The following is a 144179-nucleotide window of genomic DNA, read 5'->3' as shown; positions in this document are numbered from 1 at the left end:
TTAAATTGGCAATTGGCAAAGGAGTATTCATAAAAATAATTGCAAGTAGTACTATGTGTGTAGCTAGAGCAGTCTTGAGTAGTTCCTGCAGTAAATTATGTTCAGACCTACTGTTTCATCTTAGATGGTCTCAGCAGGGATAACTGAAAATGCAAATTTAAATTGCTGCTAAGCGCTCATATATTTTCCCTTGCAATCAGGAAGGTACTCAAAGATCTTGGAATAGTTTTCTTTCTCTTTTACCACTTAGAGTTTTAAACATTCTTCCCCTCCAACTAGTTGAAATGATTTAAAGCTCTAATGGTTTTTTAAAAACCTTCCTCAGAGGCTCCTTACACATTATCAGGGTTTCCTATTTTACTGTGAAAGAGACAGAGAGAGAGAGAGAGAGCAGGGGGAGGAGGAGGAGGATGATACTGGAGCAAATTTTATTTTAAATGTACACAATTAAGTTTTAATAAGACAAAATCAGTGATGGATGCATTTTCATAGTTCATGAAATAAAAGATTCTGTGGACAAAACATGCGTTTGTGTACAACAAACACTTGCATTAACCTGAATATTTTATTCCCACCATAAACTGTAGCTTTCATACCATGCTAACAAAAAATTCATTTAAGAAAACAAAAAAAGTCCATGCGTTGTAAATAAAATGTGACTCCGGCTGGATCTACACTACTGCTTTATAGCGGTATTGAAGTGCACTGATAACTGTTGGGGCACATTACACATTCTATATACTGCTGTCGTAGTGTTATTTCCTGCTTTTTGTTCCACATTATCCAAAATACTGCAACAAATGTCATTGTGTGTCCTATGAGGTATAAACACACAGGAGGGATATAGTGTTACCATGATGGGATTGTAATGATATGACACAAGGTGTAGAACTGGCCTTAATATACAAAGAGTATAGCACTGAGAATTATCTTGAGTAAAATCCATGGACCAGATGGATTTGCAGTTCTGTGGAGAGGAGACTATAACATGTGTTCAAAATTTCTCAGGTTGTGGGCTTTAAGGCACAATATTTTTTGTGGCCTACATGTTAAAGATGTAGATATACATTCCAATAAATCACTTCCCCACACCACAGAATGTGGGGCATGATGGCTACATGCAAATGCTCAATTAGCCAAAGGCCACACATTGTGTACCATCAGCTTTGTTGTGAGGATTTGGGGACCAAAGTCCAGGGTCCCACTTGAAGAATGAGTAGGAGTGGTTCCCAAAACAGCAGGGCTGGCTTACCACATTTTGAGGTAAGGGACGTAACACATGTTACTGTCGAAGGAGCCCCTCCACCCCCCATAAGACCCATTATGTCCAGAGTCTAAAGTTGTCTAACTGCACCTCTGCATACAGTCTGTGGAGAAGATTCACAATAAAATAAAATGGAGAATGATCTATGACTATAAGTCATAATAGCCAACAACATATCTTTAGTATTCAAAGGCTTCTGATTACTTGGCGCACTATCAAGATATTTTGACTTCAATAGGATTTGGTCATTTAAGTTAACCTCTGCTTCATTATTCTATTGAAACCAATGGGACTTGAAAAGTACTTAACTTTGCTGGACCATGACCTTATTATATTTATTAAAATTTCTTATTATATCCCATCATTCTTCCAAGGTGCTCAAGACAGCAGTCATAGTTCATCCCTTACCACCACCACCTTTTATCCTCACGGCAAGTAGGCTGGGCTGAGCGGCACTGATAGGCCCAAGGTCACCCAGTAAGCTTCATGGCTGAGAAGGGATTTGAATCCAGGTCTCTCCAGCACTAGTCCAACACTCTAACCCAGCCTTCCCTGACCTGGTGTCCTCTGGATGTATTGGAATGCAACTCCCATCATTCCAAGCCAGGTTGGGAATGATGGGAATTGCAGTCCAACACATCTGTCCTTCTACCAAAGTGCAATGCCCAGTTGTGCAAAGTCTGGCACAGCTGGGAAGAGAATGAAAATCTTCTGCATTGGACCAGTGGCCAGGTAGGAGAAGGCTACATTTACCACCAGGGATGGAGCCAGGAGCTGGAAGGTTACATATATGACTCCATTCCAGGTAATATTCAAACAGAGCCTAAGTAGTACTCTTCCATTTCTGCTCCTAACTGAGCAGAAATGGAACTGGACCCAATTCAGCCAAAGTTAAGCATTTTTAAATGCCAATAATTTCATGAGCATTATCTTCCATTGAAATCAGTGGCATGGAAAAGTGATTAACTTTTGCTCGTTGCCCAAGGGTGGCCAAAATCTTATTTGCACTGATTATTGCCTGTCATAGAAAGAGGGAGAGGAGAAAATGAAGGAGCATATAAGAGGCCAGTAATGGATTCATGGGACACAAGGCCCACGTAACTGAGCAGTCTGTATCGAGAGTGGAATTAGAACGGATGGGAGAACAGCTGGAAAAAACCAACAATCTGTTCAGTGATGTCATTTTATTTTCATTCTGGAACAATGAAAAATACATGGCTGCATTAAGAACTTAATAACAAGATTCTGCAACCTCACATGAGCCATAGCTATAATATATAGGGAAATGGAGAGCTGCCTAAATCTCATTGAAGGTATGCATTTTGGAGGCAGACATGTTATAGTCATACTTTTAAATAATATTTTTTTAATAAAGCATTACATCAGCAGCACCAGCAGTCCAGTTCCAAAGGGTGCCAGGGGTTATGAGTTTAGAATACTTTGTCCTTCATTTAAATAGAAGATATAGAAGTAAGCAGGAACAGATCTTTATCAGACAGCAAACTCTGCAACCAACTCATAACGCATAAATTCTTGACTGCTAAGAAAACCATTAGCAGATAACATACCATTTCTTTCTTTCATAGCCCCGGAAACACCTGATCCAACAGTCCTTAACAGATAAAACACACTGCTGAAGCAATGAAGTGTCACTTCAGAACCAAGTCCTGTTTCTTTTCCAGTGCTGCCAAAAATGTTTTTTCTGCACTCTTAAATTGTCACAAATGACATGTGAGAAGAACTAGTTCAATTTCTTTATTGATTGAGTCAACAGACCTCACAGTAAGACACATACACCAATTCATGTACTAATAAATCTGCTTTGGTGAAAGACTGCAGGTGGAGGGTGCAATTCTCCTAAATCTTCTTTTACATTCTTTGCAGTTGGATTTGTTTTCGGGCTGGCTGGTGGGTAGGTAAATCAGGCCTGCCGGTGTGGGGGGATTTCAACACCCTTTTGCAAGTTGACTCTCCTAGGAGCTGTGTGGAAGAACCACCCTTCACTAGGGTATCCCACCACTGTGGCCACCAAATGTAGCAAAACCACATAATTTTTCAGCTGCTATTCCCTTTTCAAATACCTCAAGACTTAAATCTATGGATTTCCTTCCTACAAAGCCATCTCAAGCATAAAACTTAATCATAAAACCACTGCCATCAATTCAAAATCAACCTTTTGCATCTTATATACTTGAGTAGCCTGGTAACTAAGGTATATGCATGGGATTGACACCATGGCTAGAGACAAGATAAACAAAGCGAAGAGGTTTATTAAGGGATCTATCTACCCAAGGGAACAGAGTGTTATTCAAATTATAGGATGGTAGTGCTTGAATGTACTTAAATTAAATATCCTTGGTTACCATACCTAATAAGGGTGGCTTCCCTGCTAATAAGTTCTCACTCACTTTCCCCCCAAGATCCAGTTCCCCTAAACTCTACCTCAGCCAATCCCTCACAATCAGGAACAGATAGTGTACAACAGTCTTCTTCTGCCTTCACCCCACCCCACCCCCCTGCCCCCCATTCCCTCTGGATTTTGGGATGATGATACTGTATCAGGGATCACTGAGGGAAGTTCTCTCTGGTCAGACCTCTGACTGAATCCCCCTGCTGTGGGCTCTGCTCCCTGCTTGAAGTATCACCAGCTCACAGCCTGGCCTCCTGCTCTCCACAGCCACCAGCTGCAGATTCCAGGGCTGAATCTACACATAGCAGTTTTACCATTATCATACTGCAGTGATAACTATTGGTGCCCATTGGTGTCATGTGCACCAATAGTTATCATTGCAGTATGATCATGGTAAAACTGCTATGTGTAGATTCAGCTCAGTTCCAGAAGATTTCCCTCAGACTGGCTTTCTCTTTTTCCAGCTCTGAGCACTACTCCCTTCAGCTAACCATCTGTAACCATCAGCTAACCACCCTCTATCATCCACTCCATAACTATCTCTAACGATCACTAACTGACTTCTCCCTCACCTTTAAAAAATATTCTGGCCAATCACGATCCTTATGGAACTTCTAACTGCCAATCCTCTTTGTTGACCCACCTGACAGTCAAAATAAAGTTAACTATACATTTCAAACAGCCTGAAGCCTCCGTTCATAAGCCACCATAACCAAGGCAACCTCAACTGTTTAAGGCTCCATTCACAGGAACAAAGCTGGCTACAGGTCTACTCAGTTATATTATAGCTTCACCGAGTCACACAAAGTATTTAAGCATCACAAAACATAAACAAACAAGTGTATATACAGCATTTCTCCACAAGCAGCAACACTGAAAGAGTTGTGGAGCTGTAGCAGGAGAACAGTCCTTACTTACAATCCAGTCCCTTGCATCCTAATTCTTATTTACTCTTGCTGTTCCTTGTTTGTGTCTGTCTAGAGTGTTAGTTATTAGGTCACTTCCCTTGATGCCCTAGTTGCACTTGATTTCAGTTAATTATTAAAAAACTTGTACATCTTTGTGTTATAGTATCTGTCAGACTTAGTGTCTGTGTTCTTTAGTGTGTGTGTGTGTGTGTGTGTGTGTGTGTGAGGGAGAGAGAGAGAGCGCGTGTTCTGATGCACCTGTGGCCCTGTAGTTTTGGAATCAGACTCTGATTCAGACTTAGAGCAGAATTATTTCGAATTCAGTCCAGTCATGGGAAGCTCAGGCTTGAGAGCTTGGCTCTGCCTGGCCTTCCCATCTCATTGCATGCCAAAGGAGGGTGATACTCCCTATCAACCACAGCTGCAGGAGTAGACCTTGAATGAGACCTCTGATCTCCAGCCTGGAAACTGTGCAGGAGGAAGACTCTGCAGGAGAGGAGGGCTAAAGGGTTCTACCCAGGTTATGGCACCAACTGAAAAGTGCAGAACAGAGACACCCCTTCAGATGTAGTGCCCATTTACAGGCTAGATTCCCCTGTCAAAGATCATCAGAAGGACTGTTTTAGCAGCCCCTCCCCTGTATTTAAGCCAGCATACAGGCTGAATAGTGTTTGATGGGAACAATATCTTCAGTGCCCAAAATGCTTTCTTGTCTGGATTTATAGTGAATCCTGGACTCTTGTCTGCCTTGAACTCTGTACTGTTAGGACTCTTTCTGGGAATGTATTGCTGGACCTTGGACTATAACTGTGACTGCATGGCTTGGCTTCTAGCCTTGGAACTTTCTCTTCAACAAAGCAATGTGCCGATAGCCTTTTGCCTATACTATCTGTTTTATTGGGGCTGTAACCAGATAAGCTCTGCCTTAAACCCTGGAAAGCTTGAAGCTTACATAAAGGGTTTCATGTAATCAGTGATATATGCTGACCTCCTAGAGGGTGTCAGAAAGTTGGGCCTGACCATATGTGTGTTGTGTGACTGCATACTCCCCCTGTAAAATCAAATTTAGAGGCACTTAGCACAAAGCCCCCCTCACCCAAAAGTGTGTGTGTGTGTGTGTGTGTGTGTGGTGGGGCATCGGCCCCCTTGAGCAGCACAAACATCAACAACTTCCATTGAGGGGTTTCAGTGTTCGTTTAGGCTGCTCAATGGCCCCCAATTCATTGTTGGGGTAAGCAGCCTTCTACTCACCCATCCCTAGAATGGAGCAAGAGTGCCTGATTCATAATAAAAATGAATATTAAGAATAGTGAAAATGTGAATTATAACCCCACTATTTAAGAACATCAGCCACATTGCTTCCAGATATAGAGCTAGATAGAGATATTAATATCACTATATTATGTAATATAACTTTTAGAGTCAACTAGACATGATGACAGCATTGTTGTTGTTGTTGTTCAGTCGTTAAGTCGTGTCCGACTCTTCGTGACCCCATGGACCATAGCACACCAGGCCTTCCTGTCCTCCGCTCTCTCCCGGACCGTGCTCAAGTTCATATTCATTGTGTGTTAAAATTCAGGTTTGTCACACAGCTGTAAAATGGGAAGGGCCATCTACAGTAGAAAAGGGCCAAACTAAACATTCTGCTAATCACACTTAGGGCGCAATCCTATGGGGATAGGCGGCCACCTCCAAACTCAGAGGCAACTGCCTATCCAATGCAGGGCAGGACTGCAGTGCCATAGAATGGGGACACACAGCAACACACTCCTTGCAGCTGCTGGACACGGACACTCTGTCTGCAGCAGTGGCGCCTCTGGTTTCTAGTCTGGACTGGAGCAACTGAGGCTGCTGGACAGTCACACACTGCCATCCTATGTGTGGAAGCGGGAAATGGTCAGTGAGTTCCCTCCCGTCAATGACGTTATCTCCCTGGGGGGGGTGGGGGGGTGGCCTGGAGGGATCTCGCTCACCTGACCTCACTTGACCTCACCTTCACAGACAATAAAAAAAAGATGAGGCTACGTGCACTTTGTGACTCAGGCAGGCTACGTGCACTTCATGACCCCGTCCCTCCCAGTGAAAGAAAGCCACGTCGTCACAGGAAACTGTGTATTTATTAAATACTTTCATAAAATCCCTTTCGCTGTCTATTTCTTTCATTCCGATTTGTGACGTTTCTTTCATAAATACTTTCGTAAAATTTTCGGTGGAGAAAAGAAAAAGGGTGTGTGTGAGCTCCGGTCCGAGTAGACCAGGGTGCCCCATTCCGGGGAGGGTTCCGCGGACCGGATGTGTCAGAATTCGATCCCATTTAACTTTCAGGCGGATTTCTCTGACATACCTAAGGAGAAGCATAGAAGGGATCATTCCCTCCATGCTTCTCCTGCTCTGCATTTGCTGACACATCCTATGTGTCATACTGGCATTTATGACTTCCTGCCCTGGAATGCCTCCCAAAATGCCCCGTTTTGGCCGCTCCGCACTCCTCTTCTGAGCATAGAGCATGGGGCCGTTCCACACTGCTTGCAAGGCAGTGGGAAGGTGGGGAAGGACAATTCTCCAGGAACCAACCTCAGATTGCAGGCTCCGAGATCAGTTCCCAGAAAACCATATATCCTATGGCCATCTAGCTGCTGACTAACGGCCATAGGATTGCTCCCTTAGTGTAGCTATGCATCATAGTTTTTCTTACTCTTGTGTAAGTGTGCACAGCCCTGATTCAGATTGGGACCATGGCACCCTTAAACCTTCCCACTACCCATTCCCCACCCCCCAATCCACCACTATATCTGAGGGTGAGGGGGCGGGGCGAGTAAAAAAATAATAAAAGTTTGCATTGACTTCGAGACTTTTTCTTTCTTTTTTTAACCTCCTGTGGGCAGGTGGAATTTTGGAGGAAAAACAGGTGGGAAGAAGATTTAAAGCCCCTCCCCTTCCTGGAGCACCATGGTCCCAATCTGAATTGGGGCCCTGCAGGCTTATACAAGAGTAAAGAAGACCATCATGCATAGGTACACTATGCATGATTAGAATAAAGTTTTGTTCTGCTCAGAGTGGCAGATGGGAGAGGGCTGCTTTTACCTGCTGCTTTTGCATTCCAGAATCCATCCTTCCAGCTACATTTCACCCACTGAGGGTCAGGGATGAGAAGAAAATGCAGTGAGGAGACACATACCTGTGTGGGGGTAGGACCAGGGCTGGCATCAAGGGTAGGTATGGTTCGGCAGCTGTCAAGGGTCCACACCCCAGCAGGGACCCACCAACAACAGTGAAATCGTATCTCGGAAGCTAAGCAGGATCAGCCCTGGTTAGTACTTGGATGGGAGACCAGCTGGGAATCAGGCTTCCTGCATTGAGCAGGGGGTTGGACTCGATGGCCTTGTAGGCCCCTTCCAGCCCTATGATTCTATGTCTATGCCCCTTGGACCTGCTCCTCCTCTTCACCACTGCAACCTGCTTGTTCACCTGCCTCTCACTCTGCCCCAGACAACAGCGGTGGAGAGAAGGAAGAACAGCAGATGCCACGGCCTACTTGCTCTCTGCCTGTCAAGCAAGCAAATGGTAGCATTGATGAGAAAGAGGCTGAGGAGGGATAGCAGCTGGTGAGAAGGATAAGCAGTAGATGCTGCTGCCTACTTGCTCACTGCCTCTTTGCCTAGCCAGCAAGCAAGTGGCAGCAACTGTGGCAAAAAGGGTGAGGAGAAATAGCAGCTGATGACAATGGTGGTGAGGAGGCAGACTCACTGAGGGAGGAGGCCCATTGAGGGTGCCTTGCCCCAGGGCCCTCAAAAACCTGGAGCTGGCACTTGGTGGGATGCAGTTTGGAGATCAAAAATGGGTGTCAGGGGAAGGGTCCTGTGCCAGCAGTCCTCTCCCGCCTGCTGCTGCTTCTCCTTTGCTCTAAATTCAGGATTCTAACCCACCCAGCACTGCTTTAAAGCTGGGTGGCATAACATGAATTGCTGCTGTCATGTCATGTGTGGCGTAGTCATCAAAAACAACTTAGCATTAATGTTTTGGGGTCTTTATGGCCCTTAAAAAGTACTGGGCTGCTTCGATCTATCCTGCCCGTCCCATAATTCCCAGTACCTTCCTCTTTTCTGCAAGGTTATGCTGTGGTTAGCAATGATTTTTTTTTTTTTGACACACATTAAGTTTAAGCCTCAACTTTTTTTCTTTTTCGGGAAGAAATTACACATGCCTGTAATAATGTATGTATTTCCACCGCTTGGCTATGAATCTGCAAGTACCCACTGGATTTAGCATCAATGATTTATGAGTCATTCACAAAACTGGTAAGAGACAAGTAAAGAAAATGGATACATATTCCAATTACTGCAAACTCTCCTAATAACAGATATTTCAGAGCATGCCTTTCTTTTTTTCCAATAACCTAAAATATAAAACCCATCATAAGCAAATGGAAGTCAATTTTCAATCTACATCTGAGGCATCATTTATCATTAGGATCCATGAGTGTATGAATATTAATTTTTTCCAGTTCTTTCATATCTCTTTTAAAGCACAATTTCGTATTACATTTTTGAATGATAGAGTTCAATTCATTCACATCCAAATAATATGAATGCCCAGGCTTAAATTACATCTTTTAAAATTGTGAGGTGCAGAGTTTTCTATTTTTACGTTATTCATCTTCATCTGTCATGCTGGTGTTTTTTGTATGCTATAAAGCTGAACTGCTTGAGTGAAATTCCTCCCCCCCCCCCCATCCCTGTTATTCCTTGCTAAGGCATAAAATGTTTGGCAAACTGTTTCTATTTGCCTGGCCCCTGGAATTAAGGTGCCCTTGGCTCAACATCATTATACACACTTTGTCACTCTTCCCCTTTACATTTCATTCCTACAGTGGCTTCTTTCCTCTTTCAAAAACCTGGAAAATGTCTAAGACTGAGGTAGGGATGTCAGAGAAATCCATTTTGTGGGGTGGAGTTCGACGGGTTTTCTCCTGTCCTGCACCACATTTGAGGGTGGCAACCTAGCTTGGGGGACATAAGGTCACATGACACACCCTGCTTAGTCCTCCAACACCTCCCTGCCAATCTCTGCCCCACAGCCTTTGTTGCCTGAGGCAGCTGCTTCAAGCAGCCTAATGTAAGTGGGCTGCCACTAATGTGGGCTGCCACTTATGCATCACCAAAAAAGAGGACACAGATTTGTATAAAACCTGCATATGCCAATTTTATATGAATAGATGCACATTCAGAAATAATTACGATAATTTAAATAAGAAGGCTATGGGGGGAGAGACTGTGACCAGGGGACCTGTGTGTTTGCTGTTCACTCTGCTGTCAGACTCCCGGTGCTACGTGTTCAAGGCCCCTGCACCCCCTTTTTATGGTTCTTTGGTTCTTTGACTTTAACCTAGTGCTGTGCCGAACATTTCTCCCACCTTTTTTTCAACCATTCTCATTCAATTTGATAGAAGTTAAATTGCTTTCAAAAAAAAATTCAATGGTCGAGAAATTTCGGAGAAATTCTCATGGGTTGGGTTTGAGTTTCCTGGGCTTACCTTCCTTAGGAGGTAGCCAAGGAGTGAGTGTAAATGTCCTTTTTTTTTTTTTTCATTGTACAATCATCTCTCTGGCAACCTGTAGCTGCCTCAGCTTCCTACACTTCAATTAAAGCCCAGTTTAAGGCATCATCAGTTAATTCTTCTCACAGAGCTTTTGCAGATCAGGAGGTGCAGGCAGCCTGGGAGGCCAGCTGTGATTAGGTGAGCTCAAAAACACCACAAAAATAAATTATAAAGCATCCTTAACGAGGCAGAACAAGGGAAGCCTCCTTCATGGGGGGGGGAGAATTCAGGATATTGGAGGACAGATTTTGGCAGAGCACTAACTCCACCTCATCCCTGGAGCTGGACACAACACTGCCCCCTCCTGCCTTGCGGTGGATGCAAACTGGGGGCCAGCCTGCCAAGATAGTCGATGCTGTTGCAGCACACACACACAAAAACCCCAAACCCTTAAAGAAAGAAGCTGTGCTACAAACCCTGTCAATGGGGACCCCTAGCTGGGAGAAATGGTTGAGAACTTCTCCTCCCCCTGGAGAAATTCGGTGAAATTGTCTCCCAAATTTCTCCGCCCACAAGTAAGTTGGAGAATTTCAAGAGGCCCCTTGCACACAGCTCTACTTTAAACCCGACCTGACTGGATAGCCCTTCAAATGCAGGATGTGTTCGCACAGACAACTCTCCTGTGAAAGCCCTGTCATATAGAGGACTGTCCTCTGTAAAAGAGGGCAGATGGTCACCCTCTGTGCTCAGCCTGTAAACAAGGGCCTGTCAGCTTATCTCCTAAAGGCAATCTATTGTTTCCTTGTGTACTAGGAACTTTGGAATAACATGCGCTGAGGTTTGGGACTGAAAAAGGCCACCCAGGCTGAAGAATGTAACATTTCAGATGATGGATAGCCATCAAAACTCCTACCTAGTTCTTCTTCCCTGTCCTTTTAGCTCATTATAATAGCTGCCCAGATCTTTGAGACTACAATCTCAAAGTGCACGTACTCGCAAGTCAGTCCCGCTGAACTCACTTGGACTTTCTCCTAAATAAACATGCATAGGATTGTGTTATTGCTAGCTAGGGTATCCAGGAATATTGAGTACAATGAGGGAATCATATGATAATATTTAAAAGGATACTAACTACACATAATGTGCAAACATGTGTAAATGAGTCACAATTCTATTTTTAAACTAGAAACTCCAGGACAGAGTGGGGAATCAACAGGCAGGAAAAGGTTAAGTAACCTCTCCCTCCAAGGCATGTGCACAGAAAACTTCGGAACCTACTTTGATGCTTTGGACAGGGAGCTGCTTTGCTTTGAACCAACTTGGACTCAATTTGCTTTGGATTCAAGCAGAGACTCACATCTGTTTCCCAAAGCTTTGCACTTCTCCCCATTGCCTATAAAGGGGAAATGAACATGTGGCTATGAGACTTTGAATTTTTTGCCAGAATCAGATGACATCTGCAGACATACTGCCCCCTTCTGAGGGGATGCATCATGCTAAATATCAAACAAATGTTAGTCCTACATAGAGTAGACCCAATTGGTAGTATCCAATGTTAATCTTACATAGAGTAGACCCATTGAAAGAATGGGACTTAAGTTAGTTCCAACTAACTTAAGTTTCATTTATTTCAATGGGCCTACTTCATGTAAGACTAGCATTGGATACTACCCTTTGTGCTAAGTGCCTCTAAATTTGATTTTGCAAGGGGAGTACTCAGTCACACACAACATAACATAACACAACACAACACAAAGAACGCAGACTCAGGGCCGATCTACATTGCGCCCGCCATCGCAATGAATTCGGTGTCCCGTCGGGTTAAACACTCTTGCGTTAAAACGTGATTATTCACACTCACCCATTTTCCCCGTTGCAGTGCTTCATCGAATGCGCAAGCTCGGTTCACACTTAGCGCTGCGCTGTTCTCCTGCTGTTTTCTGCACGTGCTTGTCTGATCTCGGATGCTAAGTGTTCACAACTTCGAAGCTTCGAAGATCATCCCTCAATTAGAAAAAAAAACATCGCAGAGAAGCCCCGATTCTGCGAGGATAATGCCTTAATTTAAAAACAAAAACAAAAACATCCTGAGCGGGGGATAGGAGGGGGTAAAATGTAGTCTCATTTGAAGGGATACAACAACCCCCTGCTCAGTGCAGGAAGCCTGATTCCCAGGCGGTCTCCCATCCAAGCACTGACTGGGACCAACCCCGCTTAGCTTCCGAGATCAGACAAGCGTGCACACATCCAGCCCTTTTCTTGTTGCTGAGGAAACGGGGGCTGATGAGGAAGCTATGCGATCGGTAGCTGGAAGAAGACATGGGGCTGTCGAGAGCTGTGATTGGACAGGAGGGAAATACAAACACCACCGCATATGGACAGGCGGGGGAGGGGACTACGACTGGATATGGTAGTGAAGGCAGAAAATCAGAGCTCATTAAGGGGAAATACTGGGATATCAGGGTATTGAAAGCGGGAGCACGGCAGTGGGAAATTCCGGTTCCAATTCGAGTCGGCTATTGCGTAGTATAAAAGGCAGGCGGTGAAACCTCATTGGAAGTGAAAAAAGGCGGTAAGTGTAGATCCAGCCTCAGAGTCAGACAGATGCTATTATTCTGTGATACAGATCTACAAATACATAATGATTAACAGTGGTGTAGTGAAGCCAGAGCTCATAGGATCACAGCGCCAGCACCTTTTTATTAGCAGGGAACACTGATGTCGTCTGCAGTTCCCTCAAACTTCCTTGTCCCCTCTGAGCATAGCTGCAATCCCCACAGTAGCTTGGCAGGGGTGGGGGGAATGGATTTTCCTAATAATAATATATTGTTCCCTGTTGTAATGCAAAATATTTTGGGTACCATGTTCCTCTCCCACCCCCCTGCCCCATGCCTGGCATTTTCCTTTTATGAAGCATTTAGGGAAATGTACCACTTGGCCAGAAACACACACGCACTCTGTAAATACGCCTTCTGAAACAGGTATGAAGCTTTGGGAACAGGCAGCTTCATTTTGGACAAGACACACTTTGCTTTAGAGGAGGTCCAATATCTCCAAAGATACCCCCTTTGGTTCAGTGCTTAGGCGACATCCAAAGTGAATACTCATCCCTATTCCCTCCCTACCACTTCAATGCTCAAAATTCTAGCCTTCCAAAGCAACTTTTCAGACTTAAAAATGGCATCAGAGCTCAGGTCTATGCATTTGCGTGCAATGTCATGTGAAATTAGTACCTAAATGCACTATTGAAGGCAGAGTTCTGTGTGAGTGATGCCATCTCCCCATAATTTTCCTGTGATGAAGTGTTTTGCTGGATGCACCCCCACCCCACCCCACCCCCGATGGTGAAATATTTGACTTTGCCCTGGAAAACAAAATTAAAACCAACATTTTCAAGAATGTATGCCAATACTGATCTAGCTATCATGTCGGTGCTACCTCCAATATCAGAGGCAGTGAACCTATGTACACCAGTTGCTGGGGAACATGGGTGGGAGGGTGCTGTTGCACTCATGCCCTGCTTGTGGGTTCCTGGTCAATAGCTGGTTGGCCACTATGTGAACACAATGCTGGACTAGATGGACCCTTGGTCTGATATAGCATGGCTCTTATGTTCTTATGTAGGTGCATATCAAAGAAATGGGAGAAAGTTTCCACATGTCACATTCACTGTGAACATGTAGATCGGGGGAGGGCAGCCCAAATGGGGTGGTGAGTAGATGATCTCCCACCCAGCCCTCTGCAGGCCAAACGATGTGTCAGGGGGTGCGACCATGACCTCAGTATCATATAGTTCCCAGCAGATTCATTGGAAGATTCTCCCTGCGTCAGGAATAGCTTCACTACACATGGGCCTTCTCCCATTGGAGAAGTCTTGCATGCAGCGAAGCCATTTCACCTGCCCCTCACACTGTCCCACTGGGGAGAAGATACAGGCCAAGTAAAGCCACCATGGCTGAGCTGGGGGCCTGGAGAGCACTCCTTCAGATGATGGCTCAGTTGGGCAGCTTTGCTTGGGGAAGCCACCATGCAGGCGAAGCATCCAGAGACTGAGCTGGCAGCTCAAAGAACGCTCCTCTAGAGTGTTCAAGCTTGGGGTCATGTACTGTATTGATCCTATTACCCAGAGGTATATGTGAATGCTGGACAAATTTACAGCTTACACTATAAGGACCAGCATGTCTGAGGTGATCAAAGAGAGGCCATTGTCTTCTCGTGTGAAATAACACAATATTCCAAATGCCAAAGTGAGTGTTTCTGCAGCAGAGTACAAAGCTGAAATCAGCTTTTCAAACAGAGTGGAACCAAAGATTCTCCCAGAATTTTCAATTCAGATATTGGGGTTGGGTGGTGAGCAAAAGGGACCAAAGACCCCCTTGCAAATTCGGGGTAATTCTACATTAGTTCAGGGGCTGGGGTTATTTGGTAGTGGTGGCAGTGCCTTCCCCCCTTTTCCTTTCTTTGACTTAACTTTCCTTTCCAAACATTCATTTGCTGCTTCTATTGGAGGTCAATTCCTGACAGCTTCCATCCCCCCACCCCTCAGCAGTGCCTCCTTGGAACAATGTTACGACACGACATAGCGTTGTTCTGGAGCAGTGTGTGGGTATGGGTGTCTGTGATGGCAGTACCTCCTGGTGGTGGTAGCAAACCAACGCTTTAAAAAGAAACTCCCACAGTCACTATTAACCCTGAAGCTTTCCTCACACCCCAAAACAAGACTAAACGCTCCCCCATGTCCATTGCCCCTGAATAGGATCAGTTTCAGATTAGCACTAGTTGCAATACATCCTTGCCTCACTTCCTCCTCACAACAATGCTGAGATGCAACATAGACGGGGCAAACGCCATTTTGCCAATGCACAAGGGCTTCACACATGAACAATGACTAGTATTGTATCTCCTGTGCCCAAGCCTAATAATATCTTTGTGTTTATTATGACTGAAGTTAAAACAAATAACCTTTCTGACTTGTTACAAAATACCCCCTAAATACCTATATTATAGAGCTGTTTTTATTTTTATTTTATGTTCAATTCATAAGACTTACTAGGCTTGTTCAACGTACCACTGATATGCTAAGTAGTATTATGACTTGTGTTTTCAGAAGTGCCTGAAGATGGATTTATATTACATGTCAAAACACTAAAGGCATCCTTGGAACACTTACATATTTTTCTGGATGTAAATAATTCAAGTAGCGTCAATTGTGTCAGTGATCTGTTTACGCTGTATACAACAAACACTGCAGGGGAACCAAAACATAACTAAAAGACATTTATAAAATTATGTGAGTGAATGTGTATGTTAGGTTTGTGTGCTGCAGCTCATACCTGTATTTGTGCATTGTGCTTTTTCATATTTCTTCACCAGCCTCAGTGAAGCTGACACTCAGCTGGAAGAGCTGCATGATTTCCAGATGCCTGTCAGCTTTGCAGAGCACAAATTCTGGCAAAGTAAATGTAAGCTGACTATAAAGCAAACAGAAAAAGAGAAAAGAATGTGAAGGGCATATTGCTGAAATCATAAAAACAAATGATAAACACTTCTTACCGTACAGTCCTATGCTCACAGGACTGCAGCCTTAATGAACATTTCCTAGCAGTTGTGAGCGAATGTGCAAGAATGATTAAAGAACTATAAAAGGCAACAGTTTCCATTTAAACATGGTAGTCTTGCCCCTATCAGTAGAACAAAAACGATCCCAAACTTTAGCAAAGCAAATGTAAATCTATGATAGCACAAGCAAAAACAAATTGAAGAGAAACAGCTAAAAATATTAAGGCTACCATTAGGACTGGATGAATATTCCTTCTCACATACACACTTCCATGATGCCATTGATCATCTCCCCACCCCATGAAGTTTTGGTGGGGAATATTTGGCAACTTTCATAGGGATACAATTGTAAGATGAGGGTCTTTTACCTTTTAAATACAAGGTATTTAATTTTAAATTTTAAATTTTAGAATTTTAAATTTAATTTTTATTTTTTACATTTAAATTTAAATTCCTTTCCTTTATTTAGCTGGAAAAAAAATGTCTTGCCATCACTTCAAGCAGTGGCTCAGTTGCCCATATAGCCAGCATGGTGACATGATACCTCTGTATAGTATTTTCCATGGGAACTATGCTACTGTGTAATGAAGACAACTCTCTCCCGTTAGATGGAATATGCTGAGGGTCAAGTTAAGGAGTGGTAGACTTAAGGATGTATGAGAATTTTGCTTCAGTTCTCAAAAATGTCCTGTTCACAACCCCAAATGTGAACATATGTTCTCTGAAAATGTTCACAAATTCCCAGATTTGAACTTGCAGCTGAAAAACGTGCACTTTTTAAAATTCACACTTTTAAAAATGCACAGTCTCATGCTTTAGTCAATGGGGGGAAGGTGCACACTTTTGAAAAAAGTGCACTTCTCCTGTTCTAAACATGCACCTTGAAGTCCTGATCTATCTCAACAAGGAAGCCCTGACAAAGGATATAGAGCTCTCCCCCAGGACCATCATCCCAGAAGTCGTCAACTCCAAGACCAACCCCCAGTCAGCTCACAGAGGCAGACTGTTAGGCAGCATTGTGAGAAGTACAGTAATTGAATCCTCAATCTGTCCTTATTACCCAATGCCAGCTACAAACTCTCAAAATGAAAATTGGTATTCAACAGGACAGGAAATGAGAGATATGGAATCCTCATAGGCTACTGTGTCTCTTCCCTCCCCAACCATTGAACCTGTCTTAGAACTGGGAGATATCAGTTCCTACCAGTTCATCCATCCAGGTTTCGGTAATGACCGCTTCCCCCCCTCCAGAAGCAAATGATGAATAATGGTTGTTTTATTGTGGACCAACCTGGCATTTAGCATTATTTGATTTTACATCCACAGCTACCATGAGGTATGAAATATCCCCTTTGTATAGATGGAGAGCTGGAATTCATCCAAGGGCTACAGCTATGGGAAGACTTGAACTCAAAAGTCTTTCGTTCAAGTCCATCATCCCCCCTCCCCATCTTCTTCTCCAGTACACTTTCCTTACCTAAACACTGAAAGAAATACCTGGGGACCATTTAAAACTTCTTTCTAACTCTAATGTGCTTTCTTTCCTTTAAATAACTTAATGCCATAAAGGAAAGGAAGTCAGGTGCAACAATCTCCAGTAAAATTCTGAACTTTCATACACAGAACTATTACGACTGATTGCACTTTTAAATATATTTTGTTCCAGCTGTTCTAAAAGAACCCTTGGTTTTCCATACCCATTTATTTTCTAGGCAAGGGAGCAAGCATAGCATAGTTATATGTAACATTGGTCCACTTATTTCTAAAAACACTTCCAGTGAGTTTTGTAAAGAAGAGAGCAGATCCAGATTCACATAATACATAGCAGTGGTTGCTCCTACTGAATGCTTATGCATCCATTCCTTTTATGTATGTATGTATGTATGTATTTATTTATTTATTTATTTATGTTATTATTGCATTTCTATACTGCCCAATTAGCTGAAGTTCTCTGGGCAGTTTACAAGACAAAGCTTAAAACCATAAAATGCAATAATGGAGTAAAACATGATATAAAACCATAACTGTAAAACTTATGTGTAGACCATTAAGCCTTCCCCTGGAAAACTGTGCCTTGAAGCTAGGAGGCCTAAAACAGAATAAAACCAAAGTAGTAACCACGATAAAAGCCAGCAGCTGTGCAAAGATCTAAAAATGCTTTTTAACTAAAGGGCTAAAAAGCCTGGGAAAATAAAAAGGTCTTCCTTCACCTGGCACCAAAAATACCACAAAGTAGGTGCTAAGCAAACCGTTCTGTGGAGTGGAGGTCATTCCACAGCTGGGATGCCACCACTGAAAGGCCCACTCTTTAGTAGCCATGTGCTTCACCTCATTCGATGTGGACACCCAGAAAAGGACTCCTGAGGAGGATCTTAGGGCTCAGGCAGGTATATTTATCCTTCTCTCCCATTGCTGGATTCCCGTTGACTTCAGTAAGCAGGAGAGAAGGCCAGACAAGTGAACAACTCAGGCGCCATGACAGGGAAGTGCTGCTACCCACTGATGTAAAGCTCTTAAAGTTACAGGCAAAAAATTTTGAGTGGGAAACCTGGTAAGACAACAAGAAGAGAGAGATCATCTTTATATGTGATATTTTTCCTCACCCCAAAAAAGACAAAGCAAGAAAAAAATATTCCAAATGACCCTTATCTAATTATTGAAGCTCAGGATCTGCATTTCCAGAAACATCCATACTTCTTGGACTTGGAGGCTAATTCATCCTGAAAAGTGATTTAAAAATCCATGTCTGCATCATTTCTAATGGCCAGGAGATATCACATTTCTTCAGTCCAACCATCTGATTATAACAGCCACATGATGAGTGGATGCAAAAGGTATCTTTTCCCTGATTCCTAGCTGGCTGAGCAACTGCCTCATCTAGTCTGAATGCAGACTGGATTGGGCTGAATCCAGACTTGGTCACAGTAGACCCACTGAAATCAATGGGACTGAAGTTAGTCTTGCTTAAGTCCCATTGTTTTCAATGTATCTACCCTAAATATGACTAAATCTGGATCCAACTTCTTATCAGTGCTTTCTTTTCTTTACAGTCCCTGACTGGCATTGATCTGGCACAGATTTTTCTTCTGATCTGGAGGCTGTGATTCTTGGCTTGCCTCTCATGGTGCCTCCAGTTTCTAAGCCAGGAACAGATTGTATTCTCCATCTCTAAAGCTTTTCTCTGATTAGTAGTTCTAATATGATGCACCTCAATCTTCATTCCTGTCTTAATCCCTCCTTGATTAATAACTTCATGAGTGTTCATCCTATGGCCGAAACATACTACTACTTTTTTTAAAAGTAGAAAACATTTAGGCCTCCTGGCTTCAAGGCACAGTTTCCAGGGGAGGTCTTAATGGTCTACAAACCACCTCCTCAAGTTTCTCTAGCAGTTGCTAGTAACTCTGCATCTCGTCATTATTCAACCCAGCTGAGGGACAGGAAGGCTTTCTTTTTCTTTTTTAACATGGTACAATCTCACATCACCTCTTTCCAAAGACATCAAGGTTATAATCTAAACATGGTTACTTTCACAGTACATCCTCTCCTTGTTTCCGTAAAGAAGCCAAGGGATGGAAGGGGTTTTTTTGTTTTTGTTTTTAATGTACAGGAAATGAAACTCATAGGGAAAAGATCCAAGTATAACAGTTTCCATCAGCAAGACATAACACAGACAGTGAGAAGGAGAAGCACTTAAAAAAAAAAAAAAAAGCTATGGATTCCCAAAGATGCCTCTTGCCAACAGACATGTCAAGGTGATGAGTGATTTATCAAGCGATTATGCCAAACTTATGACAGTGATATTATGACAGTAGACAAGACAATGGGTTGGATCCAGACTTAGTCCTACATAGAGTAGGTTAGGGGCTGTAGCTCAGTGGTAGAGCTCATGCTTTGCATGCAGAAGGTCCCAGATTCGATCCCTGGCATCTCCAGGTAGGGCTGGAGGAACTCCTGCCTGAAACCCAGGAGAGCCACTGCCAGTCAGTGTTGACAGTACTGGGCTAGATGGACCAATGGTCGACCTCAGGCAGCTTCCTATGTTCCATTTCAATCAATGGGACTTAAATTCTAATTTAAGTCCCATTAATTTCGGATGCCTTCTCTTTGTATGACTACATTTGGATCCAACCTAGTATCTTCTACTGCAACACCTTCCAGATATATGCAAATGTCTGAAGTACACAACACTTTCTATTATGCAGCAGTGGAATAGAGTTAAATATAGTGTATAAGACCAGTTATTAATGCAGATAAATATTTCATTGAAGGCTGCAATCCTCTACCCACTTACCTGGAATTAAGCCTCATTGAACTCAATGGAGCTTACTTCTGGGTATACATATATATAGGATTGTGCTGTCAGTCAGAAGCCCAATCAGAAAGGGCAGGAGGATCAGGACAAAGTTATCCATGTTTAAAGTCCCATTGATTTCAATGGGGAAGTCAAGCATATGCTTAAATCCCTCTCATGTAAATCAATGGGTCTTAAAAGTGCTTGACTTTGACTGGGTTGTGCCCAAAGTCTTTAAGGCTTCAAATTCAACCTGAAGTACATTGAGGAATGGACAATTTGATTCTCTTGTAATCAACGAGCTCTAGATCACTAAATAGTTTAGGGCACAATCCTATGCATGTTTAGACAGAAAAAAGTCCTACAACTCCCAGCACGCCCCAGCCAGCCTGAGCATCCACTGAGGGATGCTAGGAGTTGTGGAACTTTTCTCTCTCTAGATATGCATAGGATTTCACCCTTAGTCTCTATCTGTAACAATATTCTACATTTTATTTCTCAGGCAAGGCCTACAAGTGTGCATGTGATTTAAGGATAACGTTCACACAGTCAGAGAGGAAGTAATCACACAGGAAAATCCTACAAGATAAGGAAGTCTTCGTGCCCCACATAAACCATCAACATTTTTTTAGTCTTGCCTGAGCAACTGCCATTGGAGCAATTAACTGCACAGATGTTGTCAAAATCTACTAACCCTCTTTTAAGGCATAGGCATCTAAACTAGGCTGGATGAACAGACCTTTCAACCCCACTTTATATGTGAATGGGGCAGACACCTGCATAAAACACACATGTGACTGCCCTGACACATCTAGATTGGCTCTTGAGAGTACTACTGAAAGTAGTATTTTTCTCTTTGATTCCCAATTTTTCTTTGTACTAGATTTATCTCTCTATTTTGCTCCAACATTTTTGAAGCTGGGAGACCAGGGAACACAAAAACTTTGGCCATAGCCAGAGACAGGTGGATGTCCTATATTGATTGCACTTTACCAGTTAGATCTTTGGCTTCAGGATTGCAATCCATTATTATTCTACTAGAATTAACTATTATTCCATCAGAGTCTATTACTGCTATATACATTCTCATTCTGAATTTGGTAGTTTTGGAGCAACTTTTACAAATGGAAATTAGAAACGAGCTTCACCAGCCATCTGCACAATTTCTTCCGCAGCTAGTTGTATTCGCATCTGCAGCCTGCACAAGTTTCCTGTGTGATATCTTGTCAGATGTTTCAAACAATTGTCAGCAGCTGAACATGTGAATGATTGTGCAGGTGTCTGGTGATGCTCATTTGTAAGGTCTGAGGTTCTCTGAAGTTTCTTAACTTGTTCAGTAAAGTCTGTCAGAATCTATCCTTGCTGTATGTCTTTCATTATGAAACTGAAGCAAAACAAGTGGGACCTGCCACAAAAATGTTGCAGACTATCCCCCAGCCTGTACAGGATACATCCTTATATAGTGTAGGGAGTGGAGATTTTTTTTTTCTTCAACCCCAGCTCTAATCTCCATTGGGTACTTACTATAAGATGTTCAGGGCTTGGGCAGACCAATTCATGCTTCTTCCCTTTCTCCTTCCGATTACATTTCTCCACCCGCTCCCCTCAACTGTCACTTCAACATGCCATGCAGGCTGCAGCCTGGACAGTCACAGGTGCCTGAGGCCATTTTTGCTGTGTGGGATTTTTTAAGTCTATTTCTTTTAATTTACAAACTTCTATATTTCTGCACAGCTAGAGAATCCCCTCAGTATGTAGAAACCACTAACTTATATTTCGGTAGCCCAGTTTGGCTTCCAAACTGATGGGCACTCAGTCACCTGAGGTCACTATTAGAGGGAATGACAACAGAAAGAGTAAAATTGCTCACCCCATCATATAAACTACACTCCAAAGCCAAAAGAGATTCTCAGATTGTCCAATGGTCCCATTTCATAGAATCTCATAGAATCATAGGGTTGGAAAGGGCCTAGAAGACTATCGAACCCAACCCCTGCTCAGTGCAGGAAGCCTGATTCCCAGGCGGTCTCTCATCCAAGTACTAATCAGGGCTGACCCTGCTTAGCTTCTGAGATCAGGCGCATCCAGCCCTTTGCTTGTCACATACCTCATGCACACTGGTAGCAAAACCAACAGCTAAACAGGATGTTCACCAGTTGAGATAACTTCTGTCCCAAACAGATATTATGTAGTTAAAACTACCACTGAGGAAGCAGACAAGGGGGAATATATTCAAGGAGCAGATCACTTCTTCAGTGCTTACAAGATCCTGTTGTCCTTAGCAACGGTATAATTGTTTTGTACATATTTGCAGAGCATTAGCCGCCTTATGTTTTCCTTTTCTGCCTACAGAGAAGAGAAGGTGGAAAGAGGAAGTGGGCTACACTTTAAAGTGGGCCAACTTTTAAAACCACAGAAAAGGGTACATTGGACATCTGGTGGACTTGTTTGATTTGGAGCTGCTCTTGGACCCAACCCAATTAAACAACCAGCACAAGTTGTTTTGAAGCTCAACTAGGTATAAGTTTATACCTTATAATTCTCAAGCAGTCTAGAGAGGCCCAAAAGGAAGAATATTTCAGTCTTGTGCATTTTTTTTGCAATGGTCTATTGCTTTAGAAGGAGAATCAAACAGTCCATGTCCCACTGAAATACAATATGAAATGAGTAGATTTTTAGGTCTAATTTTAAAATGTCAGCCTTCCCCCCACCTCCAACCCAGATAAGGAAGTACAGTGCATGCTTCTTACACCACTTGTATTTGGTCTGATATAATCAGTGATTGATATAAGCAGCATGGCTGGAGTTACATCCCTAGCTCACATAAGCCCTTTTCAGATATTTGGCTCAGGAGTCCATGAGTTGGAGCATCACAGCAAGAGGCTCTGCTCCCTGCTGCCATACATGCATTCCAACACACACCTGCAACATTCCTACATGTGTATACAGGACAGGGGCAACTCTCTGCGCAATCAGGAACCCAAGGTTCTCAATCACACAAAGAGGTGCCCACGTACATACAAGCATTACTCATTGGCATGTTGCAGATGTGTTCTACAATGCATGTATGGAAGGGTTGGGGTTGTTTGCTCTCTGTCTCCATCACCCCTGTACTCATATTCAGTCAAAGTGCTCAAACGTCTTCACAGGGCTATAGTGATTATCACCTGGGGGGGACCCTTTCCCCTTTATGAATATTGGTTCCAGATGGGAAAAATGACCTATTCAAGCATTCAGGATATGCATTCTATTAACATCTGAGGAGACTGAGTGCTTGATGGAGGATCTCCATATTTTTCCACAGAGATGCTGTGGTTTTTCCAGCATCCTGGACCACATGGGGAGCCTCCATGGATACAAGAAGTGCTTCTCTTCAGACCGTTGCCCTACATGAGTACAGGGCAACAGAAATGGGCTAGGAGGGTGAAGGGCTACAGCACCCCTTCTCCTCACACATAGAAGGTACACAGAGCCTGAATGCCTAAAAAGGGCTTCTCTCATCATTCTCCCTGATAGTTGTTTCAGGCAACCAGCCTGCCACCAGTTGTGCAGCTAGCTAATTTAGATCCTGGACTTAATTGGCTTATGGGGGGGTGCTTTACTGTGGCCATGTGTATTACTTCAGCAGTGCATTACACAACTCACATTTCTCTTCCCCCCACCCTCCCACTGCCATTCCACATTCTGCCCCTAGTTCTGATCTGACAGTGTTTACTTCTGGCCAGATTGTCAGGTTGTCAGGCAAGTCCCTATCTGCCTTATCACATTGTGAAAAGGTTGAAGACTGCTTGTCTAGATCAGCAGTAGGCAACTTGTGGCCTTCCAGATATTTTGGCCTACAACTCCCATCAGCCCTCATCAGCCTAACCAGTGGTGAGGGATGATGGGAGTTGTAGGCCAATACATCTGGAGAACCAGATGTTGTCCACCCCTGGTCTAGGTAGACCAGTGGTTTCGGTCAGTATATGGCAGCTATTGATGTTTGTACAGAGCTGTGGGAGGTCTGGGAGTCATTGTCCCCCCCCCCCGGGCCCTTTCCTGCAGTCCACCTTGAAATTTGGTGGCAAACCACTCCATTGCATTAAGGTTTAGCTTGTATTCAAGTTAAATGTGACTTTTTCAGTGCTCTGTAGCTACAGAGCCCTAAAATGATCAAATGTAGCTTCAGAGCAAACTAAATTTAATCCTTTTAGTGCTCTATAGCACTAAAAGTGGAAATTTTGGGTGGATTTTTTGTTTTTTTGCCAGAGCTGAATTCAGTGGCACGGTGGGGGCAGCAGGGGCTGCATGGTCCCCATGGTGGGCAATGTTTTGCTCACCCCTGATATAGAGAAAGTATGCATATGATTTTATTGATTGTGATTGCATTGTAAACTGCCTCGGGGGCACTTGTTAGGGCTGAAAGGTGGTCTAGAAATGTTTTTATTAATAAAAAATAAATATCCGGCTTGATATCGCAGCATATAAACCTTTCTGTGACGATTTGTTGCACACATAATACAAGGCTATTTTAGAGATTAAAGGATGATAACAAAGAGGAGAGGATTTTAAGGAAGAAAACAAAATCTTCCTTTAGGGCTGTTATGCCCCAATAGATGCACTCCTTACAGAGGTTTGATAAACGACCTTTCTGCTGTTACAGAATCAAAGGGACAGATCAGTTTCCAGAGTGAATGAAGCAGAGTGAATCACATGATCTCTGGTGAGCTTTGGAATGTTTAGCAAATGAAGTCATCCAGACAGCATTAAACAGAGTTATGTCTCTGTTGCCCAGTCGTGTTTATGGAAAAATGAGTTTGGGGGATTGGTTTTTGCTTAAGCACATAGTGTTCTTTGCTACCTAGTCACACACGGATTGCTTCAATAAAGTAGTCCTTGTCCTGGACTGAAAATGTTCCTGATGAGTCCACAGAAGCGGTGCCCTAAGGGACAAGACTATCTACTCTATGATTTCCCAGAGGTTTGGCATTGGCAGTCCCTTCAATATGTGACTCTATGTGCTCTTAAAAAAAGGAAAAGAAAACAGCAGATCAGAGGTCTGTTAGATCCATGCATCTTATCCAAATGAGGAAACCAAGAAATCCATAAAGTATATTGACTGAGGTGTTGTTGTTTTTAAATGATAGTAAGAAAAGAAGGCATATTGTAGCAAAAATATTCCCATTAATATTCAGGGCTGTGTGAGTGTGCGTGTGTGTGTATTTTGTAGAGCACCTACAAGATTTCCACCTTTTTTCCAACCTGTGAAATGTCCCACAGATCAAGAATTACTTTTAATACCTATTTCCTCAGTCATTTCCTAGTCCCAATTCAATCTTTTTCAAAATAGATAACACAGTATTTATGTAGTATCTACATTTTTTACAGAGCTGTGATCACTTCGACTTATTCAAAAATTCCAAATATTAGCTAACGTGTTCTGTCTGCCAAAAGTCAAGCTGGGCCAAAATTTCCAGTTGAATTTTATTTGGGGTGGGGGGAGAAGTTGGGTGATGGGTAAAGTTTCCTGAAAACGTCAGGGCCAGTGCTGGTGTTGGCTTACATTATCTTACTTTACATTATCTTACATTACTTCACATGATCTGACTTTATAGGATCTTACTTTACAAAGTGGCCAAGGCTCTGTCTCCCCACTTTCTGCCCACTTTAAAGAAGAGGGCCACCAAAATGAACCAAAGATCTTCATGATCTTGAGTCACTTTCTGAGCAAACAAACAAAAAAGTATCAATTAGTGTTTTGACCTCAATCAAAGAAAATTAACCATGGTTCAATAAACAGGTCATACTGCAACATCCTGAGATAAGAAATGTAAACATTATGAGTTTCTATGCAGGCAGTCAGCCAACCTTATAAAAGCTCAATATCCCTGCCAAGATTTTGCAATGCTCCTATCTATGCTAGGGTATCCATATCAGGTAAGATAAGGTACCCACATATTAGCTAACCAAGATGTTTGGGCTTCAGACTTCTACTTGGTACAATGGGTGTGAACATTTTAATAATATTACAGTAACATTTTATCTGGTCTCAATCCTCCAAAAGTCATAACTGTCAGAGCAATCGTATATTTGAGTTATGCCAACTGAGGGGGCTGTAGGATTTGACAGAAACTCCACTAGACTGACAAAATATGAAATATGCCACCACCGTGACAGATACACCTGCAGAACACCCTGAATATGGTGGTGGAACACTCTGCCAGGGTAGCTGTTCTGCTGCAGAACAGCAGAACAGCTAAACCTGGGAGGAGTCATGGGTGTGATGGTGTGGCACAGGAGAGGAATGCACTTACACTGTACCCCTTGGGACTTCAACATGTCCACATGGATAGAGCAACTTTACAGCAGATCAAATAATTTCCCTCCTATTGACTTTAATGGGAGGAGGGAAATTAAAAATAGCCACTATGATGTTGACAACTGCCCCACCCACATCACTATGACAGAGTATAGGACATGGTGTAACTTAGCACCCAATCACAGCACACCACCAGTATGTAAACCCAATGCAAGGAGACCACACCTGAAATGATAAGACCTCTCTTCCCCCAACCCCTTTGCCATATGTGAATACACTGTCTTGTCTGAATCAAGCTACAATTTCATTGGTCAGCTCCTGAAACAGCCTTCCCTGACTTGGTGCCATCCAGATGTGTTGGACTGAAACACCTATCATCCCCAACCATCATGGCCATTGTTGAGGAAGGAAAACACATGATTCATCCATGACTAATCCTCTTCATTCTAAAAGTTTTTCTTTTTCTCCTTCTCTACATGTTACTAAGCTGTTTGGGGATATGGTATGCTTTGCTGTATAACTGACAACTGAGAAACAATACTCAGTTTATTAAGTTAATTGTAAAGGAACAGCTTTATTTCATTACATCTTGTTCAAAATGTAGTTCATGTGAAAAAACTGGATTTCAGAATCACGGTTATATGATGCTGATTTGGACCCAGGACTAATTTAATCCCATCCAGGTCGACCCAAAGTTTGTCACGTTCATTCGTCCTCCCCCTTCACAATCAACACACTCTAGGAAACAACGCTTCAGGCCAACGTTACTTTATTAGTAAACGACTATCTTCTTTACAAATTCAGATTCTAGGAAACTCTCAGACAGAATAGAACCAGCTAATCCTCACATCTACGAATATCAATAGAGGATATGAAGTGGAAGTTAGAGAAGTTGCCAGCAGTCTGGGCATGAACTTCAAGGCCAGGCTTGCTTTGCAGGGATGCCCCCCCCCCACTCCAACGTAGGCTCCCTCCTACACTGGCTTCTATGAGTGGCCAATCTAGGGAAGCGTCTGAGCCCTGCCCCTAGTTTTTCCCGCTTTGCTCTGCGACAGACCCTCTCCCTCCAAAACTTGGGTTCTCATGGTGGAGGAATGCGGTAGCCATTCAGGCTGGGCCATCTGTGTGTCTAGGTCTTGGAAAGAAAGTCTTGCCATATCCGGGCTCACTAGGGAGAGTGCCTCTCTCTGTTCTTGCTGTTCTCATTCTGAATCCTAATCTGAACTGCCAGATATCTCCACATGCTCAGATTCATTCCTGACAAAGTTATCAGCATGGTCTCATCTCTTGCATATGGTTCAGTAGTGCTATCGGACCTGTGCTGTCATTAGGGATGTCAGAGAATTCCACCACGGATCTCGGTGAGGCCAAATGCCAGTGCATTCGGCCCCCTGAAATCCATGGCGGAACGGCCTGCCACCACCATCCCGCACCCTGCGGATCCCCCCTGGGATTAGGGATGGTGGAGAATTTCTCCACGAATCTTTGGGAGGCCGAGTGCCGACGCATTCGGCCCCCCGAAAGTGTTGGGGAAATTCTCCGCCGGCCCCCCGCCCCCCCACCGGGATGGGACTTACCTTCGGCGAATGTCCCTCCCGGTGGCAGGTCCCAGCGGCGGTTCGGCGGCAGTTCGGCGAGGGCGGGGGCGGCAGCCAGTCTCCCGACCGGCTGCCGCCGCCGCCATTACAAAATAAAAAAGTACAGAAAAAAAAAAACACCCTTGATAGGCTACGTGACGATTTACGTAGCCTATCACGGCTAGATTTCCAAAGTCAGCCGTGATAGGCTACGTAAATCATCACGTAGCCTATCATGGGTGACTTTGGGGGGGGGGAAGCGTGTACGCAAATGGCGGCACCCCATGGGCGCCGCCATTTGCGTTCCTTGTTTTGGCACGTCTAGTCTACGTAAAGATTTACGTAGACTACGGCGAAAATAAGGGAGCGCTATTTGCATTGCCCTTATTTTCGCTGTAGTCTACGTAAATCTTTACGTAGACTAGACGTGCCAAAATAAGGAACGCAAATGGTGGCACCCATGGGGCGCCACCATTTGCGTACATGCTTTTTTTTTTCTGAAGTCACCCATGATAGGCTACAGGACGATTTACGTAGCCTATTATGGCTGACTTTGGAAATCTAGCCGTGATAGGCTACATAAATCGTTACGTAGCCTATCACGGGTTTTTTTTTTCCCCCACTTTTTCTTTCGCAGCCGGGGAGATGGGGCACTTCTCTCCGGCCTGAATTTCGGCCGGGCGAGGCAGGGTGCCTCCCCCTCCGGCCTGAATTTTGGCCGGGCGAGGTGAGATGCCTCCCCCCCCGGCCTGAACTTCGGGGGGAGAAGCGAAGCGCCTCCCCCCCACCGCGAAGCAAGCAAGCAAGATTTACAAGGTAAATCCCTTTCGTCCATCCCTACCTGGGATGAGACTTACCTGGGGCAGATGTTCCGGACGGCGGCGGCTCCAACTGTCTGCTACCGCTGCCATTTGCAGTCTGGTCACTTCTGGTTCTTTGTGGGTTTTTTTTACATAAATGTGATAGGCTATGTAAAGACTTACGTAGCCTATCACGTCTGCGTTTAAAAAAAAAAACGCATACGCAAATGGCGGCGGCTACGGCCGCCACCATTTGCGTTCCTTATTTATGGCCGTCTTAGTCTACGTAAATATTTATGTAGACTAAGACAGTGAAAATAAAGGGGAATGCAAATAGCATCCGCTACGCTATTTGCGTTCCCCCTTATTTTCGCCGTCTTAGTCTACGTAAATATTTACGTAGACTAAGACGGCCAAAAATAAGGAATGCAAATGGCAGTGGCTGTAGCCGCCGCCATTTGCGTATGCCTTGGTTTTTTTTAAAACCCAGACGTGATAGGCTACGTAAGTCTTTACGTAGCCTATCACAGCTGAATACAGGGACACAAATGGCGGCGGCTATGGCAGCCGCCATTTGCGTCCCTGCTAGCCAGCGGCCAGATGTCCAGCTGCTGGCGGAGCCAGCCAGTGGCTCCACGGAATCCCCACGGAGCGGAGCCGGCTGTCAAGGATTCCTGGGGGGAGGGATGGAGCGCCTCCCCCCCCATTGAGGATTCTGGGTGGAGGGACGGAGCGCCTCCCCCCCCTTCACGAAAGATTCCGTGAAACGGTAAGTGAGTTTCGTACATCCCTAGCTCTCATAGGACATGTTGTCTGGATTGGCAGTGAGAGCAATTTGAGACCATAAAAACAGTGCAGGAATACTGCCATTACATAACTCATGCATATTTAACAAAGGACAGAAGGAATGGTTACCAGATTACTGCTCATTATAAATGCCATTGTATTTATGCCGAAACATGGATTTGCTGTAGCTCAGCCTGCTCCACCCTGGCACTCGCCAGATGTTTTGGACTACAACTCCCATCATCCACAGCCAGCAGTACTCTTGACCATTTGGCTATTTGCGTTGCCCTTATTTTCGCCGTAGTCTACGTAAACATTTACGTAGACTACAGCGACTAAATAAGGAACGCGAATGGCGGCTCCCTATGGGGGCCGCCATTAGCGTACGCGCTTTTTTTTTTTTTTAAAGTCACCCGTGATAGGCTACGTGATGATTGACGTAGCCTATCACGGCTGACTTTGCAGATCTAGCCGTGATAGGCTACGTGAATCGTCACGTAGCCTATCAGGGGGCGTTTTTTTTAAAAAAAAAAACTTTTGCGTTCGCGGCCGGGCGAGGCGGGAAGCCTCCCCCCCTGGCCTGAATTTCGGCCGGGACGAGGCGGGAAGCCTCCTCCCCCAGCCTGAACTTCGCAGGGGGAGCAGCGAAGCGCCTCCCCCCCACCGCGAACGTCCTTCGACGACCACCCCTACACTCAGGGGGGAGAGGGGAGCAGTGGTGCAGCGGGGGCTGGACCTTGCAGCTGAAGTTTTATCCTGAGAAGGATAAAATGGAGAGGAGAAGGACCATGTAAGCCACCTTGAGTTCCTTGCAAGAGGAAAAAAGATGGGATATCAATGTAATTAATAAATAATAACAATAAATAATAAAATAATAAATAACATATCAAGGGTGTAGAAGCAGTTGTAAAGCATGGAATGTCACAAGGAGACTCATGAGAGAAGTGTTTGCTGTGTACTTCACAACTGAAATAATATACGTGGCCATCTCAAGGAGGAGACATAAGGCCATTAAGTCCACAATCTAAAATTACTGAGCTGCACCACTGGGGGGGGGGTGATGGGGGGAAGGGCGGGGAGAGCCTTTTCCCAACTGGCTAATTGGGAGAGGCAAACATATTATGACTTTCTCTTACAAGAGGGTAGCAACTGCCTCTGCCCATTTGCACTCTTCCCTGTTGAGGAACATGTGAGTGGCATAGGACCAAGACTGAGGCTACTTCCAGACAGCGGGCTCCTAGGACTACCAATCAAAAGGCATTGTGCAGATATTCTTTGTCTCCTTCCTTAATGAATTTGTGTGTGGCATGAAAAAAATTCAGAAGCAGCAATGGGAAAACACAGGAGGGTGACAAATGGAAGACAACTATGTCTGGACCCCCTGTAAAGTTCCATGTTTGAGGCAGTGAAATTGCACAATGAAAGCTTTGTCTTGAAGAACCTGCCCTGCTTACAGTCTGGCCAGCTTTATCACTAGGTGGACTGAAGCAGTCGCCTCAGTCAGCAGATGCTGGGAGGTGGCACCAAGGTGTCTGAGGAGAGGGTTGTGTGCCACACAGCTTGCCCTGTGATCCCAAGCTAGCCTGCTACCTTCAGATGTGGAAGAGGAGGATGCTCTCCCATTGCCAACATTGAAGAATCAACTGTTGGTCCGGTTGGTTTGGACATGGAATGGAAGGGGCTGCCATCTTGCTTTTCACCTCACACAACAAAATGTCTTGGGCCGGTGCTGGGACAGAGTGCCAGGGATCCAGACAGGGTCAACTCCAAAAGCAAGATCAGTTCAAAGTCAAACACAAGGTGATCCAGAGAAGAGCTGGCATAGCAGGGAAATACAAGACAGGAGTCAGGGAGCTGATACACAGACGGTGTTCTAGCACCTAGCATCTGCTGCTGAAGACTTTTAAGCCTGACCTGGAGCATACCTGCAGGCCATTAGTGCCAAATGAGAAATGATATACTCATGAGCAGAGCTTTGCTCATATGTTTCCTCACGAGAAGTCCCTATTCCTCATTTCTATGTCTGGCAGCTGACTTGCTCTTTTGATGCCTGAGCTCCAGTCCCCTCTCTGACTTGGCATCTGCCTCCGAGTCAGAGAGGGGACTGCATTGTGAGGGTTGTGGTTGATGGCTGTCTCTCCCAAGGGTCTAGGATCCCTCTGATCTGCTTCAAGGTCCCCAGAGACAGCCAGCTCCTCTGTGATGCTTGGTTCCAGAGGAAGAGGAGTCAGAGAATCGTAGGGTTGGAAGGGGCCTACAAGGCCATCGAGTCCAACCCCCTGCTCAGTGCAGGAAGCCTGATTCCCAGGCGGTCCTCCAGAGGGAGAATGACTCAGCACCCTAAGTTATCCTGCACTGGAATAGTCCAACTTAAATATGTACCACAGCAAACGTTACAGTGGCCAGATCTGCAGCCGCATGTGCAAATGTGTGGCACAAAGCTTTGCATGGCTGACAAATACCAGAAACGTTGACAAGGTGTGAATTTTTGGGGGTAGAGAAGAATCTGTGCGACCATTTGAGGCTTGACTTTCATCTGGTGTCAGAGTGGCGGAATCAGAAATCTACTATACGAATCTGAGCAGGCCAGAGTCCCAGAACCTTTAAAGCAAGGGTAAAGAGAACTCCCCTAGAGAGGTGCTGGTCTTGTCTGGGGGGGGGGGGCATCCCAGTCTCTTGATCCCTGACCACTGGCTATGCTGGCTAGGCCTGAGGGCAGCAGTGTGCCAAAATATGTAGACCACAGGTTTCCAACCCCTGCGTTAATAGTCCTGGAGAAGAGTAATTTCACCAGGTGCAGTTTTGCTCATCCTTGCTGCCGGACAGGGGAAAACAAATATACATTTAGTTGGGGAAAATTATATTTGAGCACACAGTTGGGAGATTAACTTTTTTATGAACAAACCAGATGCACAGTCCAGGTCCTTATGACTGGGGCTTGTGTTCCACATGTGGCACAACATCCGGGAGCTAAACTGCAAGTGTGGAGGGAAGGGATGCAGCGATGAGGAGTCAAAGACAAATCCAGGAGAACTGGATCCAAGCAAAATCTGGATTTCAGCCATCCTCTAAACCAGGCATGCAGGTTACAGATGTGGTAAGTAGAATAACACGAATTCAGACAAGAATAGAAGACCCAAAGAGCACTGATTTCCATTCCTTCCCTTTGCCTCATTACAAGTACCTGCATTCCATCATCATCACGTCAACAACATCATCAGCATGCAATTTTATGTGTGTTTCTTTTAGCAAAGAATAACTTTGAAGTATAGACTATGAATAGCGACTGTCTTATGAGTCTTTCTAGGTGCTGAACTTTGCCACCTAATGCACTGAACATCTGTTTGCTTGAACATCTGTTTAACTGAAAATACATGAAGAATAATCCCAACGTGTTGCATTTTTGAGTTCATTTCAGAGTGTGCTTTGCTTTTTTGAACTGCATCCTTTTTAAAGATGTACTGAGGGACCAAGATACTGTGAACCATGTGTCTATCTTCCTTTCATGGCCGCATTAAATAAAACGACAACAACCCCATGCTGTTTTGTTAAGCTTATATCCTAAGGCACTAAACCAGTTCTGTTGCATTGGTGGTTGTTATATTTCTGATGTATTTTTGAAAATTGCCAAATTCATAACCAAGTTCTGCATTTTCATTGCCCAACTGTATCATAAACTAGATTAAATGGATATGGTGCCAGTTTCACTTTGTGGAATTGCTTTTTCATTTCTAGGCAATCAAGCTTAATAGTGACTTCTTAATATAGATTTTAAGTGGTATTGGGCTGCATAATGAATTGAGAGAAGGAATTTCATATAATGGAGGTTTCAGTGTATTTACCCAACAATAGTCAGTGTGAAACAGTATTATATAGCACCCCCTTGGATAGAGCTTAAAGAAACTATTACTGACCACATAAAATGTGCATCCTCAATTTTAGTTAATATGGAAGCTTGGTATCAATCTGTACAAGGTGACCTCCTAATCCTAGCTCCTGGAGCCAACATCTTTTTCTCCTTGGGGATATTCAGGGACCAAAGGAACAACTCTGTAAAGCAGGAGTAGGCAACATGTGACTCTCCAGATGTTTTCGCTTACAACTTCCACCATGCCTCACCATTGGCTATGATAGCTTGGGCTGATGGAAGTTGTAGAACCAAACAACTTGATGTCTACAAGATGTCCACCCATGCTGTAAAGATGTGGACAACTTGTGGGATAAAACCACTGCCCATTGTGGGAAAGGGGGCCCAGAACTTTGTCTTGTTAATGACTCAACATTTATCACAAGCGGATTCTATATGTTTATGAAGAATCTAGGTACAGTCCACTGTTATTTATTTATTTATTTATTTACAGCATTTATATACCACCCTTGAGCCAAAAAGGCTCCCAGAGTGGCTTACAGAGATATGTAGCATGGCAGTGGCCATCAGGTTTATATAATATCAATTTAAGACATAGATTGATTTTAGAATATTTATGTAGTGCTTCCCATTTTAAAAATCCCAAAGTGGTTTACTACAAATTATAAAATAATACATCATCATAACAGCACAGCAACAATTGAAGTACAATCCTATGCATATTTAGACAGAAAAAAGTCCTACAACTCCAAGTGGACACAACTGGGAGACATCAGGTCCTGCCAGAGGATCCATCCAGGTTTCGGTAATGAATGCCAAGACCATTCCCATCCCACACCCCCGCCCCCGGAATCAATGATGAATAATGGATGTTTTATTGTGGACCAACTTGGCATTTAGCATTATTTGATTTCACACCCACAACTACCATGAGGTAGGAAATATTTCCTTTGGATAGACTGAGAGCTGGAATTCATCCAAGGGCTGTAGCTATGGAAAGACTTGAACTCAAAAGTCTTTTGATCAAATCCATCATCCACTCCACCTCTCTTCTCTAGTACACTTTGCTTACCTAGACACTGAAAAAAAATACCTGGGGATGATTTAAAACTTCTTTTTGAACTCGAATGTGCTTTCTTTCTTTCAAAAAATATAGGGTGCAATCCTATGCATGTTTAGAGAAAAAAAGTCCTACAACTCCCAGCATGCCCCAGTCAACCATGCTGGCTGGGGAATGCTGAGAGTTGTTGGACTTTTCTCTCTCTAAACATGCATAGGATTGTGCCCTTAGGCAAGTTAATGGTTGGGAAAAGCCAAGGTAAACAAGTAAGTTTTAAGTAATTGTTGAAGGCACATGACCATCAATGCCGGATGTCTCACAGAGAAGTGGTCATTCCAGAGAGAGGGCACCATCACAGAGCTGGCCAATTGGCATATTGCTGCCAGATGGGACTCTGCAGGATGTGACACAGACATGACACACAGGAATAAGGGATAGGGAGTGAAGGAGAGTTTATATTTTAAAAGACTTTTAAAAGCATATTTCAGGAGATAGTAATGGTGAGAGTTTACTTTGTCTTCCCCTCCAGCTCACCAGACAGTTGGAATAGCCTCTGTGAGGGGAGGATGAGCTTAGCCCCTGCCTGATGAAGCAGCGGCAGATGGAGAAAGCGATAGTGACAGTTTGCTTTTCAGGCTTTCTCTTCCTCTCCTGTTCACAGGATATCTGTATGTTAGATTGTCACAACCCTGAGGGTGATTCGAAACGATATCTGAGACCCATTCTGTGCCTCATCCCAGTGGCCCAGTTCCTGTTATCCATCACGTCTGGTTTAAAATAATCCATGTTTTTTGGCACAGTGGAATTGATAGCACTGGAAAGTTGGCAGATAAGTTTGTTTAAACAACATTTCCCAACAGTCTGCTGGCAGGTGTTTCCAGAGTACTTTTGAGCACAGGTTTTTTGTTGTTTTTTAAAGAATATATGCCTGCCAATGTACATAGCAACAGCGAAGGGCAGGAGGAGTGTTTTTCTTTACCACAGTTGGGACAGTTTGGTGTGATATTGTTGGATGTGTTTTGGCAGCATGTCAACAACTGCAGAGTGATAAAGCTCAGTACAATGCTATATGATTAGCTCACGCTCAAAATAGTGGAAGCATCCTGCTCCTGTTAATTTGTTCAAATAATTTCATTTATTCTCTTAATTAAACATTCATCCATCCCCAGTGTTTTTATCCTGCTGAGAGATGGTAACAACAAGCCAACCTATAAAAGTATAAAACGGGAATAAAACATGAACCTTTCATACAATTAAAATAAATACCTCCTTGCTTGGGTGGCAGAAGATGGACCTAAAAAACAAAAGTGACACAAAATCAGAAATGTGCCTGTTTATTTTATGCAAGCCCACTGAACATTCTGGAGATGAAGTCCTTCCTCAGGACCTCCCTACACCACACAACCACCTATTATAATTTTATACACATACATCCAAAATATATAGCACAAAACATACCATGGAGTAATTCACTGCATCCATTCACAAATACACTTATATAGAGATATAAACTTTCAAAATAAGAAAATTCACAAATGAAACTCAAAAATAAAAATTCATACATGAATGTATTTACAAATAATCAAAATATAATAAATACAACCACCTACTACAACAAAGTTTTACCTACACTAATAAAAAATTCCTTGTCACTACACATTCATATGATGCTAAAGCACTGTGATAGATAGATGAGAGAGAGAGAGAGAGAGAGGTAGATAGATAGATCACTAGCTATCTCCTTCTTGCGAGCAGGAGATGGCTAGCAGCAGAGGATGTGTGCCGCACCTCCTCCTACCTAGTACAGTGCATGCCCTCTCTGCTCACTAGCTGTCTCCTCCTCATGAGCAGAGCAGGCAGGAGGAGGTGGCGGCGAGGGGCTGAGAGGTATCGCTCTTTGCTTTTTTGTGTGTGGAAAAAATCAAATTTCAGCTTCATCTAGCACAAAAAGTAGTGGGCCAAACTGTGAAATTTTGCAGGTGGGATCCCCTCCATGTCAGCAGAGAGGCCCTCAAGTTTCATGCATATATTGTGAAAACTAGGGCTGTGCACAGACCCCCCACTTCACTTTGGATGCCACTTCGGACCCTCCTAATCAGTCCTGCTTCGACTTGGACTGATTTGGACCCCCTCCATTTTGACTCGGTTCCAGATCTGAAGTGAGATTCAGCTATCCAGATTACTCAGTTTGGCCATTTTTCCATTGACTTGCATGGGAAAACCCAAATGGCCATAACATTTCAGTTTCATGCTAAATACATGAAAATTGGGATCCTCTCTGCCGACATGGAGGGGATCCCACTTATCAGATTTCAGACCGTTTGGCCCAGTACATTTTGTGCTAGGTGCAGCTGAAATTTGAGTTTTTCCGCAAAAACTCTCAAAGCAAAGAGCTACACCTCTCAGCCTCACACTGCCACCACCTCCTCCTTGCCTGCTTGGCTGTATATGGCTGTGTTTCCACAACAATGGAAGGAGAAGAAGCTAATGGAGGAGTACTGGATTTTTTAAAAGGAATCAGCTTTGCTGCAATGTGGTCCATGTAGGGCTCCACGAGTAGGTTGCTTCACAGAATATACTTCCTGGTAAGGGTTGGAGTGAACATCATCTGACCAGCAAGGGCTGCTCAACCAATAAGAGCGGCTTCCCCGTCCCCCCATTCTCTCCCCCCTTTCTCCTTTCCCCTGAAACTCCAGATGCACCTGCATTTCAGAAGCAAGCCTCATTGAGCGCAATGGGAGCTACTTCTGAGTAGACACGCATATGCTCTTGCTGAGAAAGACAGCAGTAAACACAAAGGGGAATGGGCAAAATGAGGATCCATAAAATCAAAAAGGGATCCTCATGATTTCATATTATTTTTAAAGGGGAGACCCACAAAACCACCATCCAATCACAGAGCACATCTGCCTTCATGGACTGAACCAGAAAAATCACAGATCCACCACTCATGGGCACAGCCATGGCACAAAAACATGGATCCTTGGCAGGATCCATGATCCTCTGCAGATCCATGATTTTTCTGGTTCAGTCCATGGAGGCAGATGTGCTCTGTGATATGATGGTGGTTTGGGGGATTTGCTCTGCAAAAATCATATGAAATCACGAGGATCCCTTTTTTATTTCATGGATCCTTTGTTTGACTTTCTTGCAACACAGAGATGGAAACCAGCCCCCATTTTGACCCTCAGGATCTCTATAATGAAGGGGCACTGTGCCTTGTCAATTGAGGGGGTAAATCAAATGCACCCAAGGACTGCTAGCTGTCTCCTGCTCATGAGGAGGAGACAGCTAATGAGCTGCGGGCGCATGCACTGCACTGCTGGTCAGCTGTCCTTGACAGCTGACCAGGTAAGAGGAGGAGCATCACAAACCCCCCCCTCCACTAGCCGTCTCCTGCTCATGAGGAGGAGACGCCTCGCCGCTGCCTCCTCCTCCTGCCTGAGAAATTCACAGCACTTTTTGCATATAAGTCTATGAGCACACATAGATTTATACGCAAAAAGTGCTATGAATCGCCCATATACTCAAGATTCACAGTGCCTTTTGCATATAAGTCTATGTGAGCATAGACTTCCAATCCTCATGGTTTTTTTTTAAATGGTGATCGCGGCGGAGGCAGAGGGACCGGCAAGGGGAGCGGGGGGGGCATCCAGAGGGTGCGTTCTCACCTCTCACATCCCTAAGTAACACCACCAGAATGATGTCTGTCTTTGAAATGCAGCCGCTTTTCTCCAGTTATTCAATCTCCCCCCTTCCTCCACCACTGTCTTTGGTTGGAGATTGCTGGGTTACCATCAGCCCTGATTTGACAACTAGAGTTTCCATTTGCTAAAGCTCGCTCCCTCCTTCTCCACTTCCTCCCTTCCCCGCTTCCTCCTCCTCAACCCCTCGCTGCACTTTCTGAAGTTGATACTTTTGATACAGGCTGTCTGGGTTGCTCAGAACTAATCACTGAGTCAGACAAGGTGCTTCGTATACAAGCTGCTTTGCTCCAGGGTGCCTCGTTGCTATTCTGCACCACTTTGTATCACATGGAGGCACCTCCGAAGCCGCCTATTCAACTCGTTATTTGGGCTTTGGACCAAGGCGGTGCACAGCCCTAATGAAAACTGAAAAAGTTATGGTCACTTGTGCTTTCCCATGAAAATCAATGGAAAAACACCCAAACTGGGTGATCCAGATATCTGAATCTCACTTCGGATCTGGAACTGAGTCAAAGTGGAGGGGATCCAAATCAGTCCAAGTCGAAGCAGGGATGATTCGGAGGGTCCGAAGTGGCATCCAAAGCAAAGCAGAGGGTCCATGCACAGCCCTAATTATAATCCCCCTTTTTTGTCCTGCTGTCTGCTTAGTTATTTTTCAAACCAAGATGTGTTCTCTATCCCTAACATGAATTCAGATTTTTCTATGAAGAAAACTGAAATCTCTTATTTCTGCCAGAAATAAACTGTTCAGGCCTTTTACCTTAGAACAAATAGAACTGAACATACAGAACAAAGAAAAGCAATACTTTGAGCTGCAATATTAAGAGTGCCTGGTTACATTTCCTTGGAGGAATTTCCCAGGCAAAGTGTGCCATCGTTTCCAAAGTACCTACAATACTGCAAAAGTAGAGCGCATTAACAATATAAGTCAAGCAGTGTTTTAACACTTTGGTGGCATACATCACTGAAGTGCAAAGTAGTTGTGACCTCATTCTATTTCCCCTGTCCTTTCCCTGACACACACTGGTAGTAACTCAAAATAACTGCTTGGAAATTATATTACTACCACTTATGTGAGGCCTGAGTAAATAGCCGAGCTGTGTTAGCTCAAGGGGCAACCCATTGCAAGAGGGCATTTGCCACTTGAAAACAGAGTCAGCCAGGATTTATCTAAATCAAACTATTTTGTTAATTATTAAACAAGATTGCTCAATCATGACTGGTCTGTCTCTCTCTTCCTATGTCTCACTCTTTCTACCCCTTTAATTAGGTACTCATATGAATGGGTATCATGCCATGACTGGGGGGCAGGGCTGTGCAATTACTCCTGCCCAGAGTGTCATATGCCTGGGCTACCCACACACCTTGATGTCTGCACATTGAGCGCAGGTGTCCAGAGAGAAGCCCCTACATATGAGTAGTATATGAATTAGGCTTCGTTTATTGCACTAAGCCACTTCCTTGTTACTGTTCCCTCAATCTGTGTCTTTCCTCTGTGTCAGGCCTGTAACCTGGGGGGGGGGCGCTAGGGCAGGCTTGCCCCCCCCTAAATTTTCTCTGTCCGCCTAACTTTTTTTTAACAAACAAATAACGTAAAAGAACAGTTTACAATTTTGTTTTAAAAGTCCCACAAACCAGACAAAATGCCCTCCTACTCCCCCCCCCCCACACACACACTTGTAGACTGGCTATAGGCCTGCTCTGTGTTCCTGGGTTAATCTTCCTGCCTGATTCCCTAACTCTCTTATTTAGTTCCATCTACAGCAGGCATGGGGAATCTCTGGACCATGGGGGCTCCCCATCCAGCCTGGCATCTTCTTTCCCTGGCTCCACTCACTCTGCCAAGGAGGGGAAAGTTCTTATCTCCGATCAGCAACTGATCGGAGATAAGAAGCAGGATCCAATGGTGCCCTTGCACGGGCAGACAGGTCCCTTGGTCCCGGTGCATGTATGGCCATCCCCAGGATGCGCATGGCCCAAACCACTGGCACCCGTGGTGTAACGTGTCTAGGGGCAAGCCCCCAAATGAGCAGAAACACTCGTTTCTGGAAGGGACAGGTCGCGCTTCTTCCAGAAACGACTGTTTCCACTCATTTCAGGGCTTGCTCCCAGAAGCCCTTCATTGCAGCCGCCAGTGGTGGGGGATGTGTGCACGCCGGGGACAGCCACGCTTGCACAGGGACCAGCAGACCTGCCTGCCAGCACAAGGGCACCACTGGATCCTGCCCAAGCACTTTCCCCTGCTTAGCACAGGAAATTGTTAAATTCTTTGCCCAAAAAAGATTTTTTTGTAGCAGGGAGTTCCATAATTCAGTTTTCTTCACATTATGTACAGACACTGACTCTGGAGGTGTCATGACAATATTTGGTGGGGGAGTGTTCAGACCCTGCTACAGGTTCTGTCAAAAAAATGGTCCACTTTTGGATTTTAACACAGCTGATTAAAAGTACCATAGGAGTAGTTGTTGGAGCAAAAAATACCCCTCAAATGGTCCTATGGTACCTTAGGCTGCAATCCTAAACATATTTACTAGGGAATTTGCCTCAGTGTGGGGCCTACCTCATTAGCTATGTTAAAGGCAAATGAATTAATTGTGATGTACTTTTAAGTCTTGAACACTAGAACTCAGTTAAATGGCTTCTAGGAAGCAGACTGCTGAACATACAGATGCCGTAAGAGTACTGTATTTTGAAACAAATGGATTTTTTTCCAAAAGGACCTTTAAATACACTTTGGGGGCTTTTAGAGCAGGTGGGGGAATGAAAACAAATGCAAACATGAGAGCAATTTTCTGGCCCTCTGTAATGCATACTACTGATTTGCAAAAGGTTTGTTATACCAGCCAGTGATGTGTTCTTGCTGGCATAGCTTTTGGGAGAACTTGGTGCTGTTTCTCCTGGTCATCTGAAACTTCTGTTTTCTTGCATTGCCTCCTTGCTTTTTGGGGGATGTTATAAGGCAGTTAGAGCTAATAAAAAATTTAAAAAGTCATCAGGATTTATTTGCTGCCAACAGAAAGACACAGAATGTAAAAGAGCTTTGTGGGGTTGTCACATCTTGATTATACGTAGGAGGTGAAATTACAGAAGAGATGGAAGAAATCTGAAAGAAGGCATTTGTTGGAGATTTAAACCCTGGAAAGGGCACAACTATTTTCTTAACCAATGTTTCACATTTTGGGGAAAAACACACAATCTTTATGCACTCTTTTCTTTTTCTATTTTCAAACATTAATATATGGGAACTTATGATTTGTGATCATATGTATTTTATGTTGTTGGTTTTTTGCTTTTTGCTTTTCTTCTTTTCCCCACCCCCTGGCTTGTGATCATGTTGAAGAAGTCTGGAATACTCAAAAACGTACTCACTCCTTTGTGACATTTTGGTTGGTTTCAAGAAAGGTATTGCCCAATTATAGTTTTCTGAGTTTCTCCTTTCAGTGCAAATATAATTATTTGCATACTTTTCTTTCCCATTCCCTCCCTTTCCCTTTTGTTCCTTATTTCTCTTAGATGGCAGGTAAGTTATTTGTAAGTGCTGCATGAAGAAATAATTTTTAAAAGATGTTGCAAATGTGTCTTGCTATGCCCTCAGCTCAATTTCTATGTTAAAAATGTATGCCATTGTATGGAGAATGTAAGGTTACACCAATATACCCTGCTTTTTGATGGCTGAGTGGATGATTCACAAGAGAGGCAAACACCCTGTAAATGCTGAAGGGTGGTAAAGAAATGTGTTAAATGAATAGAAATAAGAGAGTGAACTATATTACTTCAAACACAATACTGGAAGGAGCTCATATGTTTAGTCATGAGTCCTCAAGTGATACATCACTGGCTGCTTCCATAATGGAGCCCTTTAGCTGAGGCATTGCTTTTCTGCAATCAGTTGGAAGTGGAATTTAGAAAATAATATTACAGGGCACTTAATATAGCACTATCTTATCAGGCAATACCTGTCCCCATGGCCAAGAACCTTCTATAATATTTACTCAAAAATAAGTGGCATTCAGCAAAGGGCATCTGCTATTAGAGGCAAGAAGCCTTCCTTCGGAAAATGGAAATCTTGCCAAAATGAGAATAAAAAAATGAATGCAAGCTCTGGAAAAATACAAGAAGACAATATTAGAATTTGAGGAGTATATAGTTAAAAAACAACAACATTGGGTTGAATTCAGACTTATGCTTAGAGTAGACCCATTGTAATCAATAGGTCTTAAGTTAGTCATGACTAGCTTGTCCCAATGATTTCAGTAGATCTACTTTAAGCATGACTAATCAGGTCCTGGATTTTTCTTATTGTTGATTGTTTAAAATAGTTTAGATATATGTGTGTGCTGCCTGTTTATACGTTTACATGTAAATGGTTTTTTATACTATGTATTGTGTATTTTTACTGGTTGTTAAACTTTGTAAACCTTCCAGAGAGCTTCACCTATTGGGCAGTGTAGAAATGTAATAAATGAAATTAATGAAAATGACTAAGTCTGGATCAAAACCATTAAGGCCAAATATAAACTTTAAAATACTTTAAATACACCAGAAGTGGGAAACCAGCTAGGGAGCCAATTGGACTTTTAAAGAAATCACTGGGTGCAGACAGATGATATCAACTCCTAAAGAATTCTTAAAGAATTGAAATGTGAAATTGCTGATCTTCTCCAAAATATGTATCTTGACCCTAAATTAGTTTCCTGACCAAGAACTGGAAAGCAGCCAATAACACAATTTTTTAAAAAAAAGGGATCAAGAAGGGATTCAGGCTGGTTAGCTTAACATCTGTTCCAGTTAAATAGGTAGAAAGCATCATTAAAGATAAAATCACCAAGCATACTGAAGAACAAGTCTTGCTGAAGAGGAGTCAACATAACTTTTGCAAATGTCCTACTTCATTAACCTTTCAGAGTGCTTTGAGAGTGCCAGCAAGCATGTGGATAGGTGGTGTTTACCTGGACTTTCAAAAAGCTTTTGACACAGTCCTTTAACAACGACTGAACAAACAAAGCTGTGATGGGATAGGAAGACATGACCCCTTATGAATTGGAAACTTGTTAAAGAACAAGACTCAGGGAGTTGGAATAAATAGACAGTTCCCAATGGAAAGGTGCAAGTCCCACCCACTCACCCACCCACCACAAGAATGTGTATGGGAATGGGTGCTTTATAACTTGTTCACCCCTATAGCCCTGGAGTTAGGGGTGAAGAGTGAGGTGGTGAAGCATGTGGATGACATCAGATTATTTCAGGTGGCAAAAACAAGAAGGGATTGAAAAGAGCTCCAAAAGGATCTCTCCAAACTGGGTGAATGGGCAATAAAATAAAAATGTGTGGTTCAGTGTAAGTGTAAAGGGATGTACATTGAAACCAACACTTCTACCTTCACATACCCAGATGAGGGCTGAGCTGGTGATAACTGACAAGAAAGAATGCTTGAGAGTTCATGGTGGACAAGCCAATGGAGACATCAAAGCAGTGTGCAGCAGCTGTGAAAAAGGCTAACTCCACTTAAGGGATCATTAAGAAAAGGATCAAAAATAAAACTGCCAGTGTAGTAATGCCCTTATAAAAATCTACGGTGTGACTACACTTGGGTTACTATGTACAGTTCTAGTAATCTATGTACAGTTCTATGTACATAGACATTTTGTTGTTGTTCAGTCGTTCAGTCGTGTCCGACTCTTCGTGACCCCATGGACCATAGCACGCCAGGCCTTCCTGTCCTGCGCTCTCTCCCGGAGCGTGCTCAAGTTCATATTCATTGCATCCGTGATGCTATCTAGCCATCTCATCCTCGGCCGTCCCCTTCTCCTTTGGCCTTCAGTCTTTCCCAGCATCAGGGTCTTTTCCAGGGAGTTTTCTCTTCGCATTAGGTGGCCAAAATATTGGAGCTTCAGCTTCATTATCTGTCCTTCCAATGAGCACTCAGGGTTGATTTCCTTTAGGATGGACTGATTTGACCTCCTTGCAGTCCAGGGGACTCGTAAGAGTCTTCTCCAGCACCACAGTTCGAAAGCATCAATTCTTCGGCGCTCAGCCTTCCTTATAGTCCAGCTCTCACAGCCATACATTACTACTGGGAAAACCATAGCTTTGATTAGACGGACCTTTGTCGGCAAGGTGATGTCTCTGCTTCTTACTATGCTGTCTAGGTTGGCCATAGCTTTCCTCCCAAGGAGCAAGCGTCTTTTAATTTCATGGCTACAGTCACCGTCTGCGGTGATCTTGGAGCCCAAGAAAGTAAAATCTGACACTGCTTCCATTTCTTCCCCTTCTATATGCCAGGAAGTGATGGGGCCAGATGCCATGATCTTCGTTTTTTTAATGTTGAGTTTCAAACCAGCTTTTGCACTCTCCTCTTTCACCCTCAACAAGAGGCTCTTTAGATCCTCTTCGCTTTCTGCCATTAGAGTGGTATCGTCTGCATATCGGAGGTTGTTGATAATTCTCCCAGCAATCTTAATTCCGACCTGTGAGTCATCCAACCTGGCATTTCTCATGATGTACTCTGCATAGAAGTTAAATAAGCAGGGTGACAATATGCAGCCTTGTCGTACTCCTTTCCCAATTTTGAACCAATCGGTTGTTCCATGTCTGGTTCTGACTGTTGCTTCTTGACCCTCGTACAGGTTTCTCAGGAGACAGGTAAGGTGGTCTGGTACTCCCATCACTTTCAGAATTTGCCACAGTTTGTTGTGATCCACACAATCAAAGGCTTTAGCGTAGTCAATGAAGCAGAAATAGACGTTTTTCTGGAATTCTCTTGCTTTCTCCATGATGCAGTGAATGTTGGCGATTTGATCTCTAGTTCCTCTGCCTTTTCGAAACCCAGCTTGTACTTCCGGTAGTTCTCGGTTCGCATACTGCTGAAGCCTAGCTTGTAGGATTTTGAGCATCACCTTGCTGGCATGTGAAATGAGCGCAATGGTGCGGTAGTTTGAACACTGTTTGGCGTTGCCCTTCTTTGGAATTGGAATGTAAACTGACCTTTTCCAGTCTTGTGGCCACTGTTGAGTGTTCCAGATTTGTTGGCATATTGAATGCAGCACTTTAACAGCATCATCTTTTAGGATTTTAAATAGCTCGGCTGGAATACTGTCATCTCCGCTAGCTTTGTTGTTACTAATGCTTCCTAAGGCCCACTTGACTTCACTCTTGAGGATGTCCGGCTCAAGTTCAGTGACCGCACTATCATGGCTATCAGGGACATTCAGATCTTTCCTGTATAGTTCTTCTGTGTATTCTTGCCACCTCTTCTTAATCTCATCTGCTTCTGTTAGGTCCCTGCCTTCTTTGTCCTTTATCATGCCCGTCTTTGCACAAAACGTTCCCTTGAGATCTCCAATTTTCTTGAAGAGATCTCTAGTCTTTCCCATTCTGTTGTTTTCCTCGATTTCTTTGCATTGTTCATTTAAGAAGGCCTTCTTGTCTCTCCTTGCTATTCTCTGGAACTCTGCATTCAGTTGGGTATATCTTCCCCTTTCTCCCTTGCTTTTCGCTTCCCTTCTTTCCTCAGCTATTTGTAAAGCCTCATCAGACAGCCACTTGGCTTTCTTGCATTTCTTTTTCTTTGGGATGGATTGAGTTGCTGCCTCCTGAACAATATTACGGACCTCTGTCCATAGTTCCTCAGGCACTCTGTCTATCAGGTCTAATCCCTGAAATCTATTCCTCACCTCCACTGTATATTCATCAGGGATATGATTTAGGTCATACCTGAACGGTTTAGTGGTTTTCCCGACGTTCTTCAATTTAAGCCGAAATTTTGCAAGAAGCAGCTCATGATCTGAGCCACAGTCAGCTCCAGGTCTTGTTTTGACTGACTGTATGGAGGTTCTCCATCTTTGGCTGCAAAGGACATAATCAATCTGATTTCGATATTGACCATCTGGTGATGTCCATGTGTAGAGTCGCCTCTTGTGCTGTTGGAAAAGAGTGTTTGCTATGATCAGCATGTTCTCTTGGCAAAACTCTATTAGCTTTTGTCCTGCTTCATTTTGTACACCAAGGCCATGCCTGCCTGTTATCCCGGTGATTTCTTGACTTCCTACTTTCGCATTCCAGTCCCCTATGATGAAGAGGACATCTTTTTTTGGTGTTAGTTCTAGAAGGTGTTGTAGGTCTTCATAGAACCGATCAACCTCAGCTTCTTCGGCCTCAGTGGTTGGGGCATAGACTTGAATTACTGTGATGTTGAATGGTTTGCCTTGGATTCGTACTGAGATCATTCTATCATTTTTAAGATTGTACCCCAGTACTGCTTTTCCCACCCTTTTGTTGACTATGAGTGCTACTCCATTTCTTCTAAGGGATTCTTGCCCACAATAGTAGATATGATGGTCACCTGAATTAAATTTGCCCATGCCTGTCCATTTTAGTTCGCTGATTCCCAAGATGTCGATGTTCAATCTTGCCATCTCCTGTTTGACCACCTCCAGCTTACCTTGATTCATTGATCTGACATTCCAGGTTCCTAAACAATATTGTTCTTTACAGCATCGGATTTTCTTTTCACCACCAGACACATCCACAGCTGAGTGTCCTTTCGGGTTTGGCCCAGCCGCTTCACTCTTTCTGGCGCTACTTGGAAATACCCTCTGCTCTTCCCCAGTAGCATATTGGACACCTTCCGACCTGAGGGGCTCATCTTCCGGCGTCATCTCTTTTAGCCTTGTGATACGTTCCATGGGGTTTTCTTGGCAAGAATACTGGAGTGGGTTGCCATTTCCTTCTCCAGTGGACCACATTTTGTCAGAACTCTCTGCCATGACCTGTCCGTCTTGGGTGGCCCTGCACGGCATAGCTTATGGCTTCACTGAGTTACGCAAGCCCCTTCGCCACAACAAGGCAGTGATCCATGAAGGGGTACATAGACATAGTATCCTTGAAAAGGATATGGTATTGCTGAAAAAGATGCAGAAAGGGGCAACCAAAATTATCAGGGGTCTGGAGCAACTCCCCTACAAGGAAAGGTTACAACATTTGAGGCTTTTTAGTTTTTAAACAAAGCAAATAAGAAGATGACAGAAGTTTATGAAATTATGCATGGTGTGGAGAAAGTGGGTAGAGAGTGGGTATTATACTCTGTCATAATAATAGTATCCAGGGTCATCGAATGAAGCTGAATGCTGGGAGATTCAGGACAGACAAAAGGAAGTACTTCTTCAAACAGTGCATAATTAACTGTGATATGTGCTACCACATGATGTGGTGATGGCCATTAACTTGGACCACTTTGAAAGAGGATTAGATAAATTTATAGAGAATAAGGTTATCAATGCCTGCTAGTCATGGTGGCAATATGCCATAGCCATATAGGATCAGGATCCTCTCCAGGATCAGAGGCAGTCTGCCTATGTAAACCAGTTGCTGGGGAACAACTATTGCCCTGGTGTCCTGCTTGTGGGCTTCCCAGAGGCATCTTGCTGACCCCTCTGGGAAACAGGATGCTGGACTAGATAAAGGCCTTTTGTCTGATCCAGCAGGGATATTCTTATGTTCTTATGAGAGCTGCTCCTTTATATTACTCCTTTCTAAGACAATGGAACTATTCCGAGGTGAGCAATAGTACAGCTAGATATTCCTTAATAAGAATAGATACTCCTTAGCCCAAAGGAGCTTTGTACCCCCTGGGTCAAGGATGTCAGGGAATACTGTAAAGCAAAAAGTAACAAGTAGAGCGTTATGCATTTTATGTTGCAGACAAAGGAAGGCAGCCATATTTGGGATCCGAAAGTGTGTCTCAGTCTTAAATAGATCAATTGGCATTGACCATCAGGAATGTCCTAGCTCTAGCTTTCTGCCCAGATCCAATTGGCTGATCATGCTATTGAAATTAATTGTTGTGTCTTTAACTGGATCCAAATATCCAGAGCAAAGAAAATAATGAAGAACAAAACGAATGTTGTGACGACAGGCCCTATTGTTCACGGCGTCATCTGATCCATTCCAACTTCCGTTTGGCCTCCAGCAGCAGCTGGGATACATTCTGCATGCCTTCCAAACTCTGTTGCACAGAAACCAACTTCTCTGAAATCGGTTATTCATTCTGGAGTTTTGTCTTCATTAGTAAAATGTCAAATGCCACTGTGTTCAAGAGCACCAGACCCTAGGAGCACTTAGGAGAAACTTGGGTGCACCTAGGTAAGTGTACTGTTAAGAAGAGTTTGATTAACCCCACTAGCACAAACTCTTTGTCCTTTTAGCCCTTCTAGTGGTCACACTTTGACTTGTAGCAGCAGCTCTCCAAGGTCTCAGGTAGGGTGGCCAGGTGTCCTCTTTCACAGAGGATATTCTCTGTTTGAAGAGCTTCCTGGGGACTGTCCTCTATTTTGAATGCATCCTCTATTTGAAGGGCTGTCCAGTCCAAATCCAATTTAAAGTTAAAGAACCGTCAGAGGGAAGAACAGGGGCCTTGAAGCTGCCCAGCACCAGCACCTGGACAGTAGAGTGAGCAAGCCACACAGGTAGGGATGTACAAAAGTGTCTTATCTGTTCGCGGATTATGCTGATGCTGGAGGGGAGGTGCTCCGTCCCTCCCCCCGGAATCCTGGCCAGCTGGCTCCACTCCATAGGGATTCTGCGGAGCCGCCGGCTGGCTCCGCCAACGGCCGGACATCCAGCCGCTGGCTAGCAGGGACACAAATGGCGGCGGCTGTAGCCACCGCTGTTTGCGTCCCTGCAGTCAGCCGTGATAGGCTACGTAAATGTTTACATAGCCTATCACGGCTGATTTAAAAACAAAAAACAAAAACGTGTGTACGCAAATGGCGGCGCCCATGGGCGCCACCATTTGCATTCCTTATTTTGGCACGTCTTAGTCTACGTAAACATTTACGTAGACTGAGACAGCAAAAATAAGGGGAACGCAAATAGCGTAGCATCTACGCTATTTGCGTTCCCCTTATTTTCGCCGTCTTAGTCTACATAAATGCTTACGTAGACTAAGACGTGCCAAAATAAGGAACGCAAATGGTGGCGCCCATGGGCACCACCATTTGCATAGGCGCGTTTTTTGTGTGTTTTTTTAAATCAGCCATGATAGGCTACGTAAACATTTACGTAGCCTATCACGGTGTTTTTTTTAAATCTAGCCGTGATAGGCTACGTAAATCTTTACGTAGCCTATCACTTTTTTTGTTTGGTTGGTTTTTTTACCTGGAAATGGTGGCGGTGGCAGCTCGTCAGAAGACCGGCTGCCGCCGAACCGCCACCGGAGCCGCCGCCAGGAAGATCCGCCTAAGGTAAGTCCCGTCCCAGGCGGGGCTGGGGGCCGTACCGCCACCGATTTCAGGGGGCCGAATGCACTGGCATTCGGCCTCCCTGAGATCCATGGCGGAACTTTCGTACATCCCTACACACAGGTCACCTGGTCTCTGTCTTCCACACTATGGTGAGATGTACTGCATTTCTGTTTCATTTCATTTCATCTCATTTATTATATTTCTTTACCACCCCATAGCCAAAGCTGTCTGGGTGGTTCACAGAAATTAAATAATAATTATTATTTCTAAATTCGCATCTATACATATAAATCAGCCTATGCACATTTTATGCAAATTGGTGCCTTCTTTTGTCCTCTTTTAAAGTTAAAGAAGTTAAAGAACCATCAGAAGGAAGAACAGGGGACTTGAAGCTGCCCATCAACAGCACCTGGACAGCAGACTGAACAAGGCACACAGGTCATAGAGGACATATCTATACTACAGGCTTCACCTGCCACTTTACAGAAGCCTCTGCTTCCAGATACTTTGCAGGATTAAGATTGGCTCCTTTACACATGTTTTTTTCTGGGGGGTTTCTTTCTTTTCCTTTCCTTATGTTTCATTACACAATCACTCAGTGGTGCTGTGGTATAGCAAAATTGTGCAATTACACTAGGCAGGCTTTATCCCACCATTCAGTCATATTACAGACTGTCCTTGATTAAAAAAAAAAAAAAAGCCTGCTAAAATGGTTACAAAGCACAGGACAAGCCCTGGAGGATGACAACCTCATGTAAAGGACCCACAAACTAAACTACCATAAGTGAGGAATCACGAGTGCACAACAAATGCCTCATGTAGAAAGGCTCCTAGTCTCAGTTTTGCACACAATGGTGAGATGTACTGTATTTCTGTTGACATTATAATTATGTCTAAATGTTCACCTATACCTATCTATTAGCATGTCCTCTTTTTTAGTAACGTATCTCCTCTTTCATGATGATTCATAGGTGGCCACCCTACCCTCTCCCACCTATCATGGATGCTGCTCCTGTGCCTGGGGGTCTCAGAAAGGTAAGGGTGCCTCCTGAATCCTGATCATACAGAATTATACCAGATGCATGCCATGAACAAGAGATTAATGGCCCCAAAGAGCCACTGGGCTGAGAGAGAATAACTTGCAAGATAGGTATACTATGCAAATTGTATGCGAATCAATGTCGTCATTTTTTGGTGATGCATGTTCACTTCTTTGGTGATTCACAAGTGACCATTCAAGTCTCAGACTGTGGTCTTCACCTGCTACCCGATCCTTTTAACTGGAGAGGCCAGGAATTGAACTGGGGACCGTCAGCATGGGAGGCATGTTCTCTACTACTGAGCTGTGGAGGCTGGTGGCTCTGATGTCAGTGAGGTGGTGAATCCACTCTGCATTTCAGTCAAAACCAGTCAGAATGCTAAAGCAGCTATCCAACGTGCTTCCACTGAAACCCAGATCAGATTCACCCCCACTGACATCGGAACCATCAGTCTCCACTGCCACTGAGCTATGGTCCCTGCCCACAAAATTACATCTTTCTTCTCCCCAGTCACAAAGGATGGTCCAGTTTTGTTTTGTTTACAGTGTGGCCCAAGACACACAGCTTGAGAATTACTGGGCTAATGGGAAGAACTACACCTGAGCAGTATAATTCAGCCACCCAACAGAATGATCCGGGAGAGGGCTTCTGCATTCACTCTTCAGTACACTGCTTTCTATACCTTTTAAAACCTAAAGGCCTCTTTAGATGTGACTGAAATGAAAATGCTGAATCACTTATAGATTTCTAGCATACCCATGAATAAGAATGCAGGTGGGCAGAGAGAAAATTCATCCCACTTTGCAATGATTGTCCCTTGAGGGATCCATGCACAAAACTGTAATGTGAGAAGTCTCCATTTCTTGCCTTATCTCCTTGTGTGGGCAACTGACCCTCAGTGCATTTGCTGTATGGCTCAGAGACACTTTTATCAAGCTTCCAGCCTTCTCCCTGAGATCACTGTTTACCTGTGGTCCCTTGAAATCCTGTTGTTGTTGTTCCTTTGGTTTTTTCCCCCTAATTTGAAAGTTTTATTGAACTTAAGGGAAAAGGTATCATGTCAAAACAAACACAGCTGTGAATGAACCACACTGAACAGTCCCTAAAGAGAAGTTCCAAACTCTCATGTAAATACATGGATCACCCCATAAGTTTCTGAGATGGCAAAAGTATGTCCAAAAGTGATGGGTGACAAGATTCAAAACCGCAAAACATCTTGATCCCTGGAGAGCTGGGGGGGGGGGCTGCTGGGGGGGGATAAAACTCAACTGATCCAGTGGCCATTAGCATTTGCCAATCACTTGACTAGGTAAGGCAAGTTCATGGTATAGAAAGGACCTACCTTGTAAATATTTTATACATAGATTTATTCCTTTCAATGTATCTTTTAGTTCAACGTATCATAGACATTTATTACAAGATCTCCAAGATCTCCAAAGGCATATTCAGAAATGACAGCCATGCATTCCATCAATGGGTGAACACCGCCACACCAGCCTGGGGTCAACATGTACAGCGCAAATACCCATAGCAAAAACACCTTCCCATGTACAACTATACATGTGAAGGTTTTCCTGCCACAGACATTTCCACTGCACACACAGATGCCATGCTGACATGGGTGTCATTTCTGAATAGGGCTTAATTCTCATATTTCTTCCAATACTCATATCATCCTATATCAAGATTAAAAGCTAGATTAGTCATCACACATGATTATATATTTAGCAGTACTAATCCTTCCTCTGAGCTTATCTCATATTTTCAAGAGTTTACTAATGTAGCTGATGATGCTCCATTTTTTTTAGTTCTTGGGGTCTTAGATTTCTATCCATTCATAACAAAGCACATAAAGGTGTTTTTATGCATGTCCCTTAATTTCCTAATAGAGAGATATATGGCTTTGTTATCCAATCTGTTGTTTCTCCTTTGGTAAACAAGTTCCTGGTTCCTCTTCCTCAGTGCTGGCTCCAGGTTCTTCAGGGCTCTTGGGAAAACCACCCTCAATGGGCCCCCTACCTCAGTGAGTCTACCACCTCACCACCATTATTGCCAACTGTTGCTCCTCCTCTTCCTCATCATTGCTACCACCTGCTTACTTGCCAGGCAGAAAGCCAATGAGCAAGCAGACAGTGGCAGTGACTGCTCCCTCTTCTCACCAACACTGTTGTTTCCCCCTTGGGCCAGAGCTAAAGGTGGGTGAACAAGCAGGCTGCAGTGGTGAAGAAGAAGGGATTCTTGTCAGTGGGCCTCTTACTAGGGCGAGGGCCACTGGCAGGCACCTGACCATGCTGGCTCTTGACGTTAGCCCTGCTCTTCCTGCCTGCTGAAATTTCCAGCCAAGGTCTGCTATGAGTTCCTTCTGGGAAACATTAATTTGCACGTCCTTTAGTCAACATGGGGCCACCAAGGGCTGATTTCATGATGTATAAAACCAGTGAGTATGAGGCAAGACAGTGATCAGGAAAAGCAGTTTGCTGCACTCACTCTACATTTCCTGGAATGCATTTCGCAATCTTCACATCTGGACGATAACAAGACAGAAGACACCAGATATTGCATTACTAACCGTATTGAATTTATATCTTAAAATTATGCTTTGGACAGAACACCTACACCAGATGAAAAACACCTGCACAGTTTGAAAGCTTGCACACATGTTTTAAACTGGTCCAACTATATTGTATTGTATTTAGGTATCATTTTCACCTTCTCTGCATCTATTCCCTAATTGTAAAAGCATCCCCGAAGTAAATCCATATACCATTAGCAGTTCAGTTGGGACTCTGATGCTTTATTTCACAAATTATATTTCCACCGAACACTAGAAGCCAAAATAGGAATTCATGCTACAATACTGCAAAGCCAAGTACTTGTTGCAGACTGTATTCCACGCAGGATCCCAGGACAAGTGTCTGCAAGAGCTGAGAAAAAGTGTGATAACAGAGAGCCTCTTCTCCAGTACAGTACAATAATATTTTGTGACTGTTCCAACATAATCAAGAAGCCATGGATGTCAGACAACATGGAGAATCTGGCTAGGGATGTCAGAGAATTCCGCCACGGATCTCAGTGAGGCCGAATGCCAGTGCATTTGGCCCCCCGAAATCTGTGGCGGAACAGCCTGCCACCCCCCGCCCCGCCGCGGATCCCCCCCGGGACAAGACTTACCTGGGGCGGATCTTCTGGGCGGCGGGGCCTCCGGCGGCAGCTCCGGCGGGGGCTTTGGTGGCGGCGGCAGGCAGTCTTCCGACCGGCTGCTGCCGCCATTTCCAGGCTTGTGAAAAAAAAAAAAAAAAAAAAGACGTGATAGGCTACGTAAAGATTTATGTAGCCTATCATGGCTAGGTTTAAAAAAAGAAGAAAAAGATGTGATAGGCTACGTAAATCTTTACATAGCCTATCATGGTTGGGGGTGGGTTTAAAAAAAAATGTGTACACAAATGGCGGCTACGGCCGCCGCCATTTGCGTTCCTTCTTTTTGCCGTCTTAATCTACGTAAATATTCACGTAGACTATGATGGCGAAAATCAAGGGGAACGCAAATAGCGTAGCGGGCGCTATTTGCGTCCCCTTTTGATTCCCTGTTTTAGCCTACGTAAAGATTTTAAAACGGGGAATCAAAAGGGGATGCAAATAGCGCCCGCTACACTATTTGTGTTCCCCTTGATTTTCGCCGTCATAGTCTACGTAAATATTTACGTAGATTAAGACGGCGAAAATCAAGGGGAACACAAATAGCATAGCGGGCGCTATTTGTTTCCCTTTTTGATTCCCCGTTTTAGCCTACATAAATCTTTATGTAGCCGCCGCCATTTGCACCGCCGTAGCCGCCATTTGCGTACGTGGTTGTTTTTGTTTGTTTGTTTTACCCAGAGCCCTCCACAGCTGGAAATCCAGCTGCGGACGGCTCTGGCCTGGCCGGGCCTGGCCTGGCCGGCTGCTCCGCGGAGCTGCCGCGGAGCACAGCCGGCCGTTTGAGGATTCCGGGGGAAGGAACTGAGCACCTCCCCCCCCAGCCAGGATTCTGGGGGGAGGGACAGAATGCCTCTCCCCCCCACCATCAACATAATCCATGAAAGGTAAGTCACTTTCGTACATCCCTAATCTGGAACAAGAATCTGACTTTCATAATGAAAGTCAGATTCTTGGTCCAGATTAGGGATGTACGAAAGTCACTTACCTGTTCGTGGATTATGCTGATGCTGGGGGGGAGGCACTCCGTCCCTCCCCCTGAAATTCTGGCTGGGGGGGGAGGTGCTTCGTTCCTCCCCCCGGAATCCTTGAACGGAATCCTCGAACCGCCGCTGGAGCCGCCACTGCCAGGAAGATCCGCCCCAGGTAAGTCCCGTCCCGGGGGGGCGGGCCGTTCCGCCACTGATTTCGGGGGGGCGAATGCGCTGGCATTTGGCCTCCCCGAGATCTGTGGCGGAACTTTCGTACATCCCTACTTTCATTCCATTGAAAGTGCTTGTTTTGGTCTGTTTTGGCCAATAGAACAGGGGAAAATATCTGGGCAATGTATGCTGAAAGGATGGGAAGCTTCTGTGTCCCTATGTCTCTCTTTGGCTCTAGGTCCCTTTCCTTGAGATCTATAAAGAGCCAGAATTACCAGCTTTTCCAGCTTGGGATGGCACTGTCTTTAATGACCACTTGTGTGGACAGCATGGTAATCTTTCCCAAAAGGATTACATTTTATAGCAGGGGTGTTGAACCTCAGGCCCGCTGGCCAAATCTGGCATTCCTAGGGTCCCAGTCTGTCCCTCAGATGTTCCCCCAAAGTGGCAGTGGTAAGAATGGGGGGGTGGCAATAATAAAATGTTTCACTGGACTCATGCAAACTACTAATGTGAACCTACAGCTTCAATCCTAAACACAATTGGAGAAAGACTTCTTCCGTCAGGGGAAGGAAATCTCTCAATCCAACCCGTTGAGACTTATGTCCAAGTAAACATGTTTACTTCCAGTAGCTTGTCAGATCCTAGTCTATGGTTTTTGAAGACCATGTATTGGTAAGCAACTATTCCTTTGACTAAAACTTACCATAGCCCTATTTGTCCAGTGGCTTAGAGAAGTTCTGAGTGTACTTCTCTCAGATGTAAATTTGATTTGTGAACATATCTGAACAAGATCTTTTCTCCCTTAATATAACTTACTTCCATGGTCTCACATCCCTCCCAAGGAGAACTAAGATAGTATTCTGAATAAAAATGTAAGTACTTATCACTATTTTATTCTACAAAGTAGCTAATTGAAAGTCCCACAATAAAATCTCCACATTAATATAAAAATATTAAAACCTTTTTTGTACATCCAAATATGGAGTTCCTCTTTCAGGTTGGTTAAGGTCAAAGTAGACATGATAGTGGTTGACCCATGAGCAGAATCCAATTTGCCATTTAATCCTATGAAATGGCCCCTTCATGGATCACTGCCTTGTTGTGGCGAAGGGGCTTGCGTAACTCAGTGAAGCCATAAGCTATGCCGTGCAGGGCCACCCAAGACGGACAGGTCATGGCAGAGAGTTCTGACAAAATGTGGTCCACTGGAGAAGGAAATGGCAACCCACTCCAGTATTCTTGCCAAGAAAACCCCATGGAACGTATCACAAGGCTAAAAGAGATGACGCCGGAAGATGAGCCCCTCAGGTCGGAAGGTGTCCAATATGCTACTGGGGAAGAGCAGAGGGTATTTCCAAGTAGCGCCAGAAAGAGTGAAGCGGCTGGGCCAAAGCCGAAAGGACACTCAGCTGTGGATGTGTCTGGTGGTGAAAAGAAAATCCGATGCTGTAAAGAACAATATTGTTTAGGAACCTGGAATGTCAGATCAATGAATCAAGGTAAGCTGGAGGTGGTCAAACATGAGATGGCAAGATTGAACATCGACATCTTGGGAATCAGCGAACTAAAATGGACAGGCATGGGCGAATTTAATTCAGGTGACCATCATATCTACTATTGTGGGCAAGAATCCCTTAGAAGAAATGGAGTAGCACTCATAGTCAACAAAAGGGTGGTAAAAGCAGTACTGGGGTACAATCTTAAAAATGATAGAATGATCTCAGTACGAATCCAAGGCAAACCATTCAACATCACAGTAATTCAAGTCTATGCCCCAACCACTGAGGCCGAAGAAGCTGAGGTTGATCGGTTCTATGAAGACCTACAACACCTTCTAGAACTAACACCCAAAAAAGATGTCCTCTTCATCATAGGGGATTGGAATGCTAAAGTAGGAAGTCAAGAAATCACCGGGATAACAGGCAGGCATGGCCTTGGTGTACAAAATGAAGCAGGACAAAAGCTAATAGAGTTTTGCCAAGAGAACATGCTGATCATAGCAAACACTCTTTTCCAACAGCACAAGAGGCGACTCTACACATGGACGTCACCAGATGGTCAATATCGAAATCAGATTGATTATGTCCTTTGCAGCCAAAGATGGAGAACCTCCATACAGTCAGTCAAAACAAGACCTGGAGCTGACTGTGGCTCAGATCATGAGCTGCTTCTTGCAAAATTTCGGCTTAAATTGAAGAACGTCGGGAAAACCACTAAACCGTTCAGGTATGACCTAAATCATATCCCTGATGAATATACAGTGGAGGTGAGGAATAGATTTCAGGGATTAGACCTGATAGACAGAGTGCCTGAGGAACTATGGACAGAGGTCCGTAACATTGTTCAGGAGGCAGCAACTCAATCCATCCCAAAGAAAAAGAAATGCAAGAAAGCCAAGTGGCTGTCTGATGAGGCTTTACAAGTAGCTGAGGAAAGAAGGGAAGCAAAAAGCAAGGGAGAAAGGGTAAGATATACCCAACTGAATGCAGGGTTCCAGAGAATAGCAAGGAGAGACAAGAAGGCCTTCTTAAATGAACAATGCAAAGAAATCGAGGAAAACAACAGAATGGGAAAGACTAGAGATCTCTTCAAGAAAATTGGAGATCTCAAGGGAACGTTTTGTGCAAAGACGGGCATGATAAAGGACAAAGAAGGCAGGGACCTAACAGAAGCAGATGAGATTAAGAAGAGGTGGCAAGAATACACAGAAGAACTATACAGGAAAGATCTGAATGTCCCTGATAGCCATGATAGTGCGGTCACTGAACTTGAGCCGGACATCCTCGAGAGTGAAGTCAAGTGGGCCTTAGGAAGCATTAGTAACAACAAAGCTAGCGGAGATGACAGTATTCCAGCCGAGCTATTTAAAATCCTAAAAGATGATGCTGTTAAAGTGCTGCATTCAATATGCCAACAAATCTGGAACACTCAACAGTGGCCACAAGACTGGAAAAGGTCAGTTTACATTCCAATTCCAAAGAAGGGCAACGCCAAACAGTGTTCAAACTACCGCACCATTGCGCTCATTTCACATGCCAGCAAGGTGATGCTCAAAATCCTACAAGCTAGGCTTCAGCAGTATGCGAACCGAGAACTACCGGAAGTACAAGCTGGGTTTCGAAGAGGCAGAGGAACTAGAGATCAAATCGCCAACATTCGCTGCATCATGGAGAAAGCAAGAGAATTCCAGAAAAACGTCTATTTCTGCTTCATTGACTACGCTAAAGCCTTTGATTGTGTGGATCACAACAAACTGTGGCAAATTCTGAAAGTGATGGGAGTACCAGACCACCTTACCTGTCTCCTGAGAAACCTGTACGAGGGTCAAGAAGCAACAGTCAGAACCAGACATGGAACAACCGATTGTTTAAAATTGGGAAAGGAGTACGACAAGGCTGCATATTGTCACCCTGCTTATTTAACTTCTATGCAGAGTACATCATGAGAAATGCCGGGTTGGATGAATCAGAGGTCGGAATTAAGATTGCTGGGAGAATTATCAACAACCTCCGATATGCAGACGATACCACCCTAATGGCAGAAAACGAAGAGGATCTAAAGAGCCTCTTGTTGAGGGTGAAAGAGGAGAGTGCAAAAGCTGGTTTGAAACTCAACATTAAAAAAACGAAGATCATGGCATCTGGCCCCATCACTTCCTGGCATATAGAAGGGGAAGAAATGGAAGCAGTGTCAGATTTTACTTTCTTGGGCTCCAAGATCACCGCAGACGGTGACTGTAGCCATGAAATTAAAAGACGCTTGCTCCTTGGGAGGAAAGCTAGCCTATGGCCAACCTAGACAGCATAGTAAGAAGCAGAGACATCACCTTGCCGACAAAGGTCCGTCTAATCAAAGCTATGGTTTTCCCAGTAGTAATGTATGGCTGTGAGAGCTGGACTATAAGGAAGGCTGAGCGCCGAAGAATTGATGCTTTCGAACTGTGGTGCTGGAGAAGACTCTTACGAGTCCCCTGGACTGCAAGGAGGTCAAATCAGTCCATCCTAAAGGAAATCAACCCTGAGTGCTCATTGGAAGGACAGATAATGAAGCTGAAGCTCCAATATTTTGGCCACCTAATGCGAAGAGAAAACTCCCTGGAAAAGACCCTGATGCTGGGAAAGACTGAAGGCCAAAGGAGAAGGGGACGGCCGAGGATGAGATGGCTAGATAGCATCACGGATGCAATGAATATGAACTTGAGCACGCTCCGGGAGAGAGCGCAGGACAGGAAGGCCTGGCGTGCTATGGTCCATGGGGTCACAAAGAGTCGGACACGACTGAACGACTGAACAACAACAACCTATGAAATGGAGGTGTGGAAAGTGTGGCCTGAGCCTGACTAATCAAGAGGATGAGCTGCATCTTCTCCAACCAATACTTCACCACTGAAATCAGCAATTTTTCTCCTGGTGGAGCTCTGTGATCAGAAGTAACCCCCCTCCCCCAAGAAAGAAAAAGTGGTTTAAAAAGTAGTTGTGGACACTGTCCCTCAAACTTCTGAAATTCATATTTCAAAATTCAAATTGGAGGCCCTCTGACACCTGACATTTTTTAATTAGATTTGTTAATGAGTAAGAATTTACCAGCTCACAGAAGAGCTCACCTCTCTGTTTGCTATGGGAGTCGCTGTTCTGGGCATGCCTTGCTTGCCCTCTGACTGGAAGGAGGCAAGGCCAGAGCAGGGAAACATGAAGAGATCCAATGTGCTACCTTATCTGCAGGCATCTTTGTATCGAGAATGACTTAATGTTCCAATCACACTCAGTGCAAAGGTGGAACAGAATTACCACTTCTCCAGAAAAGCTGATTAGGCGAGTCCAGAGTTGTGACTCATAGAATCATACAGTTGGATGAGGCCTTCTACACCATTTAGTCCAACCCCATGCTTAATGAAGGAAATCTTGAGCTAGGGCATCCCCAGCAGATGACTGTCCAGTCTGTGCTGGAAGACCTCCAGTGAAGGAGAGCCCACCACACCTCTATGTAATTGTTTCAATTGTCAAACTGCTTTTACCATCAAGAACTTTCTCCTAATGTTCAACCGTAATGTTCAACTATCATCCTGTCACTTACGCCCATTAGATGTAGTCCTTCCCTTTGGGGCAGCAGAGAACATGTTTTTGCCCTCTTCCATGAGACAGACCTTCAGGTATTTGAAGAGTGCTATCATGTCCCTGTCCCCTCCATCTTTTTTTCTCCAGCCTAAATGTACCCAGTTCCTTCAACGTTTCCTCGCAGAGCTTGTTTTCCATTCCACTGGCCATCTTGATTGCTTTCCTCTGAACCCACTTCAATTTGTATATACCTTTCTTAAAGTGCTGTGCCCAGAACTAGACACAAGTACTCCAGATGAGGTCTAACTAAAGCAGAATAAAGTTCAACAATCACTTGAACACCTTCATAAGAACATAAGAGCCCTGCTGGATCAGACCAAGGGTCCATCTAGTCCAGCATTCTGTTCACACAGTGGCCAACCAGCTGTTGACTGAGAACCCACAAGCAAGCCATGAGTGCAACAGCACCCTCCCACCCATGTCCCCCAGCAACTGGTGTACATAGGCTCCCTGCCTCTGGTACTGGAGGTAGCACATAGCCATCAGGACTAGTTGCCATTGATAGCCTTTTCCTCCAGGAATTTGTCCAACCCCCTTTTAAAGCCATCCAAATTGGTAGCCATCACTACATCTTGTGGTAGCGAATCCATAGTTTAACTAAGAAAGTACTTCTTTTTATCTGTCCTGAATCTCCCACCAATCAGCTTCATAGTATTTTGAGAGAGGGAGAGAAATGTCTCCCTATCCACATTCTCTACACCATGCATAATTCTGTAGTAGGGATGTACGAAAGTTCCGCCACGGATCTCGGGGAGGCCAAATGCCAGCGCATTCGCCCCCCCAAAATCGGTGGCGGAACGGCCCACCACCCCCCTGCCACCCCCCTGGGATGGGACTTACCTGGGGCGGATCTTCCTGTCGGCAGCGGCGGCGGCAGCCGGTCTTCCAACTGGCCGCTGCCGCCGCCATTTCCAGGTTTTAAAAAACAAACAAAAAAACGTGATAGGCTACGTAAAGATTTACATAGCCTATTATGGCTAGATTTTTAAAAAAAACACCGTGATAGGCTACGTAAATGTTTATGTAGCCTATCACAGCTGACTTTAAAAAAAAACCCCAAAAACGCGCGTACGCAAATGGCTGCGCCCATGGGCGCCGCCATTTGCGTTCCTTATTTTGGCACGTCTTAGTCTACGTAAACATTTATGTAGACTAAGACGGTGAAAATAAGGGGAATACAAATAGTGTAGCGTCTACGCTATTTGCGTTCCCCTTATTTTCGCCGTCTTAGTCTACGTAAATGTTTACGTAGACTAAGACGTGCCTAAATAAGGAACGCAAATGGCGGCGCCCATGGTGCGCCGCCATTTGCGTACGCGCGTTTTTTGTTTTTGTTTTAATCAGCCGTGATAGGCTACGTAAACATTTACGTAGCCTATCATGGCTGACTGCAGGGACGCAAATGGTGGCGGCTACGGCCGCCGCCATTTGCGTCCCTGCTAGCCAGCGGTCGGATGTCCAGCTGCTGGGGGAGCCAGCCGGTGGCTCCGCAGAATCACTGTGGAGCACAGCCGGCCGGCCAGGATTCCGGGGGGGGGGGAGGAACAGAGCGCCTCCTCCCCCTGGCAAGGATTCCGGGGGGAGGGACGGAATGCCTCCCCCCACACCATCAGCATAATCCCCGAAAGGTAAGTACCTTTCATACATCCCTATTTTGTAGACCTCTCTCATGTCTCCCCTTACCCTCCTTTTTTCCAAGCTCAACAATCCCAGCTGTTGTAACCTTCTCTCATAGGGGAGATGCTACAGCCCCTTGATCATTTTAGTTGCCCTTTCCTGCACTTTTTCCACCTCTCCAATGTCTTTTTTTAGGTGTGGTGACCAGAACTGTACACAATATTCCAACTTGGCCACACCATAGAATTGTATAGGGGCAGTATGATAGTGGCAGTTTTATTCCTTTCTCTGTAGATGGGCACTTGTGGGTTTACATAAAGAACCTTTAATTATTTAAGTAAATTTGCTTGGCATGGAACACTAGCAGTTCTTTCATGACACATTAGCGTGCCCCAACACACATTGGAAGAATAATCCTTTTTTCCAGTTCACAAAATCTTACATGTCCACATTGATTACGGATCAATCTGTCTACATTGTTATATACCCCATGCAAAGAAACGTAATAGCTGTCACAGAAGCATCTTGAGTACATTTTGTTGTTAATGAGTTATTGCTATACTGTTGTCTTTTCTGAATGAATACTGACTCTGATTTCCACCCCACCCCCACAAAGGGATGAAGATACAATTGGATTCAGGGCAGACTGTGGAAGTTTACGATGCTTCTGAGTAAACATCTATAGGGTTGGGCCACTCACAATCTCTCACTTTGATTAGATGTAGAAAAAGAAATGGGCCTTTTCTTCTGGCACCAGCATAAGGAAAAAATAATGCATAGATAAGCACTAAAAGAAATTCTTCACCGTGATGGATTTATCATCTGTGTATGCTTGTTGGCAGAAAACAAATCTCGATACTGCTGCTTCAAGAAAAGGATTTTTGTAGATTGCTCATCTCCAACAATGTGGGGCTGATATTCTTTTTCTTTTGTTACGGAGACAAAGAGAAGGCCTGGGATTCTAATTTGTAAAAATAAATTAAACAAATGTTTGCTCATACAGTAAGCAATATAGTTATGAAAAAGGAATAGTTAATTTCTCTTTTTTTTCAAATTTGTTCACTTGCAGAGCACAGCATTTGGTTGTAGTCACCATCTATACAGTGACATTATTTAATAAGTATTTCTTATACTTTATTTTATTTATTGTATTTCTGTTATAGTAGTCTCCAATTCAGGTTCCTGATCAAGTCCATACCTGTGCAGCTTTAACAGCGCTGCAGCATTATGTGCTCTCAGACCATTTGCTGGGTCCCAGTTGCCACAAATTAAAATTCAACTAAACTTGTGGACAATAAAATTGGCAGAAACTTCTCAGGGTCACTATGTTAGGAGAACTGGGGTGGGGAGAAAGAAGATGATACTTCAATACCCTGTTTTTCAAATCCTTTGTGATTTTCCTCAGGAGCTCATATCTATCTGACCAGCTCACTGGTTTAACATACCAATTATTGTTATAAGCAATGAAATAGGTATGCATGCCAAAATTGCAAATCCTTTTACTTGGGAAAAAAGCAGGATATCTGTTCTATGTTGATAACACTGTTGTAGTTTTATTAGGTATTTAGAAGATGCTCTTAACTACGCTTAACATAGACCCCTTTTTAAGCAATATAACCTTGAATGTTTCCAACACAAACCTTTGGATTTTGCTGAATCTCTCACTCCCTTGCTACTAAAATCTCCCCCAATCTGAAATAGCAACCCTGATCCATGTTCCAATAAATGGCCATTGTATTAAAAGTATATCTTTCTATCCCCACCATGAAATGGCATCATTAATCCTAGCTATAGTAAATGAGTCAGGATAGCATCACCACTCTCTACATTCACCAGTGAGCGCATGCACAGCAACATGAGACAATTGTCCTGAGAAGCTGGGAGGCTTGCAATTAAAGTACAAAAAAAGCTTTATGCTAGCATTTAGGATATGCCCTTTTAAATCCATCACTGTTACAGCTTCCATTAATTGAAGAACAAAAGAGAAACACTCTCATATATCACATTAGAACACTATTTTAATTATTGCCCAAGTCTGGTTGCTAAAGGTACTATTTTCAGTATGAGCTGCAGCCACAAAACAGGGATTGATTGTGCTTGGCAGTATGCGAACACTAGGGCCACAGGCAGCCCTTGTCCTAATTTCATGCAGCCCTCAACCTTATTGCAAAAGCCTTCTGCACATGATCAGTTCAGACACCTGCTCCTTCCTTGGTGTTCCGTTGCATGGAAAGGAAAAGAAAGAGAGACAGAGAGAAGGGAGTGGCAGAAAGAGAAAATGGGGAACCCACCCATTTTTGGCTCTGGCTCTGCCTGCCACTGGCTTCGCCCCTACTCACTGCTGACATGTGGCAGATTACCCACGACAGAATGCGGACCTTGACAGAAAAGAAAGTTTCCCACTCCCGCTTTATCATAAAATGTGCTTCCACATTACGCAAACCCCAAAGAGCTTAGGGTGACTTGGCCTCTCACCATGGGCCCTAATGGGACAGCAGGTTGTTGTGGACATTTAGAATAGAAGTCACAACCTTTTGACCTGGAAAGTTTGTTTGTAGAGAGAGATGGATAGTACCAATTGAGAGCACATGAGGTATGTAGCTAAGGGGTTTCCAGAGGGGAAAAAAAACTTGGATAAACTGAACTAATGGTGCTGTGAATCAGATCTAGGATGCCCTGTCTGTGCATGATTGCTTCAGTGCTCCTATAGTGCCTATTCTGCCAGTACATTGTTGCTTTGTACATTATTCCATAGGCACCATACGTTTCTAGGACACTTTCCTCCCAAAGCAAACCAGGGCCTGTAAAGCAGAGGTGGGGAATCTTTTTCGAGCCAAGGAGCAAATTGACTCCAGGAAAGTACATTGGAGGCCACATGTCAGCAGTGGGTGGGGCCAGATCACAAGGTAGGGTGACACCCCAGTGCTGGCCCCTAATGTGATTGCCCAGATCCCATTCACAAACTCAACCTCCCCACCCCCCATAAAATACACACTTCCCCTCCTGATAGTGGCCTTCCCCCTTGCTGCGATTAGACTTTTTAAAAGCCTCCGTTGGCACCATTGGTGTAAAATTCACCATTGAGAACTATGAAAAACAGAATGGTGTTCCCTCACCTTCAAAAGGTGCTAAGTGGGAAAACCCAAACATGTGGAAATAGGATGTGCTGCAGCCCTTCCTAGGTGTGAGGGCCGGCCCCACCATTTGGCAAATGGATGTAGTTGCCTCAGGCAGCAGATGTTGGAAGGTGGCAACAAAGCTTTAGAGGAGCTTTGTGCCACATGGCCTGCCCAGCACCTCTGAGCTGGCCGACTGCCTTCAGATGTGGCAGAGGACACTATCCCATTGTCAGTGGGATAGCGTCCCCTTGAAGAAAGATTCAACTGCCAGTCCAGTCAGCTTTTGCACATGAAATAGGAATAGTGTACCTATCACATTCTTCGCCTTAAGCAGCAAAATGTCTTGGGATGGCCCTGCTGGGTGGTACCATTTCAGACTGTATATGGACTTTGTCATCTTTGCATGTGGAAAACTAGCATGTCAAAAGGAAAGTTAGGTTAAATTCTTTCTCTGACATGCAAGGTTTCCATTTGCATTGGACGAAATTCAAACATGTACCTGTAGTCTGATATGGGGTGGCCATGTGTCCTCTTTTACAGGGGACATTCCTCTGTTTGAAGGGCTGTCCGGTCCAAATCCAATTTAAAGTTAAAGAACCGTCAGAGGGAAGAACAGGGGCCTTGAAGTTGTCCATCAACAGCACCTGGACAGTAGAGTGAGCAAGCCACGCAAGTCACCTGTTCTCATTCTTTCACACTATGGTAGGACATACTGCATTTCTATTTTACCTATAATTATTTCTAAATTTGCATGTGTCTGTCTGTCTGTCTGTCTGTCTGTCTGTCTATCTATCTATCTATCTATCTATCTATCTATCAGCATATGCACATTTTATGCAAATTGGTATCCTCTTTTTTAGTGAGGCATGCCTTCTTTCTTGGCAATTCACAAATGGCCACCCTAGATATGGTACCGTCTAGGAAGAACTCTGCCATGTTCTTCTTCTGCATGTTTGCGCTGACTCCATGCATTGGAAATCCTGAAAAAGCAGGGTACTTGGTCATATGGGGCCCTACCATCCTGTGCAACATATACCATCTTATATGCTCAGATGCATGTTACAGACATGCATTTCAACATATGGAATGCACAGGGCAGATTGTGCTGCTACTCACCTTCTGCATGTTCACTGTACATGTGTGGAGAGAAGACCTAAAATATGAAGAGAGAAGACCCAAAATCCTACACAAATTCATCATTAAACTAATCTTGAAGATAGCACAATTTAGTTTATGTACAGAGGAACTGCAAACATTCTGGTTGCCTCTATGTGAAGGATGATTACACACAACAGATGTTCTAATTTAATTATGACTAGGAAACAAGCGTAATGTAGTGTACACTACTGACAATTTGAATTTAGACTTTTATAAAACCTTTGAGCATGTAACCCTTTGTAAATGCCCTTGCTGGAGGCTGAACATTTTTTACAGCAATGAATGAATTCCTAGGAACAAGTCTAAACTAGCAGAAGTGATTATGCAAAGGGCAAAAAAATGGATGTGCCAAAATTCATACTTGATATTGCAAAACGATGTATTGCTCATGAATACCATATACAAGTGTTTACCACGTACAGAGTATATTTGTTTCACTTCTATATTTGCATTAATAGGCATAAGACATGCCCTGTGTAATACATTTTGTAGGCTTCATTGTGTGCTGAATCATCCATAAGCAGGCACAGGACAATTTGGAACTGAGTAAATGTAAGACAAATAGTAGATAAACAGTCACTTACTAGCTGAATTGTATATGGTTGAGAATCAAGTTGAGAAGAAGCTGCTGTTCTAGAACAGCATGTTATCTGAGACCATAAACTTGAGATTATGGTCAACAAATCACACCCTTACAGCGAGTTCTCAGCAGAAGTTCATCTTCTTTTCTGTGGTATATTTCTTCCCTATGGGCATAAACACTTTTCAGATATGGTTGCCACTGGCTGGAAAGGTGAGCCTTTCGACACAAGGCATTTACTGTGTGCTTGTGATTCCTCACCCATGGCAGTTTGCAGGTGCTTTACACGACATCGTCATCCTCCAGGGCCAATCCCATTCTTTGCAGGCATTGTAGTTTGGCATTTCTGTGAATGGCAGCATAAAACCCTAGTATACTTGCACAATTCTGCTATACCACAGTGCCACCTAGTGGTTGTGTAATGGAACATATAGAAAGACAGAGAAAGAAAAACCTGGGGAAAAAACATGTGTAAAGGAGCCAAATTTAATCCCACAAACAATCCAGAAGCCTTGGTAAAGTAGTGGGTTAAAAGCCTCATGTAGAAAAGCCTGTTGTTGCCTGGGTCAGCTGCCAGACCTGGCCTGTGTCTCCATGACAATGGAAGGAGAGGCAGTTGGAGGAGTACTGGGTTTTTTAAAAGGAATCAGCTTTGCTGCGCTTTGGTCCATGCAGGGATCCACAAGCAAGTGCTGTGCACCAGTAAAAATTTCTTCACAGAACATACTTCCTGCTGTGGGTTGGAGTGACCATCGTCTGACTGGCAGGGGCTGCTCAACCAATAAGACAGGCTTCCCTCCCCGCCCCCTTTTCCCCTGAAACTCCAGATGCACCTGCATTTCAGGAGCAAGCCTCATTGAGCACAGTGGGAGTTATTTCTGAATAGACACACATATGCTTGTGCTGGGATGGGGGGGAACAGGGATGAGAAACAAGCCCCCCTTCTAACTGCAGGATCTCTATAATGAAGGTGTGAAGTAGTTACTTCCTAAGGCAATAAACCAAGCCACGGGGAATCATCACAGGTTCGGTAAAGCACTTTACAGACTTCGGGGAATCCGTGCTTTAAAATCTGTATTTCAATTCAGGGGGAACTCTGTAAATTCTGATGTGCACAAGCCTCATTGAGCACAATGGGAGTTTCTTCTGAGTAGACACTAATTGGTTTATGCTGGGAAACACCCCTTGACCAAGGTCACAGTGAAAGGCACACCCCTGGGCAGGGCTAGCATACCAGAGGTAAATGCAGGGGTTGGGGCACACAACAGCTATATAGGGAGAACCCGACTTAAGGAAGAGATTCAGACTTTAAGCAGTCTCAGGAAATCCGGTTTTTCCCTGATAAGCTTCGGGGTGGCTGCTGGATGGCCATAACATCATGTATCCCAAACTACCTCAACATGCAGCCAGCTTGGAGTAAATCGCTAGCAGAGACACCCCCCTGGCCAATGTAAAGCCTGTAAAAGTTCAGCAGTTGTGTGTGTTGAGGCTACATTTTAGGATTGTAAGGTACACATCCATGGTAAAAGAAACACATACTTGGGAACTAATGGTACCATATCACCATTATCTCTTCCCTCCTTTACCTTCAGGTTTGTGGTGGGTGACGGGGGTGGGGTGGGACAGCCCCATGCACCAGAATTGTATGTCATTCCATTAAAAAAACAGACACACCAAAAACAACAACAACCCAGAGGTCAATGCTAACATTGCTATTCCAGCAACAGCAATACCAAGTGTTGTTACCCTGCTTAGTTAACAATCCAGGATAGTTTTACATCCATTGAAAAGAAGTAGGATAGTTTACGTCCATCTGAAAAGAAGTGGGATAGCGCATCCCATCCCACCTCAGGCACTGACTACCTGAAAGTTGAACATAACCTGGTGAAAATATAGTGAAGGTTACTACAGCTCCTGCCCTTCATCATCTTTTGGTACTCTGGCACATCTGCAGACTAAGAATACATGGGGGGGGGCATAGTCATGGCCACTGGCTCTGCATCCACCCTCCATACATTCATCTGACCTTGATTACAAGCAATACATGTGAGCAGCTGCCCCCACTCCCCATCCTCCCTGACCATTCCTTCCCCCTCCCATTCCATCAGAGGTCCAATCCAGCCCTGCACAAAGGCAGCACATCAGAGTCGGGCCTATTTATTTGTTTATTAAATTTATATCCCACCCCTGAGTAGGATTGTAGTAAATTAGTGTGCTGGATCCATGCCTACAGCCAGGTCGGGCCTCTACAGTATTATCCATAATGGCCTGTTGTAGATTTGGTTCGTGATATCTTTTTGTTAACTGTTTGCTATGTTGTTGTTTTAATTATAGTATAGACAACTATGCATGCATATGTGAACCAGGCTAAGAAAGTGTGAATGTACGCTGTGGAAAAAAGGATGTATACACACATGCAGGAGAGTTGTACATATGGTGGCCACTTGAGAATTACCCCGCCCCTAGACATGCATCACAAAAAAAGAGGATGCCTATTTGCATAAATCTGCACAATTTATATGTCTAGATGCAAATGTAGAAATAATTATTATAAACAGAAATATAGTATATATTTCTATAAATATATAATATATATAATATAATATATATAATATAATATTATATATATATAAATATATTATATATTTTATAAGTATATAAAATACTTTATATTTTTATAAAATATATTATATATTTTTATAAGTATATAAAAATATAGCCGCCACCACCACCACCACTGGGGAAGAGGCGTGCCTGCTGCCGCCGCCATCACCAACACCAGTCCTCCCCGTGGACTTCTGCCTGGTGGACTGCCAGTCCCTGCAGGACCAGGCACCCAGGTACTGAGCCAGCTGTGCTGACTGTTCCACCTGCCCCTTCCTGGAGGGGCTACATAAGCTGGCTGGCTGAGGTGGCATGGGAGAGCCAGGGCCTGTAGGAGAAGCCACCACCACCACCACCACCAGGGAAGAGGCGTGCCTGCTGCCACTGCCGCCGCCGCCGCCGCCGCCACCACCACCACCACCATCGTGGACTCCTGCCTGGCAGTATTTTTAAAGGGGATTTTAAATTGTTTTTCAATTTTGGGGGGAGTCTGTTGTGTTTTTAGGGGTGGGTAGCCTGTCTGATAGGCGGGAGCAAGGGGGCATGTGTCCACCTGATGGAGGCAGTGGGGGGAGTGTTGGGGCCAGAACATACCGAGGCTGCGTGGCAGACACTGGCGGAGCGCTAGGGGCAAGCCATGCCAGGTAAGGGGAACAAGGGAGAGATGTGTAGTATCTGTCCCCTGCTCCAGGCCTGTCCAGAGCCAAAGGGTGGCTGGGGGAGGCGTGACTCCATCTTCTGGCCTTTGTTTGCTGCTCTGCAATGCCAGGTCTGTTACCCAGAAAACCTCCCTCATCTATGACATGATCCTGGATGAGGGTGCAGACCGGGCATGTATTACGGAGACCTGGCTGGCCGAGGCCGCTGCTCCAACTCTTGCGGCCATGTGTCCAGCTGGATTTTCGTATGCACAGCAGCCAAGGGATGGGGATCGGGAAGGGGGAGTGGCTGTTATCTATCGAGAGTCCTTGGTCTTCACCAGACCCCCCCTCCGGGAGACCAAGGTTGCTGAGTGCATGTACTGGAAGTTGGGCCCGAAGGGCAGTCTGGGGATTCTGCTCGTGTAGCGTCCAACTCACTGCACGACTGACTCCCTGGCCAAGGTGCTTGAGGTGGTCTCTGATGTGCATGTGCAGTCCCCTAACTTGTTGGTGTTGGAGAACTTCAACGTACATTCGGGGGCCGTCCTCACAGGGGCACCTCAGGACTTCATGGAATCCATGGCTTCCTGGGAGCTGTACCATATTCCAACTGGGCCCACCCATGTAGCCGGTCATGCACTAGACCTTGTGTTTGTTTCTGGAGAAGCGGGGAGTGATCTGGAAGTCAGGGGTATATCCACCACCCCCTTGTCATGGTCAGACCACTATCTGGTGACGTTGGACTTCTCGGTTCCACAACCCCTCCGCAGGGGTGGAGGACCCATTAAAATGGTCCGCCCCAGGCATCTTATGGATCTGAATGGATTCCTGAACACACTTGGGGATTCTCTGGAGCACGCCAACGGCCACTCGGTCGAAACCCTGGTGGGTGGCTGGAATGCCGCAATCACTGGGGCATTAGATCAGGTGGCTCCGAAACACCCTCTCCCCCTGAACGGGGCTCGGACTGCACCATGGTTCAATCCGCAGTTACGAGCTCTGAAACAGGAGGTGAGATAGCTAGAGCGCCAGGGGCGGACGTCTCGCTCCAAAGGCTCCAACACGGGCTAGAGCCGTATCTTCAGCCTATCACGTGGCGGTGAAGGCAGCAAAAAAGGATTATGCTGCCTCTATCGCATCTGCAGACTGCTGTCCCAAGAGGCTGTTCCAAGAGGTCCGGAGCCTGGTTGGTCCAGTTGCTCCGGAACCGCTGGAGCATTCTAAGGCCTCCTGTGAGGCCTTGTCAAGGCACTTTGCAGATAAAATTGATCGGATTAGGAGTGTTATTCCGTGCGCTGTGGATACAGTTAGTGAGCAGGAGGCAGTCTGTGGCACACCAGTTTTGTGGGATCAGTTCCAGCTTCTTCCTTCTGATGAAGTGGACAAGGTGCTTTCATCTGTAAGGCCGACCACCTGCTTACTTGATCCTTGCCCATCTTGGCTCATTATGAGCTGCAGAGAGAGGCTGGGTGAGGGGATCAAGGCAGTGGTGAACGCCAAGGAGGCAGTGATAAGACCGCTCTTAAAGAAGCCCTCCTTGGATCCCCAAGTTCTGAACAACTTTCGCCCGGTCTTGAATCTGCCATTTTGGGGCAAGGTGATTGAGTGGGTGGTGGCGATGCAGTTTGAAGGCACACTTGGAAGAAGCCGATTATCTAGACCCATTTCAGTCAGGCTTCAGGCCTGGGTATGGGACAGAAACGGCCTTGGTCGCCTTGGTGGATGATAGAGGAGGGCTTTGGATAGGGCTGAATGCTCCTTCCTTGTTCTCCTCGACCTCTCAGCGGCTTTTGATACCATTGACCACGGTATCCTCCTGGACTGCCTGGAGGAGTTGGGTATTGGAGACACAGTATTACAGTGGTTCCGGTCCTTCCTCTCCGGCAGGTACCAGAGGGTAGCACTGGGAGAGGAGGTTTCGGACCTGTGGCTGCTCACTTGTGGGGTACCACAGGGTTCCATCCTCTCCCTGATGCTATTTAACATGGGGTGTGGTGTCATCAGTATGCGGATGACACGCAGCTCTACCTCTCGTTCAAATCTTCACCAAGGTTGGCCATAGAATCCCTGTCCAAATGTCTGGAGACAGTGAGTGGCTGGATGGGGAGGAATAAGCTGAAGCTGAATCCTGACAAGATCGAGGTACTTTTGGTGGGAGACAAGAGGAGGCTGGGGGATGTTGACCTGGTGTTGAATGGGGTACGGCTACCCTTGAAGACCAGGTCTGCAGCTTTGGGGTCATCTTAGTTTCCCAGCTGTCCATGGAGGCTCAGGTGTCAGCTGTGAGCCAGACAGCACTGTACCAACTCCATCTGATACGGCGGCTGTGCCCCTACTTTCCCGACCATCTGCTCCCATCAGTAGTACATGCCCTGGTCTCCTCTCGTTTAGACTACTGTAATGTGCTCTACGTGGGGTTACCTCTGAAGACGGTTCGGAAGCTGCAGCTGGTACAGAACGCGGCGGCTCGCCTGATTAAAGGCAGCCGCTGGCGAGATCACATCACTCCAGTGCTGAAGGAGCTGCACTGGCTACCAGTTGTTTTCCGGACCAAATTCAAGGTGTTGGTTTTGACCTTTAAAACCCTATACGGCTCTGGCCCAGCCTATCTCAAGGAGCGCCTCCAGCAACACCAGATAGGCTGCTCAACAAGATCAGCCTTGGATGGCCTTCTCTCTGTCCCATCAGCCAGGACAGCTAGGCTGGTGAGGACGAGGGAGAGGGCCTTCTCTATGGTGGCCCCCACTCTGTGGAACTCCCTCCCTAGGGAACTCCGCCATGCCCCCTCTTTAATGAGCTTCTGGCATGCATTAAAAACATGGTTGTTCAGGCAGGCATTTGGGGTGGGCTAGGGTAATTTTAGAAATGTGATGTTTTTAATGTTGAATTTTATTGTGTAAACTGTTTTTATTGTTGTACATCGCCCAGAGTGGCTGGGTGACAGGCCAGATGGGCGATTAATAAATTTAATAAATAAATAAATAGTACATCGCACCATAATGTGGAAGACCATGCCCAAGTGACTTGTGTGCCTTGCTCAGTCTGCCTGCTGTCCAGGGGCTGTTGATGGGCAACTTCGAGTTCCCTGGGCTCTCCTTCCTTGGGGTTCTTTATCTTTAAACCAGGCTTAGACCCGACAGCTCTTCAAACAGATGATCCTCTGGCGGCCCTTCAAATACATGACTGTCCTCTGTAAAAGAGGACATATGGACCCCCTACGTGGGTTTGGGGGGGGGGGGTGGAGACCACGATTCTACGTGCACTGACTTCGGTGTAAGCCCCATTGAGGTCAACGGGGTGTTAACCCCCCGGAAATATACACAGGGTGAGGCTTTTTCCACGGCCCACGTGCACGTATGAGTGAACCGCCTTTTACTGTCACGAGAACGTGTTCTTAACACTCGTATTACGGATGTGGGAACGACAACAACAACAGCGAGGCCGCCCGCGGCGCGCGCGCGCGCGGGAGCGTGACTGGAGAAAAACACCTTCGTCAGCCCAGCGGTGGCTCGACGCGGCCCAGCCGCGGGCTTCCCGCGGACGCGGTCGCAGCGCGTGAAGAGGGACGGACCCCGAGGGGAGGGGGCTTGGCCTGAGGCCCCTGGTTGACACCCCGAGCCGGGTGGAGAGGTTTCACGCCGAAACCCGCCCGGCGGGCGGGGAGGGCGGGCCAGAGAAGGAACTACTGTAAGAGTTAAGAAAGTCCTGCCCAGCTGTTTGCGAACTTTTAAGGTTTCCTGTTTCCCCTGCAGGCAGGGCTGAGGCGAAGGGGAGTGAGTCACACGCACTCCCAGGAGCAGCCGAGCCGCAGCTGCTCTGGCTGCCTCCGCCGGGGCCTCTTTTCCTCTCTGCCTCCTGGACCCCTTCCAGGACCCTTTGCTTCTGAGCTACTTTGCCGCCCGCCACCCCACCCCACCCCCGAACCCCGCCCGCCTGCCTCCCCTCGCCCCTGAGAGGAGCCCCCGGGCCGGCTCCCCTCCTTGCCCCGCCGCCGCCTCCGAGCACCAAAAGGGACATTACAATGAGCTGGATTCCTAAGCACGTTTTGTTATGGACTCTCCTGCACAGCACGGCTCGCCCGCTGGTTCGGGGGACAGGTAAAACCTCGCCTTTGCTTTCCTGACTGGGGAGCGCGTGGATGTTTCTCGAGGGTCGCTTTCTCCCCTCGCCCCCCCTGATAACTGCCACGCCTGGAAACGGCACTTACAAACAGCGCTCCAGAAGCATAGCAGAAACTTTGGAGATGGCAACGCTTCCCCCCCCTCGCACCCCCACTCCTAGTTTTTTATTTCCCAATTTTTCCTGTGGTTTTCTTCTTGCCGCTCTCCCTTTTCCTCTTTTGAATGCTGAGGAATAGCATGAGCGTGATCTTAAAAAACTGGCTGAGATAACTTCGGGATTTATGTGCCCCAGGAAGGTGTAGTTCAGAAGTTTGAATCCTGGCCTTGGGTTATCTGTCAGGGAGCCACAGCCTTGTCTTCCAGCTGCAGCAGCTGTGCCACACCTGGCCTAGAATGAGCTGCTGTTTGGAAATCAGTGTCTAATTGTGCATGGCATGTGGATGACAGGTTAGGGGTACAGTGTCCCAGAATAGGGGAACTGAATCATGTGCTCATGTTTTCTGAGTCATAATTCCCCCCACCCACCCCAAAGTAAGGGATCCACATTTCAAAGCTCAGTTCCCTTAACTTTGGAAATCTAACACAACCATCCAGAACTAACAACTCTTCTGTTACAAGTCATGGGTAAAAGGGGGCTACATAATTCCTTGTCACTAGCAAGCTTTTTGGAAATGAGTGCACAGTTGCTTCTTCAACTGGGTAGTTGCAGGTAGTGTGTTTAGCAACAGGGATGTTGAAAACAATGGTGAGCTCATTTTTAAAACTGATGCTCAGCATGCATAGATGGAAGTATGGTCTGTTTAAACCAGTGGATTAGTGTTGATGCCCAGTTTCAAGTAGTCTCAAGATTGCCTGTGTTCTCCGTTTTGCTTTCTGATCTGTTCACATGTAGATCTCTACATGTGTTTAATGCAAGAGCATTTCAAAGAGAGGACTGATGTGCAGTGTCTTTTTACTGCATTAAAATGTTCTGGTTGTGGGTACCACTGCTGTGAAGTAGTGTTATAATTAGCTCCCTTAGAGTTAATGCACAGCATAACTGGTTTCACTGTATATTTTGGGTGGGTGGTATAATTTTAGCTTATTGTGCACTTCTGTGTGTATAGTTTTTACTTACTGTCTGTTTCGTAGATAGGACCAAGATTGTGCTGGAGGCTTTAGGCACAATTTGAAAAATAGGCCACTAGACTCGCTTTTAAAGGAGTCTCACACTCCATTAAAAGTTGCTGCTCTTTCTCCCTTGCTGCCACTTAAACCTAGAACTTCTAGTACTTATTTTTTATTTTTTTATTTATTACATTTCTATACTGCCCGATAGCTAAAGCTTCCCAGAACACGCACATTGCCCCTCCCCCCCTTCAGATCCTTCTTCAAAACTCATTCAACATCTAAGACTAGATAAGAACATAAGAAGAGCCCTGCAGGATCAGGCCAAGGGTCCATCTAGCCCAGCATTTCATTCACAGATAACTGCATTCATATTAATTCTTGGTTACCCTACACTTTCCTTCACTTCTCTCACTTTCTCCCCAAAGTAGAAATTGTAAGCTCTGAGGGGCAGGGACTTGTCATCTTATGTTAATTCTGTGAAGTACTATGTTTGTTGTTAGTACTATAGAAATACTGCCCGCTGGTAGATTTAGTATAGCTACTTTCCTGTGTAAAATTATTTTAATTTATAAAGAGAACAAACCCATAATAACATACACACACAATAGTGATGCTTTTGAATTGTCTAGAAAGTTATGGTTAACAAGGAACTAAAACACAATGCTGGAAGAGAAACCTATATATTAAGATTACGCATCTTAACATTAAAATAACTACCTATAGTAGTATTAAACAATAATCTGTAGGGCGTTGTTAAGTGTTTTAGCTGCCTTATAGCAGAAAACAAATTTGTCCTAGAGATCATAGTCATGCAGGATCAAGATTTAAGTGGTACAAACACTGTAAGTTCCTATGTAACTGAGTAATATGCAAAGTGTTAGTGAAGTTTATGCATGGGCTTAAGCTTTAAAGGTTAGGGCTACTTGAAGATGGTTCATATGATGGTGAAATATTCATGCAATGGAACATAAATAATATATCGCAGGAAGGAATGCACATATTGCTTATCTTGGTGTAAGCCTTTATGGAGTAAGTTGTCAGTCTTTGCAAGTAGTAGAAAAGAGGCAATAGAGGGCTGGATTCTAAAGGGTCATGTGCAAATATTTTTTCATGCATTCTGGAAACTCTTCCAGTCCCCCTTTCCACTGTGGCTCCATGTGCATCCAGAAAAAATGTTCCTGAAAGTCAGGAGAGCCTCTTGAACAGGATTCAATCCAGCAGTAATACTTTCTGTTCATATACAAAGCTGTTAGGGTCCTGGCCAGTGTGTCTGAGAGCTAGCATCATTAAGCACAGTGACCTAATGAAGATGATAATCTCACTTGGCTTTCTCCCTGGGTTTTATTTACAGCGATATCTCTTAGACCGAATAGGTGACATCTAATAGCTTTCACTATGACTTGAACAAGTGAAAAGAACTTAACATGTACTTGACATGTACATTTTCCCCTTCTCACCTCCTTCCAGTTTTAATTCTTTATAGCTTAATTTTAAAGTAAATGATGTCTACAGAAAATACAACACTTTAAGCAGTTGTGGTAGGCTTTTTTTAAAGAAAGCAATCAATATTTTAGCTATTTTAAGAGGTATGTGTGCTGCAACTATTTTGTAAAAAATGCTTATAATTCTGTTAGGATTATAATACTTAACTATAGATGTGAAGCTTGTAGACTGATAGGAAAAACCTTACCTAATTTTGAAAAAGATGGTCTGTGTTATGGATGATCTCTAGATGAAAAGCTTTTACTTGCAATATTAAATAGACTGGGCCCAAGGAAACTGAATTAACTGGGTAAAACTTGCCTCCCCAAATAATCTTTCAAATTGCAGTGTTGCAACTTTGTAAGGCAGTAACAGATTCATTCGTAAGGGTAATAACGTGTTTCCTATATACTTTGAGGCCTATGTGAAAATTATTCAGTTCACAGTTTTGCTGCATATCAGTCCTTGATTTTTATACATTCAAATGATGGTGTAATCCATTGACCCAGTTAAAAGCATTAAATGCACATTGGATCTTCACTAGAATCTTTTGTTGTTCCATAATTTCCACTATGTTTTTCACTGTTTTCATTCTGGGATGACACTGCCCAGCAACCTTGAAGCGTGTGAAGTTTTTCAACAACAACAAAGAACAACAGGACCAGCACCTAACAACAGAAGCTGTGGGTAGTGCGAGATAGCTGCAGTGGGAGGGAGGGAATTTGAATAGCTCAAGCTGTTACCTGCTTGTGGGCATATGAATAATTATTTCTCCTATCTTTTCCTCACAGAACTCAAAGCGGTATATATGAAGTCAGGCCTGGGCCTGAGTATCAGGCCCAGACAATCCAATTGGTATGGCTATGCAAAAGGTTCCATTGCCAAATTCACAGTCCAAACGGGACTCCTAGCCACACACACACACTTGCCCTCTTATTGCTTCCTTTGATAATTAAGTGACATTGCCTTTAGCTCTGTGGCCACAGTCACATGTCATGCTAAGTAAACCATGATTTAACGTGACGTGCACCAGTAGGGATGAGCTTCAAGAGGAGTTTAGAAGCTTTTGCTTTCCCTTAACTGTGGCTTGTTGTATCAGCTGGAGTGACCAACTGTGGTTAATGTTAACTATGGTTCATTTAAAACTAGGCAACTTCATATCGTGGATCAGATACTGGCCCGTTTAAACTAACCATAGTTAATGTTAACCACCATTCCCTGTTTGGATGACATGGGAAGTCGTGGTTTAACTAAAATTGGAACAGAATTTTTCCAAACTCCTCCTCTTCACTGTGCGAGAAGAAAGGGTAGGGGCAAGCTCAAGGTGTGATGTGCATGAGCAGGAATGATCCACATCACACTAAACTGTGGTTCAGCATGATCCGCGAATGCAGCCTGTGTATTAAAATGCAGCCTGTGTATCTGTCTGTCTGTCTGTCTCTCTCTCTCTCTCTCGCGCACACACACACACTCTCATCATACTGAATTTGATGCATTTGTCTATAACAGGAGGGGGCAACTTCTGGCTCTCCAGATGTTTGGGCCTACAACTCCCATCATCCCTCACCATTTGCTAGGACTGATGGGAGTTGTGGCCCTCCAGAAGTTTTGCTGTACAAGATGCCCACCCCTGGTCTATAAGAAGAACAATGTGGTTTTCAGACACATCTGAGCTCTGTGAAATGAGTTCTAGTAATTCAAGCTCTAATGAGCATAGTGAGATACAAGATCACTCAGGCGTAACTATTTAGAGCCAAACTTTTTTTGGCTGGGTGGGTGATGCTTTTTCCTGTATGTAGATAGTACATATAGCATAAGGGATATCTCACAAGTGTATCTTTTTATCAATCATTCTTTGAAACCATGCAGTTACAGAAAAGAGATAGCTTTCTGCAAGTTTAAAAAAGCACTGTGGCAAGGATGCAGTTTGCCCAATTAATGTTGTATGACATGCAAATGTTTTCAAAATGTTGAGAAACTGACTTCGAGATTTTCAAGAAAAAAGTAACTTCTGGATTTGTGTGAGCCAAGTGTATATGCCATTGTCTTTGTTTTCCTTCTTCTTGGAATGTATTGCATTTTATTTTGGAGAACCGAATTATGTTAGCTCTCAATAAACCTGACTCTATGGCTGCTATCCTAAACACACTTAATAGTGAGTAAGCCCCACTGAACACAGTGAGACTTACTTCTGAATAAACACACATAGGGTTGCACTGCAAGTACTGGACCATAGCTTGTTTTGACTGACATAGAGGAATTGGACTCTTTCATAGGTAAGACAGCTGGTAGTATCAACTTTTTCCTGGCTTTTATCCCTGGGTAACCTCAGTTAGATAAAAACAAACCACTGTCTCTCCCCCCCCCCCCTGTTAATGGAAGACTACTGCCAGCATTTTAGTAATATATGGAATATCCAGTGATGCTTTCTGGTGTCCATCTTACACAGAAGGTTACATCCTCTAAGGAAAGAATGCACTGTGTAGTTTTGATGAAAAAAAGGAGTTTGCAGTTGGAAGGCGGTAGGGGAATCAGACAGCAGTGTTTCTAGCTTGGGTTTGAAACTAGGGATGCAGCGGGGGTGGGGGGCTGCCCAAGTTGCTCCCTGGGCGATCTGCAATAGGAGTGCTTCTTTGCCTTCACTTATGCTCGATTTGTGTATTTGTAAATAAATCTTACGAAAATATCACAAGTCTCCACAGTGTGCTCATCCAAGGGAAACAAAATGTAGTAGTGCTACATATGGAATGTCTCACTGTTCAGAGTGTATGCGGTGTATAATGATATTTATAAATGCGAACATTCACCTGTGTGTGCTCTGTGGTACGCTGGCAAGAGCTACGTAGCTAGAGGCATCAAAAAGCTTACTCCACTCTCCTGCCTTGCACCTACTAGCTGTAATGGTTACTGGGAGTTCTCCGAATGTCTCCCATGGAGTTCCATACACATGGGAACACACACACACACACACACACACACCACTCCTAGCCCCAGAAAATCTAAGGGCCAAACTACAACATTACTTTAATAGATGTTTGCAGTTTGCAGATGTTTGCAATAGAGGTCAGGACTGTGTGGGAAAGGGAGGTTGATCTTCCCTCTTCATGGTCTCAATGAAAACATTGAGCTCCCTTCTTTGTGAGCTTCTGTTCCAATCCTGACTGATCTGCCCAGCAGCTACTATTTACAAGGGGGAAGGGAATTTATGCAACGGCAAATGATGTGGTCTATGACATGTAGTTTGGCACTTAGGAAACATTCTGAGAGCTTGCTATAGGTTTTCTCGTTGGGGAACAGAAGGATAGGATCTGAGCTGCCCCTCATTTTCTCTTCATGAAACCTAAAAGGAAGAATTACCCCCTTGTGTTGTAGACTATGAAAGGGCTTGAAGCGAGTGGGATGAGAAATGAGCAGGGTTATATGCATGGATTTACACAAAGGTATACATGCAACCTCGGGCCAGTGGCAAGTGGATGGATTTTATTTAGTATTATGGTATATGGGAAGGGGGAATGGTAAAGAGAATGCATTTTTTTATTTGGATATTTATAAACGGTCCTTCATCAAATGATATCAGGACAATGAACAAAAAACATTTATAATAAAAACAATAAAATACAACCCTACCACAATAAAAGGCAGTTTAAAAAAAACAACATAAAACACGCTGACTAGCTTAAAATGCCTGAGCAAAAAAAATGGTTTGACCTGGTGCTGAAATGATTGTGAGGTCAACACCAGTCATACCTCCATTCAGAGGATGTGCCACAAATGGGGTAACAGAGAAGGCTCTTTCTCTAGTTCTCACACCATGAAGGGAAAAGCACCTTGAAAAGAACCTCTCCTGTAAATCTCAAGTTTGGGCAGGCTGATGTAGGCAGAGGTATTAGTTCAGATATTTGGGTCCCAAGCCAATAGGTCCTTAGAGCTTTAAAGGTAAGCACCAGTAACTTCAATTGGGCCTGGAAGCAAATAGGCAACCAGTGCAGCTCCAGTCAAATTTTGATAATATGAACAGGGATGTCAGAGAATTCCGCCATGGATCTCGGTGAGGCCGAATGCCAGTGCATTCAGCCCCCCGAACTCCGTGGCAGAACGGCCTGCAACCCCCCCGCGGATCCCCCCCGGGACGAGACTTACCTGTGGCGGATGTTCTGGACGGTGGCGGCTCTAGCAGCTGCTTCGGCGGTGGCAGCTGGTCTTCCGACCGGCTGCTGCCGCCGCCGCCACCATTTGCAGTCTGTTTTTTTTTCCCCCCATTAGTGATAGGCTACGTAAAGACTTGCGTAGCCTATCACGTCTGGGTTGAAAAAAACAAACCGCGTACGCAAATGGCAGCGGCTACGGCCACCGCCATTTGCATTCCTTATTTTTGGCCGTCTTAGTCTATGTAAATATTTACATAGACTAAGATGGCAAAAATAAGGGGGAACGCAAATAGCATAGCGGATGCTATTTGCGTTCCCCCTTATTTTCGCCGTCTTAGTCTACGTAAATATTTATGTAGAGTAAGACAGTGAAAATAAAGGGGAACGCAAATAGCGTCCGCTACGCTATTTGCGTTCCCCTTTCTTGTCTTCGACTTAGTCTACGTAAATATTTACGTAGACTAAGACAGCTGAAAATAAGGAACGCAAATGGCAGCGGCCGTAGCCGCCACCATTTGCGTACGCGTTTTTTGTTTTTTTTTTAACCCAGACGTGATAGGCTACGTAAGTTTTTACGTAGCCTATCACGGCTGAATTCAGGGACGCAAACGACGGCGGCTACAGCCGCCGCCATTTGCGTCCCTGCTAGCCAGCGGCCAGATGTCCATCTGCTGGCGGAGCCGGCCGGCCAGCGGCTCCACGGAATCCTCGCGGAGTGGAGCCAGCCAGCCAGGACTCCAGGGGGAGGGACATAGCGCCTCCCCCCCCCAGCGGAACCCGGCGGAGCCAGGTAAGCAGGGTTTCGTACATCCCTAAATATGAACCCATCTGGCCACACCTGTTAACATTCTAGTAGCCACATTCTGCACAAGTTGAAGCTTCCGGGTCATCTTCAAGAGCAGTTCCACATTACAGTAGTCCAATTCGGAAATTACTAGAGCATGAACTACCGTGGACAGACTATTCCAGCCAGGAACAGTTGTACCTGGCAAACCAGCCAAAGCTGGAAGAGTGCTCTGAGCCACCAAGGCCACTTGGGCCTCCAATGACAAAGCTAGATCCAGGAGTACCCCCATGCTACACACCTGGTCTTTCAATGGAAGTGCAACCCTATCTAGAACAGGCTGTACAACTTATTTCCAAACATGAGAACCATCTTCCCACAGGGCCTCCACTGTGTCAGGATTCATCTTCAGTTTATTGGCCTTCATGCAGCCCATTACATAGTCCAGGCACCGGTTCAGAACTTGCACAGTCTCTCTGACTCGGATGACAAGGGCATAGCTGCACCACTGCTGGGAACAAAGTTGTATACATTACAGCATGTTGTGGGTTAATTCGTTCTGGAAGGGGTAGTTGGGTGTGGTCCTCCATCTTATGTTGAGGTGAGATCAATTAAGACAATAATCCAAAGTAAAATGGAGGACCATTTCTATTGCTTCTCTTAGATTGGCAATTTCAATAAGGTAGTACTGTAACACTAAGTATCCTAATGCAAATGAGTGAAAGCCAGCCAGGATAGACCAATACCTGCTAGTAATTGCTGATCCCTATTTCAGGAAACTGTATGCCAGCACTAAGCAGCTCTAAGGGCCTATTCCCATGGTGTTTCTTGACATGATGAAGTTACCACAGGGCGATATTACTACTACAGCTGAATGTGAATATTTCATTTGAATGCATGCTCATGTAATGTTAATGGACTATTTACCCCATCAGAGTGAACCTATGAGGTTCAGTAGCATGATATTTAGTCCATTCATGACACTTGAAGTTGCAGTCAAAGGAAATATTTACCACATTGAAATGCTGGGTTAAAATCACCTTGTGCTGATTTTACCATGTCAAAAAGTAATGCGAGAACAGTAAGCCATAAAATAGTCAATTTCCAGATTTTATACATTTATGCACTAGACTAGATCCATTCTGTTCTTAATCTGTATCACATCACAAAATCTGGTCGCATCTGTTCAGTATTGAAAGAGTTCTGCCATGATTAGTTTGATGTGTGTGAGTAAAGGATGAGGATATCTTTTACTAGATTTCCTCCCTGATCAATACTTGTAGCATTTTTATTTCAGAGATTCTTAATTTTATATTTCATTGCAGAATAAATTGCAGCAGAAAGAGTATTTCAGAGATCAACCAGCCCTCTGAATTTGCAACAACAAAAAGGGGAAACTGATATTAAATATTTCTACAGAGAGTCTAGACTGGAGTGTCAAAACTATTTATTTAGTTAAAATATTTTTTTAAATCACTTCTTAACCAAACAAAGGTCTCCCAGACTGGCTTACAATCAATCAACAAAAGAAGGCAGTTCTCGCCCATGGGCTTACAATCTAAAAAGAGATGATATATAAGGAAAAAGGGATGGGGAAGGAAGAGGAAAAAATTAAGCAGCCTTTCAGCAGGGGTAGTGGTATGGCCCTGCTTACCCTCTCATCACCCGGCAGGTTGGGGTGGGCCAACTGGAACAGGCCTTGATGTTCCTTTTGCCTGCTCCTGTCTCCCTCCCTCCTTCTTTCCCACAGGGCATTTGACATCAGGTAGCCCTATTTGGCAGGGGAAGAGAAGGGAGGGCAGTTTAACTGGGGCATGCCCTGATGTTTTCTATGCCTGCTTCTGCTTCCCTCTCTCCTCCTTTCTTCTGTAGTATTTTTTTAAGGAGATGAAGGAATCTCTGCCTCTTTTTTAGAAAGGGATCTGCTAAAAAGGCATGCCACTCTTCTGTAAATCAGTTTTTTAAATGTGTGTGCCCTGAATTACTAGTGTAATTATAAATGGATGGTTTTTGAAATACATAGACTAAGATCAGGTCTTAAATTCCTATTTGGTTGAAAGGTTTGTACTCTGACATAATGAGCAGTAACAAAATGCATTGATGCAGAACTTTGCTCAGTTTTGGGATACTTGACAATATCTCTCAATTGATTTTTTTTTTTAAAGAAACATAGGAAAGTATGATACACTGTAATAGTGTTTTTTTCAAATTGTCTAGTCATTTAAATATGTGTTAGCGGACAGAAATTGCCAGAGGTTTGCACTTTGAGGGTGTTTTTACAGTTTCCAAGCCTAGTAATTTTTCTTTTGCCTGTAACAGAGCTATTAATTAGCACAGGGTAGCTAATTACACAAGGCAGAAAGCAGAATCTTCTTGTGGTAATATTACATGAGCCAATGAAAAGTTAAAATCTGATGTCAGCTTTCCAAGTACTTGTGAGTGGATTTGTCACTACTTGTAGAGTAGCAGCCTTTGTTTGTGCTTTTAAATATCTACGAATTGTAATAGCCTAGCAAGCAGAATGATATTGAAGCATGACTTTACAGCATATGGCTGAGAAGCCTGCGTGCCATACTGTATGTTGTGGCCCATCAAGTGTACCATGAAATGAACCATCTATTTTGTTAATGTGAAAGAGAAGGTGGGGTAAAAAAGAAAAAAAAAAGACAGCTTGTGTCTTCTGAAGTCAAAATTACATAGGTAAGGTTAAGGCATTATATACCACAAAAACACCAGCCATTTGTAAAAGTCTAATATTTACTTATTTATTACATTTCTATACCAGCCGATAGCCAAAGCTCTCCAATGATAGCCAGGACTGTGGCAACCTTTGGCTGGCCTTGGTAACCAACCAAATATTTGATTTCCAGGACTCTGCCTGCTCCCCAAGGGGCAGGATCTTGTCCCTGGCCACACACTGCACTTCTGAAGCTCAGTGCAAGGTCAGGGACAATTCCTTGCTCCCTTCCCCAAGTCCAAGCTTTCCCACCTCTGCTCTCAGTTTGGAGCTGAGAAAGGGAGTGTCAGGGTGGAAACTGAGCCCATAGAGCCCCAGAGCAGTTCTGATTCTGAGGAGGAACAGCAATCCGTGGGACAGGAGCTTGCTCATCTCTCACAGGCACAGCGGCAGGGAGAGATTCCTCCTGCCAGCATTCCTGGGATAGAGAGTGACCCTGGCAGTGAGAGAGCACTGGAGGGGGGCTTGCTGGACGCTCGGCGCAGACGCATGGAGCGACGACAGATGGAGGGCGCCGAGAGGAGGCGCTCCGCTCATTTGGCGCTAAAACAATGGTCGCGTCCCGAGCACCCAAGGGAAAGAGGGAGGATCTCTCCATAGCCCATAAGTTCAGAGTCTTCCCACGGTTCTCCTTCAAACCGGGACCAACTGCCTTACCTGGAGCTTAGGCTACTCTGCTATCCATCCCCAGTGCAGTTCCTTGCTTAGTCTCTAGTGATTAGTATCTGTAAGAGTCATAAAGGAATAAAGCCTTGGAAAGAATCCTCGCCATCTGTGTCCTGAGTTGGCTATTGGAGGGGATTGCAAGAGGCAGCTAGGGCACTCCTGACAGGGTGCAGGGATCATTCACCCAGTTATGCTATGCTATCAAGGTGCTTGGAAGCACAAGGCAAAATGAACAAACCCCAGGCACCCTCTCCAGCTCCAAATTCAAGGATAGGGCCAGGGCAAGTTCCTGTGCTGTAATCTGAGGTGCTCCAGTCCCTTGGAAGTGCAGCATGAAAAGAATGACCCCAGCGCTCTCCAGGAGCGTAGACTAGAAAGGGGACAGCCATCATCCCTGCCCTTGTGCTGTATTTCTAAAACCCTCTAAACACCTCCGAAACATAATGCAATTGCTGAGACAAATTCCACCTGCCTTTCCAGTTTGAAGCTTGAGGCCTGGGGCTTGTGCTAACCATGTTGCAATTTTGGGGTACTTGGAGCACCTGAGAAGCACAATTGGGATGATACCCTGCCCCCTAACTCACTCTAAAGGGAAGGGTGGGGCCCATCATGCTATAGTGAGCATGGCAAGTGGAATTGTGGACCCCAATTGTGCAAGCACTGGAAACTGAGCCAGTTCCTTTAAGCAACTCCTGTGAACACTCTTAGACCCCTTTGGTCATCCTTGGAGAGGAACCACTGTATGAGTAATTTACGATTTTCTTTCCTCTTTAGTATGCTCGAATGAGTATCTGGAGATATCTACCTGGAACATTCCCAAAACACTGCATTTAATTAATTTAAAATATAAACAGAAAGGACTTGCAAGACTTCAGAAGAAAAACTAAGCTTCTCGTGTTTGGTAATGTCTTAGTATATGCCAAAAGCAAACATTCCACAGGAAGACAGACTGCACGGACATTCTTTAAATTTCTCAGATGCAATACCTTATAGGCCACAAACATCTGAAATATCCTTTCAGGAGGCTTGTTAGCAGCATGGCATAACTGTTTGTTATTCTAGAGGACAGATTTTAAACTTGAGCTGCTGTTACAACTGAGGCTAGTAAGTAGTATGTGCTTAATCATTTGAGGATGGTGCTAGGCCTTTTTTTAAATAAGTTTAGCATCAGTACATACGTACATACATAGTGAGAACCTTCAGGTTTCTGAGCCCTAAAGTGCAAGGGCGTATGGTATAGATAGGGGAGGTGCATGTTCTAGTTGCAAGGAACTTTACACTGGCTGAAAATTGACAGATAGAAACAATGGCAGGCTACTGACCAGAGAGTCTGTTGTCCCAGTTCATCTCCTCAAATTCTAATGCTGCTACTTGACAGCCACTGTTATTGTTAATATCAGCCTCCAGGAAGCTTTAATAATACTCTCCTTGGAGTGCTTCCCTACCATGCTGACATCAGCCAGGAGACAGATATCGCATCTGTGATATTCCACTTTTATGCTACTGGCAGATACGTGTCTGATAAAACAAAACTGTTGTTCAGCAAGCCACATTAAAAAGGAAATAAAGCTCAGCCATGCAGCACTACAGTATATATCAAAGCACAGGGATTAGATCAGTGAGGACCATAACGGACCACTGCCTTTCCTTATAACATATGGAAGGAATGAGGGGAAAACATGTAAGTCCTATTGCGTTTTTAATTTGAGGTCTTGGGAAACTGACGTGAGTTTTCTAAAATTTCAGAATGTTTTTTATCTACAAATGTTATGGTCAAACTTTGCGTACTTATGACTCATTGGCTGTCTTCGTATGTCACTCTAAGCCATTAATTATGCCTTAATTGACCATGCTGGTTCATGCAGCCTGTTTTATTTACTTATTTATTAATTCGATTTACACTCCACCTTTCTACCTAGAAAATGGTACCCAACAGACAACTTATAACCATAAATGAATAAAAACTTGATTAAAACAGTAATAAAAGAAATAAATAAAAATGCAACAATAACAGAATAAAAACAGTACTCAGCCCAACAGACCTGCTTACATGCCAAAGGCCTGTTTGAATAAAAATGTCTTTCCCTGCTGGTGGAAATAGCAGAGATGGAGCCAACTTAGCCTCCCTTGCCAAGGAGTTCCACAGCCTGGGAGTAGCCACCGAAAAGTCCCTCTCTCATCACCACCAAATGCTGAAGGTGGCGGTACCGAAAGAAAGATGGAAACTGCTAAATAATACTTGGCATTTATATATTGCTTTGAGTATTTAAAGCACTTGGGAACATTGGAAGCTGCCCGTCAAGGGTTCCCCTTATGATCTAGACCCCCTAACCAACTCCTTAAGGATCTCTTGCCTCCTTAAGAGTCCCACCTTCTTTTAAACTTTCCCTTCCCAGTAATGTGGGGTTTAGGTTGTAGACGTGGGGTGATTGACAGTCCAGATACCTGGGGTTTAACCCAACAGTTTTCTGGTAAATTAAAACAAGCAAATTACAACTAAAGTTATTTACAGAATAGAGCTGAGTGATAACAAAAGGCGTTAAGAGAAAATAAAGATTGCAAAAATGCATGTTCCTCTACCCTAGCTGCACTTAGACTTCTCCAGGCTGCTTCTTCCTGCTCTCCCTTCCTGCTCTGGTCCCGCCCCCTCCCTCCCTTCGGTGCGCTCTCCCTTTTTATCCCCTCCTTCCCCAAAACTGAAAGTACTGTTTCAAACCTGGAGAAATTAAACCTAACTCAGGAAAATGAAACTTAATCAGGGAAATGAAACTGCTCTTCTCAGGGTTACCCCCTTCCAACAAAAAATCCCCAGGCCTCTAGGCCTGACCTTTTTACCTTGCCTCTGTAGGCCTCAAACTTTCTCAGTGCCCTATACTGAGTTGGTCCATCTAGCCCAGTATTGTCGACACTGACTGGCAGTAGCTCTCCAGGATTTCAGGCAGGAGCATTCAAAGCATTCGCTCTGTCACTGAGCTATGGCCTCTCCCCACTTTGCATACCTTATTTTCTTGTAATCCTTATAACAACACAGTAAGGTGGGTCAGTATTAGCATTTCTGTATTGCAGGTGTGGCTGAGCCTGAGAGAGAGGGTGGCTGTCCTGAGGCCACAGTGCATTCATAGCAGAGGTGTGATTTGAACTGTATGCACAGTCATGTGGACAAGCCTATGTGTGAACAGCCTGTATACATATAGCTCCTGTTCACACATCCTGTAGAACTCTGTAGGGTGTTGTGTCAGTTGGTCATGTGCTGAGAACCTTCAAGTGATTGCTTCATTGAGGACACAAAGCCCACCGAGTACAGTATCTCAAACGCTAACATGCTAATAAGTTAGAATGGCAGCAAAAAGAACATGGCTGAAGAAAAGAGAGAAAAAGAACAATGTGTATGTAGGGTTTTGGTGGGTTGTTTTTTATTATGGTAACCTGAAAGGTCCCATTTAACTGGCGACAGGCTGTTTTTCTGTTCACTTGTAAAGTCCACAATAAAACTGGAGATGGAAACTGCTTAATTTAAAGTGCAAGTACAATACTTCTGCTTTGGATAATTATTATTGTGGCATCATGTTCAAGATAAGACCTGTGAATCTGAGAAATGATCAGCCCCCCAGATCTTCATAAGGAATCCCTTTATTGTGCCCCTGCTGAGGAACTAGAAGCAAAAGAACAACAGTGACTTGGTGGTGCATACGTTGGATTTTCAGAGGGCAAAGGCCAAAAGTCAGAGATAGAAAACTTGTTCTGAATTTGAGAAGCAAGTGACAAAATTAGATTATGGGCTGGAGGGCTGTAGCTTATATTTGCATCTTAATTGCGTATGATTTTTTCCAACACCAGATTAGAGTTGGTGGGGGGAAAATTGTGAAACAGATACTTTCAAATGTAAACAAGCTTGGTCTTCCTAACTCTGGGCAAAAGAAGAAAAAGTTATTTAACACATGTTTTAAAGGAAAGCCTATACTTGAGTAAATGGCAATACTTTTAGTTATAAGTACAAATAGCCATCTGTGTGGAAGTCAGACTAGATTTAAATAGTACAGCTGAAAACATCTACAGACATAACACAATTACAGAAGAAATAAAATATCACTCACTATTCATTGATGGGCAGCACAAAGTAGTGAACGAATATTCGGCCCCTCTTCAGCATGGACATACACATCTGGAACCCAGGTTTTCCAGTGATTGTCAAAGTTTTAAACAGCAAGAGTGTGTAAATAATGCTAACTTTTAACCCTTAAGCATAATGAGGATCAAGTGCTTGGTGGCCCAAATGTCAAGCATTTGCTGCATCCTTCCCATAGAAAACAAGCTACGAATATGAAATGCCGGATTGATCTCCTGAGAAGCACCTCTGGGCTACTGGAGGTCTTTCTCTTTGCATTATGACAACTTTATCCTCTTGAGAGTGAGGTCATGGAGAAAAGGAAACTGATATGCCAATGGCTGATTCACATAAGCATTGGGCACATTTGCCCTTTGAAATTGCCTTTTCATGTCATGACTTCCTGTTAGTGGCCAAAAATAGAATACAATTAATTATGAGAAAGTAGGTCTCCTTTCTGGAGGTGGGTCTTGTGTTTGGACTCTGCCCTCTGCCAGTTGGATGCAAGGGGCTGTTACTGTCATGGTGAGGACATGAGCTAATCATTTGTAGGGCCTAGCCATGGTAAGAGAGTGAGTTTAGCTCTGGTGAGTTAATACTCCTTCCCCAAACTTTTTTTTGGAGTTGTGGGGACTGGATCTTTTTGAGTGGGAGTGTAAAACAATATGTGCAGGTTTCCAGGTGAGATAAAATGAATTTGTTATGTGTGCTTACTGTGATGGTATCTGTATCTGATGTATTGTTTTTATTGTAGAAAAATGTACTTATACCTGCCAAGTCTTTTAGATAACCTCAGTTTAAACTGCTGGGCTTGGCAAAATCTATTCCGTTGAATTAGTTCCTCCACCCCCAAAAGAGCTCCTTGGTATCATATTTTAATATGTTAGACCTTGACAACCAAAGCGTGTTCTGTGACAAAAAAAAGTTGCTAGAGGCAATGAATGATACATTTTCTTGGGGCGTCTCTACATTAAGGAAAAAAGCCACACTCTTACCAGGCGTTCTTCTTCTGGAGTCTTTCTGCGTTCACTACGGGCTTCTTTAGACGGTGACCGATGATGACCATGTGATTTGTAATTGAAAACTTCCCATTTCTGCAGTGCTCCATAAGGTTCAATGGAACAGCCCCATCTAGTGGCTGTATTATAGTGCAATGTCAACTTTAAACACTGGGAATATCCTGCAATAATTTTTTAAAAGCGCATTATCTCTGATTTTTTAAAAAGAGAAATTACTGGGGGAAGGTGCGGGAGATGTCCTAGAGGCTGATGATGTCGTGTAAAGAACCTGCAAATTTCCGTGAGTGGCCAATCACGAGTGTGCAATAAATCACTTGTGTGCAGAAGCTCTTATACACACCTCTGCTTCTATTGAAATGATGCAAGCTATGATGCAAGTTATTGTGCAGTGTCCTACCCTCCAGTTTTATCTATTTATTAACTGTGCTACTTATTTTCTCCCTGTGTGTTTTAGATTGGTTGCAGATACTCAATCTGTACACAGTATGGGGCTTATCAATGCCTATTTCACCTATAATGGGTCAGCTTGTTAAGAACTGGGCCTTAAAGTTCATATGTGGGGAATAAAAGGTATAATAAATAAATATACGCAAAGGGTTATGGGTTGTATACTGGGGTATTTCAATACTTTATTGTTGGCAAAAGACACAGTGGTACACTGAAGGGATGCTACTAGGCCTGGTCCCATGGGACCTCAGACCCGAGCATATTTCCCAGGGCCCTGGATCCATTTCCCTGAGTGTCCATTGGTGCCAATGGAAAGTTTATTTCTCAACTTCTCGTGCACCCCTCTCCTGGGCCCCAGATCTTTGGAGTGTGTGTGGTAATGCCTCTACCAGGCCGACTTGCATAGGCATCCTGCTGAGATGCCCTCTTGGAACATCTCTGCTCACCCAGGATCTGCACATCATGACTGGCCCATTCCCTTTGCAGGGAGATGTAAGTGTACCATACTTTCGCTGCTACAGATAGAAGTTCCACTCATGAGATGCTTAGCCTTGCAAGGGCCGAAAAAGACATTATTTTAAATCTGTGTTTAACAGCTATGTCTTTTGTTCATTTTTACTCTAGAATGGGTGCAGGGGGACCAGATGCAGATCTTAAAAGCTAATTTACGGTAAGGTCCCAATCCAAGTGGGGGGGGCTACACCTATTGTAGAGTAAAAACAAAAACATTATTTCTATACCACCTAATGGCTGAAGCACGAAAATTAAAACCACAGAGTGCAGCATAAAACAATATAAAATATGAACGCTTAAAACTGCAATATAAAAATACAACCAGAATAAAACCTAGCAGCAATGTAGAGATTTAAAATATGGATTTAAAACACCAGAGCTAAATATTAGGAAGCTAAAATACTGGGAGAATAAAAAGGTCTTCACCTAGTGCTGGATGGAGTAGAATGTAGGCACCAGGCAAACCTCTCTAGGGAGCTCATTTCACAGCCAAGGTGCCACAGCAGAAAAGGCCTTTTTCTTGGTAGCCACCTGCTTCACTTCCTTTGGCAGGGGCTCCCAGAGAAGGTCCCCTGATGATGATCTTAGGGTCCAGGCAGGTACTTATGGGAGGAGGTGATCCTGTAGATAACCTGGCCCCAAGCCATTTAGAGCTTTGAATCTTAAAACCAGCACTTTGAATCTGGCCTGGAAATGGACTGGCAGCCAGTGCAGATGGAAAAGTACTGGCATAATATGATCTCATTGGCCAGTCCTTGTTAACAATCTTGCCACCCTGTTTTGGACTAGCTGAAGTTTCTGGACTGTTTTCAAAGGCAGCCCCACTTATAATGCATTGCAGTAATCCAGATGAGAGGTTATCAGAGCATGGATAGCTGTAGCTGGGCTACAAAATAAGCCAAGCAGCTGAAATCAACCAGAGACGAGCCCAAAGAGAGCGGAAGGCAGAAACATGCTACAGTGATGTCCAATAAAAGCTAGCAATTAAAAAAAACACAACCTATTCTACCTTGAAGCCAAACTAAATGTTCTTGTAATCGCTCATAGCTATTTGGTTTATTTACTCCAGAGTAAGCACACATGGCCCTGATTCAAGTTGGGACCAGGGTGCTCTGGGTGGGGCAGTTAAGCTTCCCAATCCACCCATTTTTGTCCTGAAATCCCTCCCCCCCCCCCGCCACTGGGTGGGTTTTTTAAAAAAAAATCTCTGTTGATTTCAGGGCCGTTCGTTGGATGGCTTACCGTTGGCCAAATAGGACTTTACAGGCCTTGCTGCATGTTTCATGTGAGAGCACAGACCAAACTTTGGGCATCCATGATATTCTGAGTAATATAGGCCTGAAGGCTTCTGCAACCTCCTACTTCTGCCAACTCAGCAATCTCCCTACAGACCATGGCATCTGAGATGGGAAATTTTTGTCATTTTGAATGACAAGCGCCCATTATTAAAGGTGAAGTTGAGGCCTGCTTTATGATTTCTTCCTGTTTGACAACTACACCCTGCATGGTGTTGATTCAGATTCTGTCAGATTGCTTAGAGGCTAGCTTTTAAACAACAGGATAACGAAGTTTCTGATGTGACCAATGAGGCATAAAATAGCTTTCCTGATAACCAAACATATGGTAGATAAATTGCTATCGCCACATATATTTCTCTCTCATGAAATCTGACACACTGTAGCATCATATTTATAAATCTTTATGGAACACTACGTCTCCAAAGTAAGACTATTTTTGTGGAATGGTTTCCTGAGAATAATGGAGGTCATATTAAAAATTGGTTTTTGTAAGTTCTGTTCTTCTCTTATTGCCTATGTAGACTTTTTCATTAATTTTAGATGGCAACACCTATCGAGGAAGCAAATCTCAAGGTTTTAAAAATGCGTTCATTTTGCCCCGTCAGCAAATCAAGCATAAGATAAGTTTTAAATACAAAAATATACGGATAGATGTTTGTCCCAAAGGATTAAGTTATAATTTTTAATTTTACTAATAAGATAAGGGGGGGGGGATGTTTGAAGGTAACTGATAGGAAAAAAAAATCTCTATTTTATAATTCACACCTTAACTCCAAATTTTTACAAGGTTATCCACAAACAATGCTTTAAAGGAGGAAAAAGCATATTTAGTCAGCAGACCTGTTAAGAAGAACTTGAATAAAATGTGTTGACTTTAGTGTAGCTGAAATTCTCCTCTTTTTACTTTTAGAGGCTTTTTCAATTAGATGCATTTTTTAAAGTATACAGATCCTTGAGACATGTGCATTGAATTATGTTTTCTAAGGCTGCAATACTATACACATTTACCTAAGAGTCCTATTGAATTCAGTGCAGCTTACCGCTGAGTAGATATATGTGTATAGGATTGCACCGTAAATTGACTAATAGGAAAAAAAAAGCCCTTCTAAAACAATGTCCCAGATTGCTGAACTGCAATCGTAAATACTCTTGGAATTAATTCCCATTGGAGTGGTTCCTACCTCTGAGTAGACATGCATAGGATTGTGCTGGAGAAGGAGTACTCACATTATTTCACTGAGGTTATCAGAGAGCATGTCCCTGGTGGTTCCACATGGACCCATGGCCCTGCTGGAGTGCACCAGGAAAATAGCTTTCCCTTCCTGTGGAACTCCCTGCCTTTGGAAGTCAGACAGGTGCCAACGTTGTGTTGCTTTTGGCACCTCCTGAAGACACTGTTATTTCAAGAGGCCTTCCTTGAGTGACAAGCTGTGGTTTATTAAGATCTTTTTAATTTTTTAATTGTTTTAATATGGTGTTTTGTTTTTCTTGTTGTTCACCGCTTCGAAGTCTTTGATGTGGAGTGTTATATAAATATTGTAAATAAAAATAAATAAATAATTTCTATTTTAGAGTAAAATGGCAAATGCCCAGGGGCTCTTGACACCTTGGCTTCATATCCACCTTGACGTAATGAGATCAGATATAAATATATTAAATAAATAACAAGGGCACGGAGAATTTTGTCGTGCCAGTCCAAGTTAACAACAGTAAGCTTTTATCTGGTTAAGTAATTCACTTGAGGTTTGTTTGTTTGTTTGTTTGTTTGTTTGTTTAAAACTGGTCACATTTAACTGGGTTAACAAATGTTAACTACTGGGTTGTTTAGCCCCTAAACAATACAGTGGTCCAGGTTCGCATGTCATGCTATACAACCTATGGAGCCAATTGTGAGTTGTGCTGTATGGAAGAGGCAGGCATGACAACCCATTCACTGGGTTCACACAGTCTTCACGGGTGTGCTGGAAGCCATTCTGAATGTTCAACCCCCAGCAGGGGGCTGCCATGGTTTGTTGTGTCATCTAAACCTGAGTGGCATGGCTTGTTTGAGGAGGAAACAGCCCTCAAATAATCCCACAGCAGGCTATGGTTATTATGGCTTAAATAAGCTACCATTGGTTGTGGTGATTTGTGCAAACCGGCCCGTTGTTTTTTAAACTGATGGGATGTCTTTACATGTGAACAGCCGTATATGTACAGCACAGCTTTCTCAAGAGACTTCAGTGATAACTGTTAAACCATTTTTTGGTCAGAACTATAAATCATATGCATTTTATGACCTTTCATTGGGTTTTTTTAAAAGAAAAAACCCCCACAGGAAATGAAGCATAAACTCATACATTTTACTTGATGGTTGCAACAAAAACCAACAAAAGTCAGGAAATTCAAATTTAAGGCTGAGATCCCATCTTCAGTAGAGCTTGGTTGGTTTTTGAGTGAAACAGAAACAATAATCCTTTTCGTTGTATTTATCTTTATTCAGTTTTGTATCCTATACTAAATATCCCTTAACGCTAATTCCTGTGCTATGTTTGGGAGAGGTGCACATGCATTTTGTGACCCGTTTCTTCCCTAATACTCTAAATAAATGCGCTCTTCTACTTGCATCTTCTGTGTATATTTTACATTTTTCAAAAATACAAATATTGTCTATGGCTTTTGTGTGTCCTTTATAGTTAGTAGTTTGGAAAACATGATACAGTTGCAATTCTAAATGCATTCAAAATGCAATTGAAGTAACTGGAAATGAAATCAGAACTAAGGGGTATAATGTTGTGGGCCCAGTGCAAAGGTCACTGTCTATGTACCTGATTCCAACCACCATATTCCCTTAAAGCTGTATGGTATGTATTATTTATACCTCTGGTTGCCTCACCCCTGGCTTCTACACTGTTGATGCAGTATATTGGGATCTTTGGAATATTATAGTAAAGAGCCAAGCTGTTATGTTACATTAAAGCTGCAATCCTATACTTAACATAGTAACATACTTCCTGTTATTCATTTAAAATTATTTTTGTTTATCCTCACAGTTATTGTCAAACGTAATATTCAGCAATGGTCAACATTCAGCAGGCCCCTTTTACTTCCATAGGGCTTTTAACGTTCTGTTCCCTTCAACAATGTATACCCACTTCTTGCTGGAAGATGCTTCTGGCACTCAGATCTTAATACACACATTTTTGGAGCAAAGCCAGCGATGCTTGCTTAGATATTTACATCCCATCTTATCTAAGCATAAACTCATAAAATCAGAAATCTCATTCACCATCAAAAATATATGGCATACCTATTGGTGATCATATACAATTACCTCCCTCGATACACATAACATACAGAAACTAACCACTCATATTCACCATAATTCTGCTTTGGGATTATTTCATAATGAAAAGTGCATAATAGGCATTTTATTTATTTATACAGTTTATCTAAAAAGGAACCCCTTGTAGTATTTAACAGAGCACTGAAAACTTGGGGCCAAGTTAGTTTTGCTAGGCAATATAGTCCACAGTTAGCTAACAGACCTGGCTTCATGTGGATTGGAATAGCCCTGAATTTGATACAGAGAAGCGTTCAAGCAAAGTTGCACAGCTATCAGAGTTGGTTTCATTGTGCCACCCTGTCTGAGTGAAACTATCTCCACTGCCACCCCTAGGCATGCCACTTGCCATGATGCACCTCTATACCCCACGAGAGAGGGTCTGTCTACTACATTACCCTTCTGAGGGCTACCACACAGCAAGGGGGAGAGGGCAGCCATAAAACTCTGTTCCTCAGGCTACTCTCGCTTGGCTTTAAACTCTGTTTACTACAAAGGTATACGCTGGTTAAGGAGGTCTTCCACCTAGTGACTGAAGATGGTATTGCAGGCTCCAAACACATTGACATATTTAAATTAATTAAAATTAATGCATTTAAAAAACCAGATGACCCTGATGTGCACACTCCTAGGGCCTCTTTAATATGCATGTCCAGTTTCTGGTGTCTAGGTTTCATGGTCTTGGTACTATGGTGCTGACAGACACACATCCTGTTCGATTATGATAGATAAAGGGGCCATCATAGAGAAGGTCCACCACTGGAGAAAACCCACAGTTCCTGATGATTCTCATTTCCCAAACAGGAGCAACCTTCGGCAAGGCTTTTCCAGTTGATCTTAATGAGAGAGGTGTAGTTTTAGTGTGTTGCAGATAATATAGACATATGAAGACAATTGGACATATCCATTTAACTATTTTTTTAAGGATGAGGTTGACAAATTTGAAATGTAAACATCCAGTTGCAAACGAGAGATGTGTTGCCTGTCTGCGTTCAGAAGTGTGTATGTTGCTAAGAGTGTGTGCTCAAAACCTTGAAATGCCACTGCTATATGATACGGACACTTGTTAATTTCCAGGGAAAGAGAACGAAAGAGGAAACATGCCAAAGAGATTATTCACTTTCCCTGTGAGTATTGTGATTTTTGTAGTTGCTTGGAGGGGTTTTTTTCCTTCTGAAGAAAAATGTGCTCCTCCAGTAAAAATAAATAAACAAATATCTGTGTCTTTAAAAAAACAACAACACCCAACTGAGCTAGCATTCTTCTAGAGTTTTAGGACAGCTTTTTTACTTGCACTATATTTAGTTACTTACTGTTGCATAGTACAACCTTATTATGCTCACCCACTTCAATTTGAATCCAAATAATAGTCATCTTTGTCATATCACCAGAGCACTAAAGGAGTAAAAAATGTAGGTTGCTTTTGTCTGCAAATCTGTGGAAATTTTCCATGCAAGTGGCATGCTAAAATTTCACATGAAAAGGCTCCTGATTATCACATTTTCCTCCATATGATTCATAGGGAAACACACATGCAAAAATTTTGCATCAGAATTGAAAATCCACATGAACTACCCAGGAGAGATCAATGAGAAAGTTCTGGCAGGACCCAAGGATCTTGTGTATGGAGCTTCTGGGAAAACATGAATGGATTTTGAAATGCAATAAGATATTTGCGTATGCATGCTTCCACCAAAATAATAATTCCAAAAATACTCTTTTGCCTGCATGATCTCAGTCTGGAATTAGACATTATCTCTGAAAATGATTGTTCCCATACACACATTTGCTGGGAAAATTTGGGTAGCAGCTGGTATTTTTGTAGGGTAGAATTGGTAAGAGGGAAAGGCCTTTTCTGTTCCCACTGATACCCTGCTGTAAATGACTAACTAGACTAGTTCTCCCCCCACCCCTCACCCTGGCATTACTTCCTGTTTTGGACTCTAGGTGTGGGGAAATAGGCTAAAAGGGCTTAACATTGGGAAAGGCATTTGCAGGGAAAAATCTGTGGATGAGGGGTTAAGCACCTCCTGCCCACCAATTTCCCCCTGCAAATAGCCCCCTACGCCAGTGTTCTTCACTTCAAGGCCCGAGGGATGCTGGCGGTTCCCGATCACCTCATGTGCAGCTCCCCACCTCTCTGTCCATTCATTCATTCACTCACTCACTCTCTCTTTCATTTTCAGTAGCTGCTCACTCTTAGCAGGGGCTCTTTAGCTTTGCCTTGTTGTTTGTTTTGGCAATCAGCTGACAGCTGTGATCTGGGCTACCTGAGGAGACTTTGGGGTGGGAAGTTAGGAGACCTGCCTGTAAGGAGACCAGCTGTAGGGTGGCTGGGGGTGGGGAGAGGATAATACTGGAGCAGTCAGCCAATTAGCTGTGGTAGGGGAAGAGTCCAAGAGGCAAAGAGCAATGTGATAGGCTGGCTACAGTGCATAGGTGCTGAAGGTGGAGGGGAAATTGAATATGTGGGTGAGAGAGTGAGCAACTTAGACCTGGAATGAGAGATTTTGCAGCACTGAGTAGAGCAGAGCACTCCCTCAGTGATGAGAAAAGGATCCATCCCAATCTAAGCACCAGGTGAGCCTGTCAGCATTTGCCTGTCTGTTGACTTGGTGACTGATTGATGAGGTCTTGCTTGGGTGACATGGAGTGGAATGATAAGAAGAGACCCTGAAAGTCCTCCAGCCAAATCCGGTGCACAGCACCCATGGCCCAGTAAAGGCCCTCAAGTGGCTTCGATGGTAGTGCCTGGAGCCAAAGTGGCTTCGGCTTGAAAAATAGCGAAGACCACTGCCCTAGGCCCTGTAAGCCTTGTAAGATAAATGCCAGTTTTGCCTCCTAAAGCGTTGCTTCATTCTTAGCGTGACCCTTTTTGCCTTAGTCAGTGTGAAGAATGTTTTCCATGCTGATAGAGACCGTAAGGACTTCCAGAATTATTTAAGAAGAAATTCATTTTTCTGGTAACCATTCCAGAATAAAATAAAATAAATGCTTACTGCTGATTGAGTCATTATTCTGAAAGCTCCTGTCAAATTATACTCTTGCACCATTATACAAACTTGTATTCAGTGGTAATAAGCTATTTCCTCTGTTTATTTAAAACAGTGATGGAATTTACTTAGTTTCTTCCATGCATTTTGGTAAAGCTATGGGCTTGTAGGACAACAATTTATTCCCTATGGCGGTGTTTCTCAAACTTCTGGAACTCAAGGCCCCCATGGTTATACTTGGGGTGAATATAGACCTGCCTTCTAAAGTGTGGCGGGAGTGATTTGAACACACATTCTCTGCCATGATACTAAGACATACAGTACATTCTGAAGTATATGTTCACACAACTTCCATCATACTTTAGAAGGCAGGTCTGTCTTCACCCTTAGGGCCAAATAAACTTTCTTCCAATAGCACATAGCAGTGCTATGTGTGACTGGGTTATTTAAATCCTGAGTAAACATGTGCAGCCCCAATTCAGATTGGGACTACAATTCAGATTGGGACTACCGTGCCATGGGAGGGGAATTTAAGCTTCCACTCCCCACCAGCTTTCATCTTGAAATTCCATCCCTAAACACCTCAATTGATTCCTCAGTCACATTTGACCCATACATGTTTATGCTCCAATAAATTATCATTTTAAGGTGCCACAATACTCTTTTGTTGTTCACAATGGGCATTTAAAAAAAAAACCTGTTATAGTGTTTTGAGAACAGCAGGTGAATGAAAACATTTTTTGTGGGTGGGGGAATCATGGATGGAACTTCAGGGAGACGAGTAGCTTCTGCAATTATTGCTGTCTGAATAAACCAAAATAATGCATATCATACAATATTGAAGTTGGTCTTCAAGTGGCAGGTTAATAGCCAGTAGCCAATTGTTTAAGAAGCCTCAGTAGTAAATGCTTGGTAGCATTTGATAACACTCTTAGAAGAAAGACAATCTAATTAGCCATCCTATAAAGTTCAATAGCAGCATGCTGATAATAGTAGCAGACCTACAATGATGAATGATTGTTTTGCTTCTAGTTTGCTAGGAAAGAAGAATGGCATTTGCTAAGATAAGCTCTTGGAAATTGGCTCCTGAAATATTGTCTAATTGACTGATTCTCAGTTGAACAAATTTGGAACTGCTTGACTTAGAGGGGACAATTTGCTATCAATGACTAAAGCTTGATATTGAGAAGAATTACTTTATTTCTAAACATTTGACCAAAGATAGTAGGAAGCCTGTACCAAACAGACAAGAACCATTTCTCAGCCACCACTTCAAAATTGGCTACTTCATTTCTGCTCTGTCTCAGGGCTGAGCTGAAATGTAGAGAATCAAAGTGGCCGCCATCTCATTTCCCCCCAAAAGCACCTGCTCTGAGGCGCTTTTTGAATTTTGGGAAATTAAAAATGGCTACTGCCATAAAGCTGCATCCTTTGCTGCTTGCTGGGAGCTGCCATATAGTGAACAGCAGTTGAATATCTGCAAAACACATACACATACATTTACAAAATGGGGAGATCATTCCTCCAGCAGCTTATTTTATTCGCAAAGCACTGTGTTTAAATACTTATCCAAAGAAGGGACAATGAATGAATCAGGCTTGTTAAAAAAAAAATAAAAAATGAATTCACAGGGTGCTGTTCCATGCAGTCCTCTCTCTCTCTATACACACACACACACACACACACACACGGATTTCTCTCTGTTTTATGTTGCATAAAACCCAAAGCTGCTTAATTTGAAAGCAGAGCCAAAGGTTTAAAAGGTGTACTATCCTGGATTGGGGGGGCGGGGGATATTGGAAATTAACAGTACAATCCTATGTCTAATTAAAAATAAGCCCCATTAATATCAATAGGACTGTAAAGAAATGCCCTGTTTATCACTGTTGTTGTTATGTAATGTTTATTTTGTGTGGCCTCTGTGAGGCTACGTTGTATCTGAATAGACTTGTGGCCTTGTTTTGTTACTGTCAAAGGCCTTTGTAGTAGTTGCTTAGTGATGTTCTTGAGGGGGAGAAAGAAGCAGTTGCTCCGAATATTGTTAGATGGGGCTGGATCAGGTAGATTTGATTCTGATTGGCTGGGGATTCTAGTTAGATGGAAGAGAGCTGTTGGTAAAGGACAGTTAAGGAATTGACAGTTGACAGGTTGGTCAGTTCATCTGGAAGGTGAAGGAGGAGGTCTGCTGGTGGGTGGTGATTTAGAAGGACTAGGAGAAATCTCAGGAATAAGCTGAGGCCTGGATTTTAAGCTATTCCTTCTCCATATGTGGCTGGTGAACATCAGGTGTAGGGAGCAGGTGGCTGTTTATATCAGGAGGCTGCCCTAAGATCTTGCCAGAAGAAGGTTATATAAGCAGGCAGTAAAAACCCAGATAAACTATCCAAGAAGCCAGAAATGCAACAGGAGGAGCTTTGGTGTCAGATGAAGACTGCACCCAGGACCTAGAGCTGGTTGCATTTGGCTGGGGTGGAGGTTTAGGGAATTTGGCCTGAGGTAAAAGAAGTCATTAGAGGCTTGTAGCAGCAACAGTGTCTCTTGAGTTTTTAAGAATTGTCACTAAGCAGTCTTTTGGAAACCCCAAAGTAAATATTTGTAATCCCTTATTTACAAAATATCCCTTTAATAAATTACTTGTTTAATACTTCATCTTGTCTCTAGTGTTGGTGCCCATCTCATGCCTAAGCTTCTTATACCAGCTACCAGGAGTTCTTAAATTATTCTAACAGAATTGGTGGGAGTGGGAAAGGGTCAACTTGTGGAACTTTGAGTTACAGTAGCAGTGAGTTCCTTAGGCCCTGAAATATAAGCATTTGATTTAAATAAGAAACCCCATAGGTGGGATTGCCCAATGAAGGAGCAGTTTCCCTATAGGTGGTGGCAGTGCTGGGAAGAGGAAATCCCCATAGGGACTTACTACTCCCAAGTAAATATGCAAAAGAATCAGCACAATTATTAGAAGAAAGAAAGGGTGGGGATTTAACAAAAACATTTCCCAGCTAGGTCAATTTCACCAAAACTTTTGTCAAATCACTGTTTCTCCTTAGCCCTGGTTTGTAGATCTCTGAACTGGGCTAAGAAGGTGATGTTATCTATTTTACCCAGTCATCAACATCTCAGGTTGATATAGGTCACTTCCAAATGTTTTGACTGCAACTCGCATCAACCCTAGCCAGCATGGCCAGTGGTAAGAGATAATGGCATGGTCAGGGATGGTGGGAGTTAAGAGTTCAAAACATATGGATGGAACCACATTGGGGAAGGCTGTCATACGTAGGTGATCTTTTTTACTTCAGTAGAACTTGGTTCTACACAATGTGTCCATATAGTGGATTGATGTGCAAGTCTGATATGCTTATTAATACATCATTTTTTTTTCCTCTTGTTGACAGCTGAAGATCATTTATCCAAAATGTTGGATGGTAAAATCAAACTTCGGGCGCTTTGCAGATTTTGTGATGTTAAATTAACAAGCTGCAAAAGTGAAGGTCATTGCTACAGTCGCTGCAACCTTACTTCTATCTGTGCTGAAAATAATGAAGTATGTGCAGCTGTTTGGTAAGTTCATCCTGACTACGTGCAGTGATGTGCATTTATTTGGTTCATAATAGCCTTATTAATTAATTAATTAATTTGTATACCGCCCAATAGCCGAAGCTGTCTGGGCGGTTCACAAAAATTAAAACCAAAGAGCACACAATAAAACAATATAAAATATATAAAACATTAAAACCACAGTATAACGATACAACCAGAATAAAACCTAGCAGCAATGCGGGGATTTAAAACACAGATTTAAAACAGCAAAGCTAAAAGTGTAGAAAGCTAAAATGCTAAAATGCCTGGGAAAATAAAAAGGTCTTCACCTGGCGCCTGAAAAAATACAAGGTAGGTGCCAGGAGAACCTCACTAGGGAGCTCATTCCACAGCCGGGGTGCCACAGCAGAAAAAGCCCTCCTCCTAGTAGCTACCCGCCTCACTTCCTTTGGCAGGGTCTCATGGAGAAGGGCCACTGAGGATGATCTTAAGGTTCGGGCAGGCACATATGGGAGGAGGCAATACTTACTTCATTTATAAATATATTTTAATAACAAGACATTTGGGACTTCCTTTAGGTACACTCATTTCAGAACGTTGACTGTTGTCTACACCATGCATTTGGATAATAGTGCAAGGTTGCTTGGGTGTGTGTTTTTTTTAAAGTTGGATATGGAAAATGTGTTGCTTAAATTGTTCTATTTTCGGAAACATTTCACATTATATGACTGCAGCAACCCATAACACCCCCAGAACAGAATGCTCAGAGTGACCTTGAGAAGTAAAATGAAATCAGGGAGGCCTCCAGACAAGGAAGTGTTGTAATAATGGATAACTTCAATTACCTCCACATTGATTTGATAAATGCATGTTCCAGCCATGACGAAGACGTTAAATTTCTCAATGCCCTAAATGATTGTGCCCTAGAACAGCTGGTCGTGGAACTGACCAGAGGGGAGGTGACCTTAGATTTAATCCTAAGTGGTGTTGCCCAGGACCTAGTACGAGATGTAAACATTGTTGAACCAATTGGAAACAGTGATCACAGCGCTATCTGATTTAATATATGTTTAAGTAGAAAATTGCCCAGAAAGTCCAACACAGTTACATTTGACTTCAAAAGAGGAAACTTCTCTAAAATGAGGGAACTAGTGAAAAGGAAGTTAAAAGGGGGAGTCAAGAGGATTAAATCCCTTCAGAATGCTTGGAGATTACTCAAAACCACAATAATAGAAGCCCAGCTAAAATGTATACCGCCGGTTAGGAAAAGTAGCACCAAGCCCAAGAGGTTGCCGGCATGGTTAATGAGCAGTGGTAAGGGAGCTATTAGAGAAAAGAGAGTTTCCTTCAGAAAATGGAATTCTTGCCCAAGTGAAGAAAACAAACGGCAGCACAAGCTTACACAAAGGCGATGCAAGCAGACAATAAGAGATGCAAAAAAGCATTTTGAAGAGCATATGGCTAACAACATCAAGGCCAACAGTAAAGAATTCTTTAAATATATCAGAAGCAGAAAACCAGCAAGGCAAGCAGTTGGACCATTGGATGACTATGAAGTTAAAGGAGTGCTGAAGGAGGACAAGGAGATTGTAGAGAAGCTGAATGAATTTCTTCCAGCTGTCTTCACTGCAGAAGATATAGGACAGATACCTGTGCCTGCATTGATGTTTTCAGGAAGGGAGTCTGAGGAACTGAGGCAAATAGTGGTGACAAAAGATGATGTTCTCAACCTTATTGATAAATTGAAAGCAAATAAATCACCAGGCCCAGGTGATATTTATCCTAGAGTTCCCAAAGAACTGAAATATGAAATTTCTGATATTCTAACCAAAATGTGCAACATGTCCCTAAGATCAGCCTCTATACCAGAGGACTGGAAGATGGCCAGTGTAACACCAATTTTCAAAAAGGGATCCCGGGGGGATATGGGAAATTACAGGCCGGTTAGCTTACCATCTGTTCTGGGTAAATTGGTTGAAGGAATTATTAAAGATACAATTAGTAAGCACATAGAAGGACAAGCCCTGCTGAAAAAGAATCAACACGGCTTCTGCAAAGGTAAGCCCTGTCTCACTAACCTTTTAGAATTCTTTGAGAGTGTCAATAAACATGTAGACAGGGGTGATCCAGTAGACACTGTTTACTTGGGCTTCCAAAAGGCTTTTGACAAAGTCCCTCACCAAAGTCTCCTGAGCAGACTTAGCAGTCATGGAATAAGAGTTCAGGTCTTCTAATGGATCAGTAACTGGTTAAAGAACAGAAAGCAGAGAGTGGGACTAAATGGTAAATTCTCCCAGTGGAGGGAAGTAAATATTGGGGTCCCACAGGGATCTGTACTAGGACCAATGCTTCTCAACATGTTCATAAATGATCTGGAATTAGGAGTGAGCAGTGAAGTTGGCAAGTTTGTGGATGACACCAAATTATTTAGAGTGGTTAAAACAAAAAGCAATTGTGAGGAGCTCCAAAAGGATCTCTCCCAACTGGGAGAATGGGCATCTAAATGGCAAATGCAGTTCAATGAAAGCAAGTGATGCGCGTTAGGGCAAAAAATCCCAACTTCAAGTATAGCCTGATGGGTTCTGAGCTAGCGGTGACTGACCAGGAAAGAGATCTTGGGGTTGTGGTGGACAGCTCAGTGAAGCGGCCACTGTAAAAAAGGCAAACTCCATATTAGGCATAATAAGAAAAGGAACTGAGAATAAAACTGCCAATATCATACTGCCCCTATACAAATCTATGGTGCGGCCACACTTGGAATATTGTGTCCAGTTCTAGGCACCACATCTAAAAACAGATATTGTAGGCCTGGAAAAAGTGCAGAAAAGGGCAACTAAAGTGATCAAGGGGCTGGAGCATCTCCCCTATGAGAGAAGGTTACAACAGCTGGGATTGTTGTTAAAAAAGGAGGGTAAGGGGAGACATAACAGAGGTGTACAAAATTATGCATGGTGTGAAGAATGTGAATAGGGAGATATTTTGCTCCTTCTCTCAGAATACTAGAACCCAGGGTCATCCTATGAAGCTGATTGATGGGAGATTCAGGACAGATAAAAGGAAGTACTTTCTTAGTTAAACTATGGATTCACTACCACAAGATGTAGGGATGGCCACCAATTTGGATGGCTTTAAAAGGGGGTTTGACAAATTCCTGGAGGAAAAGGCTATCAATGGCTACTAGTCCTGATGGCTATGTGCTACCTCCAGTACCAGAGGTAGTGAGCCTCTGTGCACCAGTTGCTGGGGAACATGGGTGGGAGGGTGCTGTTGCGCTCATCCCTGCTTGTGGGTTCCCAGTCAACGGCTGGTTGGCCACTTTGTGAACAGAATGCTGGACTAGATGGACCCTTGGTCTGATCCAGCATAGCTCTTCTTACGTTCTTATGTTCTTAACATTATTAGACTGGAAACAGATTTGAGATTCCAGAATACGAAGTATTGAAAAACAAAGCTTCATTTTCATTCCTTTTTAAATAATGCATTGGTTTAGCATATATAACCTTTACAATTACCTTGTAAAGTTAAAGAAAATGATCCAAATCCCCAGATCCTCATGTGCACCTGGAGGACCTCCGTGTGTGCAACTACTGAAGTGTGATGCCTGTATCTCAAAATGCCAAACATCTTTTAAGAAGGCACCAAAGGGTTTTTTGAACCTCTGGTAGGCCACAATATATGGCTGGTGAGCAGAATTTGGGTTAGTGGGTGGGTCACATGTTGTACACATTTGAATTGCTTGATAAGCTAGCTGAATGCAGGCCATTTCTGTTTATCATTACGTTTATTCTTATTTATATCTCTTTTTTCATTCAGAGTGGTTCCCAAGGTGGCCCACTAATGCTAAAATCCATGCAGACAAATCTTTCAAGGAATAAAGTTCACTTTAGTGAGGGATGACACCATTTCTCCAGTATGACATGTTTCAGATAATTTAGTCCTGAGTAGTGCCACTGACATTATTCCAGCATAAGTTACAGGAAGGTTGTAGCAATGGTATTCCAAAGCATAAATTAAACTTAGATTTTGACAAATGGGCTAGTTTTACCCTGAATTCATTCATTCGTTCTCTTTCTGTCTTTCTCGCACGCACACGCATGTGCGTTATCTTCCTTCTTAATTATTAATTATTTTAATTATCCATTTCTTTTTAGGAGAAAGAATGATGAAAATGTAACTTTAGAAACAATATGTCATGATCCTGCACTGGAGCTCCATGGCCACAAATTGGATGACTTTGATTCAGATATATGCATGATGAAAGAGAAGAAGGGAGCTGGAGGATTGCTGTTTATGTGCTCCTGCAAAGCGGAAGAATGCAACGATGAACTTATTTTTTCAGAACGTAAGTGTGTGGAGGTTCCATTTTCTACAAGTGTCCTGGTTTCATGTTCTTTTCTCCTTTTACCTTTTGCACTGTGGCTGCCAGGAAAAAACAGGGTTTTGTTCTTTAGGATTTCCTCTGATTTAGGATTTCCTGTTTTGAAAAATTCTGACCTTCCTTTGTCACAAGGAAAAAGGCCAGAAGTGTTCCAGTGGGAACTGTACTGAGAAGACTTTTTTGTCACTTTCAGGGTTTACAGCTAACCTCGCTATAACAAGGTGCCTTTGAGTTCATCCCCATCATGAGCACCCTAACATGCATAGATACTCTCTGCAGGAGGAGATGGTTCAATCTTGTTATAAAATTCACTAAGTTTTATTTTAAAGAAAGAAAAACTTTTCAATAATTCATTTTGGGGTAAGGGAGAGGGGGACCTGTCCATCTGGGAGATTTCACGTGCATTCTTCGATCATACTTATATGTGCCTTTCTTAGGGAGTTGGGTGCACAGTACGAGCACATTGGCTATCTACCTGCTCACAGGCCCTGAGCTAATACCACATGACAATTTCACTGTGAGTTTTCACAGTAAATAGAGATGAAACTGTCCTCAATGTGTACTGTCCTATTTGCCCAGCCTGAAGCCTAACATTGGTGTGACGTCTCCCATGCTACATTGCACCTTCTTTCCTTATAACCCCAGTTTGGTGGGGAAACACCATTTTAGGAATGGGAGGTGTCTGTAAAGACGCATCTTTTACATTAACTATTTTGAAATTATGTGTTCATTTACTTACACATATATAGTACCATTGTGGAGGATAGGTCTCTTCCCTGAGGAGGTTGTAGTATAGAAGTTGACATGGGGGAAACAGAGGAAGAAGATGGAAGTAGAAGCAAGAGTAAACAGGGGAAGAGTATGTGAATACTTTAGTTTCATGTGCTTAGGCTTAGGTACAGGCCAAATTACAGTAGGGCATGGGAACTAGGGGGCTGTTCCCCCTAAAAAGGCTTTACAGAAAAGATGGGTTTTGAGGAGGGATTTATTTTTATTTATTTATTTTAGTATTTTCATACCACCGTTCTGAAAAATGCCCCACCAAGGTGGTGTACAACAAATCAAAAATAATAAACATCATCATCAAAATACCAGAACAATCAATAAAAGAACATTTAAAAGAACAAAACTACTACAAATAATATAAAGGCCACGATATATCTTGGTGCCTTTTCTTAAAACAGAGAGTGTGGAGACTGATCATAGATCTGAAGAAAGTACATTCCAATTTGGGAGTAAGCCCTCTCATGCATACTTGTCAAGAAGGCCTCTGAATGATCTGTCCTACAGATCTTAATAACCAGACAAACTCATAATAAGATAGCCAGGCCCCTAAGCTGTTTAGGGCTTTAAAGTTTAAAACCGACACCTTGAATTGAGCCTGGAAAAAAGTTGTCAACCAGTGCAGACCTTTTAATAACGGAGTAATATGGTTCCGATAGTGTGCATCAGTTAGTAACCTAGCTGCCGCATTCTGCACCAGTTTAAGCTTCTGGATGCTCTTCAAGGGTAGCCCCATGTAGAGCACATTGCAGGCGTTTAAAGTAAGTTCGGTGATGTGAAATAATAAAACAGTTAAGCCATTTTGTGTTTGTGCTTTCTATTTAGAGACTGTTCTTGCCAAGGGGTTCAAAAGATCATAAAAGGTACAAGTTAGCCCAGGAGGCTGAAACTTAAGTGGGGAAATAAGCCTAACTAAATTCTACAGCCCTTCTGATTGGCTAAGAGGATGGGCAGGGGAGTTGTACATGCAAGTGAAGCTGGCAAACAGGAGGGAGAGAACTAGAAGCAGAAGAAGAAACCAGGACAGAGAGTGTTGCAGGGGACCCAGATTCCAGGGACAAAAGAAACTGAGCTGAAAGCAACTAAGCTGGAAGCTGCATTGGTAATGGATCAGCTGAAAGAAATTGATTTATTGCTAGATCTTGGATAAAGTAGGATAATAGTCTAGACAACGTTTAGATAGCTGCATTTTTCCATGTTACTTTCATAATTCTAATTGCTCCTATGTTTAACTTCTAAAACTGTGTTAAAGTCTTTTTTTCTCACCCTAGAAAACTTATTACAAAAACAGTTTCCTATCAAACTACATTTGTTGTTGGTTTAACCTTCGTCTGATGCCTTCATTTCCACCCTCACCTAATTGCCTTACCATGCTATCCAGTAAAGAGAGTTGACTGTGTCAGTAAGCAAATCACAGAGGATAAAGAGCTGTTTTAGTAGAGGGAGCCAAAAAAGACATCCACTTGGTGGTAGTGGTGAGGACAGCAAGAGGGGAGGGCAAATAGAGAGCTATGTTAGCTGGTTTGCTAACCTTCCCCCTCTCCCATGGCACAGGCTATAGTTTGTGCCATCTTGGGTGACATCACACAGGTGTTCTGGGAGGCAGTTCCCAGCTTATGATGCAGCAAAGGAGAAAGCGTAGAGTCACAAGAACATAAGAGCCATGCTGGATCAAACCAATAGTCCATTTAGTCCAGCATTATGTTCACACAGTGGCCAACCAGTTGTCTGTGGAAACCCATAAATAGGACATGACAGCAAAAGTCTTTTGAAGGCACAAGAGAAGTTTGGAGGGTGGTGTAGCCTGAGGATCAGGGATCATGGTCAGGGATGTTTCAGGATACAAGAGCAGAGAGAGAAGGGGGGGGTGAAGGCCATAGAGGTCCTCAACTTTTTTGGACTTGTGGGCACATTTGGGAATTTGAGATACAGCTGTGGGCACCGCTACAAACTGCCTGTGGGTCGCCAGTTTGGTGTCTGCCTTTCTCATCTATGGATCTTAGGATATATCTTATTTAACAAAAAATGTTTGCTTGGTGTCTGTTGGACACCACAACATCTCTTTAATAAGGAATTGCCTAATTCAGCTAATTGCTGGCAGTGCAATACAGCTAATGCTTCTTTTAAACATGTTTTAGCAATGTCCAGTAGTTGCTTCATTTTGCAGGGAGGTTATTACACAGAAAAGTTTTGTACTGAACAAGTCTTTAATATTCACTGATGAACATGCTCTTTTAAATTATTTACTGCTTCATGGAAGTCAACAAATGGTGAACATAAATGGATTCTCTGCACCCTTCTGACAGCTAAAAGACTGATATTACAACATTGGAATATAGAAACATTCATTTTCTATAATGCAAGAGACTGAGGACCTTACGTTTTCAATATTTGAAAGGGTGGCATATAGATGCCCCCTTCAGATGGATACTTATTTGGATGTTTAGTCCACTTTTGTTGAAGCCCATGTATAATTGCGAGAAAGTTGTATGCATTTCTTACAAATCCGTGTGAGTATATTTTAAAAATGGATGGGGGAAATATTTTCAAGTGCCCACGGGCTCCACGTTGGGGACCCCTGCAATAGAGGACTTTGAAGGTAAGGACAAGGAGCTTGTGCTGAATCCAGAAACACCCAGGAAGCCAGTGCAGTGGCATTGCAGGAACAGAACAACAAGAGAGGTAAATAACTTTGGCTGCAGAGTGCTCGGGAGATGTTTGGGAACCAAGGTGAGGCGATGGAAGACCAGAGAAGAGAAGATTGCAGAAGCCTGATACAGACAAGACAGATGTATTCCTCGTCAGTCAAAAGGTAGATCGGGGAATAGGGACTCAGCCTGTGATGGATTGGGTTACACTCCTCTTGAAGACTCAGGTTCATAGTTTGAGTTTCGTACTGAACCTGAGTTTTCGTTCAGGGGGACAGGGAGGAAGGGCCATATTTTTGCAGCCATGTAAAAGAAGCAGTAGCACAACCTGGCAGCAGACTGAATATGGGGGCCGAATAGGGATGGACGGATTCCCTACCTGCTGGTCCGGGTGGGAATCTGCCCTTGGGGGGAGGCAATCTGTCCCTTCCCCCCAGAATCCGTCTCGGCTGGCTCCGCTCCACGGCAATCCTGCGGAGCTGGCCGCTGGGTCCACATCACTGGCGATACGGCCAGCCGCCAATGACATGCCGTATCGCTGGGCTAACTCCGGATGCAAATGGCGTCCACTACGCCATTTGCAGCCGTAAAGCTGTTAGGTTAACCTAAATGCAGCCATTTATGGATGCATTTAGGTAAATCTAATAGCTTTACGGCCTCAAATGGCATCCACTACACCAATTGCGTCCCTATTTTTTCATGCGATAGGCTACGCAAATTATATTTATGTAGATATTTGCGTAGCCTATCGTGTGAAAAAACAGGGACACAAATGGTGTAGTGGATGCCATTTGCGTCCGGAATTAGCCCAGCAATATGGCAATGGCAGCCGGCCATAACGCCAGTGATGCGGACCTGGTGGCCAGCTCCGCAGGATTGCTGCATGGAGGAGCCGGCCTGGACGGATTCCGGAGGGAGGTGGAGGTGAGTTCCCCGTTCCGCAACAGACTCCAGAGGTCCATGGCGGAATTCTCCGCCATCCCTAGGGCCAAAGGAGAGAGGAGTTCCAGATAAGTCAAGGCTTTGACCCTGTTTCACAGAGTGAATGGTAACATTGTTAACCCACAAGGAGGGTGCATGAGGAGCAGAGGCCTTGGGAAGGAAAGATGAGAAATTCAGTCATGGACATACTGAGCTTGAGATGACGATGAAGCATCTGAGTAGATACTTTCAACAGAAATGCAAAATGTAGTCTGTATTTTCCATTGTATCACTAGAGATTCATACATTCATTAGGTTGTTTTTATGCTCTTTAGAATGGAGGATTAACAGTTAAGCATATACCAAATGAAAGGGGTGTGGAGAAATAATTTTCTCTTAGGTAAGCAAAGGCTTATTTTAAGTCAAAATCAGTGCAAACTTCTTGAATGACCAGCTCACTCAGGAGGTGGGCAAGTATATTTCAGCTGCATCTTTCTACCACAACAGAGCTGGCATTTTCTACAAGAAATGGACTTAAGGGAGGATTGCCAGGTTTACATGGATTGGTGTAAGCTCACTGCTTCGGATGTAAAACCAATATCTTTACACAGCCAATAAAGACACTTGATGAGGCTGCCTTAGGGAGACTTTGGCCTTGGATCTTTTCTTATTTTTTTTAACTCACATTTTATCTTGCCTGCCTATTTAATGATGTCCATTATCTCAGGGCTGGCAGAGCAGTCAAGTAGATAACGGACTAGTAGCTGACTCCAATTATTTCATTCATACCTTGTTTACTCGCCTCTATGGAAAAAAAATGAGTGGATAGGTGTTTACAGAAACTAATGAGAATTATAGCATTTTATAATTTAGGCTTAAGCAATACTGTTGAGTGGGACATATTGCTGTGTTGGCTTTATATGCAGAGACAATAGAGAGGCTTTGCTGAAACACAGAGGACTTTAGGCTAATTGAGATAATTAGACTGAATTAAAACCTGATACAGTTGACAGTTGCCGCCTTTACCACCTTGCCAACTTTCAGTGGTCAGATTCTAGTCAAGAGGTTGCTTTCTAGCTTAGTATGTTTTGTAAAAACAACTTAACTAAATCACCAGGTTTCAGTAATAATTAAAACCTTTGTAAACCTCCCAGAGAGCTTCGCCTATGGGGTGGTAGAGATATGTAATAAATACTACTACTACTACTAATAATAATAATACCACCTCTTGCAAGGAGCATCAAACGACAGTTTAGATCATTTGAAGATGAACTACTCCCAGTCCTGCCTGTGCAGGAGGCATATATAACTACAGGAACTCCAAATCAGGTCTTCTTGCTAGGATTCTCTCCCTAGCTCTCCAAGTGCCTTTTCAGGAGGCTGGTAAAAAGTTTACCTGCCTTGCTCCTCCAGGTCTTTCAAGCATGAATATAGTATTAGACTACACAGCTAATCAGATCACTGAATGTAATTCTTGCTGCTACTCTGTGTTTTTTTAATGTTGATGTGCTGCTGTGTTGTTGCTAATTCCTTTTTAGTAGTCTGTATTATACGGATTTTAATGTTGAATTGACTGGTGGGTTTTATATTGGTTGATTTAATTTGTAACTCAATTACTGTTGTGTATTGTTTTAATATTTAAAAAAAATGGGGGGAAACAAGCAATTAATAAATGACAGAAATGAACAAACTGTTTCAACGAGACAAACCAAAACTACATGTAAGTGTCAAATAGCATCTCTATCATGCCCCAAATGTGATGCAATTTTTTGCCAGTTCATTAACATGGAAGTGATCACTACCACTCCTGTTCTCTCACGAATAGATTAGACATTATATCCCCCCTCCCAGCACTTCCACAGACACCCATGCAGTAGGTCTTAACCTTTGCTTTCTTTGTGGACTGGGCTTGGTAATGCGAAGCCTGCTCTCTGCATGTTTGTTTTGCATGCTGTTTGCAGAGCATACCATATGCTCACACTTTTCCTTCATATGCACAACAGAGTATCATTGGACTTCTTGATCTGTTGTACATTAGAAACGTAGTCCAGGAAGGCTGATTACCGCAAGTAGTCTCTGTTTCACTTGACTAATAGTAATTTTAATTACATATTACTCATTGATCTGCATTCCAATGCACCATTGTAGATTTTGGATGGCTTCTTATAAATTAGTCACATCTGTAGTTGTTTCTGCTTAAGCTACACCAGCTGAATACAGTCAGCATGATGGAATTATTACTTGCCTCAGTGCTTACAAAATGTGTTACAGGAATGTATCAAAAGTTGTGTTTTCATTTCCACTAAAGACATTTTGTTCTGTAGAAGTGCCATAGACACTGTTACTCTAAAGTGATAACCTACATCTCTTCTTGGAAAGGCTTTAGTAGATCATGTAATGTACCTCAACCATAAAAAAAGGAGGTTGTACATCTAAAAGTGGCCCTGACACACAGCTGTCGAACGTTTCTGTGAAAGCTTCTAATGGAAGAACCAGCACATGTATTTAGAGTACAGCCCCTTCCTTTGTTGATTGTGACAGGCAGTAAAGCATATTTGAAAATGGGATGGTGGACCTGAGTTCAGCATGGGGGATTGCGCCTGCCTAGGTTTGATAGGCAGCTAGAAAAGGCCTCAGTGTGCATTGCGATGCACCTATAATCAACAAACATGTCCAGCGACCAGGGCAGCCTTCATTCTGCATATGTATGTATGTATGTATTGTTCAGGGAGAAATGGTAGTATTTTGCCATTCAAGCAGCAATTCCAAAAGGCTTCCAGGTTGTTGGGGAGCATGGGTGGGAGGATGCTGTTGTGGGTTTCCCATGGGCAGCTGGTTGGGCACAGAATGCTGGTCTAGATGGACCCTTGGTCTGATCCAGCATGGCTCTTATGTCCATGTTCTGTTGCATGTTGCAGCTCTGGTTCACTTGCCCCCGAAGATTTCCCTCCACTCCCCACCCTACCCCAAAGTAGCCCTGCTTATTAGTGCAGTGGTAAAGTGTACCTCATTGTGCTCTCCACCTCTAATCTGGGTATGTTTTAAGTTTTTCTCCTTTACTGACTAGTGCTTAGGATGTCCAGGAAATGTTCCTCCCAAGAAAATTCAAATTTGGAGTGGGCTGTCCATGTCTGCAAAGCAGAGATTGGCTAGTTAGGCATGTTCAAGTGAAATCCAAAACTTCCTTTTGTAATACTTACTTTCACTCCGTACACAACTGACACACTGTCATTCCCTTTTTTACTGTTGTGGATGAGTGTTGCTTTTAAATGAAAACAGCCCCTTTGGGTTATTTGCCTGGTTAGCCATGGCAGGAAGACAAACGAATTTTACAGTATCAGACATGCGGTTTCCTGTCTATGTTTAACTCTGAGCAGAACATTGTGGCCGGCTGGTCCATTGCTCCTCCAGACAACTAGATAATAGTCTGTAATAATTTTGTCTTCTGGACTGTCATCCAGATGCACCCTTCATGTGGCTCTTGTCCCATGTATGCAGGCTGCTCCTGCTGCTTGCTTAGCAGGGTATGGATTTTCTTGTATGTTTATGGAGATATTCTTTCTGCCCTATTTAATTCAGCTAAAAGTGGTTCATTTGTTTCGGCTGTAGCTTACAGATCTTGGCAGAGTGAGTCCCAGTGACGTGAATGTGTTTTGAATAAAGGTGCTAGTACACTTGCTTTTTTTTAATCTGTTAATTTGTTTGTATTTACCATAAGTTGTAAATGCCAAACTGCTGAAGATGTATTGAAATCCTGATTTATGTGTAAATAGCAGAAAGGCATGTTTCTTTCGGGCTCAAAGACAAGAAATCATGAATGCAACAGCAGGTTCTAATTTCTCATAGAGGCTAGACACTAGCTTCTAATAAAATAGCTCTTCGCTACAGGCAAGTTAGTTTAAGGAACTGTCGTCCTTAATCTTGCGAAAGCAGAGATTGCTGACCTCAGTCTCTAAAGGCACATTTCTCCCTATTTAAATATGATTGGTCAGTCATGGTAGTTCCTGAGAGCCCCCATGGAACCTACATTTGAAAATATTTGCAGTGGGGTACAATTAAATCTAAAGCCTGCTTCTCTTGTGGATTTTTTATTTTTAGACCTGCCACATTTTGGTTGGGTGGGGAAACGCTGGAACTCAGTGTGTGCCTAAGAAAATGGATAGGATTCATTCTGATAACTCAATCTTTGAATCATACTCTGAGTCAGAGAGAGGTGTTCTTTCATCTTGTGCGATCACTTGAAATTAAATGTTGTTGAAGTGTGTGTCTGTGCACACGCCCACGCATGCAGGGGACTCTATGGGGGAAATAGATTTGAGAATGAATGGCATATGGTGGTTAGGTTATGGTCTCTCTTTGCCAAACAAAATTGTGGCAGGCTGGCAAGCAACCTGCACAAACTAGAACTTTGAGGGTGGAGGGCGGGGAGGGGGGAAAGCCTTTAAAAAGAAAGTATCATGCCAATGTGCTTTCAATTACTACTTATGTAACTGTTTGAGTAGTACTAGAAAAGAGGCCATTTTGGGGTGGGGGGGGGAGAACATTTCTCTCCAAAGGGAAAAAAGGAAAAGAAGCCAAAGGGTAGAAAATGAGACTTGGGTTTCTATCTGGTACTCTTGAAACAAGATAAAATTTTCTATAGAGGGCACTGTAGTACTCACACCAGAGAACACAATTGATTGTCTTAAGTCTGTGTTTTCCTTTGTGTATATTTTCTTTAGCTAACTGGTGGGATATTGAGATAGTTACAAGATTCTTATTGTCTTGTTTCCCACCCCAACTTTCTTCCATGTGCCTCTATCCACCATGAATGAAAGATGGAACATTCCATTATTTCCTGGGTGTGTGTGTGTGTGCGTGTTAAGATTATTAGAAGTGGTAGTAGTACATTAGTGCTAAGCAGTGTGTTACTTTAAAAAGAGTGCATATGGTTCAAATTTATATGCATACCTATATAAGCAATGGCTACTGTTTAGGAAAATGAAGTTCATCCAGAATGTTACCATTTCAGAATGAGTATGAGAATCAGTTGCATGTTTGTGCCAAAAACATCTTTTCCATGGAACATTAACAAGTCAGGGAGAAGGGAAGAAATGCCTAGACTTCTCCCTATTGTCATAGGCTCAAACTACACATTACACATTAACTATGTGGCAAGCAACCCCCATTATGGTTTTTGTTTATTTTAAAGTAAGTGTAGTAGCCCCAGTCAAGAGCAGGACTGCATGGAGGAGTGGCTTAACCTAGCTGTAGCACCACCATCCCAATCACCCCAGCACATGAAAATAGTTACTGATCGTAACTGTTAGTAATTTCTTTGTACTATCAGTAACTGCCATGTCTATGTGGTTTGGGGGGGGGGGGATTGCAGCTGTGGAGGGAAGGATTAAACCTCACCTAAGCATTCTGTAGTCCCAATCCAAATTGGGTTCCTGGGTTTTCTTTAGAGTAAAATAAAAGCAGAAAGGGAGCTGCTTTGTTATGTAGTTAACATATAGTTTGACCCTTAGTTTTCTGTATAGGGGAGGCACTGATATGGGGATCCGCCAAACATGTGAGCAGTAAAACATATATTTTGTAGCTTGCTAGCTGAATTAATTCAGTCTGAAAAGGAGATGTCATGTGACTTCTCTGAATGTGTAGATCAGTTCTAAGCCTTGTTTGTAGCATTGCTTGGAAATCAACTTTATATAGATACCTCAGTTGATCCAGAGAAATTATTTTTTTAAAGAATTTGTTGCATTGTTATGCAAGCTGCCTACATACTAAATATAATTTGTCCAAATGTGTTACTCATGTGTAGTTGTTGAGCCATTCAAGTTAAATACATTACTGCCTGTGTATTGATTTTCTGTAATTCTGCAGAATGCTGTTCATCCCCAGAGTGATGTGATTTTCTTTCCTTCATTGGATGCAACAAATGTGAACAACAGCTAAGACTAGAAACTCAGAAGGTTATGGAAAGGCAAAGGCAAGGAAAAATATTTCCCAAGGAAGGGGCAACAGGAAAGGAATTTAAATAACTTACTGTGCACTTAGCATCAAGTACAGTTCTGGGGTCACTTTTGGATTTTTGTTTAACCTGGACCACATAGGTCTTAGACTGGTTTGCACTATCACAGTGGCTTAAACAAGCCACAGTGGCTTGTTTAAGTTGCAGTACATGTGGGGCTGCATATCCATTCTCAAATAACCCATTTGAGGGTGATTATAAACAACCCTCAAATAAGCCATCGGCTGTTGTTGGGTTACTTGAGGCTTGCTTAGTCCGTCAACAAGCTATGCTGCCCAGGTTTGGATGACATGACAAGCCACGCCTGGGCAGTGATTATTCAAATAACGCCTGGCACTTGCCCCACATGCACCATGGCTTAAACAAGCCACCATGTCTTACTTAAGTTGTAATTGTGTTAACCAGATCAATGAAAGGAGAGAAATGGAATATTCACAAGACAACAATATATGCACAACAGTCTTAGAATTAATAATTTCCAAAATAACAGAGACATGGGAGATGTTTAAGAAAGGTTAATAGTAGTGTAGTGAAACCGAAAGAAAGTGATAAATAAGGGAGCACAATTAATAGCTGATGGGAATACTTGCTAACTTGTAGAAGATGGACTGGGGTATTTTTATCAGCTTTAACTGCTTGTGCACTATTAGGATTGATGGTCTTACTATCTGCAGTTAATAGAAGAGATGTTGCTGAGCTCCATAATTCCTTGTCTTGTAATCCTCATCTCAACTCCAGTGTGTACAAGTACATTTTAGTGCTGTGCTGAAACCCCACTTGCTCTTTCGCAGCCTCTTTGATTCCTGTGGAAGAGGCAGTCATTTTCCTGCCTGTTCTGATGGGTTGCTGAGAATTTCGGAGAAATTTCTCAGGGTGCAGGGCTTCAGTGCTTACCTTACTGTAAGGTGGTGGCTGAGGGGTGTGAGTGTATGCTCTTTTATCATTTTCCCCCAGTTCTGTCCTTGCAGTGTCTCTGGCTGCTTCAGATTCTTGGAAATCCCCCCCGGAGGATTTAGCCAGGACTTCCTCCATTGGGGGTTTCCAATGCTGCTGCCTTCTGAGTTCCTGAAAGCTGAGAGAGGCTTTGTTGTTATTCTTTTTATTCTTGTTGTTATTAAAACAACAACAAGGCAAAACCAAAAATGCCCCCCTCAGCTTTCGGGCAGCGCAGGGAAGCTCCAAGGGAGGAAGTCTTGGCTACGTCCTCCAGGGATCTTTCCAAGAAGCTGAAGCAGCCAGAGAGGCTGCAAGGACAGAACTGGGGGGGGGGAGAAAGAGCACCCCCCACTCCCCTCTGCCACCTCTTTACAGTGAGGTAAGCACTGTAGCCCTGCACCCTGAGAAATTTCTCCAAACTTCTCACCCCTTCCCGCAAATTTTCAGATGCAATTTCTTTTCACCCCTCTGCGCAACGAATGGCCAAAAATAGTGCTAGTATACTTTGTGCATTCTAGATACCAGCATTCTGTCTCTCTGGCTATTTATGAAGTCCCACCATCAAAATCCCGTGGGAGACCTTCAAAAATGGTACTTAGTTCCTTCTCCAACATTTTGAACACTTCCAACAATATTTCTAATACAATACATGAATACTCCTAATTAAGTAGTGTGTCAGTTCTGTAATTCCAAAAATATTTGTCAGGGGGTACCATGAGAAATGAATTAGAGGTTAGCTGCAAGCCCAAAGCTCCTAGCCACCAAGAGGAGGCTGCCTGCAGGGGCTTCACATATTTCATTGCTTTGGCTTTGCCTCCTTCCGATAGGCCAGGACACACAAAGGCTATTACTTTGTACAGCACATAGTTAAAACTATAGAATTCACTTCCAGATGATGTGGGGACGGCCACCAACTTAGCTTTAAAGGACGTTTAAACAAATTTGTGGAGGATGACTCTAAAAATGGCTACTAGTCATATTGGCTGTATGCTTCCTTCAGGATCAGAGGCAGTCACTGGGCAAAAACAGAGAAGACCTATTGTGCTCATGTCCTGCTTGTTGGCTTCCCATAGGCAACTGGTTGGCCATTATGAGAAAGAGGAAGCTGGATTAGACAGGCTTTTGGTTTGATCCAGCAGGGCTCTGTTTGTGATGCTAAGGCTCAGCTGGTTATTCTACTGCATCTATGCATCAGATGTTGTTGGATTATTCAGCTGACTCCCATCGCAATGGGAGAATGACTTGCTACCAAAGAAGGCTTCCTGTTTCCTTCTGTATAAAGTATAAAGTCACTGCTCTGGGCTTGTCTCCTTCTAATGAGAAGGCTTGCTGAGATCAGCGATTCCTACAGAAACACAGGTAATGGCTTCTTGGTGGGTGGGTACTACTTATGCTTACACCCTCGAAAAATAAATATTGTCTGCTCTAATTATTTTTAAAGAAGGGCTGTAACTGCAGTAATTTCCTCAGAGTTGGATTTTAGGACATTTAGAGTATTAATTCACTAACGTCATTTTTTAAAAATAGCAGTATTAAACCTTAACCATTTAAAGATTGCAGCCTGTACTTATGCAACAGGCCTGTTTTTGATATTTTGAAATTTTTCCACTGTGTTATCATAAGGCTTTGCTGCAGTGGTGAACTTTTAAGAAATCCTGTGTAGTATGTAATTGAGCACAAGCCCCATAAGTCGAATCTTGCTGGTCATCTATGTAACTTTGTATGACTGAATTATTTGGTGGATCTTGAAAGAAACTGCATTGGGAGAATGGCAAGAGGAGTCTCATTTGATTTATTGACAGTGTTGATTTTTGTTCTCCGAGAAAAGCAAGTTTGCAGAACTTGATTCCTGAATTCTGTAAAATGAGAAGAAATCTTGCTATGGCTAACACACATGTTTGCCTTGTGGGTAAAAGGCAGATCAGCATCTACTGGTAGATCTCTGGGTGATTTGCAGTAGATCATCAAGGCTTTCCAGCATCCAATGATTTAACAACGACAACAAAAAGGCTTGTTTTCCTCCAATTAGGTTGGGGAATGAAGGTGGGAGGACAGGAGGAGATTTGTGTGTGGAACATGATTTGCATGCATGTTCCAGTTTGAACACGGAAAAATAATTCCTGGGCTGAGCCTGTGTTCAGACAGAGGCACCTGGTCCTCAATGGTAATTTCTGAGGCATTATTTTGCACCTGGCTGTCTGGTTGCTGGACCTCAGGGTTCTAGTGAAAAACAAAATAGATCCTGCAAGCCTAAAGTCTGCCCACCTGTTGCAGTGTGGGAATAGGGCCAGCTTTTTATCAAGCTGTCACAGAAGAGATTTCAATAATTGCAAATGGATATACACTGTAACTAACACTGGCAAAACAATAATTTTGAGAACGTGTACAGTATCAGACCGGTGCTGAATATAATGGTGGTGGCTAATGTGTGTTGTCTGGGGCAAGGTAACCAGTTTAGAGTGATTGATTTGTTCCAGAAAATTAACAGTAGCAGATATGCTAAATGTACAAGTGAAAGCAGAGGACACATTTTATGTTAAAGTATTGTTTTTTAATAAACGCCACTTACAAAATGGCTTTGGATGCTTTTTAATATTCTGTTGCAACTGATTGCATCCATGTCCAGCTCTGCTTAGATGTCGGCTCTATCATGTTCATCTGATATAATAGTCCATGAGTGTACGGCTCTCAGTTCCATTAAATTCTGTGGAATTTAAGCAACTTAACCGTGTGCAGGAGTATAGTCTGAAAATCTATAGAGGGAACCATTAATATCTTTAAGATGTTGTCAGAGTAGGAGTCAATCCCTGCATAATTCACTAGCTCCAGTCTTCATGTGGCCTTTCCCCTATTAAAAAGCGAGGTAAGCAAGATAATCAGTAGTGTGAAACTTCCCTTTGCTGACAATGAAACTACAGTTCCTAAATATACTTCCCTAGTAAGTTTTTCAAACAAGTTCCAGTTTTCAGCGTGTTAAGAATAAGGACAGGCAAATGTGACTGGCATTTTTTGTATAGGCTTGAATATTTATTCAAGGCAAGCAATTCCATTTTCTGACCTTTTCTATTTGTCCTGATATGCTAAGTGAGCTTGAGCCACAAATAAATAAATATATGTGTAGATGAATGATTTGGGCTTTAATTCTGGACTTGTGTATCTGTGTAGTAGTGTTACTCTAGGGTTACAATAGGTTTGGATACTTGGGCGGGATATACATATGCATTTTGGAGGGGGGCTTCCTTCGCTGCTGGTTCTAAACCAGGGAAACATGGGCAATTGGTAAACTAACGTGAAGGGGTTCAGATGGGAAAGCAGCTCAGGAATGAAGGTGGAAGGAGTGTGTTGCAACAGCCCATGTTTCTTATGGGAGATTTCTTTTTTAAAAAAATGTGCAGAGTCCACAGAGTTCCTAGAAAAAAAATGGAAATTCCTGTTAGTGGCCTTATTTTGCAGTGCAATCCTATACATGGAAGTAAGTCCTGCTGAGTTCAATGGGACCTACCCCTAGATAAATGCATGTAGGATTGCAGCCTCAATGTTGCAAATGCTGATCAGCTGGTAATCTGATGTTCCCCCAAACCATCAATGAGCTAGTCTGTCTATTTAAAATAGTTACAGCAGAGGTGGGGCTCTCCAGATGTTTGTTGGACTCCAGCTCCTTTCATCCCTGAGCATTGGCCATGCTGGCTGAGGCTGGTGGAAGTTGGAATCCAGCAACTTCTGGGAGGGCACAGGTTCCCCACCCTGATTTGTACCCTGCCTTTTGACTCACCAAGGTCCACAAAGCTGATTACAACACAAATTTATAAAATGATAAGTAAAAGTAATATCATACATTAATCAATCAACAACAAACTAAATAGCCAGCATAGAACCAATAACCCACAAAACCCAACTTACAATGCACCATTAATCAATTAATCCTAAAGACTTTTTAAAACAGAACAATGGGGTGTTATATGACACTGCTCAGCCACATTTAGTTATTCCAAACGCTAACTATGCAGTTCTCTATCCTCACTTGCTTGCATCTCCCTGTTGCTTTTTCTTCTAGTTCTCACATCCTGTGTGACAGCCTCCTTCTCTTAAAGTGACAGAACATTTTCTAAAATATGCCTCTCTATAAGACAGTATGCAGAGATGTATTTGTACTCTGCATATTTTATAAACCACTGACAAAAATGGTAAATGGGTGGAAAAATTCAGTGTGATTTTTGTGCCAAGGACAATTTCAGTCGGGATGGGGGTGAATACTGCTGCTGGCAATGAGCTCCCTTCCTCGTTCTTGAACCCTGTGTGATGTCTAGAATTGGGCTTTTATGTTTATCAGGTCTGGACAGTGAGCAGTTCCTGGGCCATATGTAGCAGTCTAAGTATTGTGGCCCATCTGCTGCTTGACAAATGCCATGAAGATGGTTCATAAAAAACAGAGTTATCAGCAGCTGGTATGCTGGAATCGCATGCAGCCCAATTTAGACTGTTGAAGCTTCCCATTAAGAGAGTCCATGCAAAACAGATGAATATTTTCACTAACCTGCTAAATTTTAGCACTCATACATATCAGATGGTATTGAATATGGCACATAATATCCCAATAAGTGTTTGGTAGGTCACTGAACCACAGTCCCACAGACTGTAAATCTCCCTTTATTCTCTTGCAAGAATCCTTTGAAAAATCAATTCTTGCTGATTTAACTGCTGTTCCGGTATCCTTGTTCTTGCATTCTTCTAACCCAGTCATTTTCTTCTGCATTGTGCTCTTTCTTATGGCTTCCAACTTGTTCGCTCATCTGTTAATGTCTTTGGCCACTTCTAGGAACTGCTAGGACCTTTTCCCTTCTACCACCTTTAGCTGTCTACTACCTCCTAGATATTTCAGCATCATGTGGGTGATCACCTCCAAAAAAAGACGCCTTGCATTTGGACTACAGAGAAAGCAAGTGGGATTTGCAACAGAAAGTTGCAGTGTGGAGTGCTCCTGTTCATGCTTCCAATCAGCCAGCCATGCCCTTTTTGATGACACTCCATTGCATTCACTCCACATTTTCGTCTCCTCATCCCCAGATATCTTAGTCCTCAGTGGGCAGTATTTGCATTTCCCCACTAGGGTTAGTCCCTAAAGTATTTTTGATACTTCTGCAAAGTCTGGGATTCCCCCAAGACTGCTTTTACCACCCCTTTTTCTTGGATGGTACTATTTTGGCTACATAAGGATTTCTAATAATATATAAGATACTCAACATTGCTCAGAGATGTCTGCAGCTGCAGTACGGAATCATTGCTTGGTGCAGCTTGCAAATTGTGAATTTAACAGCATTTAACAGGACAGGCTAGACATTTTTATTTTTTAAAAGGAAGCCAGGTTTCTAACAGATACCCTGATCCTGTTAAATTTTCTGACAAAACATGGCAAGTCAGTGACTAAGATTGCTGCATATTTGCCCAGCACAGTACCCTTCTAAAGGGCAAAACTACACATTAACATTGAAAAATGTATGGCATGTCAAGACCTATTTTTGTTTGGGAAGAACCAGTTTCTGGAGCGAGGGGGCATAGAGTGCTGAGGGGGGAGGGAGTGCTTAACCCTTCTCCCACTTGCTTTTTCCCTGCTCCAGATGGTTCCTGAGAATCTCCCCCACACCCACACAACATGGGTTTTCAGATACACATGAAACCTCATGGGAGAAAAGTTGCTAGAAGGCCTTTGGAGTGGGGAGTTTCATGTAGTTTGTCCCTAATCTGCAGGCAAACTGACTTTTCATTCATTTCCCTTTACTTCTGTATTAAAAAAAAGATGACTTTTCATATTTCTCTTTTCATTTTTTACTTTCACTGTCTGGGGGTTTGTATTTTAGAACCTCATTTCATGACTAGGTAGCATTTTAGATGACTTGATTTTTAAAAATTTGATATGAGTTTAGAAAGAAAATTGAGTGATTCATAGACTGTGTGTGTTTGTATTTCTCCCCCACCCCCACTCATGTTGGCTCCCCTGCCCCCGAAAAAAGAGTTTGTGTAGTCAGTCCAAGAGTGTGGTTGCACAAGCCATTCATTCCACTGTGACTACTAGTTCCATTGTGTCTCTCACCCAGACTAGATCTTCAGCTGTTGAGTAAGACAGTTTTACACCAGAGAGAGAGGGGGGGGGAAGCAATATTCTCAAATAATCCATCTTGCTCTACAAAACTAGCTTGGTAACAAAAATCACGATGAAGCACCCTTTTAGTCTAGACTAAACTTCTTACAAAGCTTTAAAGAAAAAGCAGTCTTGTGAAACATAACCCAGTTGTGCTGGCTTCCTCTTTTACTAGATTCTGCCTCAGACATAGCTACAAGAATTTTGGCTAAATGCTGATCAATTACTTGTCCACGGTCTAGCTGAAATGAGAAATTGGACTAGACCCCATTCAGCAGTCATACATGCACTCACGTGCACACTGGGAATTCGCAAGTAAGCAAGAGATCCCCTTTTACCCCAATTAAAAATGCAGACTAGAAGATGTAAATACAGCATTACCTGAACTGTGTTTTTGTTTCGTTTTTCTGTTTTGCCATAGTATGTGTAAATGTTTATTTATTTATTTGATGTTTTCCCACCCCCAAAATTGGTGCTCAAGGTGGCTAACAGTAATGAGAACAAAACCCTCTTTACATTAAAACTTGGTTAAAACTATGATAAAACAAATACATTAAAATACAATTTAAAAGCACAGCAATAAAAGAATAAAAATAGCATCCAATCCAACATACCAACTTACATGCCAAAGGCCTGCTGGCAGAGGGACAGCAGAGAGAGAGATAACCTAACCTCCATTGGCAGAGAGTTCCACAGCCTGGGAGCAGCCACCAAGAAGACCCCCTCTTGCATTCTCACCAAACACTCCTCTAGTGGCCATGGTACTGATAGAAGGGCCTCCCCCAGAGATCTTAAATAGCATTCTCTGTAAAAACCAAGACCCAAAGAGCTCTTTTAGATGAACCAATCCAATATGTATCCAGATTTTGACTTACCATGTGGCACAGAAGACAACTGTTTGAGAAACAGAAGTTCAAAGCCCCCCTTGGGTATGTGGTATTGCCTAGTTCCATAGATCCTGGTTGCATCTTAAAGTGGGCTACAGTGCTAGTGTGAATTCATCTTCTAGGCATTTTTCCAGATTGTTATAGCAGCTTTGTATACATATTTCAGCCATTTTTCATCCCTTTCTCCTAGGTATCACCTCAAGTATAGAAGAAGTGAAAGATGTGATATCTAAAGTTGCACTAATAAGCCTTGTCCCATTGCTTGTGATTGCCATTGCTGTGATCCTTATCTTTTACTGTTACCGCATTCAGAGGAGGAGGAAGCTCAACAAGGCATGGGAGAAGAACGTCAAGTCCAGGAAACATAAAGACTGTAGCGATGTTTGTGCCATTATGTTAGATGACGACCGCTCTGACATCAGTTCCACTTGTGCCAATAACATTAACCATAATACTGAACTGCTGCCCATTGAGTTGGATGCCTTGGTGGGCAAAGGGCGGTTTGCTGAGGTCTATAAGGCTAAACTGAAACAAAACACATCGGAACAGTTTGAAACAGTGGCTGTCAAGATCTTCTCCTATGAAGAATATGCCTCTTGGAAGACTGAGAAAGACATCTTCTCTGACATAAACCTGAAACATGAGAATATCCTTCAGTTTCTCACAGCAGAGGAGCGCAAGACGGATCTAGGCAAACAGTACTGGCTGATCACTGCTTTCCATTCACGGGGAAACTTGCAGGAATACCTCATTAAACACATCATTAGCTGGGAGGACCTCTGGAAACTGGGAGGATCTTTGGCTCGAGGAATTGCCCATCTTCACAGTGACCATACGCCTTGTGGCCGACCCAAAACACCTATTGTCCACAGAGATCTAAAGAGCTCCAATATCCTGGTGAAAAATGACTTAACTTGCTGCCTGTGTGACTTTGGGCTATCGCTGCGGCTGGATCCTACTCTGTCTGTAGATGACCTGGCCAACAGTGGGCAGGTGAGCTGTGGCATGGGGAGTGGTGTAAAAAAAACCTAGAGGATTTAAAATATGATTTTCCAAATGCCTACCGTTGTGGAGGATTGGATATGCTTGTGGGGAGGGCCTGCGTGACTCCAGGAGGTGCATGTCATCCCCTTGCAGGATCCTTGTCAGCAAGTATTGGGCCATCCTTTGTTGGGGTGGAAGGCAGGTTTTGTCTCCTCTGCAGTAATGTCCCCAAGGGCTGCTCTTGACTCTCCTCATTTTATGAATGGATGGCAGCTATTCATGCTTATGGGAGAGAAGGTACGGGGTGCACTTTGAGACAGCACTGGGGTGGTGATTAAATCTTCTTCCTGCCCCTGGTTGACTGCACCAGTGAAAAGCAAGCTTACTCCTGTCTGCTTAGTAGTGCCCCTTCATTTGCATAGCTGCAACCTGATTGTTATTATTTGTTATGGAATAGTTTTTTAATAATTAGAGATATTCAAAGTGAAGAAGGTTGTTACGTGCAACTGTGTTATGTGAGATTATGTGAGCTTTCAGAATCAATTCTCCCTTGAACATTTTTACCTGTTTTGTAACTGCTGGCAGGTTGGCACGGCGAGGTACATGGCTCCTGAAGTCCTAGAATCCAGAATGAACTTGGATAATGTTGAATCCTTCAAGCAGACTGATGTGTATTCCATGGCTTTGGTTTTGTGGGAAATGACATCTCGCTGCAATGGTGTTGGAGGTATTTGTGATCCACTGTGTTAGATACTGTCTGTGTGTGTGTGTGTGTGTGTGTGTGTGTGAGATACACACTCATATGTATATATACGTGAACCACTTAGATATTTTATTATATTTAATGGTATATAAATATCACAAATAAATATCAATCAGATGTGATTAAATACTACTACTTGGCTCTGAAGTCTGCAGGGGGAGGGATTTCCATTTATTATTGAGTTGTTACTTTTGAACCTTCTAGTTTCTTCAAGGAGCTCAGAATGAGTTACAGTATGGTTCACAAGTGGTCTCTGATCCATGCAGTATCCAGGGCTAGCTAGATCTGCTTAGCTTCCAGAACAGAATTGTGCCATCATGCCACGTACATTCAGACCATACTCTAAACTGAGTTTCCCCAACCTGGCACCTTCCAGATGTGTTGGATTACAACACCCATCATTCCCAACCAGCATGGCCAGTGGGAGTTGTAGTCCAACACATCTGGAGGATACCTGATTAAGGAAGCCTGTTCTAAACTGTTCTGCATAATTTTAAAAAATAGTTTTAAAACAAACTATTTTTTGCTAGTAGTCATGATGCAGTTGTGGTTAACAGTTCACATTGCCAAAACCTGTTACATCTACCCTTTACTTTGGGTGCTCAAGCAGCATCTATGGCACGAGACACCTCTCACCAACTAGTGTAGTAGCTGTGGCCTCTCCTAGACAGAGAGAGCCTTTCTATAGCTGTGCGTGCTCTTGTAACATCCGGGTTAGGCTACCATGATGTGGTACCATCATATGTGGGACTGCCTTGAAGATTGTTCTGAAGCTTCAGTTGGTTTAGAACAAGACAGCCAGATGGGTGGCTGGAGTCCATCACTCTGAATTGTAGTTGTAACATTTAAGTTCCACCTGGGACAGTAACCGTTTTGCTTAGATATGCCTCACAAATTACAGCTGAATTGATCAGACACATTCCAGTACACGGTGTTGCGGTATGCTAGCACCTCTTCCCTAAAACCTGTGTATGGGGTGTTGGTTCCTCAGACAAGCCTGAAATGTTCACCTTGTACTGACATTTCAGAAAGGGCAGAATTCCACATCCTTAGGAAACATTGTGGAGATGGAGGCATCTCCACGAGCAGGCAAGGCATCTGCTGCTGCCCAGCTGGTGTGCTCATTTGATTGGCATCTAAGAGGGCATCCGATCTCATTATCATAGAAAAGACATTTCTGGCCAACAAAATGGAATGTGGCTCTAGACCACTGAAAGGATGCCTTTTCCCTAAACCTCTCTGTGTGTGAGAGAGAGACAGAGCATCTGTTAGCCTTAATTTTTATTTTTGATGTTGCATATGGGGACTGACTGTGTAAAGAAACATAAGTTTGCATAAACATGCTCTACGGCTGTTTCAGACAACAGCCAGGAATGAGTGTCAGGGCTGAGCGCTCCTGTCTTGACCCTCCCATCATGCACTGGCTTTGGCACAACGATCCTGACTTGTATTCAGCCACAGTTCTCCATTATGTCTAACGTGGGGCACTCTGAATTAATGCTGGTTAACAAACCAGGTAAATAAGTCAGGATCACAGGAAGGGTGAGGGGAGGAGTCTTCGGCTCCATTGTTTATTCACAGTTAGGAAGCATCATACAGTTGGCCAAACCATCAGTGGGGGTGTGTGGGGGAGAGATATTTAAATACTTCAGTGGCATACAGATTGATTAGCACTTTGGAGCCCCAAAATGTAATTTCTGATTTTCTCATTTGGCCTTTGTTTTTCATTCTTTTTATAAAGAGAATGAAAAACTGATAGGATTTTTTTTCCCTCCTGCCTTTCTAGAGTTCTGGCTTATTTCATTCCCCAGCTTGCCTTGTAAAGACATGGATGAGCTGTTTGTTCAGGAAGACTCTTTCATCCTTACTGATGCCTGAGGTCTCTTCCTGTTTCTGTTTGAGCACACTGGAATAGTGCCTAGGGAAAGAACCACCCTCACAGCAGCTCTGTACAGGAAGTTACAGAACTGCCTAAATTTAATATAATCAGGAAAGAAAAATCATGTACTACTTTAGGTAGAACAGGGTGGAGTTCTTTATAAATCTCTCTTTAAAAAAGATGGATCTATGGTAGAAGTTAACTATGACATTGCACAATACTAGCATGTGTAATACATATGCAAACTAAGTTAGTGCTAATATGTGTGTGTATGTATACACACATATATACACACACACACGTGTGTATATATATACACACCTAGAATTGTAATTATTATTATTATTATTATTATTATTATTATTATTATTTATTACATTTCTATACTGCCGCATAGCTGAAGCTCTCTAGGTGGTTTACAAAAGTTAAAACATTAAAATACAATATACAAAGTTTAAACATCATTTACATAAAAACATATGGACAGTATATACAAACAACATATAACTAAAAGCAACTTTGAACTAAAAACAATTTAAAAAAAAATCCAACAATAAAACACAGCTTAAAACAACACTTCCTAAAAATAGTATACTAGAGCCAAAGGAACAAGAGTTCTAAACAGGGAAGGCCTGCCAGAATAATAAGAGTCTTTAATGCCTGCTTAAAAACTGAGGGGCAGCAAAGGAAAAGGTCCTCCTGCATGTGGCTGCCAGTCTCACATTAGGCAGCTGCAGCAGAGAGCCCTCAGGGGACCTCAGGTGGCGGACTGGGACGAAGGGGAGAAGGCGCTCCCGAAGGTACCTTGGACCTAGACCATGTAAGGCTTTAAAGGTAAGAACCAGCACTTTATAGTTTGCTTGGAAACAAATTGGCAGCCAGTGTAAGGATTTTAAAACCGGTGTAATATGGTCTCCACGGGATGTCCCAGAGACCAGCATGGCTGCCATACTTTGTACCAGTTGAAGTTTCCAAACTAAATATAAAGGCAGCCCCAAGTACGGTGCATTACAGAAATCAAGCCTAGACGTTACCAGCACGTGCACTACCATTACCAGGTCCACATGTTCCAGGAATGGGCATAGCTGGTGTATCAGCTGAAGTTGATAAAAGGCACTTCTCACTGTTGCCTCCACCTGGGGTGCCAGGAGTAGGTTGGGTCAAGAAGCACCCCCAAGCTATGAACTTGCTCCTTCATGGGGAGTGCACGCCATCCAGAACTGGTTGACATACCTCAATACCTGAATTACAGTCAGGGCCAGAAATATTGGAACAAGGATAACTGTTTTGGCAGTTGACCTCTGTACACCACCACATTGAAGTTGAAAGGAAACACACCCAGATGGGAACGAAGTCAGGACTTTCAACTGTAATTCAAGGGATTTGACAAAAGTGGGGCACTAACAATTCAGAAAGTACAGCCAGTGGCATACACACACACCCGTCATTGGTGGCTCATAAGTAATGGAACGAATGGCTGACAAGCAGCTGCATGGCCAGGTGTGGCCTGTTTCCTGGGTACCCCATGACCAATCAAGCAGATAAAAGGCCTGGAGGTGGTTCTGAGTGTTACATTTGCATTTGGTAGCTGTTCACTGGAACTCCCAACATGAGGTCCAAAGAGGTGTCCATGCGAGTGAAGGAGGCCATCATTAGGCTGAGGAAACAAAATAAACCCATCAGAAAGATAGCAAAAACATTGGGAGTGGCCAATACAGCAGTTTGGAACATCCTGAAAAAGAAGGAATTAACCGGCAAGCTCAGCAATAGCAAAAGGCCTGGAAGACCATGGAAGACAACTAAAGTGGATGACCGCAGAATTCTGCTCATGGTGAACAGGAACCGTTTCACAACATCTAGGCAGCTCAAGAACGCTCTTGAGGAGGTAGGCATGTCATTGTCAATATCTACAGTCAAGAGACAGCTTTATGAATGTAAATACAGAGGCTTTACAACAAGGTGCAAACCACTGGTAACGCTCAAGAACAGACAGGCCAGATTAGCCTTTGACAGCAAACACCTAAATAGCCTGCCCAGTTCTGGAATAAGATTCTTTGGACTGATGAGACCAAGATTAACTTGTACCAGAATGATGGGAAGAGAAAAGTATGGAGAAGGAAAGGAACGGCTCACAATCCAAAGCATACCACATCATCTGTCAAACATGGTGGAGGCAGTGTTATGGCATGGGCATGTATGGCTGCCAATGGAACCGGGTCACTGGTATTTATTGATGACCTGACTGCTGATAAAAGCAGCAGGATGAATTCTGAAGTGTATAGGGCTATACTTTCTGCTCAGATTCAGCTGAATGCTGCCAAACTGATAGGACGCCGCTTCATATTGCAGATGGATAATGACCCAAAACATACAGCAAAAGTTTCTCAAGGCAAAGAAGTGGGATGTTCTTCAATGGCCAAGTCAGTCACCTGATCTCCACCCAATAGAGCATGCTTTTCATTTACTGAAGACAAGACTGAAGGCAGAAAGACCCACAAAGAAGCAGCAGCTGAAGGCAGCTGCAGTAAAGGCCTGGCAAAGCATCTCGAGGGAGGAAACTCAGCATTTGGTCATGTCCATGGGTTCCAGATTTCAGGCAGTCATTGACTGCAAAAGATTTTCATCCAAGTATTAAAGGCGATCCTTAAGTTTGAAATGATGTTGGTTTGTTCCATTACTTATGAGCCACCAATGATGGGGGGGGGTATGCCACTGGCTGTACTTCCTGAATGGTTAGTGCCCCACTTTTGTCAAACCCCTTGAATTACAGCTGAAAGTCTTGACTTCGCTCCCATCTGGGTGTATTTCCTTTCAACTTCAATGTGGTGGTGTACAGAGGCCAACTGCCAAAACAGTTATCCTTGCTCCAATATTTCTGGCCCTGACTGTAGGACCCTTCACGATGAGCACCTCTGTCTTTCTTGCCTGGATTCAACTTCAGCTTGTTCTCCCTCATCCAGCCCGTTACCGACTTCAGGCAGTCATTCAGAGGAGTCATACCTTCCTTGGATAAAGATGTTCAGGAGAAATAGATTTGGGTGTCATCAGCATACTGATAACACTCAGTCCCAAACCTCCTGATGATCTGTCCCAGCGGTTTCATGTAGCTGTTAAACAGCATCGGGGATAGAATAGAGCCCTGAGGGACTCCACATAATAGTTCCTTTTTAGAGGAACAGCTATCCCTGAGTGAAACCATCTGGAACTGTCGTGAGAGAAAGGAGCAGAACCACTGCAGAGCAGTGCCCCCAGCCCCCAACTCCCTCAGGAGATCCAGAAGGATACCATGGTTGATGCTATCAAATAAAAGGTATAATAAATAAATGTAATAAAACAAAGGTATCAGACCTTCAGAATAAATTATTGTTATAATAGATATAGCTATATGAGAAATAAAACAAGGCAGTTTTACTAAGTAAATAAGCTTTAAAACGTGTGGATTACTTAAAACAATGCAAATCACAACTATTTTACGTAATATGTACCATATTCATAAACTAGTAACATATTAAAACTATACTACTTGAAATTATCTGTGCACTTAAGCTAAGACATTTAGGAAAATGTGCAGGTATGATTGGCCGCTGATTTACTGACTGTGTGTGAGTGGAATATGTGATGTGTACTAGAATCTCTGAAAATGCATTCCTCTGTGTAATCTATACTGTCCAAAATGAATGTGCCATCCCAGTAGTGGAACAAAAGCTTCTCAGTTTCCAAATATGGCTGCCTTCATGTCCACATAGCTGAGTCACCCATCATCATTCATTGGCTTCCATGTTGTGGCTATTGCTGCTGAGTTTGCTACCCCAGGATTCTTCACACTTCCTTCCACTGTGGTTTAAAATGCTATGACTCAAACGCTTGGTCCTGGCATATCTTATCCCCTCATTCTAAAAGGTCAGTTAACAGAATTACGGAGTATTTATTAAAAAACATGGTGGGGGAACCATGTGGATATTAGTGGGACAAGGAAGGGAAGACAACAGTGACATTAACAATGTATTTGGTTAGTGAAGTAAAGTAGCTTTTTTTAAACGATGGCATTTTAAATTCAGTGCATATTTCTGTAACAAAGGGGCACTGTATTTTGCTTGGGAGTAAGATTGTGAAATGTGCAAGTGCCTTTGCACAGCTTGTGAGGTAGATGTGAAGTGAAGATTTGCTGAATACAGTCTTCATAGTATCTTAATCCTTGTCAACCAGCATTTGCTTAAAACAGAAAACATGCACGGAGTTTAATCAGTATGCTGAAATGAAACTATAAATAGCAGTGTAGTTGCAGGTGAAGAGTCATCCTGAGAAAAAGGCCAGTCTATTACTTGTAGGGCTAAATGCTGAGAAGTTTTGTGTGTGGGAAGGAGCAGGGTATAGTTTGCTTGATGTTTCACTGGAGTATAATTTAGAAGTCATATTTAGAAACTCAGCAATCTGATTTTGGGAAAGCTTGAACTGCTCCACTACCCTGTTAGCTTGGTATTTCAGTCGGCACAACAGCTGTGTACCAGATGTTATGCTTTGTGAGAAATATCATTTCCATCCAAGCATTTTGCTTTTGCGACTGACATGGATACTGTGAGAAAGGAAAGCACAGAGAGCGTTAAGTGATCTGACAGCCCTCTAAAAACCGCTTATTTTCAAGACCTTTGTTGCCAGTACATGACATCAGTCAGAATCAGCAAGGTTACCAGGGAATAATTTGGAAAATACCTTTCAAAATGGCTTCTGTTCTTTGAGCTGCTCAAGGCAGTAATACTGCATTGCCTAAAAGATTTGCTGGTTTGACTGAAACGATGCCTTTGGTTTAAGTATAAAAGTACAGGAAAAGGGTACACAGGTGGAGGCGTGGAGCTTTGGTGTTCCAGGGAGGACAGGCTCAATGTTTTTGAAGAAGACTAGTACTTCACTTCATTTTCCAATTGCTCAAAAGCTTCAGTGGTTTGGGGGGGATAAATCTATGGTCAGCTTGTTATTGTCTGTAGTAGGCATAGGGTCAGATTCAGTGGAAAAGATGGCACTACCTGCATTTTTCTATTGCCATGCTTGAGGAGCAGGTGCTTTTACTTAGGAAGTTACTCGACCAAACTTTACATGGAAATAATAGAGGAGACAAAAGCTAGCACATGCAGTTTTTCACCCAGTTTTAATATTAACACTTAACTAAAATAATGGAGAAGTGAGAGACGGCATGGTCAACTGTTTTCCCCACATAATTATATTTCCAAAATGTGGCATTACTGCCTTTTTAATTCATTGCCTTCCACTAAAATAAAATTAAGTACATGAGCTGCAAGCCTGCTCCTAGTTACCTATACATATGCCCCATTGATTCTGAGTGGGAATTATGTAGAAATAATAACTGTGTGCAGAGATATAGATATATGGTGTTATTAGCGTCCTCCTTTTTTTCAGAAGAAAGCTTGGCACTTCTTAAAATGCCCTTTATTGTGCTTCATGCCACACTTGTTTCCTTAAACTGGCTCCAGGAAATATAGTTTGTGTCTCTGTGTATCAGTTTTGTCCTGCATCCTTTTATGTCAAAAATAGATAATGGGGAATTATCTCACACAATCTGCCTGATATGTAGACTATCCATACTCAGCAGTGTTCGGTGATTGTGTGGTGTCCAATAGAATAGAACTTGGCCTATACTTCATCACAAGAATGCATAGAAGCTAGTGCTCTGCCAAACATTTTTATTTTCCATTTTTGGCATGGGGGGGGCAAAACAAAAACTCTGGCGAAAGAGGCTGGGAGAGGTCAGAATTTCAGAGAATTTTCTCCTTGTGGAGGGGAACAGGGTTTCCACATACTTTTTTTTTTTTAGTGTAGAAGATTCTTGAGGGGTCTTCTTTCTATTGTTATTTCTTTAAAGCACCCTCTGCACTTGCAGGAGCCCAGTTCTTTCTGAACTCCCAGGAGACCATGTGACCTCGCCCTCTCCAATAGGCATTTAGGAAGAACTCCCGGCTGGAGAAGAGTCCTGGGCTCCTGCAAGTGCGGAGGATGTGTTTTTTGGGGTGTTTTTTTTTTAAGAAAAAGGAAAGAATGAAGACCCCTGAAGAATCGCCTATGAGTAAAAAAAAGTATGTGGAATGCTGTCCCACTCCCCAAGGAGAAAATTCTCTGAAATTCTCCCCCTCCTTGCAAAAGAGGCAGAAAAAAACAATGCCAAAAATAGGGGGCAGGCTCCAGCACAGCACTAATAGAAACCACCAGTGCACATTTACATTCAGTAAACACCAGTCCTGATAGAAACCATGCTGGTAAGCCCCGTATAGCCCAGTTCAGTTTCTTGATCAACCAAAAAGGTTTTAACCACTTGCAGAAACAAACACTAAAAGCAACATGACACAAAATAGGCTTCTAGTCTAGTATGCTGTCATTGTGGTCATTTCCTGTATTTGTCCGGGTGTTCTAGTGTGCTACATTAATCGTGTTAGCACAACTGAAAGGCTACAGATCTTATTAAAATATCTAAGGCTACTCTACACTGTGTTGCCTTGGGGATAGGAGACCAACAGACTCGAGCCTTAATAGAACAGCAATCTGAAATTATACTTTTACATGCAGTTGTTTTTATAGCTGTAGTTGAGGAAGGACTCTAGCTCAGTGGCAGAGCACATACTTTGTCCCAAATTCAGTCCCTGGTATTGCTGGGTAGGGCTGGAAAGGGCGGCCGCATGAGACCCTGGAGAAAACTGACAATCTCATACATTCCTAGGAAGATAATGATACATGGATGCCTTGTTAGCTTTGGTATAACAAATGCAGATTGCAATGGCAGCCTTCCCCAACCTGGTGCCCTCCAGATGTTTTGGGCTTCAGCTCCCATCAGCCCCAGCATGTCCAATGATCATGTATGCTGGGAGTGGTAGGCCAACACCTCTGGAAGGCACCAGATTGAGAAAGGCTGCTTTCTGGTTTAACTACACTTCTTAGACTATCTTCCTTTTTCTTTTTTGCATTCCCAGTGTCTCACAATTTTTCTCCGAGAAAAAATAATAAGCAACGGAAAAGGCCAACCACTTAAATCTCTTTCCAATGCCAGAGGTTCATTAGGCTTGTGAGTAAATTCTACATACACTCTCAAAGAAAGCGCAATGATTTCTACATTATATGGAAATCTACTGTAATTGTCCCTGTTCTGTTCCACTGAATGTAAAATACTTTAATCTATTTTTATTTTAAAACTCTTACATAATTTTTTCCACATGAAGCACACATGGTGAAAAACAAAATCAAACCTCATCTATGCGCACATACATGGATACTGCCTCCCCTCCCTTGAGCTCTGCCTCTCTTAGCTTAGTTTTGATGGCTTTTCGTGAGCTCTGGAAAGCCCGTTTTGTGGCAAAAACGTCAAAAACCTGAAGTACTGAAAGATCTCCTAGTTCGTGCTAGGATTTATATAGGGGAAGTGAGTTGGGCTTTTAGTCTGCTTTGGATCCAGTGAGTGTTTTGCCTTGGCTTGACCTGTTTTCGAGTTTAGTTCTGTTGTTTCTAAATATGTCATAATAAAATCTCATCCCTCCACAAATAGAAATAAGACCTGGAAGGTTTGGGACCACATCCAGAACTTGGCTTCTTACCTATCTACAGAACCTTTGGTCAGGCCAAATTCAATTTTGTATCATTGGGAGAGAGTGCCTGAACTAGTCTTCCCCAACCTGGTGCCCTCCAAATGTGTGGGACTGCAACTCCCATCATTCCTAGTCAGCAGGGGCACTGGCACCAGGTTGGGGAAGGCTGGTCTAAACGTTTATGGCTTCTGGGATTCCAGACCTTTGAATCTGGGGAAATGCATCTCAGGCCCACCTCTGTCATTGCCAGTCTACGTCTTTATGAAGTGGATAATACTGGAAAGTGGCTGGGCAGTCTTGGACGGGGAGGAAATGGGGTTAGAAAGAGCTGCAATGCTATATGTGTTGCTGGTCGGATAGCAAAGTGTAAGAGCAGTCAGGAGATTCTGCTTCTGTCAAGGAGGACAAAACAGCCCCGTGTGACCTTGGCCCACAACCCTGACTGAGCGTCCTTGTGTCTGCATATTCCCTTGGCAGAGGTGAAAGACTATGAGCCACCCTTTGGTTCCAAAGTGCGAGAACATCCTTGCGTTGAAAGCATGAAGGACAATGTCTTAAGGGACAGAGGGCGGCCGGAGATTCCTAGCTCGTGGCTCAACCACCAGGTAAGAGTCTATGTTGCTTGCCTTAGAGGCGCTAATCCTGCTCTTTATCTCCCTGTGATACAACTGTGTTCTCTGCATTTTCTCACTGAACTCTGCCCTGTCAAGATGCTGTAGCTGCATTAGCACAGACCACGTCCATTTCATGGGACTTTTGTTTCAAGGGCTTCTATAGGCAACGTATGACTGTAGGCCACATCTGGACAGTTTATTGGCTGGCTCTGTCAAATGTCAGTGACAATTACATTAGGAATTTGGCCTTTGATATTTGCTAGTTGTCACTTAAAAGACTCTTGGGCAGTAATACTATGCACACTTTCCTAGGACTAAGCCCCATTGAAGGAAATGAGGCTTACTTCTGAGGAGGCATGCATAGGATTGCACTGTTAATACTTTTGTGAACCTTTGAAACTCATAGCAGTTGTTTGTGCTCTATTAGCTCTTCCATATTCATGTTCTCCCTCTGCAGTTGCATTTTTGTAATGTGCCCCTTATTCATAATACTAAATTTTGAAATAGATTTTACACAGTACTCCTTCCCTTCCCCTTCACGTCTTAATGAGATTTGTTGCACTACTGATTTCAAGTTAATATTTAATATTTAATTCTAATGTTAATGTCGGTAATTTCAATGCAGGGCAAATGAATATTATTTGTATACTTCCAATACCATTGTACTGTTGACATCTGTCAACATAAACCATTAGGTAAATTATGCAATTAATGCAGAACTTTGTGAAGCTTTTTTTTTTTTTTTTAAAGAGCACAGTAGTTTTCATCTTAACTCTGTTTAATATTACTTTTTGTAACCAAGAAGGAAACCATTTTCCTTCTTGATAATAGCTGAGTTTTGCTGCATGATTTCTTCTGTTGAAATAAAAAACCAAATGCTTTAATATATGATTTAATGAATTAATAAGTCTGCGCCAAAGGCAAGAAACTACACAAGTGCTCATGTGCTTAAGGCCTGCACTACATTCAGTGTTAACAGAGCTGGGATTAACTCTTACATTCATAGAATAGGCACCAACAGTGTAATTCCCACAGTGGAATAATGATGCTATTAAAAACAGTGGCTTGGATCGAAGTAGAGCAAGCAGGGGGAAGTTTACACAAGGGCACCTTCCCATCGCCTCCTCCAAGCTCTATCCCCTGTCCCTCCTGAAAAGCTCTCTGGTGGGTTGGGAAGGCAAGCGGGGGGTGGGGGTGGTGCTGGGAACCCTCGAGTATACTGCGGGAGACTAAGAGCCAAACAAACAACGCTAATTCTTTAGCATGTAGCTGGCGGAGGTCTTTTATTTACTCTAGTGTGACTGCATACTGTCCTAATTTGGATTAGGACCAGTGTGCTCCAAGAGGTGAAGGTTAAATCTTTACCCTGCCCTCCCTTTTTTCCCCAGAAGTTCCAGCCGCCCCTGCTCCCCCTGCCCCGCCCCGGGGAAGTAAAAAGCGGGAAAGCCTTTGATTGACTCTAATGGAGTTTTTAAAAAAAAAAAAAAATTCCCCACCCCCGAATGAAATATCAGGGGGAAATGAGTGTGTGTGTGTGTGTGTGTGTAGTTTAACCCTCCCCTCTCAGAGTGTCCTGGTCATGATCTGAATCATGACCACATGCAGTTAGACTAGAGCAAAATGAAAGACAAACTTCAGCTGCACACTATGCAATTAGCAACATGTAGTTTGGCCCTAATAGGAGGGTGAATTGATCAAAATCAGGTGGAGCCACCTTCCATGAGCAGAGTTTGTGGTAGGTGGCTCTGTCTAATTTGGGGCAAATTTTCCCCTCTTCCAGCAAGACTCCCCCAACAAACACATCATCCGATGCTAAACAGGAAGGTTCCCCAGCCCTCAGGAGAAGCTTTTGGTGGGCACAGCGGCTGGATGCATGAGGAGGGGTGGAAAGTCCTCTTGTGCGAACTTCAGGGTGCTAGTTTTAACCTATAAAGCCCTACATGGCTTGGGACTGCAATACCTGATGGCACGCCTCTCCCAGAATGAACTTACATTAAGGTCCTCCTCCGAGTGCCTCCTCCAAGGGAAGCTCAGAAGGCAGCAACGAGGGAGAGGGCCTTCTCAGTGGTGGCCCCCCATCTGTGGAACAAGCTCCCTGATGAGGTCTGCCTGGCGCCAACATTATTATCTTTTCGGCGCCAGGTTAAGACCTATCTTTTTTCCCAGGTATTTGGCAGCACAGGATGAGTTTTATCAGTCCTGGGTGTGTGATAGTGAACTATCACTTATGACTGATAGTTCAATGTTGTTTTTAGTTATATGTTGTTTGTGTATATTGTCTGTGTGCTTTTATGTGCTTTTTTATAAATGGCTTTTAAACTTTTTATATTGTATTCAATGTTTCAACTTCTGTAAACCGCCCATATCGCTTCAGCTATGGGGCGGTATAGAAATGCAATAAATAACTTCCTCCCACTCATTCTAGGATCCAAGCCAATGTGTGCTCCATATTTCCTGAGCTATTCTCTTAGCAGATGACCAGGATTCAAAAATCATATTACCAGCCATGACTTTTAGTTATTCCCCATTGTGACAGAGATCCCACAGTTCTGTGTGATGAAAGGCATATATATTTATATATATATATACACACACACACACACAGTTATGCAGGGGAAGGTTAGTTCTAAATGTTCACCTCTCTTAGCTCCCTTGTTCTCTCCATATTTGAAAAGTGCCTGCCCCACCACAAATTCAATGGGCATCCTTTAATTTGACCCTGCCCAGTGCCATTGCTATCCAAAGAAGATCTGGACCTTGTAAAACCTCAAAGACCATGTAAAATCCTAATCTGTGTTCCCACCTTCATGACACACCCATCAGTTGCAATAATTAACCACAATGTTGACCAACAATGATGTTGTACAGTGGAAATTCTTACTGCCAAAACAATGGTGTAACTTCAGTGTTCGCTGCAAGTCGCTCTCTACCAGCCACCATAATTCTCTGTCTGTAAAATGAGAATGTTCATCCTGAAGCCCTTTGGTTCAGACTCATTTTCTTTGACATAAAAGGTGGCTTATATAAGCAGGAGCTTTGGTTACTGTCATCCATGACAAGCTGTGTTTCCTATTTTCACTTAAGCACGCATGGTGTCACTTTAATATGCTTTATTTTCCTCCTAAGCGTTACTAGCATTCTTTCAGCACAGTAACACCAATACCACATGCGCAGATTCTGTATAAATTTCCACCCTTGTGGACTTCTAACTCACTGTGTTTTGCAGGGGTGGGGGTTGCATTTGCGGGCTGCTGTAGCTTTCAGATTTTTGAAGGTTTTCATTGCTTTCTCTGTGTGTTTTAGGGCATCCAGAAAGTGTGTGAGACGCTTATTGAATGTTGGGACCACGATCCTGAGGCCCGGCTCACTGCGCAGTGCGTAGCTGAGCGGTTCAATGATTTTGAGTACCAGGACAGACTCTCGGGAAGAAGCAGTTCTGAAGAGAAGATCCCTGAGGAGGACCCTGTGAACAGTGCCAAGTAACAACCAGCAAGATGAAACTTGCATGAAAGAGAAAAGGCTGCTCTTGTGTTCTGTGTGCACAATTTCAGAACAGGAAGAAGGTCCTTAGTTCACTTCCTCTGGCACTGAAGATCCCACCTCTGCCTCCACACTGCAGCTCCAGAGAAAAGAAAGGATGTAATGGGGAAGCCATGATAGGCAAAGTGTCATGCCATAGCAATAGCTTCCTTGACCATGTCATAGGATAAGCTACATTGGTGCTTCCTGAGAAAAAGAGACTGTACAAAATGCCAATAACGTTTGCACTTTATCAGCGCCTGTATATAACTATGGAACTCTGTGTGTGTGTGTGTGTGTATGTATTTGTGTATGTGTGCACACGCACACACACACACACACACACACACAGAGGAAAGCTCTGCAAAGGATCTTCCAGGAAACTAACAAAAGACAGGAAAAATCCACAAGGGATTGTTAGGATGTCTGCTGTGATACTGGCAGCAAAAGTGCCTTATTCACCCCACCCAAACCACAAAAACTGTAGTAATGCACTGCTAAAACTGTACATAACTGCACTACTACTTTTTTTTGCAGTTGAGGGACAAAGAGGTCACAACTGATAGCCTGTCTAACATTTATCTATGTGTTGATTGTTCAGCTGGTTCCTGAATGTTTCAGAATTTGTGGGTTCAGGGGACCATTAGTGTAGTGGGTTGTTTTTCTTACAATCCTCTTAGAATTTGGAAAGTCATTTTTTTTCCTTTCATGCCGGTACAAAGGATTGTTAATTCCTGCCCTCCTCCCTTCCTTTGAACTTGCACATCATGTCAGCAGGCTGCATGCTGAGAATAGGTTTCCCAACCCCCCAGTCTATGAAAGCAGGCAGGGCCAATTATAATTGAAACAGATGTTTTGCATTTGCTGTGCATTCTGACAAAAAGTAGACTTGTCCTTCCCTCCTTTATGGGATCGCTAACATCATGTCTAGTTTTTTGAGCCTTTAAGTTCACACTTGATTTCATGCCCGGTGCAAGAGGAGGGACAACACATGAATACCTTCCTGAGTGTCTGGATTTCTGTGATGCCGTGGAAAAGATTTGCCCCATGCTACAGTCAGGCATCGTCTTTGGTCCTTCTTAATGTGCATTGTAGCCAACGCTGCCTGCAGTCATTGAGAACTGCTGGCAAGAAGAGGACATTCCTAAACTGATCCCCACAGGCATGGCTTACATTCTTTTAGTCTTCCAAAATATTTAGATTTGGAGCTGGCCTCACAAGGAATTTTAAATGACGGGATTTCGACAGTATTTTCTTGCTAAATCATCAGGCTGGTCGCGTTGTCTCCATTTTCAGGGCCTGCAAATTCGGCTTCCGGTGCGGCTTTCTTTGCCTTGCTATAGATTCCTAACAGAGACCAGAAATGTGTTGCCGGTGTAGTTAAACCAGTAGGCACCAGAATCAATCCTTCAGAGCTAAACAATGTATATCTAGTGCAATTCTTTTATCATACAGGACACAGATATTTTTCTAGGAGCTGTTGCTTTGTTTATCCAATAGGAAAGAAAAGGTATATTCACATAGGAGTTAAAGTTTATGGTGGAAATATTTATTTTTAAAAAAGCTTTGTGTCTGCTTTTATATTAAATTTTTTAGAAATATTTAAGCATTAAATGGAGCAGGAGCTCAACAAAATGGAATCTCCATTTAATAGCAACAGGCGATGTGCTGAACTGTGGAGCTACGGGTTTATACTGGGGTGTTGCTAAGTAGAGGTGGGATCTAGTGACTTCTAGTGGTGGTTTCCCATGGTAGCATCCCAGAAAACAGCTGCATAGGAAGAAAAACAAGTAGCTTTACTACAAACTGGAAAGCAGGGTGCATCTATGCTACAAATCTAAACCACTAATTTCAAAACTGGTTTAACTGTCATGCCTCCCCTTCAAGAACTCTGATTTTTGGGAAGTTCCGAGGGTTCCTTGGTAGGCAGTTATGAAAGCTTAGCTAAGGGCCAAACTAAACGTTCAGGTAATCATGCATAGTGGAGCTAATGCGTGATAATTTTCGTTACCTTCGTGAAAGTGTTCATGGCCCCAATTCTGATCATTAGCACAGCGAGAGGGCAGGATTTTAACCTTCTCCACCTCATCTTTTTTTCCTGAAATTCCACCCCCTGCGGGGGGGGGGGGGGGGAGAAGAGGGAAAAGTTCCCATTGGAGTCAATTGAGCCTTCTTTCTTTTTTTAAGTCCCCCCATGCAGGAGGGTGGAATTTCAGGGAAAATGGGTGTGGGGAGGTTCCCCCCCCAAAAAAAAAAAACACTGGTCCTGAGCCAAATCAAGGTCTTGCACACTTACACGAGAGTAGGGGAAACAATAACACCTAGCTATGCTTTGCATGTTTAGGAAAATATTTAGTTGTCCCCCGGATGGCTTTAAGGGAAGACTAGACACACTCATGGAGGGAAGGGGTATTAATGGCTAGTCATTATGGCTACATGCTACCTCCAGGTTCAGAGGGAGTCTTCCCTTGAATACCAGTCAGCAGGAAACAGGATGCTGGACTGGATGAACCTTTGGCCTGATCCAGCAGGGCTCCTCTTCTGTTCTTATGAGAGAGTCAAGTTGGCTTGATGCTGGTTTAAATTTGCAGTTTATATGTGCCCTGGGTGTCCACTCTGCGACTGGCCTGGTTTGCACGATTGCTTGGCCCATTGTTGGGTTATTTTCGGGTTGTTTCCCCCTCAAGCAAGCCATGCCATCTGGGTTCAGATGACACGACAAGCAGCACCTGGGGGGGGGGGGTAATTAAGCAAATGGCCCCAGGGTGACTTGTTTAAGCCACGGTGATCGTGCAGACTGGGTCGCTGTTTTGCGCCTGATATTTCTCATGCAGTGACAGAGGCTAAGAGAAAGCATTCAGTAGCTCTTGCCGACTCTTAACTTTTTGTACTTTTACATGTAAAAGGAAATTTTAATTCTTCCATGAAACACTTTCACTGTACAACATGTATGAAAATAGGAATGTGAACATATATAATCTTGTTTATCAAATCTTTCAAGCACTTACTGTATTTTTGTATAAATAAAATGTTTTAGATTAAAAGAGGCTACGATTTTGTTTCAAAGGTTGTATTTAGACCAAAATGTATAAGAGTGTTTTCATAGAGAAACCCTCAAGCTGACTTCGTAATTCATTTCCCTCCATCAACCAAAATGAGAGACTGATTGTGGCAGTCTGGTGCCCTCCAGCCTGGTGCCCTCCAGACATGTTGGACTCCCATAAGGCAGCACATCTGGAGGGAACCAGGTTACAGAAAGTTGCGTTATGGTGTGTCCTGTGCTCTGTTCCAGGGTTATTTCATATCTGTGTTCCTATGGCCTAAAAATGAGGACTAGGTTGTGTGGTTAAGTGGCTAGGCACGCATCGGACAAGGGAGTCTAGGGTTCCAAATACTGGCTCAGCCATAAAAATGCACTTTGTGGTCTTGGGGCAGTAAATAATCCTCCATCTGTAAAATGGGCATTCTAGTAATAACTAGTGCACCCATTCATTCCTCATTCCTGCATTGGTTTCAAAATGAATGAAAACTGAACCAAGTTACCTTATTTCCAAAATGAATGCATGCCCCTATTCCACATACAGGAGCCTACAGTAATCTTACCTAGTGGCTAGGAGTGCATAACTTTGCAGCCATCATGCATCGAAAAAGAGTAGCAACCTTCTCAAATATGGAGTTGGTGAAAGCCACTCCTGACAATGACTGCAATCTGAGGATTCAGGTGTAGCAATGGATTCAGGAATATTAAGCTGATAAATCGCATCATATATAAAGGCAGCTGAGCCTTCTCTTCCCTAAACTTGGGACTGGAGATTCAGACATCCGACAAAAAGAGTGAGCTGTCATCGGCATTAGTGCCCACAGATTCCATTTTTATACCTGGCAGCCTCGGGGGGCCAAAACAGACATCAGGGCTGGTATCAAAGGCAGGCATGGTGGGGCTCCTGCCAAAGGGGCCCACTGACAAGAGCCCTCTGGACTTGCTCCTCTTCACCATTCCAACCTGCTGGTTCACCTGCCTCTCGCTCTTGCCCGGACAATGCTGGGGCTGAGAAAGAGGAGGAATAGATGCCACTGCCTACCTGCTCCCTGGCTCTCTGCCTGTTAAGCAAGCAAATGGTAGTAATGATAAGAAGGAAGAGGAGGAGGAGGAGGAACAAAAGCAGCTGGGGAGGGAGGGGGCCCATGGAAGATGTCTTGCCCAAGGGCCATCCAAGATCTGTAGCTGGCACTGACAGACACATTAAATGTGTTGCTCATTTCCACTCGCTTCCAATGGAAGCTTCCCTCGCAAGACTCTTAGCAGCGGGGGGGGGGGGATTTTCAT

General features: G+C 43.4%; 1 protein-coding gene across 2 annotated transcripts; it reads left to right on the top strand.

Annotated features, from left to right (window-relative positions):
• Positions 1-72956: 72956 nt before the first annotated feature.
• On the top strand, positions 72957-143966 carry TGFBR2 (transforming growth factor beta receptor 2). 2 transcript variants are annotated; one of them, XM_084858271.1, is made up of 7 exons: positions 72957-73623; positions 101664-101829; positions 105960-106150; positions 124701-125503; positions 126080-126221; positions 136197-136324; positions 139637-143966. In XM_084858271.1, exons 1-7 carry the CDS (start codon positions 73548-73550, stop codon positions 139814-139816), a joined length of 1686 nt encoding a protein of 561 aa, XP_084714397.1. In that variant the 5' UTR covers positions 72957-73547; the 3' UTR covers positions 139817-143966. The 2 variants fall into 2 exon arrangements, with proteins under 2 accessions (XP_084714397.1, XP_084714399.1); XM_084858273.1 differs by lacking the exon at positions 139637-143966 and having other exon boundaries at positions 135111-136281.
• Positions 143967-144179: the final 213 nt, after the last annotated feature.

The sequence above is a fragment of the Heloderma suspectum genome, chromosome 5 (genome assembly GCF_057233095.1).
Source record: "Heloderma suspectum isolate Gila_16-S chromosome 5, 16-S_ref, whole genome shotgun sequence".
Taxonomy (NCBI): Eukaryota; Metazoa; Chordata; class Lepidosauria; order Squamata; family Helodermatidae; genus Heloderma; species Heloderma suspectum.
Note: the sequence above shows the minus strand (reverse complement) of the source record. Positions and strands in the feature narration are given on the sequence as shown.

What these genes read in the sequence shown, in the direction of transcription:
- TGFBR2 (XM_084858271.1), top strand. Translation starts at nt 73,548, where the DNA reads ATGAGCTGGATTCCTAAGCACGTTTTGTTATGGACTCTCCTGCACAGC. An exon ending in TGAACTTATTTTTTCAGAAC is followed by an intron (nt 106,151 to 124,700) that starts GTAAGTGTGTGG and finishes CCTTTCTCCTAG; the next exon opens with GTATCACCTCAAGTATAGAA. An exon ending in TCGCTGCAATGGTGTTGGAG is followed by an intron (nt 126,222 to 136,196) that starts GTATTTGTGATC and finishes TTCCCTTGGCAG; the next exon opens with AGGTGAAAGACTATGAGCCA.